The 144,179-nt window shown below is 40.2% G+C and overlaps 1 protein-coding gene across 1 annotated transcript; it reads left to right on the top strand.

The window, feature by feature from the left end:
- Positions 1–6,888: 6,888 nt before the first annotated feature.
- Positions 6,889–108,452, top strand: epha8 (eph receptor A8). The gene is made up of 20 exons (XM_061069411.1): positions 6,889–6,976; positions 31,931–31,995; positions 52,595–52,648; positions 53,445–53,588; positions 54,308–54,457; positions 59,795–60,110; positions 87,365–87,520; positions 87,740–88,165; positions 90,636–90,760; positions 92,812–92,974; positions 95,243–95,375; positions 97,922–97,989; positions 98,271–98,396; positions 98,972–99,157; positions 101,135–101,196; positions 101,893–102,102; positions 105,748–105,897; positions 105,992–106,182; positions 107,036–107,194; positions 108,338–108,452. The coding sequence occupies exons 1-20, from the start codon at positions 6,889–6,891 to the stop codon at positions 108,450–108,452; spliced, it is 3,087 nt and encodes a 1,028-aa protein (XP_060925394.1).
- Positions 108,453–144,179: the final 35,727 nt, after the last annotated feature.

Genomic DNA, 144,179 nt, shown 5'->3' on the forward strand with positions numbered 1-144,179 from the left:
AACACATATCTCAAAAAACCTTTTATCTATCGGTTTCAATATTAGTAAGTGTATAAATTGCACAGGGAAATGCAGTGCAATTTGGACACATGACAGACTCTATAGCAGTCAATGGGGAGGGGCAGTCTGTGAACATGTCCAGTTGAACATGTCCTCTTCTACGTCCTCTGATAAACTACAGCAGTGGACTATGACTGTCGGCCTGTGGCCAATAATATCTACCCACCAAATAATTTTGATCTTTTTATTCCATCTTATCAGAATGTGACAGACATTCATTGGTATGTCCAGCACTGACTCTTAAGCAAGTAGTCTTTTACGTAAAAACACAAATGTTGTTTTGCTGCTTTAATTTTGAAAAGTTGTGACCTTGGGTTTGAAGATAGTGTTGGTTGCTTAACAGATCTCTGAAATAGCCGACATGCAATGTATGACAAAATAACTCGTCTTAATAAAACTTTATGCAATCAAAGACATTGACTATAAAATTTTCATTGCAGATCAGGATGAATGCAAAGTTTTTAACTGTATACATATAGCTCTGCACACAAGGTCTAGCACAGAAACTACAAAAAGTTTTGGTATATTGTAGAAATGTTTGAGGAGGACTCACTAATGACAACTAATTCTGAAGTAGCTCCGGAGCATTAACTCAGGACAAGAGAACAAATTATTCCAAACAGGCAGGTTTGCAACAGGCATTGCACAAGTTTTATCAAAGAGGCCAAGTTTGTCAGAAGAACCTTTTTTTTAGAAAGGCATTTTCCTTTGTCAAGCCCTCGGACGAGGAAGCTTCGACAATGGTCCTCTACTAGTCTTCCGTCATTGGCTTCCAATTAATTTAAGAATTGTTTTTAAAAATTTACAGTTGGTTTCCAAAGCCCTGACCAAATCCCCCCACACAAACTGTTTCATATACCTCTAAAAACTGTACAAAACCTCCACATCCATCAGATCACCTGACATTGTCCTTTGTCATAAGATATGGTAAAGCTTGACTCACCCATTCTTAAGGAGAAAACAGGTATGTCTTTCAGTCCTGCATAAAACAAGTTCTGTTCCGACAGCTGGTACTCACATTATGGCATAGGATTTGGCAAGCATGAACATATAAAGCATGTTGCCATTTAATAATTTATTGCAATTAATTTGGATTTGACATTCTTTCAATAATTGTTTTATATACCATCAATGTAACGCTACACTAAATTTGAAAGCCTATCTCAAAAGGATACATTTTGGCTTTCTATTTGTAGTGACACTTTTGTTGTGACACAAACATTCAGTTTAATCAAATTTTCAACAACTGGAGAAGGAAACTCCAAAGAAGTAAGAGAGTAACACCATATCAGCTGGGTTGCCATCACACCCTTTTGGAGAATCGGGGTATACCTCCTTTGAAGCAGTATCTGCCACACGCTGTTTGATGTAAAGTCTCAAATATGAGTTGCCGTGGGATTTACAGTATAGCGTCCAGCACTACTAATCACACAAAATATCTTTGCCTTTTGATTTGATAAATTCAGTAATGTTTTAATTTACTCACCAACCTGCTGCTCTGAGTTTGTCTTTATAGTATAAACACTGATCTCACTTTGTCATTGATTCTAATCAATTCGACATGAATCTCAAAGAGCACACACAATATACTTTATTCTGTAGCTTTACAAGATCTGGGGGGAAAACAGCAAAGTAGAGTAATTATGAATTATTAATAATAAAGTAAAGAAAAGCTGTATTGTTTTTAAAAGAGGGAAACGTTGAGTGTGGTAAGACCTGACGATCATGTATACCAGTACTGTAGAAATAAACATAAAAACAGGAGCACGGTGGAAAATATGATAAAATATACTTATAATACAGGGATAATTAGAAATATAGGCTTAAATCCCTTGTCTCTGTTTGAGCATGTACAATACTAGTAAATCCTACAAAATATGTCAAGGAAAAAAAATTTGGGAACAATACTTCTCTGTCATTCATTACGATAATTGCTGTCGATAAGCGTTGTCGGGTAAAATTATGGCTTTGACCATCAAAGCTGGTTTATAGTTGAAATTAATTTACCTGAAATTAATTGACTTGCTTTGAAGTGACTCGCTTATATCAAGGTGAAATGAACTGAGCCGAACTGATCAAAGAATTAAAGTGAGACCAGTGACAGAGTCTGTGACTGGGCTCTGAGCCGCTCTGTCACTACTGTGCTATATTTAGCCAACGCACAGCAACAACAGCCCCACAACAGTAGGCACGAACTGACCCCCACCATCTGCTCGCTCACACACACACACACAAAATCATATGCACATATTCAGTATATACAGACACACACCATGAGGTTTTGATGCCAACTGCCCCCCCAAAACACACACACACGCACAGAGGTGAACCCAGATGGACTCATGAAGAGTCACGAAGTGGTCTCACTCTAACACACAAATACAGGGGACTCCCTATATTGTTGCCGCAGTGATATAATCATCAGTGAATTTTTCAGGTATGTTCCTGTACACTTTACCATAACAACACATACAGATGCAGATAACGTACACACAGCCACTTACACACAATGTATGTGTATACAATAACACGGCTTCTGGAAGACTCACTGTGAGAGCACAGAGCTATGGGGAGCCATTTTAATGAGCTTGCTAGTGTGTGTGTGTAATATCACATCTATTACGCATTTCTCTCCATCACACAACTTCAATTTTGGCAAAAGGACAAAGTGACCCCACTTTATTGGTATTACTTCTCTTTGTGTTCAATCTCATAGCCCATTTCTATTCTGAGCGACACACATTATTCTTTAAATGCCTCAGCCTCGGAGTTCAATTGTTCACACTCACCGACTTTTTTTTATTTTGAATGTGAACATTTTTTACCTACCCTAGTAGCCAGAAAAAAAACCCCGCCCGAGTGGACTGCTGCCCATAGTGAGACGTTACACTGATGTGTATCTGCTTGGAAACATCAATTACCAAAGACGCGAGCGGTGGCTGAGCAGCAGCCAGAGTAAGTTTTCAGGGTGTACACATCTATTTTCTGGTTCAACTCAAAACAATGAAAGAGATCATGTTCGGCTGTATAAATGAAGAACAAACATTTTTTTGTCTGGCGAGTAGCTGCAGGCTCTACATTTTAATGGAAAATCCTTCCTCGACAGACGTTTGTTTCCCTAATATTCTTCATGTTATGCTTCGAGTAGAAAAATTGTAGATTTAATTTCTCCATGTCATCTTGTCAGCCTGCTCCTTTACAAAGCTTCCTTTTCTCCTATACAAATCCCTCTGGTCATGCATAGACATCAGACGCTGACAGAAATCAGTGATTTTTTTTTCTGGGGAAGATGGTTGTGTTTAAGGGTTCAGAGAATTCTCCATCCTCTGGTCTTAAAAGATCGGAGCGTCAGGGGTGAAGATGACAGCGCTGTTGTCCTCACAGGCGCAGCCTATTAGACAGGCAGACTGACAGTGCAGCCTAGTGGTAAAGCAACGGAGTCTCACACATGAACACACACACAGACAAAACAGCTATAGAATTACCATGAATATATGATGCTTATCCCTCTGCATGTCTGTGTTTGTGCTTATAAATGTGCGTATTGCTTTGCTTCACTCTTTATCGGGACACTGCACGTAGGCACAAGGCTCCCCTATACATGCTGTGGTGGAAGCATTACAAACGCACACAGACAGCCCTGTGTCTCTAGGCCTGAGGAGGAGGAGGGAGAGGAGGAAGGAGTTTGGCAGGCGCAACGCTGCTTGAATTTGGCCTGGACCCTCATCTCCACGATTCCTCCAACTCCTTTACTTAGCCGGACAGCTGCATATATGTTCACACTTAATTTGCATGGACAAAATTTAGTGTGATGGTAAGAGCCCCTTTTGTTGTGTGTATGTGTGTGCGTGTCAGGTAAATCAAGTGGCCCCAGCAGTGAAGCTTTGGCGGCAGCAGCAGTTTCATCCTCGTCGAGTGGCCACGGCGTTGTGTTTCTGTGTACTGGGGCTTACAGGGCGTACAGTTCAGTTTGGAAACTCAGCACAGCGGCAGTGCTGGCAGACCCCGGAGCACAGCCGTGACACACTCAGCCTGTACACTTTAGCCCACTGCCACAATTAACCCACATGCCAGGGAGGTGAGGAAACACATTAGTAGCCTACCAATACAAATTTGTGTAGCCTTTAATACATTATTTAATATCTTTATCAGTTATAAATTATACTTTAAAAACAATGTAAAAATACTGTACTCATATTTAATATAGGTATTATAATATGTGAAGTGGTAGTAGAATTAGTCGTGGTGGTGATACAAACAGAAAAAAGAAATTCCACTACTACTGTCAGTAGTAGAACTTTAAATTTAGCTATTAATTATTATGATAACAAATATTAGTTGTTGTAGCTTTAGCAAGTTTAATTGTTATTTATTATTATTGCTGTTGTTGTTTTTGTTGTTCAGTAATAGTGTTTTTCATTAGTTGATATTTTGCTTGTTGTAGTAGTCAAAGAGATAATATTGGGAAACATTAAACATTTGTATTATTGTAAAATTAGTAGCTGTAAAGTTGTAGTCATATACAATTATTATTATCAGTATTATAATAAGTAGTATCCTATTCATAGTACTAATTGCTGTAGCAGTGGTTGTGGTATAAAATTACTTATCATTACAGTGCGTTTATAGATACAACTTTGTTTAAGCAGTAATAGTGCAGTAGTTGTTGTAGTGCTTCAAAAGAGGCAATATTATTGTTAGTATCAGCACTAGTAGCAGTGGTGGAAAGTTGCTACGTACATTTACTTAGGTAATGTGCTGAAGCACAGATTTGAAGTACTTCTAAGGAAGTTTTTCCATTACATGCTATACTACCAATCGAATACATTTAGATGTATGCTTAAGCTTTATAGCTTTAGGTGCAATTTACAGTTGATGAAGATTTTACACTTTTGCTTTTAAAATGTAAGTGTGTTCAACACGCAACCAAGGACTTCTGTTATTTCAAAATCAGCTGTGTGTCGTCAGGGTCACATCTCAGATGAAAAGCGCCGTTAACAGCTTCAACAAACAAAGATTAGAGGAAAAGTCCGGACACTGAAAACCCATTTGTGTACCAGAAATGTGTTTATACATCAATCTTTTCATTGTTTAGAAAACTATAATTAAACGTGCGCTACCTGCAGAAGCTACAACAGCTGCATGCTATTAACACACTGATGCTTGAGTATTAATCTAATGATGAATAACAGTACTTTCACTTTAAAACTTAATAAAATATAATTTTTCACTTTTACAAAGTATAGGATGTGAATACTGGCACAATGACGGGAAATAAAGATGAACGGCGTGTCTTCGCTTCCTCCAACGGTAGCTAAAACCGTACGCTTTTGACGCCCTCTGAAGTAAGAGTCTCTGCATTGATCACTTCATGGAGCGGCCGTATCAAGGTCAGGACAACGCTCCACCAATCACAGGTTTGTCTCAGCTGTCAATCATGATGTCTCCTCTTGTTTTTATACCGACAAATAACAAATTCATACAGACTCCATCTTTGAGCAAAAATTATTTGACGTTTACTTGTTTTTGTTTGGTCCGTGTCCCGCTGGCTTACATGGAGAATGCAGGGTTAATGAGCAAACCGCAGCAAGCCACCAGAAGGTGATGTTTTGCTTCCCTTTTAGATTTTCAGGGGGCTGTCGTATTGCCTGTATATGCATAATAAATATAATACATGTCTGATTTAAAAGGATCCGTATAACTGTCTGTCACTATTGAACTTCATGGCAGACATTGGAGGCAGCGTCTGCCGAAACTTAGTGTCTGTTCCCTGAAGTTTGTTTAATCAACTGTTTATTATTAGTTTTACATCAGCTTAACATCAGTTAACATGAAATCTCACCTCATGAATACAAATGTGGCTAAACAGTGTTCGAGGGGGTGACACATGACTAAAAATCTCATTTCCTATCAGCTTTGTGCTGTGTGTGTCTGTGTGTGCTTAATGATTTTACCTCAACACAGCGCAGGTCACTGCAGTGATGTGTGAAGGAAGTTGTGTGTGCGTTGTGTTGCAGTGTGACCAGACTGAAAAACCAACTGATTAGCAGAGACACTGTGAGTTTCCCACCATCACACGATCAATATATAATCATAGTCCTTGAATAACACACACACACACACACGTAGAGTTACACTGCATGGCACCTGGACATTCTGAAGATAATAGCTTCATAAATACAATATGATACATAGATAATCAATAATTGTACTTCAGCCTGGCAGACATGCTGCTGTCCCATCAGTCAGATATTAGCCACTGGGTAGGTGAGTTTGTGTAAGTGTGTGTGTGTATGTGTGTGAGAGAGAGAGAGGGTAGTAAGCCAATGAAAGGAGAGAGTAAATAACAGGAGGGGTGGGCCACTGTGCTTGCCCCTGACCCAGAGAGTGAGAAGTTGGCCAGGCAGGTAGAAAAAGAGGGTGTGACAACTGAGCGTGCGTTTTAGTGTGCAGCATCTCACTTTCATTGGCTGCTGAGACTCTGACAGACGTGCTTGTCCCTCCCCTTCCTCCGACTGCCTGCTGAAAGTGTATGTATGAAATGTGTGTGTGTGTGTAAGGGAGCCGGCAGACTGAAGTGAGCCACAGAGGCAGGCTCCAACAACCCAATGAGATTGCAGCCCTCACACTCACACACACTCACACACACACACACACACACTCTCCTCAGCGCCGGCTCTGGCTTCAACCCTGGGACACAGAAGAAGAAGCAGGAGAGGGGAGAGAAAGGCAGCGAGTGGCAGAGAGGGAGAGTGAGGGCGAGGGAGTAAGAGAGGAGAGAGGGAGAGAGAGGCAGAGGGAGACTGGCGGGGTGTAGGGGAGAACACCATGGCTTCAGATCCAGGGCTGGCTGCGATGCTGCTATGGACTATATCACTACAGGCTCTGGGCACAGGGGGAACGAACAGCAACGAAGGTAAGTGTGTGAGTGTGTGCTCAATTGAATAGACTGAGTTAAATAATGCATCTTCTCTGCAGGAATTAACTTCATTCATGGAGAGCTCTTGGAAAACACCCACACACGCACGAATAAAAAATGACAACACACTCACAGAGAGCAGTGTGTTTGTGTGTCTTAACCCTGACCATGACATCAAAGTTTTGTTGGATTGTGGATGTGTGTGTGTGGGAGAGAGTGTGTGCGTGTGAACTTGTCTTGACATTGCTCACATTTGCCCCTTTTGCATGTCGGCTGCAGTAACAGCGCATGTGTCTGCTGTGGGGTCAGGCAGTGACGTGAAAGTGTGTGTGTGTGATCCGAGGTGAACATCTAAAAGGATTCCACTTGTGTATACGTTTGTTGAGCTTCGTGGAAGATGTGTGTATGTGTTTGCATGTGTGTGTCTCTTTGTTTGCGTGTGTGTCTATACACGTACACACACTGAACACTTTGCTCCCATCAGCCCACGGTCTGAGTTTGTTTACTTCCATCCTCATGTCCTTCATCTTTCCACCACCAGACGGAAAAATAGTTGTTGTCACTTGTTCAGCTAATGCCACACACACGCTACAAAGTCCCCTGGCACCTTTCTACATGTGTGTGTCTGACTTCTGTGGGAATATGTGTTTGTGTGCGTGTTTTTGTGCGTATGACAGGGTCCTTGACAAAGGTCTTGTCTCAGGAGGCCGAGTGACAGCAAAAATTTGACTGTAAGGGCCTTCTTCACCCCTGACCGCAACATTCAGCTTACTACTGCAGGGAAAAGAGCAGCAGGAGAAGGAGAAGACGAAGGAGGAAAAAGAGAGGGAAAGAAAGTGAGGGAAAAAAGAGAGAGATCAGTACTTTGGTTCAGTTGGGATCACCTCAGCAGTGGAGAGATGAGGGCAAACATTTATCCTGTATTAAGCTCTGTCAAGTCGGGATAGGGGAGTCGGGCAGCCTCAGGTCAGACAGAGCAGGAAGCCCGGAACGCCATACAGACAGAGAGACACACAGAGACACACAGGCCGTTCTCATGTTTGTTGTGTCGGCAACCTCAAAATCTACAACCATTAAAGGCCTGTGTTATTTAGACGTGCAACTTTATTTTGTCGCTCTTTCCCACTGACCTCATCATTCCCTCGTCTTTGTCTCCTCCATTCAAATTCATTCACCCTCTCCTGTGATGATTGTTGCCCTTTGCTGATGAACACTTCAGTGTGATGAGTCTGTGTTGTTGTTGTCTCAATTTGAAGAAATTAGTTCAGGTCTCTAATCCCAGTCGCCATTGGAAAAAGCACAAGCTGAATCAGGTGTGAAGGCATTTCCGAGAAGACAGGATTCCCTTTTGAAAAATAGTAGTTTTTTTACAAGTCTGTTTTTCTGTCCATTATTTGTCTGAATGTGTTTTCACAAAGTGGAAGTGGAGAAAAAAATCTGGCACTTGAAACATATTACACACGTACTACTACTAAAAGTAGGTCACAACAAAAAAGTACTATCAAAGACAAAGCTACTATTATGCTATTTAAATCAATGTAATTTGTTTTAAATACATCTGATCATACTGCCAAAAGATGACATGGCAAAAGTGCACCTAGAGGCACGGACTCAGCTTTTTATTTGTTTTAAAATTTAACAGTTTGAGTGTGTAAAGCCCATTGTAGGTAAAAACATTGAGTTTCTGAGATTTAATTTGTACATTTTTGAGAAAACACTCAGGCATTTTCTGAGATTCAAATTGTACATTTACATAAAAGTAAACTCAAACTGAGAAAAAATAGTGTGTCTCTTTTCACTTGACATGGAGCCATATCGCTTCACTTTGCAAGGCAGGATCGACTTCATCCAACTTCAGGCGCCACTGCTCGTGTAAGTCTGCAGTTGATGGATCGCCGAGACAAATGATAATTTCGCAAACATTTTAAACAATTCGGAAGCACTTGCAATTTGAGCCCTAATTCACTATATGATATATATATATTAGAAGGAATTATATTGTTGTATACTCTCAAACTAATTCCTAACTCATAAAACATTCTCATAAATGTACTACTTCAATCTTGTAAATTTTCCGAGAAAAAAACTTTTCTCTTTTATTCTCTAACTTAAATCTTAGTTATTCTCAGACTATTACCTACGTATTAGAGAACAGTTGCGCACTATACATATTATTTCTCTACCTACAAAGGCCCTACTGCGCCGTCATATGACAGAATAGAGATAAAGAGTAAAATGTGCGGAAAGAGAGAACAATAAAGGTCCCTGGCTGGAGCCAAACCAGGACGTTGTGATCATATCTTAAGCTCCTTAACCACCAGGTAGCAAGGACCCCCCCCTTCATAATTGTAAACGTTTTCATTTTATGGCCGAAGATGTTGTTTTAAAAAAAAGAAATTGAATTGGAAATCCCCTTTAAAGACATGTAACACTTAATCAAATATATTTTATTTTAACATTAATAACAAAATAATAAATGCGTAAAAGAAGAGCGTTTTCACAAAATGTTTTTGTGGATGTTAAACAGCGTTGGGAAGTTGTGAGTAGAAATGTGAAATGGCTTTCTAGGTTTCCTCTAACTTCTTATTTGTTCTGTCATGAAATGAAACAGTAAAAAACTTATACTACAGCTAGTTCTATTTCAACATCATTCTGCTTGTATACAGTTCAGCCCATGAAGACATTCTCGCTCCATAAAAAATGTCTGACAGAGAGTTGTGAATGTTTTGTTCTCCAAAATTAGGTTATGATGTAATCCCACACACACGCATGTCAAAACAACAAAAAACAAATCTATACTGCAAGATCCTGCAAAAAAAAAAATTGTTTTCAGTCCAGTTTGATGATTACGGGCAAAAGTGTGATTTAAGTGATAGAGAAAATAATTGATGTCAAAAAGATAACCGATTAACTACCAAAATGATAGTAGTGAAAATGTCTTTTCTTTGCCTTGGTTTGGCAGCAGTCCGACTACAGGGCAATTACAAATATTACATGCTCACGGATGAGATAACCTTCAGTATGAATGAAGAGCTGGAGTATAAATTGTTGGAGGAACAGGTTACTGTTCACGTAAACATGCAGAGCTCCACTCACACAGGACATACACACTGCTGCTGGGCTCTAAATGTATATTCGATATACGAGCAGGAGCCAGGGCCAGCCATTTTGTTTTTGTTCATTGTTCGTGTCTGCTGTCATATTCATTCTGTGCAGAGAAACACACAGCAAGAAATATTTATAAATGGACGGATATACACCCCACTACCACCACTCACTGGCAACACTCAGGTTTCGCATTCCTACATATGTGAATCTTTAATCCTATTTCGCATCATAACGCTAACGTCCCTCAGACGCTGCCAAATGTGAGTGTGTGTGTGTGTGTGTGTGTGTGCAGATATATGCGTAAGTGTATAATAAGGAGGGTCAGAGGTGGAGGAACAAAGAGGAAGCTAGTCTTAATATGTCGACATCTCATAACATGTTTTTGTATTTTTTTTAATATGAGATGTGAGATATTGATTCTCACAGTGAATCCTGTGAGACGCTGTAATTACTACAGAATCAGATAGCTGCTCTTTTTCTATCCAGGAAGAGGGAGCAGGAGCTGGGATCAGTAAGAGACCAGAGGAAGGTAACAGCCTCCTCAGCTCAGTTTACACACATTTTAGTTGCAGGGGTGTATTTTAGCGCCGTATCAGCTGATGTAAAGCTTTTCTTTCTTTATGTAAATGTATGTTAAGAATCACAGGGAGCACTGCAGTACCAGGTGTAAACTTATTTAGATGAATTTAAATTAACCTTGTTATGATATAAAAGATAGTGAAAGCACTTTAAGAAGCATGGCGTTTCTGACCTGTGAAAGTCATGTATCTCCGCAACCTATCATGAATTAAAACAAGCTCTTGGCTTTGTAACATTGTATTTTTTATTCCAAAATGTTTTTTTTAATTAGTTTATTTCTTAAAATGGGAATTTTCCTAAACTAGAAAAGAGTTTTCAGATGAATGATTTTTGATGAAACGAACTTGTTTTCTTACTCTTCACAGTAAACTTTTGAAAAATTGTTTTAGCAAAACAGATTTCATGATTTCAAATTATACAATTCTTCCAAAAGCTAATGTGGAAACTTTTGACACTATGTTACACTATTAATTTACCAGTTACCACCGAACTATATATCTATTCATATATACCATGAAATTGTGAAATACTTCCATAAACGTGTCTCGGCTCACGATGAAATGATATTGGAAGTAGCTTTTGTTTCATGTTTTCATTTGCTATCTTAATTTCCCAACAACATTTTATGCATTTCTACAAGTTTTCGAAGGTCAGTAAAAAGGAAAAGTTTGGAGCCAGTTACGTGATTGGCTTTTAGCTCATTGAGTAAAAAAGATGTTTTCAAGTAGAGTCTATCTTGAGTTAAAATCCCGCTAACCCAACGCTCGTCAACATGGTGACTGACACACGTATACTGAATATTACTGAATTATGACATGAGTAGTTAGTGGAATTTGATATATTATGACTTTAGTGTTCCGTGTTTATGGGTCGGACCACACCCATGCTTGAACTCAGCCTTTAATTTGATCTTAACCTGTTTTCTTTCTGTATCACAATATCACATTGTCCTCTGACAAACAGACAGACACACATCTCTTTGTGTGAGTTAGTATATGTTCAGGCTGAAGTCTACAATAAGAATACACACCCTTTCACACATGAAAACACACAAATTAAAATCAATGAAAGCAACACTACTGTGTGGAAGCTAAACACTGCTGCAATACAGTAAAATTACCTGCAAATTTTTTTTTTATTGTAAGGTGACCGGAGTGCGTAATGGTTAGGGCTCACACCACATCGCCGTATTGATTGGCGACTCCCAACCGGCCGTAACGTTTAATGCTCGTTACTCCCCTAACACTTTCACCCTGTTTCCTGTCTATCCTATTATCAAATACAGCCTAAAAGGTTTTTGGGGTTGTTTTGCTTATGTCTCCAAATTACTAATGTAATTGTTATTATCATATTTCTATGAATTAATTGTTTTTGACCACATTAGATCACCACAGAGCAGTATGCTATTTATAAAAAAAAGAGGCAAAATTGAGAAACACACTGTTCTCCGCACTGACTTTAAAGAACCAAGGAACTTGACACTCACCTTGGAACAGGAACCTTCTTTTCGCTAAGTGTAGGGATGCTATAAACTCACAGCGGTAAAAGTCCTTCAAACAGCACCTATTTTCTACAGAAATTATGTTTTCAAGGAAACAATTCTGGGATAAAACACTGAGACTCTGATACTTCGTAGAGTGAAAGTGGAAAATCAAGGTTATTAGCATGAAATAGCGATCGTCAGAAAAATCATAAATGAGGACCTTTGTCGCTGTATTTCCATCAGTGTGTGTGTGTGTGTTTGTGCATGCGCGTGTGTGTGCGTGCGCATGTGTGTGAACAAAATCATTTGTGTGTATGGAGGTGGTGGCTTTCCTGAGCAGCTCCTCCTGTCTGTGGGCACCGTCCCTGCAGCAGGGAGAGAGAGCGCTCCTTCAGGTTGTTGTTAGTACTGAGGAACATGAAAAGACCCATGCAGAGAGCAGGACCCGCTGCTAATGAGCCAACTGTAGGTGGAAGATATTAACACATATCTCTGCTGCACGAGGACCGAGAGGGACAGAGAGAGACAGAGCCAGGGAACAATGAATTACAAAACACGTTTTTTTATTGCATGATTATTCTAAGATTTGAACATGCTGTAGAAACACAGAAAAAACAGGAAACAAGAGCCAGGCTCCTGGTAGTTGCCATTTCTCTCCTTGTGAAATAAAAAGGCAAACACACATTTCTCTGTCTGAAAAATTGAAAGAAAAAAAACTACAAGAGAAAGCAAGGCTTTTGATTTTGATCAGTGCCACAGTGGACTCAGACGCTGCTGTTTGTATTGATCTCTCCACAGTCCACAGAGTATCTGCTGCACGTTTAGTAACATCACATGAGGAAAATGCATTAGAGTTTGTCATCATTAATAACTCGGAGGGGAAAGATTTGTACAACAAATAAAAAGAACAAGAAAACATTGAAGTTACAGTATTTTACTAGACAGTTGCTCAAGGACTCTTTGGCAGGTCAGCTGACAAGGAAAGATTTTTTCCTCCGTCTGGTCTTATATTTCCACTTTTATTGACTCTGGAAGCTGCTGGTTTCCTTCCTCTCCACCGCACAGAGCGGCCAAACTATATCCCAAAGTCTCACGCATCAAAAATAGATCACCAGCCTCATCAATCAGTCTGTCGGTGTGTTTCCTTCACACGCAGCCTCGCTTCTTCTGTTTGCTTTGCTCAATCACTTAGAGCTGTCAGATCGCAGTCAATAATAGACAGAAGCGTGTTTGGAGATATGAGAAACGTCTGTAAGGGTTTGAGCTCGGCACTAGCAAAACTCTGTTATAATTACTCAAGGTTTCACATTGAATCTGTGAGACGATCTTTTTAGATATTGAGTTGTATTAATTATATAAAACAGAATGACTGAGATCTACATCTCTGTATCACTTTAGCACTCCTCAGCAGTCATGTCCGCAATTGTTAAAATTGTATCGTCCCCTGCCTCGTGACCCGCTCTCTCTTTCTGCTCAGCAGTAAGTTCCTTTTGAAGGTGAAAAGTCTGTATGTGCAGCCTAGTGGGAGCACATTAAAAACCTAGATAGGGCGCGAACCTTTCCTCTTCCTCTGTCTACTGGTTTGCCTTAACACAGGTTGCTGTTGGCTGGCCGGCTGCTCCCCCTTCATCCCTAAGGCACCGGTCTTTATTGAGACATCAGCCTTGTTAGCCAGCTGTCGACGGGAATATAGGAGCTACCTGATCAATACAGCTGCGTCTGCCAGTCCTCCTGAGCGGCGGCCAGAGGCGCACAAGGCCTCACAAAGCACGGGCCTCTCCTGAGTCCTTTCCACCCATTAGCAGGACCTGATGCTGGGCTGGCCAGAGATCAGCGGCCCCTGGGCCAGCTCGGCTACGCCTTGTGATTGCAGCCACATCGGTTGGTAATTTATGTGTCTATACTCTGCTAGCGTGTAGGGTAGGAGGTCCCTCACCGAGAGGGCCGAAGAGAACGGAAAGAGCGGGACATGGGGAGAGAAGGTTGTAGGCTGCTTGACAGCTCTGGAATAGGCTGGTGTTGTGGTTGTGTTTTCACATCCCTCCTGGAGAGAGATCGCTATGATGTTCCCTTCGTTGGGACTGATGAATGGCGGAGATCTGGCTCTGCCGCAGTAGCCTCCTCTCCTCTGTTATAGACAGACAGAGGAACACAGCGTGTGTTAGAAACAAAAGAGAGGCTGTGTGTTAGAGGGATAGTCGGGCAAAGAGAGAGAAAAAGGAGTGAAACGAGGAGAGTGTGAGACGGCCACGGCGAGAGAACAAAAGCGAGATGAAGAGAGGGAAAGAGGGGGAGGCTGCTGTCTCTTATGCGTCTCCTCAAGTTCCGTCGGTGGGGTTGTCTTTATCAACTCCGGTGCAGAGCATCTAGCTGATAATTTGCCGCTCTCAATTCCCTTCAATCCATTAAAGGATTTAAATGTTCATTAAGTTTAATAGAAGCCCAGCGTAGGTCTAATATGCTCTGATAAACGCTGGCAAACCTGCCAACCTGTTCCAATTGCTGCAGCAACAAAGCTCCGTCCAACTAATAAGGTCAAACTCAAAGTTTGTGCTCATTTCACGTTGTGAGATGTGTTTTCTCAGAGTCACACAGCAGCTCCAGCAGCAACAAGCTGAGAGCGACGTGTGTAAATTCATTAACAACTCCTCCGAAATAAATGACAGGTTGTCTGTCATTAGCTGCCACAATGACTCATACGAAATCCCTCTGCTGCTACTCTTGTTAGGAGGAGCCCATTGTTTGTGTGCTCTCTTGTTGTTGTAGGTTTGGCTAATATTTGGTTGATTAAAGTACTTGGTTGAGATTCAGGAAAATAGTCGTCATGGTTAAATGGAACAAACATGGAACAAACATGTAAATTGTTAGAAGGTGGTATTTAAAAAGTTATCTTTTGGTTTCCATGCAGCGGCGTAGATCAGGACTAGTTTCGGTCGCAGACTAAAACCTTGAATTCAGTGTTTCTTATAAGAAACCTGCGCAGTTGAGGAGGTTGAACTTTTTCGCTTTTCTACAGTGCCAATATTGTACATTTTATAAAATATAGAAACAGCTGAATTTCTGCTTGGTGTTATTGGACATCATTAAATTCATGAATACCGAAGTTCATCACTATTATTTAGGTATGTTCCCATATAACTTTGAAGCCACATTTGTTGTTGTTTTAACTTGTGGTCAAACTGAATATCTGTATACACATTTCAATAGTATGTACATTAAATAGAAGTAAAGAAGTTCGCCATGAAACATGTTTGATACAGTATATCCTGCCGGCCTAAAGATATCTATAAAAAATATTAGTGACATTAAATTGATATTAAAAACAATTAGTATGGATATGATTCCGATGGTTCACTATTATTTCTAGGCGCAAGGTGTAACAATGCGGCTTGTGCAAAAAAACTGTGAGCCTGACCAGAATGGCCGCATAATGCATAATGGCCAGAAAGCACTGGTCAGTCTAGACAACCTCTATGAAAACAGAGTTTGTTCCGCCATGGCTACCTCGCTCATTTGTGTTGTTGCCAAACAAACTTCAACAACAAAGAGAGAGAAGAGTTTTTTGTTCTGCCCTTTGAAGAGTCAGAAGAGGTCCTAAATCGAAACAGTGGCTGTTTTTGACACTTCAGAAACCAATGCCCTCATTTTTCCGGTGCCGACTGTCCACACTTCATGCAGTTTGCAGTTCAGATTCCCGCTCGGTATTCTGGATTGCTCAGTTTGATGTAGTGAGCCCCAAAGCGAGCGTGATGCGGGCTGATGGATCAGTCCCACAGCCAGTTTCCATAAGGAAATAATGCGTTTTACACAAGGTAATCTGTCCATATATCACCGTCCTGATGTAATTAATATGTGGCAAAGGAGGGGTCCGGAGCAGGGGGTGCAAATAACTCATCTCTCATTTGATGAAAAAACATATGCATACCAAATCCATACAGATGCACGTGTGCAAACATGCATGTATACATGTGCTCGCTCACAAACGCACGTCACGCACACACTCTAATATGGTGATGATATTAATGTGTATGGGAAGTATGAGTCAAAAGGAAACTGAAGTGTTTATAACCTTTAAAAAGAAGAGGAGAAAATGAATAAATCTGTTGAGAGTTTTGGAAAAAGGTTTGTAAAAGTCGGTTTCAGTGTCTTGCATCAGCACACAGCCTGTGAGTTACCCCCTGCTGAAGTAACCGCAGCATTTACCGTAAAGAAAAAGCAGAACAAAAAAGCCACATTAGTGTGGGAGATGCCCTCTCCTTGTTTGGAGGACAGCACTGGTTGTGTGCTAAATGAAGCCTGAAAAGAACCTTTGCTCGTCCTCACCTCCTGACTTTTACAGCATACTATCACCATTTTACTGCAAATTCATCATCACCTAAAGACACATTCAGAGCACAGGCCAAAACATATTTCTAGATGCGTTTACAGTCTAAACACCTTAGAAAGGTTCAAGTAAAAGTTGGCACTAATTTTGCATTTACAGCCCCAGCTCCCAGACTGCAGACTGGGCCAGCTGCAAGTATTTTATTCTATTTATGGCTAATGGTAAAAATGTGTTTAATTGTTCCTTTATCTATTCTCTTTAAATGCCACTTGCTGTATGTTTTTTTTAACGTGTGAATGAATAATCAGTGTCTTAGGTTGTGTTAAAAATACAAAGAGCAAATTTAAAAATGGTTAATTAAAACAAAATATTTACAGATGAAAAAAAACTAATATGGGATGAGATGAATATCGTCCAAACTGTGAGAGTTAAGCTCAGAAAGAGGAAGAGGACTAGACGATGAAGATCTTACAGGCATCTGTTCCAGTGATGTTTAATGGAACGACTCAGTGGCGGCGGCTTACTCGCTAACAGAGCCAAAGCAGGGAGTCCAAAAGCTCTTTCACTCTTCACTGTGTTCTCTCTCATCGTCTGTCTTCTGTTCATACCCGGCCCTTTTAAATGCATGAAGCTTAATTCATTCATCTACTCGCACTTGAACTAGATTTAACAACAAAGCTTGTGTCTCCCCGAGAGGCTTCTCCTCTTGCTGGTGACGATGGGAGAGAAAAAGCTCGAGTTAGCTCAACAGCGTAAACTCTCCACACTGCGACGCACAAATTTGTGGGGGTGAAAAAATAAACATGGCAGTGTGTTCGTCATGTTAAGTGTTAGAATTGATTGTTAGAAACGCGTTGTCTTGTCGATGTGTCTGTCTTCGACCTATTTTAAATGTTGCAAATAACATTTATAATCAGAGTGTGATATCATGGTGTCACTGCGCAGACAGCTGCCTGCTACGTAACGGCGCTCAGGATTTTACCCTCCACACACACACACACACACATGCATATGAACATGTAGGCAAAACAATCCTCTGTGTTAACACTGAAAAAGGAATGCATGAAAAACTGCTGTTAATTAGAGAATGTAGTCATCGATCGCAATTATCATCTGTTATCCCACAAGGAGATCCGGCTCTGTGCTACATGCAAACGTGTTTTTACAGAGAGTTATAATATAAATAAATTGCGGTAATGGATTACCTGAGGTAAGGATCAATCTAAAGTAGAACAGAATTAGCATCCTGTTTAATGTTATGTGGGATTGACAGAAAAGACAACTCATTTAAAAGTGAGAAGCTGCACAAATATATGATATAATATAATATATGCTCTTTTAATTGTTTTAAATGTATCATGGCTAAAAAGTCACTGCCTTAAGTTTGTGACCAGTGTAGCAAAAGTAAGAATTCATGTGCAACTCGAGGTCTTTCCATAGAATGGAGTCATGACCACGTACAGAGCAGTACCCTCCATTATCATTATATATTATAGATATTATAGGATAAAGGATTTGCTCCAGGGCGGAGATAGTGATGTGACCATGGCACGTTAGACTCACTGACTGACAGTAATTATCACCATTCATCATTAACCATAAGCCTGGGATGATAAGAGCTCTTTATGTAAAATGTCAGCTCACTGAAACGATGAAAATGATTAAAGGGCATCAGTGTGAAATAGAGACATAGATGCCGTACAAGGGCTGAAAGGAGCTGACAGTGCGGGCGGGGGCCCCCTGCGGGTGGAGTTGGGAAATAAAGAATAAAAGTCATTTTATTTATTAAGAGGAAGGTGAAGTAAGAACTTGGCTGGTGCGGAAACATCTCCCCAAAAAATGTCTGGGCTGCAAGTCGAGTCCGTATTGATAAAATATCCCTGTCATCTCGACTCAACTATTCTCTCTGCTCGAGCTCGGTTCAGCTCAGCTAACCTCTGTGTGAACCCTCAAACATAAATCAATAGGTCGAGGCATATTCTGTTGGCTTTCGCACCAGCAGGCCACGGCAAAGTCGGGCACCGCTCTGTTCAGCAGGTGCTGCGGACAACGGCAACCCACATCTCTGTAGACGCTATCGTGTGCAGGTATCACACTGTCATCCGCCTTAACACTCCTCTGTCTCTCCTCATCTTGTTTTCAACGCCCCCCTCTCTTTCTTTCCTCACGTCTCTTTAACTGCTCTATAAATAGCTTTGCATACTTATCCTCCACTGTCTATACCCCTCTGAATGTTGTCCCTGGGGAAGCCTGGGCAGCAGTATAGCCTGCGATTCACTCCTTCTCCCCTTGGGAAATGATGAGCCTCGCTGGCCCTGAGCTTCTTCCCCCCTCCATCATGCAGCAACAACACGCTGCGTTGCAGGGACGTGTGGAGGGTCCCGTGCCCCAGCTCGGGAGCACCTGCTAAAATAAGATACAGGGGGGCTGCGCTCCGGCTGCAGTGGCCACTATTAACCGAATCACCTTGTCGCCCGGGAGCAATCACTCCACTGCCCTCACTCTCTGACCTAATCTTGGGATTTTGGAAAGGTGTAAACTGGGGAGCGTTTTTGTCTATTTTTTATTTATCTGTAATATTTTTGGAGGAAAAGTGCTGTCTCCAGTGCATTTTGTGCTGATATTATAGAAAAAGTTGCGCAGTGCACAGTTCCGTGCTTCATTACCATAAGGATTTTTGGGATGCTCTGCCGCTGATGATGATGTGTGCTGCTGTGTCTCCGGTGTAAAAATACTTGTAGGTTACAGACGCAGCAGATAGATGTTTGAATGCAATGGATTGCCCCATATTTTGGATTTGCTATTTACACCTTTCGTGAAATACCCTTTTAAATATAAATCCGTCATTGAAAAGGTTTTCATGTCAATGTAGCTGATCAGGCGATAAATTATATGCGTGTGTGTGTATATATATTTGTGTACCCCAAAATACTTTCAATTTGCCAAAATCTTCCTAATTAAATAATTGATTTACTTTGTACAAGGAAAAAATTATGATTTAAAATATGATGATATATCTCTTGAGGCTGCTGCACATTAGAGGATAAAGGATTTTAAACCCGTTTTTCCACTTCAGACAACCGCGGAGGCGTTCCCGACTGTAGGTCACTAACAATATTAATGCTACCAATTGAGTCTGAGCCTCCCTGATCTCCGACAGAAACCTGCAACAGCAAGGAAGAGCGAGAGAGTGAGTGAGCTGACTGGGAAGCTTCAACTACCGGATTCTGAGTAGGGTACTCGTACAGCTGCTTCTAAAAAGAACAAAACATTTGGTACTCAACTAAAGCACGCGCTAAAAAATTGTATACGCATTCTCAGCCATGACTTCATGAATAGTTTTTTATTTAAAAAAATGTCACTGTAAAACAGAACACAGGGGAGTCTATGTTTGCTTTTCTTCGGAAGTCCAGGTTAATCCTTCAAGTGCTCCACTGTCCAGTTAAGAAGGTGGCGGTAATGCACCTTAAGGTCATTTGCCAACCACCATAAAAAACATAAAAAAAACTGAGGAAGAAGATATCGTGTGTTTCTGCGAGATTCTCTGCGAGAAGTCTCTGGAATTGCGACCGTGAAATTGTTTCCTACAAACGACAAGAGTGCTGTCTGACATTCTGGCCAAATCGTAACGTTAAATCTGTCATTTTATCTGTGGTCTCCCAAATTTAAAAAAAAGCAACCCACACACTCATTTGAAATCTGTGATGTGCTTGTTGTTTCCTGTAACACTGATCAGGCCAAAACCAACAAATTGAAAATGCATGAGACAGGTGATGATTTCTTCAAAAAAGCATCAAGCATGTGACAGACTCCTATCACTCTGGGATGATGATAGAAACAGTTTATGGACCCTCACATAAAAAGTCTTGAATTCCAATTCTCAGTCCGCTGCTGACCCTCAGGCCCTCCGCTGTGCAGCATGGTCCCATGTTGTTGCCTGTGGTGTTTGTCTGTGGTCTTTTATTTTCTCGATAAATGTCAAAGATTTGATTTGTTAGATATGTTGAACTTTGTTTTTGTTTTTTCCAAAGCAACTGGACAATGTAACATGTGTCATTCTATGACAAAGCAGCCGCTCAAGGATTTTCATTAGTTTATTTTGAGACGTTGCCAAGGTTAATCACAGTCTTTCATTACTGAATGTGTTTTTTGCTGATTGTGTGTACGGATTTGTGCGTTCATATTTTCACATTTGCCTGGTAATGAAACAGCCGAGGTACAAATTCGTCCAGTCGTGTGCTCAATATTTGTCCCATGTTTGATGTGATCGGTTTTAAACAGGTGGTTCCTAACGCGGCTCTTTAGTCAGGTCAAAGCTGGAGTGACTGAAGGTGATTAATGGTAGAGAACGGAAGCAGAGAAAAAGTTTGTTTTCATATTTTCAGCTTTTTTCCAGGATAATTCTTTACCTTTTCAGGCTTTAAAAACTACTTCAAACCATTTGAGCAGTTTAGAAGGAAAATATTTCTTAATTTATCTTTTGAAACATGATACGAGACTCTTCCTCTACACAGATTTTTTTCTCCAATTTGTTTCTATGTAGAAAGTGAATAAAGCTGTTACAGGGATTGTGCATTAATGTGTTAATTAAAATAGCTCTTAAGATGTCCGTCAGGGAATTTTGTTACTTTAACTCAAACCAGGCTGGCTCTTTACCCTGTTTCTCTTTCTTATGCTCACATCTTATTTAATGGACAGATATGAAGGTGCTTTCAACCTTCTCATCTAACTCTGCCAGAAAGAAATATATAGATTTATGTAACTATTACTTTAACAATGCTTGTGTATTTCAAACCTGCCAAAATTATTTTTTCTATCCTGCAACTCCCAGATACGTACCTGCAGCATATGTTTACTACCTCCGCAAAGGAGATTATCTTTTGTCTGCATTTGTTTGTCTGTGTGTTAGTGAGCAGGATTACACAAAACTACTGGCTGGGTTACAATGAAACTTGGTGGAATGATGCTGTAAAGGTCAGGGAAGAACCCAATAAATGTTGAAGCGGCTTCAGATCACGGGTTGGAACCATTTTTTTAATTTACTTAAGCATTGTGAGATCGGTTGTCTTTCAAAGTTTTTATTGATTTTTCCGAGAATTATTCATGGTACTTGATTAAAAAAATGTAGGCCTGTTTGGGGGACGGATATTTATGAGTGTGCGCCATTAGGTACAAAACTAAATTAAAATCTAGATCAAATGAATTCAAATGTGGTTTCATAAGGGGAACAGTGAGCCTTGGCCGAGGTATGCTCTGTGCTGAGTTTTACAACTACTTAAGATGTTGTTACATATTGGTCCTGGCACAAACATGTTGATACTAAATGTATAATTAAAACGTGAATGGAATTTGTAGGAGACAAGATTGTGTATTTTTAAACTACTATTGTTATTTAGCAGGCTTATGCAAACTACTGGGTGGATTACGATGAAACCTGGATGGATATGGGTCAGCAAAGAAGCCATTACATTTTGCGGGATTAATTCAACCTATGACGTTAGCATGAGCATGGGGCAAATAGCGCTGCAAATAACGCTGCACCCGATTTAGCAACGAAGGGTGCTCTCGGAACACATACCTTTTATATCTATGAAGAAATAACTGTACAATAACTGTGAGATAAATGTATATTGTTTCCAATCTGAAATTTAGTGAATTAGAAGATTACAAAAAATAATAGTATGCCATTGGTTATGTTCTGCTCTTTATTTTGTTTTGGTCAAGTATAATTTTCAGCTCTTTCTTGAATCGACTGTTACCCTTTGACTGTGAATCATATCATCACTGTGATGTTTTACCGGATACGCTAAGATGTTTGTATGTTCATGTGTCTCTGTGTGTGTATGTGCTTCTGGCTGGTTACTGCTGTTTTCAGTTGTTGGCTCTGTTTACCACTTGAAACCTCACAAATCTCATTCCCTGCACTCACCATACAAACAAAGCCCAGTTCAGAAGGAGAAGATGAAAAGTGGAAAACAAGTGCTTTTTCGGGGAAAGTGTCTGCGTCACTGTGTCATAATAAGTCTCAGCAGTCTTCTCCCTCCATCCGTCTGCGCTGCTTTTCTCTGCACCAAGGACAAAATGCTTACACCACAATGGAGGTGCGAAGAGAGAAGAAGGGCCTCTGGGGAGAAAAACTTTAGGGAGAGTTTGGAGAAAGATGAGAGGAGGAGGAGAAGGGAAGAAGGTGAGTGTAGGTGTAGTGGTAATGAGATGAAGCTGTAATGATCCCTACGGGGAAAATAGGCCACTGCTGCAACAGTACTTAGAGGATACCGCGAGACAAAAAGAAAGGAAGAAAGATGTTACCATACGTCTGCATCATCATTGACATGCAACCACAATTTTAGCTCGACATTTTAAAGTGTAACGTCAATCCTAAGTGATGGCTGACAAAAAAAAAGAAAAAAAAAGCCCCTTCCCAACTCAGACACATACAACATACCAATTTACTTGCTAAAGCTAATTTATCTTGGTGGTCTAGCGATGAGTGACAACTCCTTCCTGGCGGCCAATACCATGGTCGTCCCGAGACATTTCAACTGCTGGCACAGCCACGGGTAAACCGTATCTGAGGAGCGGTGTGTGTCTGTGTGTGAGACAGCAGAGGTAGACAATGTGGTGGTTCAGGGTTTAAGTTTCCGAATAGATTTAAAAATGAGCACGACTTTCGAGATTCCCACTGACAATCGCTGGTGGCGTATATATACACTGTATATTAGCCAAGATGACAAAAGTCCCCTAATCCTATATCAAGGGCACAGACAAACTATATAATTAAAATTGACTTTTTTATAAAGCACTTATAAGTCAAGTTCACAACCATTCACACACACATTCAGACAGTCCATTTATACACAGCGCTTTTGCTATCACACATACACTATTCGTATACCGTTGCTACAACCATAAGGCAAGTTTGGGGATCACTATCTTGCCCAAGGACATGCAGTTTTGAGGTGATGGGGATCGAGCCCTGTCCCAACCTTCTGGTTAGTGGAATCCCCTCTCTAGCTCCTGAGCCATGGCTGCCACCAAACTATTGTATTTTGTCATTTTAACTTGAAGAGGATGTGGCATGTTGCATGTGATGGTGCAAAGATGTGCTGAAATGGAGGCTTTTAATTGGCTGTAGGTGTGAGTGTGAATGTGTTTAGCTGCTTATACGTGACACTGGTCTATCTTGCTGGACCATGAACAGCAGACTGATAAAGTTGATTCAAAAATGTGACAGATGTATTATTTACATGAGTTGTTTGTGGATCATTAATAACAGTCAGAATTGTCAGAATCATTACAAACACGACAATTTGCTTGTGTGCATCCATCCACCACTTTGTACAATGATCAACTTTTTTTTTAACATTATTTTCGGCATCCAGGAGACATAGACTCTTGACACGGCTGCATGTCTGTGTCTGGAATGGTGCTCAGATGACTGCATACCTCTACTGAGCCCCAACAGTCCCTGTATGAGACCACAGAGCCGGATCTATATTTGCATCAGAAATTCTAAGTACTCATGTCAATCCCCTAAATACGCCTGTTTTTGTTCATCACAAACTTAAAGATAGTGACAAAAGAATTCTGGATCAGACCCCGAATCAGGATACACACCAATTTTAATGGGTTCTTTCCAGACCCATCAGGTTTGGGGGTAATCTGTCCAGTATTCTGTTTGACATCTTGTTAACTAACAGACAGACAAAACTAACCCTCTTGGCAGAGGTAAGAAAATACAGATAGTTGATGGTGTTTTGTTGTACTGAGATAAGTGATGAGTAGAGTTGAGTAGTTTGTGAATAATTGTATCAGAGATCTCTCTCTCTTTCACCGACACGCACAGACACACACACACACACACATACACGTACACACACACACACTTAATGTGACTCAGCAGCGGTGATCCTAACTTTACGTGTAAGAAATGTTGAACTGGGGTTAAATGAAGCATAAAGAGTTTTTTTTTATTAATTTACCTTGTTTACAGTAAAAGTATTTGCTATGAAGTGTAAGTAGCTGGCATAGTGACATATGCTAATACTATGTTACGTATTGGGTTTGATCCCAGCTCCTAGTGTTGCTCTCATGTGTTGTGGTTTATTTACAACCCGTCCAGAAACACACATAACTGTTCACCAGCCTGTGAAATGAAAGGGATTACTGGCTGAGTAAACTTTGCAAAAATCCGTTCAGAGTCTGTTTTCACTCACGCACTGTTTACATCTTTATAAAGACAAACCAGGCTTTTAACTGTGTGTAGCTGCAATGGCAATCAAATTTCTTTTTACAAAGATATGCTGCTGGCGTTGGCTGATCTTCACCAGGTTGGTGAATAAAAAAACAGCTAAATTACATTTAATAATTACATACACATTCACATTGATTTTTAAGTTCCATAATGATACACATGTATTCAAAGTTGCAGAGTGTTTTATTTTTAAATAAAACTATTTATAGTACCTAGCAAACATATTAATCACAAAACATTTGCCATATGTTTTCATTTTGGATCCGACTTACATTTATCTTTGCTTTCTGGCAGACTTCCTCTTCTGTCTTACTTGATGGTTCGATCTGAAAGTGCTCGGAGAGACTTGCTTTAAGCCCCCGCCGTGCTTGTGCACTTGAGTGTCCTTGTGTTGCGGCAACAACACATCCACTAACTCTGGGCCAAATTAACAATTTGAGAATCAAAGGAGTAGTTGAACGTCTTTAATTCTACTCTACACCACCTTTCATTTCACATGCTCTAATGATTTCTCCTCCATTAAACCTGACACTGGTCACCATCAGAGTCACTGTTTAAAAGGAGAACGAGGAGTTGTGGGGGGTGCGGTACTGCTGGTGATGAAAATAATTATTTCTTGTCATTTTGTCTTAGTCATTAGTCTGTTTCTACCTTAAATGATCAAAGGCTGAGAACATTTTAGAACTGTATAGCAAATGCAAAACAAAACCAGAAAGGATGGAAGATAGCTGTGTGTGTGTGTGTGTGTGTGTGTGTGTGTGTGTGTGTGTGTGTGTGTGTGTGTGTGTGAGAGAGAGAGTGAGAGGCTGTGGTGTTTCTGCGGAGCTCCTCTCATCTGCGTGAAGGCTTTTATCGTCTCCTCTGGTCGCAGCGCTGATGAGGAGCTCTACAGGCGGCGAGCAGAGAGACGAGAAGAAGAAGCTTGTTAGAGACGGGAGGTGTTGATGAGATAATTACACCACTGTCAGAGTCCCTGTCTCGCCCAAGAACTGTGCCATTAGTGTGTCTGTGTGTTTGTATGCGAGTGTACAGATATGCATGCGAGGGTGTGCATTCGTGTCCATGTAACTTGCCTTTTCAGAAAACGCTACAATGCACATTGTGATTGCCATGACATGCGTGTATGTAGGCATATATACTATGTATGCGTGTGTTCCTGGGTGTGTGTTTAGACCCTTGGTGTAGAATAATTGCTGCACTTTGTTCGTTTCAAATGTATGGCCGTGTCTCTTCGTGTGGAAATGAGGTTTAGAGCATCTGCTAGGCTCTGCCATTTCCATATACTTCTCTCCGTCTGTGGGTGTGTTTTACTTTTTAAAAGCGATGTTGTTGTCGGCTGTATGGAGTCACTGCAGCTGCTGCAGACAAACTCCACTTCCTCCAAGACAGCCCATAATTCTTCAATGTTGACTTCAGACACATACGCTCACCCACTCCCTCCGTCAGCCAGCCCAGACCACCGCTGGAGAAAGAGAGTGTGTATGTGCGCGCGTCACTGCTTTCAAAAGAATTGGCTGATTTGATACGTTGATGCCAGGCCGCAGGCGTTCACACACCTGCTCACCTACTGGCCAGATTGAGTCGCAGGGCGAGGGGGGGGTGTTAGAAGTAATGGTAGTTGACCACCGCCCTGGGAAATATGTAGCGGGTCTCTGAGCGAGCGAAAACAAGCCCTCAAGTTGGCGGACAGCTTTTTCATTTGGCACTCTCCACGATGAGGAGGAGTGTGGGGCAGAGAGGGTGAGAGAGAAATTGGTGGAGGTGCTGGGGACACGGGGAGGGCTGGTGTTGGTGGTTTGTGCTCCTGTTATGAACAGAATGCTGTGAATCGGGAACAAACTCAATTTCAAGCCCAGTGTCCTGGAGGAGAAGCACATGGTCCCTCCACCTCCACTGCCAAATGAAGACCCTTAACCTCTTCACTGCTGCACGCTATTTTCGTTGCATCCCTGTTGCCGCCCTCTGTCACTCCAGAGCCTTGTGTTTTCAAGGTGTCCTGAAGGTCAGTAAGAACAGAGAAGAACCTGGCCTTGTTCCAGTCCATCTATCTTGTGAGGTCATTGCGAAACACTTTTTAAGCCCTCTGTCATGACGAAACCTGAAAATGAGGCTTGAGGTCAGGTGCTAACACAAAGGCCTTGTCACGCAGGTGAACAGAGAGAGGGAGAATTGCTCCTCCTTTTGTGTTCGTGCATGTAAGAAGAGAAGAAGTGGAAAGTGGGAAAAGGTGGTGGCTAAAGAGCTAATTACTCCCTGTCCTATATTTTATTCACAGGTCCTGTGACAATAAAGCAAATCCCCAGGCATTCCACTATCGCTTGTACACAAGTCATAATTTAGACTACTAGAGCAAATTAGATAATTTCCGCCACCTTCAGAGACAGGGGTTTCTCATTTGAGTGGAGATTAAATTAATACCGCTGGGAATGGCTGGTGCATTGTCACATGTTTTAGGTTGGCAAGAACACACCTTCTCACATGTCTTCAGATCCAGGGAGGAGATTTATTTGTCCTTTTTTCCATCCTTTAATAATAACAGTATAGCAGAGCAAAATTCCCTGGGTGTGTTGAAGAATTATTAAATCCACTTGCGCCAGTACACAGCTTTCATTATGTAACTTTGGTGGGCTGATGAAGAGCACTCAGAAGAGTGTAATTGGCGGCATCCATTTGTGACCTTGGCTATAGCGTGAGGGGCCACTGCATCATCAATACGAGACGGCGGGATGTCAGCGCCCTGAGGGAGGGAGAGGCAGAGAGAAGGCTGGTAGATAGGGGGAGGGATGAGAGGATGGTGGCACTGCCATCTGTCTGTGTGTTCTGACCCACTGGCCTCCTCAGCGGCCCAATGCCCAAATTAGGGGAAGTGACACACCAGCTAATTGCAACACATGAGCGTTTGTGCGTGTGTGTTTGTGTGCGATGCAACAGTCTTTGCACCGAGAAATTAGAAGATCACACGGCTCCACTTGGCAAGATTTTTATGGAAAAACACCCCTGTCTTATTAGCCTAAATCATGAAGTGGAGCGGCAGCAGAAAGGAGTACTCCATCCCCATTACAACGTTATACTAGGGCTGCTCCCTGAAAGTGGATGATTCAGATCATCAGTTGGGGCATCACTTCTGGGGACATTACAGTCCCCAGAAGTGGCTGCAGAGGGAGTACTTCCATGCTGCTCTCTGGGGTAAAATCCTTCCACTACGTCAAGTCGTCTTCTCTGTTTGTGAAAATGTCTGCGACAGGAACATGTTGCTGCAGACCTGGAGCCAGTTTGAGTCTGAGGAGGGTGGAGGCCCATTCGGACTGCAATATACTAGCATGATCTGCTGAGAAGGAGGGAATGTAGAGTTCAAAGCAACCACATAGTAGGTATAGTAAGCATGCAGTTGCTAAGAGGGATACTTTGGCTTGTTTAATATATTATGTGAACCTTCCTTTACCTGCTGAACACCATTCAAATACCTAGTTAATTTATAAAGCATTGCTTGATAGTCTATAAATATAAAAATCTTCAGGTATTCACATTGAATGGCCGAGTCTGATGTGACTCACAACAGCCGTAAAAAACACACACATCCTATTTGCATCAATGGGTTGTGTGTGTAGATACTTCTTGACCTATAGGAAGTAAAACATTAAGACCTAAGAGAAAAAGACAGAACAAACCAAAACAGCAGCAACCAAGCACTGTTTATTGTTGAACTAACCCAGATTAATCTTCTGTATGTTTCTGTGTATATTGGTAAATACGTGCATGCTGTGTGCAGGTCATTCCACGTTACAAGAGCTTTTGCAGTTGGAGTTCATTATTTTCAGAATGTCTGACATCTGCCTCCGAAGAGATAAACTGTCTGGAATAGTTACAATGAAGTGATGTTCAAAATTAGTGAGTCAGCCAGCACAGGCATTTTTAATTACTGTGGCTAATTAGAGCTACATGCAGGAAGACGTTGGGCAGAGCTGAGCTTGTTAAAGTCGGCATTTTGAGCAGTTAAATCTATATCAATTTGAATATATTTCTATATATTAACATTGTATCAACATAGCAATGTTTTTGAGGCGATTGGTCCAGAACATTGCAGAACTGGCTTAATATTTAATGATTCCCTGCCTTTTTATATATATCTTTATCAGGTTAAAATTTCAATATGCAGCTACAGTAAGTAGTTCATGCAAAAATCTAATGGCATTCCTACAAGGCCTAGGTGTGCTTTGTAGTTTGGGCTATTAAGCAATGCTACACTAATATAATTAACATGGCATCCATTAAACATTTGCTTAGTTTATAACCGACAAGTCAATCCTAAGCAAAACTGAAATAAATATGGTTATTACATGCAGCTCTAATTAGAGCATGCCTAAGTAAGATGTACAGGTAAGCAACTACTTCCTAATCCATCAGGGCAAACAATTTTTGGTAATGATTTATAATAATCATTTATCGTTTGGTCTAGTTTTTCTACTCTCTGGTTGCAAAGAGGTATTATTTCAGCATTTAAGAAAAACAAAGGTGTTTGCTGCCTATAGGGCATAATAACACTTAACTGAAAGGTCCGGCAGGAGTGAAAACAATTGTGCAAGAGTCATCTGGTTTTGCTGAAACAGTTTTCATCTTCCAGATCCCAGAATTCACTTGTCAAACCGTGTGGGTGGTTTTTTGTTTATGTTTGTTGTTTTTTTTGTTTTTTTTAGCCCGGATAGTTATCAACTATTAAAATGAGAAACTGTCATAATTTCCTTTATGCCTGTTGACCAAGAAACATCTACCCAACAGTTCAGAACATGTAATGTCAACATTTCTTGAACTTCCAGTTTGCAACTTTAGCTAAGTTGCCACAGAGTGAGGTCAAATCATGTCTGGGTGTTGATATGACATCTCATCAGTATTTGTAAAATGTATATGGGCATGAAGTTGGCCAGCTGAGAGGGAGGTGCCAGGCCGTGCCGTTCACTTCCTGCTTCAAGGCAAAAACACTGCAAACTGTTGCCTCAACATGCACAAGAGACAGGGAGAGAGCAAGTGTCAGATAGAAAGATGAAGGATGAGGAGCGAAGACGTGTGAAGTGTTTTGTTAAACTCATTCTAATGTGATGAACATCACTTGGATGCTTGACAAGCAGCCCTGGGGCAGAGATCATATTAAGTGTTGAAGGGAAGAGACATATTGTACACACACACACACACACATACCTGTTTGAGTCCAGGATAGGGCCACTGCCAGTGTGCAGAATTACAGGTTCTCTAAGTTTTTTGACCTTTTTTTCCTGATCTGTCTGTACTTTCTTGTAATATCCTGTCACTCATTCCGACAGGATGTGAACTGAATGTTAGATGCCCTCATAGTTTATGGAAGGATGCGAGTTGGTGCATACAGATGCAAAATAGCTCAAGGCGCTGTAGACACATCTAGTTGAATGAAAGTTGTTCCAACCTACAATGTGCTCTTATCACAGATTATTACGGATCTAAATACAAAGAAGTGATAACAAATGGGGGAATAGAGGAAAATAATAAAATAACTTTAGTTTAAAGCTAAGTAGGGTTGTCTATATATAGGTTGCTAGCTAACATCTTTGCTGTCCATATTGGAGGTTTGGGTCAAATAATAACAGGACTGATTTTATCTCACTCATTAACACAAAGTCTGTGTTTACCCAAAAAACGTTGGTTTAAATTGAATTCACTATCATAAAGCTAATATTAAGCTAAGCTAATGGAGCTCACTGACTGCCATTTTTAACCTATTTTGCATTCTATAAGGAAAATTACTTATCATTAAAAAGTGTTATTTGCTTATACATTTGTGTTGTTTGAAACTCTACAATATGTTCCCTGACATGTAACACAAACATATCTATTGACCCCATAGAAAGAAGGATATAGGGACAAAGGAAAAGGTTGTTATAAGGGAGGGGACAAACCACATAAGAAAAAGGAAATCTTGAATTTAGGAAAATCTGTCACACCAAAGATGGTGGTTGATTGACACATGATGACTTCAAATTAAAGGCACTGGTGGTCTTGACTTCGATCCGTCATATTCACATCAACAGTTAATAGGATGTTTCACAGTGACTTGCTGCTGAGAATGTAATAACTTCACGCATCGACCTGGTATTGCAGTACCTCCACGGACGGTGCTCCATCACAGTAAATGGCGGTAATGCACCTTGACATTTGTATCCACTCGCCAATAAACCAAAGAAAGAAGAAGAAGAGTTTGACACTGCACATTTAACTGTAAATGTTTTGTTTCTTGTTCTATTCTGAGCCTGAGCCTGGACCACTTAGCTCTCAGCTCCGAGGGTCAAGGTGACCTCACACGCTGTGACACCTAGCTCTGCGTTGCTGTGTCCCGCCTCAACAGTCACACGTGTGTGTGTGTGTGTGTGTGTGTGTGTGTGTGTGTGTGTGTGTGTGTGTGTGTGTGTGTGTGTGTGTGTGTGTGTGTGTGTGTGTGTGTGTGTGTGTGTGTGTGTGTGTGTGCACATAGAGCAGGGGTTTTCAACCGGGGGTCCGCGGTCCCCTGGTGGTCCGCAACAACATTGCAGGGGGTCCGCAAAATTCGCTTTGATATTTCAACGCATTTCCAGATTACTCTTGAATAAGGTGCTGGTGATCATGAGGTTAAACTAAAGTAGGCCTCAATTGTTTGTGTGATATTGTATGATTATCATTTGTGACAGTCTGCATTACTTTGTCATCTTCCCTCTTAAATTGTAGCCCCAGTTTATGTTGATTGTCATTTATCATCATTACTTTAACGTGCAACAAGTCATGCACGTTTAATATCGATGTACATATGGTTTAGAGATGCAGTACAACTACAAACTGCATTTTAATTTTGTTTTCAATTCTTTAGCACTGAAAATCAACTGTTTTTGTTGTTTTTTACACAGATTTTTCTAGATTTGTTTGAGGTTTTTAAGTAGATATATCTAGATTTGTTAGAGGTTTTTAAATAAAACCAACTTGGAAAACCAAATGTTAAAACTTCCTTCTATCCACAGGCACGCACACACACGCGCGTAGGCACATCATTGGGCCGAGGATTACTTTCTAGTCAGAATGGTGGTCCCTGGGACAAAACCAGTTGAAAACCCCTGACATAGAGGATGGTGATGAGCAACTGGACGGATGGGGATGAATGTAAAAACAATCATCACTTACCTATGTTGTTGTTTTCTTCTTTCTCTACAGCGAATCTACTGGACACCACGACCATCACAGGAGACTGGGGCTGGCTAGCGTATCCCTCACACGGGGTAAGGTTTCACAGTACGGCACAAACAGACAAGCAGACAGACTGACCCATGACAGGTGCTGATCTCTGTGATGGCAACAACAGAATCTCTTCCTGTTTAGCAAGTTGGTTTGAAAGTAAAAGCAGAACGTTTGTTTTGTTGCTGTAATGCTTTATATTGGGATGACTTACAGAGCTTTTATTTTGAAAAGTTGTGAACTCAGGTCTGAAGATTAAGTCGGTTGCTAAGACATATGAAATAGCCGACATGCAATGTAGGTAAAAGTAACAGCAGTTAAGTCAATAATCAACGTATATATAAACTGCACCCTTGAACGGTAATAAAGCAATTTCACAAAGTTTTATAAATTCACTCTTCACCATAGAAAGCTCTGCACACAAACAATAAAAATTGACCGTATATTGTAGAACTGCTTTAGGAGTATGACAAAAAATAATTCTAAAGTAACTCCAGCACTAGCACAGGACAAGAGAAAAAGCTATTTTGCACTAGTTGAACAAATTTAGATGTCAAATCACCACTGAATCAACGTCTAGTCAGCATCAGAGTGTTTGCCGGGGGATCCTCATTGTACCTCTGTGAAATCCCAACAGCACGAATTTCCACCACAAAGCCAAACCTGCCGCAAAGCTTTTCCTATTTTTATCTCATCTGAAGGAATGTGAGGCAGTGATTTTCCAGTTGAGGGGGAGCCTGTGCTTATTAAACGAGACCTGGCTCAAACACCGTCGACACAGGCTAATTACATGTTTGTCAGTTGCAGCCAAACAGCGACATGCAATGCTCGCCTAATTCCAACACGATCTCCGACCACCACATATTGGCAGCAAGGTGCGTATCACAGGAGGGGGGACTTACAGCCCTCCCAGGGGGTGGGAGATGAGATGGGGGAGGGGGAGGGGAGGTGGCGAAAGATGAAAGCGGAGAACGAGGTGACGGCGGGGGCACGGCGTCGCCACATTAGCATATTGTAATGCCACATGATGATGCCTCGGGTGATGAATTAGGACTCCAGCCGTGATCTTTATAGCAGCAAGATGCCACAGCTATCCCAGACTCCCCCAGCTGTCAGTGCAGTGGTAGAAACATTTAACTCACCTCCAGCCTGCACAACAGAAGGAGGCGTGATTGAACGGCGGCCAGGAGGAGCAGATGGATTGTCTTTCAAGTCCCGAGAAAAGGGGTGAAAGAATTGGATTAGAGTTTTGAGCGAAATGACTCCTTCTGGGCAAAATCAGCGTGGGAAGTGAATCTGCTCCATCAGGACTGTACCGTGTTCTAACATCTAGATGACATACACTATAATATATACAATATGGCAAAAATATTCACTACCACCTTGACGAGAGATAAAACAAATTATCTCTGAGCTCCAGCCGATGAAATGTTTGATTGGAGCTCAGTTTTGTTGCATTGTGGTTGTGAGTCTTTCGCTGAATGGCAAGGATCTGAAGAAGGTAAAACAAGCCCTGTATGATATTTGTACTCAGTGTAAACGTCTATAAGGAACAAATGTGAGCTACTTAGCTACTGAAGCTGTGTCTGAAATCACCTTTTTTCATTGCCTCCACCCCCCCACCCTCAGTGCAGCCTGATTTTAGTTGTTTTAATTACCTCAGCGGACTTTTCACACTCTGTTAAGATCTGTGGTGCATCAGCATTTCTTTGAACTCCATTTAAAATGACAAATCCCTCTATCACCTACTGTGAAAGCTGCTATTTCTGTGTGCAACAGGAAAACTCAAACCAGTACAATTACAAAAAGCTGTGATATCGTCACAATCGTATTATAGTTATTGTCTTTTTGCAAATAGGGGGTTGGCTGCGGCTCATGTGTTAGAGCGAGTTGTGGGGATTCGATCCCCGTCTCTGGCAGTCCCCCTGGACCCCAGAAACTGGTTTAGTTTGTGTGTGAATGTTTGCAGCATTCTTATCTAACTTTATTTTTATAGTTTTTTTATCCGGTGGCTGGAAAGTAAACAAGTATATTTTCTCTATTACCATAGATTTCCATATTGAGTACTTACATTTTGCTCATTTACTTCACTACATTTCAGAGAAAAATTACGTAGCCTACCATTTACTCCTATTCGACAGCTATAGTTATTTGGCGCTTTTTAGATTCTACATGGAAAACATATTGAGGAGTATATAGTGATATACGGTGCAGTGTTTGACTATTAAACTAACCAGTAATGTACTGTGTACATAATAGAAATACTCACTGCACCTTGACAAAGACACAAATTAAAAACATGGATAATATCTAATAATGTTATTTATTATGATGTTAATGCTTTTGATAATTCAAGTACATAAATTTTAAAAAATTCAGTTGCTTTTTATTCAAACAACAATTGCTACAGGTATTTTACTAATTGTACTTTTAAATTAGATATAATTTACTTATCTAGATATTTACATTTTAATTACAACAATTCTAATAAATTGGAACTTAAGTTAATATAAGGAAGACAAAAACATGTACAATTCTTTGGGTTTCCCTTTAATAATATAATATCACTTAACCTATTGTAAGAAGTTATTATGAAATAAATGGCAAAATATCCAGGAGATTTGAATGCTTTTTCTATGGCTTATGCATATTCCAACTTTCTGAGACTGGGGTTCTTAAAGTGGGAGGCGGCCTCAGTGAATGGAAGTAAAAAAAAGTTTTACCACAAAATTTTAAAAGGAGATGTGTTGACATGTTGAAGAGCTGGGATATGATGGCTCAAAGCTGAATTTTATGAGGGTCTATGGGATCAGAGAACTTAATCATATAGGCATCTAGAAATTCAACGAAACTAAGGAAGCAAACACAGTTAAGTTCACAGAGTCTATTTACGTACATCAAATGAATTACATCTTACACTACAGTGTCCCATGCTGCCTCTTAAAGAGAATTAACTCTAAAATAGTATTAATATTAAAATCTAAAATTCTTAAATGATGAACTTAGAAAGTGATGCAACGTGTTTGAATGTAAAGTTTTGATGTTTGAACTGTTATTGAATTCAGGGATGTTTGAGGGGGAAATGGTTTATTGAGATAAGAAGTTGAAAAGCCCCAAATAGTTTTACGTAAGGTTTTTGTACATTTGGGCTTGAAAGGAAATACGAAATAGTGAAAGTGTGTCTTTAAGTTGCCTGAGATCAGCAGCCTCCTCTGCCATGTCGAGATCAAAAAGTCAGTGTATATTGTAGTACTGTACGGCTTACTCACCAGTGCAGGGTACTGCTCACACACAGAATTAGGATTTCTTGCATTGTGGCCACTGACAGTCACAGAGTGTGTTTTGACATTCATTTGTGTGTGGTTGTCTATAGTGTGTTTGACAGAGGGAGCTTGGCTCACTTGTTGTGAGTATGTCACAACACTGCTCTCCTCCCAGGTTTGATTTACTCACAGAACTAAGTGCCACTGTAGACTGGAAATGTTCTGCACTTGATAATGAGGCATTCAAAATTATTCTTCAGCAAAGCTATCAGAGCAGCTGCAGCAGTACTTTACTGCTTCAGGTCTGCTGCTGCTGCTGCTGCTCTCACTTCCTTTAAGCCACACTGACTAGAAACCAGAGAAGTACCTTTGTCTGATGGACTGGACCCACTACAGAACTGCTGAACTAAAATGTGTCTGTTAAAAACTATACAGTAAGCACATGACATAGGTGTTTACAACTAACTTTTCATCGGGATATGATGGGGAAATAACTTGGAAAACCAACTCAGCCAAACCTAATAGAAGGTTCAGTAAACTGAGTGAAACAAATCCAATCGTCTTTTTAGTGCAAAGTCACTTGACAGGATTCAGTTTCTTTACTTTTTCCAGTTTTAGAAAAAACATCACTTAATCATTTAAATAGTTTTTTTTGGTCCTGATTGATACAATAGTAAATAATTGTATCATGGGATATGTTGGGCTGGGAAGGATCCACCCAGTGGTCACATTTTTTGGCTGCATTTGGAGGAGCCTCTGAATTGGGACAGTCTAGTCACACCGCTGTGATGTAATTGGTCTACTGAATGCAGCTTCTGACAGATGCGGCCCCAAAATTTTGATACAGCTACTGAGAGTGGTTTTCCTTAGACTTTTTTCTCATGACATTACTATTTAAAATAATTTCTAACAACTACCACTTTGTTCTCTAGTGTAAAAAAAAATATATTTATGAGTGCACGTGAAATTAAGGCTGACCCCTTCATTGCAGTTTAAGGGGTAACGGTGAACAATCAATTTTATCATTAATGGCTTGTGAGCATTAGATTGAGACAGACTTGTTTAATGGGAGTGACATGCAAGATGCCTTGGACACTACATTGTGTGTTTGTTAAGTGTTTGTGAGACACGGACAGAAACAAACATTGTTGGGACCTAGTTGGCTCTTTGATTAACAGATATTTTGACAGTTTCTAACTCTTTCACACTCTCACTTTCCACAAACCCATTCACACACACAACACACATGCATATAAGGTCATATTTTCTTGTGGTCCTGACAGTTTACAGTGTTATGAATGTGCCATGCTAGCAGCATCAGTTTTCTAGCCGCCCTCTGCTCTGGGCAGGAGCAGCTCTTTGATGGTCTTAGAATCAAGAAAAAGCAACTTCTGTGGAAGGGAAAGATATCTGCCACTGCGTGATTATCTCACAAAAAGCCGCTATTGATGTTGAGATTGACTTTTGTGTGTGGCGTCACGTTGTGTTTGGTTCACAAAGCAGCTGAGAAGTTTGGATTCCGCAATATCATGCGAAATGTAGTGTTCCATAAATACTTATGTATCATGGCTCTGCTGTTGTCCTGCACGTCAGGTAATGTTATTTCCACACTGAGGTATTGTTGAGGAGGAGCCACACATGTCACTGTGAGCGAGCGAGTGAGGCAAAGGTGAGAGGGAGAGGGAAAGAAACAGATAGAGAGGTTGCCTACAGGGAATACAAGAGGAATAAGTGTCAAGTCGACACTGGAGGAAGATGGATTAAAATAGTGAGAGTGTAGTTTCCTGAATGAGAAGTCATCTCCACACAGAAGGAACGCGGGGTCGGGAACAGATATTTCCACTGGGGATGTGTGTCTCCATCACTGAGGCAGATACAATGCACATCACTATTCAGTGCCGACAATCTGACTTTACAGATATGATACAATGAATGTGTGATTAAACGTGATACAATATGATCCTGAAGAATTCAGACGGTTTGATTTGATTTCTTTGGTTCTTCTTAAGCAGACAGCATCATCACAAGTTACCGATAACAAGTGACATTTTCACTTCGCACATCTGTTTCTGTACTACTGCATCTTAGTAAACACTTCGCCCTTTCACAAACAGATCTCTTTACAAGTTCTCTGTAGTGCAAATTAAATAGTTTCTGATCAATCATAAAATGCATTCAAGCCCTGCCTGAACCCAGTCCTTCCCCCCTCCTCTGTTTCCAGTAACACATTTACAATCTTACACATTTATCAGTTTAACAATTTAAGTACGCTAAATGTAACTACTGTCAATAGACGGATGTGCCCTGTCGGTGATTCAACTACTTACAGTGTGTTTCTCTGTCCCTGTCTCATCTTAATACCCTGCATGTTGTACGATAAAACACTTACAGTACTTACAGTTATTGTTATAGTTTGTATCGCATTCAGTGTGGATGGCCTTTAAATCATTGAACAACGCTGAAATGAGAGAAAGAGAGAGAGGTAGCACCGAGGTGTGTGCTTGTGCTCCTAGAAGGATATTGAGTGAAGGGGAAAGGATGGAAAGATAAAGAGAGGGAAGTATATTCTTTAGCACTGTTACAGCCAGATTAAAAGGTTTCGAGGAGAATAGTTTATGATTTTCAGCATGCATTTACTGTTGAATCAATTGAGTGTTTATGTGTTCGTGTGTGTGTGTGTCTGTGTGTGTGTGTGTGTGTGTGCATGTTGGTAAGGTCTTCATTAGTACCATGACCTCTCCCACTATGCAAGCCTCGTTTAGATGACATCATGACGGATCACGTCTTCGACTCAAGGGGCTTCTTTCCATCCAATTTATTCAGGCAATGGTTAGGCCGTGGGCTGTCCCAGGAGCATCTTTCTCTGTTTTTCTCTCACTTACTCTGTCTAACACACACACACACTCTGTCTAACACACACACACATACTCACACACACACACACACACACAAACACACACACATATCTTCTCTCCTAGCTTGTCAGATGGGGCAGGAAGACTTCATTATCCTCCAGTCCGATCTGTGTTGGCCATGACAGGTTCATCCACCGGCCACCCCAAAATCGATATACAGCTGACAGTAAAGTGTGTGTGTGTGTGAGTGTGTGTGTGTGTGTGTGTGTGTGATGATTAACGTTGCCCGTGGAAGCCATGATGTGGATGAGCAAGCGATGAGCTGAAGTGTCAAAAGCCCACAGTCTGTTGCCATTACTAACTATTTCTGCAACTCCTTGTTACCTTTCTCACACACAAACACACACATACACACACATACATACACACATTGTTTGGGCATACTGCTCTGTGACAGTAGCTTTCACTGCAGGTTCATAAAGATGAGTTTTATCTGACGGCTCAACAGGCCACAATCTATGAGGCGGTAGCTCCAGTGTGGTAGAGCTGGATAAAAAAAACAGTAATATTTATATTTACTACACAGTACTGTTTGGTAATATTCAAATGTTTTGGCAGCTGCATCCCAGTGTATATGAACAGAAAGGCTGACCTACAGTAGCCTGAAACTAATTGAACCAAAGATCTGGTTTGAACCTTTGGTCCATTTCTGGTTTAACTTCATTATCACGGCCACAGCTCACCATATGAGACATCGTTGTCAAAATAACTGTTTTATAGACAATAATTGTGAATTCCATCACATAATCATAGCTATAATAAACATAAATAAGTCTTCGTCCTCACCAATTAATTCCCCATTCACATAAACATTATTGCCTGACAACATCGCTATACCCACAGATGTAAGAAATAAAAGGATCTGCTACAGTGTTAATCTATGGGTGCTATCATGCTGACTTGTCACACTCATGGCTAATAATGTTATTAAATCAAACTGATTACTTATCTGAATTGGTTGACAGTACTGTGGGTTTCTCAAAAATATGTTTAGAAAATGCAAATTGAAGCAGGAAATCCAAAATAGCAGACTTCCTTTCCGGTGAAAAAAAATAAAAAGTTATATTCCAAAGAGAGGATCCCACTCAATCTCATGAATATGGATGTAAAACTTAAACTTAAAGTAGAATAACGACTTAACTCTGTCAAACGGACTAAGACACATTGCTGCAGCCAAGTGGCATAACAAAGGTGAATAAAATGACACAAATCAGTTTTGAAGTCAGATTTTCACATGAACATATATATTTAGTTAAAGAAAAACACACAGTACTAACAGGGCCATCAAATTAGAAAATGAATCATGGGTGTTTTAGTAAAGAGATTACAAAGCCTATCGATGTGCCTGTACTTAATTCAATCTTGTCAAAACGTTATCTGGCGCATCTCTGTCACATCTTACTATCATCCATCGTTTTGTAATTATTTCTTATGATAACTGTCTCGTCAGGTTACATGAGAAATAATCTGATCCAGACATTATCTCAGGGGGTATTTACTCTCCTTTAGCACTGACTGTCAAAACTCTTTTCTTATCATTCCTAAAAAAAAACTCCCTGGTTCATCCATAATGAGGAGGAGAAGATATATTTTATTGGGGCGCAAGAGAAATCTTATATAATAAATTATAACACTGATTTCAAGCAGCTTATAACCTGCAGTTTTAATTTTGAACTTTTTAACCTAAAGAGCTATTTTTAGGCTCTTAGAGCTTTGAATTCTCAAGATTGCATTATATATCCAAATGTCATTTTTTGAATGAGCCCAACAGCATTTGGTGACATGTTCTTCATCACTCTGTTGGTCTTTCTGCCGTTATCAGCAGCACCGACCCCCACGTCTGATTAGACACTTTCGTAACACGCCTTCAGCTCCTCTTTGAACTTCCTCAGTTGCCTTCTCCATGACTGTCCGGTGCAGTGTAATGGGCCGTACATGCTCCCACGAGACAGCGGCACGGCCGACGCAGCACAGCTGCCACTGGCTGATGGTGGCGCTAATACATCTCAGCAGCTGCTCTTTGGAGGCAGCTCACTTCATAAACACGCCAGGTGAAGGGGAAGATGCGCTGCAGGTGCTGGATCACCAGAGGGTCTCAGTGTTGCATCTGTGTGTGTGTGTGTGTGTGTAGAGATGGACCATCTTGATTTTGAAAGATCCGGTGCCAAATCTTCCCCGGAGGACACTGAAGCCTGCATGATCCAGGTTTCTTGATCATTGCTCGGTGAGGAAACTGCCCGGGTGTTGAGAGATTTGAGGCTGACAGACCACCTCAGCCTCGTCTGCGTTTGACAGACAGCTCCATTCTGCTGTCAGCTGTAACAGGCGCGGCAGGGGTGATCTGTTTGGAATGAAATGAATGGAAATAGGCATCAAGTGAGCAGCCGTCTCCCTTCTTTGTTGCTCCTCCGAGTCTTTTAGAGACCTGTGGACTCCAGGTACAGCTTGTGTATGTTGCCCTGTAATCAGATTTTGTTCTTATTTTTCCATCCTTTTTGAACGCTTTCCTCTTACAATTCAGTTTGTGGTACGAGTTTCGAGGCACCATGAACAAACTTTATACAGTGAATGCTCTCACACATGTCACAGTGAAGAGCTAATCTGGTTGCTCTGTTCTGTTCAGTGCATAGATTTTCTTTCCGTTTCTTAGTAGAACTTAAACGACAGGAGGTCTGCTGCTCCTGATGTGACAGAACAAGTTACCAATCTGTCAGTCATGAAAACAAGATGGAACCTTTGCTGAACATTTCTTTGAGACTGCATTTGCCTTTATTGTCATTGAAACAAAGTTATCTATGCAAATTGAGACTGTAAATCACTAGCTTGACAACCAGCAATATGACAGAGTTAAGTACTGATAGTATATTTTTGCTAGATTAGTGTATAATGATAAGTGACCTGAAGGGGGTTTCAAGTATTTATCAACCTGGGCCCTAAGTTGATAAATGTGGGTGTGTAAATGAAAGGTACTTCATAGGTTTAAATGAATGATGTCACATGCAATGTTGCCAGACTGAGTCAAGACCCCGAATAACAACTTGAGTCTTTCTTTGTTGTGAAAAAACACTGTGGGTAGACATTTCATGGACTGTCGGGTTGCCCCATAAGATTGTTTTGAAGCCACTGCCTCCATGTCACAGCTGCCAGTGAAGGCAATATATTTGACTGATTCCAAAAGGTTTTGTAAAGACCATTCAAAGACACACCCACCTCTATTCAGGTAAAAAAATACTGGACTCTTAAAATGATAAGGCAAATATATATGAATTTAACAGTTATCCCTAATGCCATCAGTGACAAGGCACATAGCCTGTTTCATGTATTATCATCCCATATACATACATACAAATTCACAAGTGTACAGTACTTTATGGACAGTCCCTATCTTAAACAGAGGAGGAGAGTAGAGAGAGAAGGACGAAGCCCTCTCCTTCACTCGTCTGTACTGAGTGAGAGGGAAACCCCCCCCCCCCCCCATCCCCTACAGCGCCACAGGCACTACCAACAGATTGACGAACGATTAACCTGCACAGAGAAAAACCTGCTTATGTGCAGTCCTCTTTTTTCTCTATTTCTGGCTGTTTGATCCTAACAGGGAGTATTACTAACACACATCAACAACCAACAAGGAAGTGACCTGCCCTGAAAGCAGAATACCAGAGTGACCGTATTAAATAGATAATAAGTCAAGAATAAACTTAGCTTTTGAAGTGAGTTATTTGCATCTACATTTTTACTGAATTATTCTACTCTGTTTTCTCGACTTTATATAAAGTAGTGTTTTTAGTAAGACATTAACAATAAACACAGAAGAGTGAAAATAAACCTTTTATGTCACAACTGGAATTATCGTTTGATTGTGAACATAAACTGTCACTGAGCCGCTAATTAAAGAGGCAAGTTCAGTGTGAAATGAACTGGTTACATTAAAGCTAATGTCAACTTTACATCCCAACATCCTATCAAGCTCTTAAATGCTCACATGCTCAGCTGGTGCAACAGTCTGCTGATGTTGGAGAGGTTATTCCAAACTCTGTTCATTTAATTGATCCAGATACATTTACAGAATATCATCGCCTACTGAACCAGGTGGATAATGTGAAAAAACAAAACTTTGAAAGCAAAGTCAAACAGGACGTTCCCCAAATGTTTTTAGGTTCATGGTGCTGGAGGCCAGGAGAGGTGGACAGAGGCCATTAACACTCACTGGCTCTCTGTTGTTAACACAGTTAACGTAGTGGACTTTTGGCATAACACACACATAAAGTCCACTTTTTTACATTAACTGAAATGCCAGAATTTCATTATACTCCTCCTCATTAGGATGTTTTCATCTCTCTCAACACAATGACGCCGCCGCGCACACACAAACACACACACTGTCCAGTAAAAATTGCATCTCAGAATAGATAGCAATTACATCGACTCTCTCACTGATCCCAGACCAGTGCAATTAACACTTCCATTCCAGAAAGGTTATCGCTGTCAAAGAGCCAACACATGAACACACACACACACACTCACCGACTCACACACACACACAGCAGCCAAGTTATTAAGTCTGCTCTGGTGGTGTGGCTGATAGTACGAGAGGCAGAAAGGTGTTGTGGGCAGAGCCTGATATTTTCACTGAGTTAATGTGCAGACCTGTTACATCACATCGAACCCAGAATTAAGCCTGGAAATTCCACCAGTGAACACACACACCCACATACACACTCTTTCTCTGCTGTCGTCATCCTCTTCCTAACCCTCTGTCTGAGTTCTGAAGAAGCCTCCATCAAACGCTCTGATCTTTCAAAGAGGACACCATTGTCTTGTGTTGACATCTCTCCTGCGATCATGTGCTGTCTGCAGCTTTTACACACTTTCAGAGGAGGAGTTAAAATCTGATCATTATCTGCTCACGTTTGCCAGGTAGGGGAATTATTGAACTGATCACTTATCAGATTACACAGAAATGTATGAGGAGGAAAACACAAGAATATATCAAATGTCTGTAAACATTTGTATTAGGTTCATAGCAAATCATCACAATTATCCAGGAAGTCTAACTCAATGTGAATTTGCTAGGCTTTGCGGGAAGTTTCAAGAAATGGAGGTGGCTCAGTTGTCATAGCGATGGACCAGGTGACATGCAAGCTGCATAGCACCTTTCAACTCAATTCAACTTTCACCAGATTTTGATTTAAAGTTAAGGCCCAACTGATTCCCAGAATATATAGTTTACATGATCTGTAGCCAACAGAGCTCTGCCCACATCGAACCAGAAGCTCAATGACAACAAACAAACAAACATACAAATACCCAAATCTCTCATATAAAAGAGTCAACGCTTTGTTTCAAAGCAACACGCTGCTCATTATTGGGTTGACAAAATAGGGTCTTTTACAATCAAAGCCAAAATGAAATTCAGCAGCTCAGAGGCAGTGAGTCAGAAGTTGTGTTAGATGATCAGACGTGTTTTTCCAGTGTTGACAATGCTGGAAGTGTTTTTTTTGTTTTTAAGTTTAATCAGAGGACAAATCCAGGACAGTAAACGCTGTGTGGCTTTTGGGTCATTTGTGCCCCATGGTTCTTTTTAACTTTTCACTCACTCTGTTTTCTTAATGTCACATGTTTATATGTATATACTACCCACATGCAAGTGTGGCAAAAGTTTGCGGATTTTAATGTTTTTTGAAAAACAAAGAATAGACAATGTTCAGAAATTCTTCAAGGCAAACAAGTATTAGTTATAAGCCAAATTATTTAGTAGGTTCTCCGAAAATGAGGAAACCATTAGCTGTTCTCCAACATGAACCCTGCAGACTTTCCACACTATGGGGTCTGGCCTTTAAGTTTTGGACATTAGAGCTTTTACCAAGGGTTTACCAGGGGCAGATTCTCTTTCTCTTTCGCTCTTTCTCTCTTTCTCTCTCAGAGCGATACGATCACAATGGTGTCTGACCTCCAGTAAATCGAAGCTCTATAACAGTTAAAAACGAAGGAGGTGTCATGTTGACACATTTACAATTAATCAGACTACATTAAGTCTGCTGTATTTCATGGTTGAATCTATTACATAAATCACTTAAAGCTTATGTAAGGCAGAAAGTCTATCATATCAAGTCTATATCATGTTTATTTATGAAACAGAATGTTTGATTACCAGTTTCATACACAAATACTTGATCTTATATATATGATAATATAGTAAGACTTCATAATATTTAAGATAATTTCTAAGTACATGCATTTTTTACTAATCGTAAAATGGCTGCCATGGTAATTATGAAGAAGACATAATTCATAAAAACATAGCATAATTACAAACTGTATTTTCAGTGTCTGGTAATTATCATAAAGTTCTAGACTTTAACACATTGACAGAAAAGTATAAGAGATCTGCTTCTTTGATGAAACTCATAAATGTACATATATAGGCTTTTTTTCTGCATCTTTCAAGTATTGCATTTGACACATTTCTCCATTTGTTGTCCCTTCCTACAAATAGATGAAATGTCCGTCACTAGGGTTGGCAGGAGAAACCCATTAAAGATTCACCACCTTATTGTTAAAATACATAAATGTTAATGATTTTGACGAAAAAACAAACATCATTACCCGCTGCCACATTAGAGTGTGTGTGTGCACAGGCAGTTTGAAAGGTCGTATTAGTTATTCCAGTGTTCCCAGCTGTGGATCTGTTTTTTGTGCCAGAGAATATTCAATAGAATGATACAAAAATAGAACAAATATGAACATCCATTCATAATTCAGACATAATAATGAGGAACCTTAGAGTATTCGGGGTAATTGTTGTCCCACTGTTTATTTTTTATTTTCCCATCAATAAGTTGGTAAATCCACCTTTTTCTATGGTTAAATCTTATGAGAAATGCAAAGTTGAGCAGGAAATCATTAGCACACCACTGTCCCTGCATGAATGTGTGTGTTTATAGCTGCAGCTGCCTTCAGCTTCCTCTGAAACAACAATGATGAATGGAGCCTTAAACAGGCAACTCCCTTTATATTGTCCCTCTCGCCAGCGGCACATAATTATCTCTTTTCAGGCAGTTTTCTCTCTGTATTTGTTAATCAATCTTTTATTCCCTCTTTCATCTTTTTTTGGCATCCACTTTCTTCCATATCACACATTATGAAAAGACCGATATTGATTTCATGCTACAGGGCGTCAGACTCGTTATATGAGAATGGGCCCCAAGATTTAGACGCCAGCTTCAGAGGAGACTGCTCTTTTATTCATCTTAACATCGGCTTGTCTGATCTTTAGGCAACTCAGACGGCAACTTCTTTGTCTGTGCGGTAAAGTTAAGTGGGCTGAAGAAAACATGGGACGCTGAAGAGAGAGAGGGAGCACGGAGAATTAGAGAAATTGAGGAATGTGGATTGGACAAGTAATATTTGCCTCTGGGAGTCGGAGGAGGAGGCTGAGCTGTTTGGATGTGTGAGCCCAGAAGGTCCAGAGAGGAAACACAATTATCAGTAACTGAGAGAAGAAATGCGATTTCAAAGCTTCTGTTTGTGTTGTCTGTATTGAAGAGTGATGATATCAGTCATGACCTCAGTTCACTTAGCGTGGCCTAAGGGATCGGTGGACAGAGGCACAGGCATTTCAGGTTCAGCACACCGAGCTTGTCATCCACTGGCTCATCACATGTCTGTCCTGTCTGTGTCCTCTGTTCACTGTACTGCGTTTGAATAAAGTGCCAAGAAGTGACTTACAGGTATCTGATTGAGGCATTGTAAGTAAAAGACAATAGTAATAGAAATAAATAGGTCAAAATCGAATATAGAAGTGCAACATTTAAACACATTCGAGAAGGCAACAGAGGATCTTGCAGCTAGAAGTAAAGAGCCCTAACATAACTGGTACAGTGACTCTGCTGTCCTGAGCCTTAACCTTAATACGTGTACCTCAGGTCTTCATTGACTATGTGACTCCCCACAGTCAATATGAGCAATATTCCTTAACCAATGCAGTCAGCATTATTGTCATTATTTTTTTGTTTAATCATAACGACAGTGGTCATTATTATGATACGTGTAAGTTTGCTTACATTCACAATATTGTCAAACACTTTAATTTTGGAAAAAATGTAATAGTTGTTTTAACTTATATTCAAAATATTATGTGAATATATATGTATTGTTATGATGTTGATATCAGTCATGTTACTCTGCCTTACTGTGAAACACAGTAGCATGGATTCAGATCTAAAAACCTCTATGAAACATTTTCAGAATCATATTTGAATGATTGAAGGTTTTTTGTTTTAAAGAAACTTTACATCGTCAAGGGAAAACGATTCTTCTATTGCGACATTTCAATTTTTCTGTACATCACAGACATTAAAAGCCTTTTAAGTTTTGCCAAAGTTAAGATTCAAATATTATGTGCTCTCTTTGAATTACATACATTTAACGAATAGGAAACATATCAGAGGTTAAATCAGGAGAAGCTGAATGACCAACCCCTGAAACAAATTCATACAAAACTCTGATTTGCTATCATGTTTGTCTTGATGTTTAAAGGTTCCACTTTGTTTGACAAAAAATATATTTTACATTCATCTGCATCGTGTATATTTGCATTGTGTGCACGTTATTGTGCATGTTAACAGTTGTGCTCTCCATCTGCCACATTTGATTTCTTCTGATGAGAGATCTCATGAGTTGACAGGCAGGAAACAGATGTGCAATTTACAGCCAATTAATTTCTAACTCACTCTCATTCTCTCCCTCTCCATGTGACACACACACACACACACACACACACACACACACACACACACACACACACACACACACACACACACACACACACACACACACACACACACACACACACACACACACACACACACACACACACACACACACACACACACACACACACACACGTTAGTCACCGCTCTGTGAAGCACCACATTTCTGTTGTCGTCATGATAGAAAACTCACTTATCGTGCTCTCGGAAGATAAACGTGCCCTGCTGCATCTTTCTGACTATTCTTCTCTTTCCCCCACCTGTCTGCTGTGAATGAGCAGAAATATTTATCTTAGTCTCACATCCACACAACAACCAATCTCATCCAATCTCATCCCCTCCCTGTGTGCTGTACAGCTACAAACCTCTGCTAAAATCTAAGATTTCCCAAGAAATGCAAAAAAAAGAAAAAGAAATCGAGGTTGGGAGTGCAGTGATGACAAGATGGGAATAACGAGAGAGAGAGAGAGAGAGGTTATACACCCCACTAATTAGCCGAGGTCTTCACAAGTTCAAGGACAGTTTCAATTTAGCTGGTGAAGATGAGAGGATGAGGAAGGGAGGGAAGGGTGAGACTTCCTACATCTCAATTATCCCAGTGGTTTTTGGCTGCTGGTGTCTTGAGTGGATTTTGTGTGTGTCGGGGGGGAGAGAGTGGGGGAAGTTGGGGTTGAGGAGACGAGTTGGAGGGCTTCCACAGAAAGCCCAGTCGTCTTATCCAGGGCTGAGTTCAGCTGGGCCCGGCACAAAGCTTCCCGGGGTCGACACTTTCCCTTTCAATTACTCCGCCACTTGCGCAAGGATCCTCAGCCCAGGAGGATCATGGGTAACACCAGGGTTAAACACGCAGGCATACAAATTGACTCTGACCGTTCTGGTAATACTTGCAAAATAATCATTTCTGTATATTGTTGAAGGTTGAAATGTATTGTGACCATGATTCAAGAGAGCACACGATGAATACCAATTTTCAATACCCACCAGTAATCCTCGCTCCAGCTCATCTGAAGAAAGAAGAGAGGGAGAATTGCTTTTCTCTCGGTAAAGGGGGAAGAAGTCGTACTCGCTGGTACCGAGTGAGTCACACGCTCTGTTTGCATCCACTGAGATGTGTCTTGGTCATTATTGCTTTTATTTTTAAATATAGGAAATGAACACAATACACTTTTCTTGTGACAGAATGCTTTTCTTTTGCTCAAAGGGCACAGACCCAAACACTTTAAGGGGACCCTCATTTGGTTTCTTGAAGGGTTACTCTCTGAAACCACGCTTATTACACTAACTACAAAAAAAAACAATGGTAGTGAGTTGTGAGAACCATAGGCTCACAGCCTGTATTATCAGACAGTGAGTTCATCTAGATTAGAAGTAAAACTGTGATTTATTTTATTCAGGCTGAATGATCAATTATCACGGCTGTTTTTATTTTCAAACATGACAAATAAGTGTTATGCCAAGAACACAGGTAAGTACCAAATTGCAGATGACACACAGCAAGGTACAATTAGTGGAGCTGTCATAAAAAAAGGCACTCAAAAAAATCTAGGGAAGAAAATCACGAGGGATGTTAACAAAACTGAAGCACAAGGAAAATCCTCATGTGTATACTGAGGAACTGACACTGAACAAAGGGCAACACAGAGACAGAATACAAACAAAACAAACTGAAAAACACAAATTAAGACGGGGTGAGTAATTAACAAACAAGGGAAAACAGTCAAAGACAGGAAGTACAGCAAGAGACAAACAAGGTTAACACAAGTTCCCCAAAAAACAGATTACAAATTTCAAACACAAGGAGATGCATGTATGGTCAGACATGACAGGTCTGATGAAGACTCCACTGTTTTTTAAACAACATTCTGCCTAATCATATTTGAAAAGTAAAATGATTTTTACCAGATTCCTTCTGAAATTATTTTGTCTGTTTCCCATTTGAAGAGAAGCCAGACTAGTCAGGTTATATGTGTTAAGCAAATCATAAATTCTACTATTCATTTTTTGTGTGTCAACTTTACATAATTAAAATTGAGTTTGGGAGGGATACAGGAGGGTATAATGGGTGATTCGGACCTCGTGAAATTTTTACTTTGAAGTAAATTATAGATAAGCCTGTTCAGGATTGTTTTCTGAGATATAAGAGAAGCTCCTCCAGAGCCACAGAGGTCAGGACGCTTATTAACAACCTGCATGATGTCATCAGGTAATGTGTAAAAGTGTCCCTTATAATGATGTCATTTCTTTTGAAATTATGTGGGGTGGCTCTTGCAGTGAGGGATGAGGCCAACCTGCATACTAATAGAATATTAGTTATGAGGAGGAAAGCTGTATGATTTGATTAGAAGGGGAGAAGGGTGGGATTAATAAAACGAACTATGGCAGCTTTACTGGTTTGAATTTTATGTTTGGGTCTTCGATTGCAGGATGAGGTCACAATTAAAGACCTAGTCAAACAAAAAATAAAGGTTCCATGTTTTAATCCTGTGTCTCCGTGTTGCCAAAGATAGTTGGAGCTCCAAAACATAGTTTGAGTATTACAGTATCAGAATCCATCTCTTTCTGCATGCAACACATTTTGATTTCTCATATTGCACATTAAGGCATCTACATAAAATCATCAAATCAAAAAATGTGATTATGGTTGACCCTGGTGTCTTGCACCAATGGGCCCATCCAAAAAGTATTTCCTCCAAAGCATCATAGTAATTCAGTCAGACAACTCACGTCGAAATGTTTATTGCAACAGTAGAACAGGTTAGTGTTTGGAGTCTAGGCTCCGACTTAATCACTCCCCCAGATATGATTACATTGATATGATGGGAGTGATGATCAAATACTTACAACCCCCCGTCGGAGCCTAAAGGTGTGTTACCTTACCAGTATCTGGACTCTGAACCGTAGTTGGGAACTCAGTGGTAGTTTGGCTGGCTGTCTGGCCGGTACCCAGCCGTCCTCACCATCCCGCCGTAGAAGGATGAGGAGACGTTCTGTATCGTTCGGAACACAGACGCTTTATTGGCCCTCAACAAAAGCAGCAGCAACATACAGGACTGTGTACACTGTTGGGCTGGAACCCTGAGATTATCTTTCTTTAGTAGCGGTACTGCACTTCATAAGTGGCAGTTACTTACTTCACACATCCGTGTCACACCGTGGTCATCAACATGACAACATTGTCACACTCTTTCCCACAACACCGAGGTGTACTACGTCACATACATTGGCTCACATGATTAAAGAGACAGGCCAGGTGTTTATTATAGATGATTGTGGAGAGTGAGGTATGTGACCTGATGTATGTCACATGATTGGAGCAGCTCAGCTCGAGTTGGCTGCCTGAACTACCTCGCAAGCGTCGCTCCATTTATCTCTGTTTTGAATTCTCTAAAATAAATCTTGGGTTTATTTTGTGTATTATTCATGGTTTGTCTTTTGAAAGACGTCTGTGAGCTTTTGGTCACATGCAAAATTACCATTTCAACAGAAGAAAAGGAGGGAAGATGGGTGCTTTCAAAATCTCCTTCCCCTGCACTTTAGGTTAAGCTGTTTGCATGCACTTTTGCTGCCCTGTAATTGAGTCTACATGTCACCATGAATAAACCAGTTGACAGAACATCCATTTCCTCTATGGTTGTGCTGTGGTAGGCTATTTCTAATACAGGAGCATGAAACAGGATCCTGACTTCAAAATCTACCCCATAAGTGTGGATTTGCTCCTACAAAGAAAACCATGAGTAGGAAGTCAGAGTACAGCATTAAGTGTGCAATGCAAAGTTTACAGATAGGGTTTGTATTTCTCCATTAGAGGTCATGATGACACTACGAACCAACTCTGTTTTAGAGATTCACGAAACATGGAGCCTGTTTGAACAATGCTGATTGGGTCATGGAAACAATTATCCAGCCGTACTTGTAGAACTGTGTGGCCTTGCTTTGAGCTGAATGCTAACATCTGCACGCTAACATAATCACAATGACAATGGTATATTGATGTTCAAGGTATAATGTTTAACCTGTTGTCTTAGCTTAGCATCTTTGCATTCATCTTGATTATTAGCATTATATGTATTACAGCATATGCACTTAGTTGAAATAAATTGTAATTTATTAGGAAAGAAGGAGGGAAGTAGGAGAATCACCAAAGTGTTTATTTACCCTCTTGGGACCATGAATGTCTAAACAATCACTCTTGCATTGGTTGTTGAAGGTGAGAATAATCTTGATGACAGTAGCAGTCTTGCACTCGATTGATCATATGAACAGTGACAGTGGTAGCTGTGTCAAAAAGGGAAAAGAAAGAAATTTACACCAGAGCCATTTCTTACTTGAACAATAAGTGAATGTGTGAGGTGGGAAAAAAATGTTGGAGTGTTGGTTGTGAAAAGCCTGGTCACAGACCCCCTCATTCTGAAGTCAAGAAGGTGTGTGTGGTTCAGACGTTTTTCCTTGAGATTTTCCACTTCATGCATTTACCCTAAACTAAGCTTCAGAGCTCAGTTTAGCATGGAAGCACTTTGCATATATCCAGTTTGTGTTGATTTTATTTCGACAGATGTCTGAACTTTTGATTGACAAATTTGACTTTTTTATTTACTGACAGTCAAGTGACAGCTAAGTACACAGTTGTGTATCTTTCCAAAATGAAATGCTAATGCCTTAATGCTAATTCCTAGTTTGCATTTGCTGGTGAACACTGGAGCAAAAATAGACTGACTCTTGTGTGTGAGGTTGGGATCTGTCCATGGAAAAGAGATTATTTCCAATCATCTTACACTGAAAAAGTGCTCCTGTGTACATACCCAGTGATGCATTCATATAAAACAGAATTTTAAGTTTAATCCTCTGGACATTTTCAAGGCATCTGTAGATAGAGGTTTGCAGCAGTGCAGCTTATATATCTCCTCACAATACAGAGTGGAACAGACAGTTTCCTGGGATTTATCCTGGTGTACTAAGGTGTAACACACATTAACACATTTAGAAATACCCCCACGTTTCACCCACTGTTCCTCTTCATAATTCTATTATTGGCCGCCAGTGGCATTCAGGAAACAATGTAAATCTAATCAGGCATCACATTAAAGGGAAATAAGTCCCGTTGGAATTACATTAAGTGAATTCCAACATGCTGAAATGTAGAACACATGATTGCATGTGTTAACTGCTGCTCACCATAATGCCGGAGTGGAATACATCAGCATATTTAACGCCAGCAATAATCCCAGTTCAACAGTCTTTATGGAGACTTTAAAAATTCATATATCTTTTAGATAAGATAAAAAACACCAGAAAGCGAATGAGGAGGTGAATTTTTAACCTCGTGCAAAAACAGAACAAACGATCTCTACTTTTTGTCCTACAAAGTCATGTAGATAATGAGGTTCTAAATCAGCACCAATTATCAGGAAACCACAGTGTTTGCCTTCTGAGCGATTGAAATATAGCATAGCATACACCTGTCACACTAACGTGACTGCCGCCTGTGTGACAGGAGTCGTCTCAAGTTTCATTTGAAATCAAAGCTAATAAACTTCCAGTGTGGTTAGGGAGACGCACAGGCGCAGCCCATCATGTGGGAAATATAGACAGCAGCTGAACGATTTGCTGCATATAAATCTGTAAAATGTGTCGACGTGCGAATATGTGACTTAACCCAGAACGTTTCCCTCTCTCTCTCCTTTTTTCTCTGCACAGTGGGATTCCATTAATGAGATGGACGAGTACTTCAGTCCCATCCACACGTACCAGGTGTGTAAGGCTTTCAGTGTGCAGTGGGGTTGAATGTTTTATTAAAATTGATTATTGTATCAACTTAAGTGAAATATAATGTAGGACTTTGGTCCCAGGGAAACTATGGTAACAGCATGATTAATCAGTTCACTGTTTAATTATAGCACTTATAATAGAGCTTCACTGAAAAGTTGATTCAGTCATCTGTTGACTTAACAAATTCACTCCTACAGTCCTATTTGTAAGCAGAAATGTGCATCAAGTTTTCATATTTGCTGGATTTCATAGTTCTGTAGAATTTTACTTGACTCTTTGACTGGTAAAAAGTTATCAACCTAATGTTGAAAATAATCTGAGTGATTTATAATGGAAAAACAATGACTGTGGTTGTATCTAAATTAATTCCAAAGCTTTCTCCAATAACGGTGATGGGGAAAACACACAATTGATTATAATGACTTACATAAAATTATGGTTTAATTTTGATGACTTGACTCACAATCATACATAAATAAATAGAATTTGACTGTGAAAACCTGACAAAAGACAGAAGAAATTACCATATTTGAACTCAACTAAGACCCAGACACTTGCCTAAGTGAACACGAGGCCATTCAAATAAATTAACTGCTCATTAGAATGAGGCATACAGTAAGTCACCGTTTTGAAATAGAAACCGGAGTAGTTGTTTTTTCACTTTTAGGAAAAAGGTATCCACTTTTCCACATGTAGCATATTTAATGCCTCTGTTTTGTGCTTGTTTTTATTGATGTTGTTGCTGCAGCTGCTGATTATAACAGTTTCTCCGAATCAGGTCTGTAATGTGATGAGTCCGAGCCAGAACAACTGGCTGAGGACGATCTGGATCCCCCGGGAGGGAGCCAGGAGGATCTACATTGAGCTCAAGTTCACTCTGAGAGACTGCAACAGCATGCCTGGAGTCCTGGGCACCTGCAAGGTGACGCTCACACACTCAGGGAAGGGAGGGGTTCAAAATGACCTTTGACCATAATTAAGCAAGTGCAAATTTTGCTTTATAGACATTTGTGACATTTAGGGAGTTTTATATACTGTGCTCATTTTATCTCAAAAGTCACAAACTGAGAAATGTTGAGCCCGTAGCTAAAAGGGTGTTTGACTAAATATAGACCTGATGGGCACAGAGGAAATGTTTTCTGAATCAGAAAATATTAGCAGCATTGTGAGTGGATTTATGGTTCACTTCACTTGGAAGTTACATATTTCTCTGTGTTGTGGTTAATGGGCATCTTTAAATTTGGCTTAGATTGCAAGGCACAACTTCCTGTCACAGGACAAATCTGCAGATTGCATGCTTGGATAGTTAAAGCTATATGCGTAATTTCAACATTACAGAGTGTCTCTCTCCATAATGTGATCCATTATGAGCATCTTTCCAGATTAGTAAAACTTTTGTGACTTTCTCTGACAAGAAACTAAACTTCACACTGAGCTAAAAAAAAAACTCGGAGGCCAAGATAAATTAAAAAAAGAATTTTAACATCCTTATCCATTTCAAATTAAGTCCCTCTGGATGGGATTTAAATTACTGGAGGAACAAAATCACCTCATCTCCCCCTGAGAAATAAATCCAGTCCAAATGAGGCCTCTTGTAATGAACACATTTGCGTTCTCAAACGAGCCCTCCTTGTTCCACAGGAAACCTTCAACATGTACTACTACGAGTCTGACAGAGCGGTGGGCTCGGCCATACGGGAGAACCAGTTCGTTAAGATCGACACCATCGCTGCTGATGAGAGCTTCACAGGCGTGGACCTGGGAGTCCGCAGGCTAAAACTCAACACTGAGGTATGTACTACAACGGAAAAAAACAAAAAAACATGGCAAGAAACGCTGACTGATACAACAAGAAAGTATCAGTCCTGGCTCTTTGAAGCAATATCTGACTTAGGATACAAGATTTATTCCAATTCGTAGCACGTCCATATCCACAGCCCTGGAGATCCTCTACCAGTGTTGTCACTAAAACAGTTTTGTGCTCAGTTCTGCAGATTTGTAAAAGAATACAAACAGCAGGGCTCACGTCAGCATCATGGGAGATGATCTGATTTTGAGAACAGCTTTGCATTTAATAAATATGAATTATGGCATTTATCTACATATTTACAGAATTACCAACAAATCTCTTTTAAATAACGCAAAACAATGATAAATAGACTACACAAAGTGTTGTGTCTGTGTCCAAAGCCTGATCTTATTCCTCTGCAGCACAGAGTTCCATCATCGTCCTACAAGTTATTAAAAGTCATGAATGAGCATCACTGTTGCTCCACCTGACATGAAAATACTGTGGTTTATTTTCACTGAGTCTGACACACACAACCCTGCTGCCAGTGTGCAGGTGTCAAACATTGAAACATCCTCAACAGAAAAAGTCTCCAGCAGCACCATAGCATCTTGTTTTAGCAACAAAGACTAAGAGCTACATTTTCCAGCTGTTTTAGGAATTGATGAAGCCTTTGTTGATAGAAAATAATGATTGATTGGCATGAGGTCAAGATTTAACACAAAAGAAAGTTTAGTGCAGATGTTCAAATGCAGCATTCCAAGTGTATCTAGTAACTTTAATGACTAATCCTGATCTTCCGTTGTTGTTCTGAACCTGGAGTGACCGGCTCCTCCACACGGTTCAGTCGCAGATTCTCTGGCCCAAACATATTTGGTTAAATAATGGTCATCTCTCTGTGACTTGCAGCTCAACTTTGAAAACACAGTTTGAGTTGCATGTTCCTTGTATTGTTTAATAGTTTTTTTTTGCATTAGTAGTGCAGAAAAGACTAGTGGATAAAGAAAATCTCAGCCTAACTTGAAACCAAACAGAACTTTGCCTTTTCAACCGTCCACAGTATAATTTTTAAATTCATTCAAGACATTAACTGTATATATACATACAAATGTATATTCAGTGTATGTGCATTTATGCATAAATCAATACATGACTATCTCTGTATCTGTCTTGTCTTTTCTCCATGATTAACACATCCCCATAACATAACAGTTTGAACAGATTTAGGTCCCCACAACATGAGTAATACCCAGAGCCCCCCTCCACTACACACACACGTACAGTGTATGTACAGCTTTATATCTTATCTATATTCCTTTAAATACTATAGATAATGATGCACAGTTAAAATGTGAAAGACTGTCTGTCAGATTAAATATTCACCTGTTCTCCTGTACCCAGTTACAGACAAAAATTCTTGTTCTGTTATATTTTCAGTTGTCCACCACTGTGTTCTTTAAGATCAATGAATTTCAACAAGTGTGTGTGATAAGTGTCGCACTTGGCTTCTTGTGGAGAAGTTACACAAAATGAGCTGAAAACATTGTGTTTCTACTAAGCCGGTAAATGTTAGCACAGACACTTTAAATGGCAACTGTTGACTCTGATTACACAGCATATGTTTAATTCCTGCCAATTACCTGAAATAGCAACAAAACACATCACTATAATAGTCTGTAGCTGTTTAATTAGCACATAGTTGAAAATCTATTCAATCCATCATCCCACATTGTAAACAAAGCTGCTAATTAGGATGTAGTAATGATGTCTCAGCACTGCTACTTTAAATAAAATAGATCTTTCTGTACATCAGTAAACAGAAGAGATAAAAATTCCATCGTGTGAAGATGAAACAGTGTCGTGTCCAGGAAATCCTCAGCTGAGCTCAGTCTGTCCCTTCCTTCTGCCACTGATGTCACCTCACACAGTGTTAACACAAACTGAATCAATCCATCGCAAATTAATCACTACAATATAACTACAGAGGGAGAAGGTCATGTGCTTGGAACCACTTAAGGCTCACTTAAACCAGTATTTAAAGAAACACTGGATCTTTTTTTTCTATCTTTAAATAGCAGCTTCAAAATGGATTTGCTGGTTCGCTGATTTGGAATAAGGAGAATGTTTCCTCTTTCATTTCCATTAATTACCCTGAATGTCTGTTATGTCTGAAGGTACATCCATACTACAACCCTAACCCTATTTAAAAATGGTGTTTTCAGACTAAAACAATCTCCATCCACACAAACGTTTCAGAACTGTTTCACTTTCAATTCCATTCCATACTAAGAAGCCTGTAAACGCTCATCACACAAGCACTCACCTGCAGTACGAATAAGTGTACACAGAAATTGCTCAAATAATATCTCATCTCCTACACATGTAAGCAGTTGTACCATTGTAAAATACAGAATCTTTCTACAGAACCTTAAAGTTTCACTGAGTCAAAAACATATCTACTTTGATCCAGTAGATCATCAGATCATGCATGGCCTCTTAATAAGTCCAATCTGCTCTGATTCGTCAGCTGACCAACTCTTTTGTGATTGGTCAGTTGGTATATCCTCGCCAGTGGCCAGAGGCATAAGGTTTTCAGGTTGTCCGTCCATCCATCTGTCTATCCGTCCATCCCATTCCCAGGAAATCGATATCTCAATAATGCCAAAATTCATGCAATTTCTTAAAATTTGGTACAAATATTTACTTGGACTTAAGGATGTACTGATTTGATTTTGATGGTCGAATATCAAAGGTCACTCAAACCTCTGAAAAACATGTTTTGCCTTGTGAATGTAATATCTCAGGTACACCATAGGGAATTCTTTCAACTCTGGGGCACATGTTCACTTGGACTCACTGATTAACTGATATGATTTTGGAGGTCGAAAGTCAGGGTGGCCTCAAAAATCATGTTTTTAGCATCTTGAATGTGATATTTTAACACCAACTTGAGGGAAAAGGTCTTCAACTTTTGATCGGTTGCAACTTGAACTAAAAAAGATATATTGAATTTTAGTAGTCAAAGGTAAAGGTCCCAGTGACCTTATAATAATCTGGAAAAAAAATGATGAGAAATATGTACACGGAAACTGCAGTGGTTGGCCGAGGCATACAAGGCGTTAGTTCTAGTGTGGAGCATGTTTAGGAAATGTCATGCTCTGTCACCATGGTAAACAAATTCTAGCTAATATTGCCAGTAGGTTGCAGTGTTACATATTAAATTTGTCGCAGGTTTCTTGGTGGAACAGTGGAGCAGTGTTTTATACCAGGGCCTTTCTGCAGTTACAATTAGAGTTTCAGATTAGATTAGATGAACAATACTGTGTACATTTATGAACAGACTTCATCAGCCTGACAATAATCAATCAAGACATACCTTCCTGTCTTAATTGCAGGTTGCCTCAGAGTCAATTAGAAACGACTACACCACTTCCTACTCCCAGCTGTCACCCAATCGGATGTTTTTTAGTCTTGATGCCAAAAATAGATTTCCTTACATTTGCAGATGCTTCCACAACAAAATAACAAAATGATTACTTGAATCAGTTCCTGGGTGTGAACAAGACAGTCAAGTGTGATATAATATTTTACCAAATAAAAACAAGCACACAAAAAATGTAATAACATCCATGTTCCCAGGTTGTTGTTTGCAGTGGAGCAGTTGATTAATGACTGCTGCCAAGGAACAACACCAACACCAGTCCAGAGATTAAATTAAGGCTGTGTTCACACTGTTCTACCTGTTTGTTTTAGCACCTGTGTTTGAGCTTTTAGGAAGAAGAAGTGATAGAGCTCTCTGAACTCCTGTAAGTTGTCTTGTAAAACCTAAAGGGAGGCTTCTTAAATCAATGTGTCCTGTGTATTATTTACTGTGTACAGAAGTGACAGTATGTACCGAGTGAACACTTGTTAATTCACCGCAGGTGCTGAACATAAAAAAGACAGAACAGAACAATAACTTTTCTTCTTAAACTTAAATTAGATATAAAATAGTGTAAAGTACAGCCTTGTGTCCCCTTTAGAGTATTGTCATGAGTTGTGAGCTGTTCCACATGCCAGTTGTGTAACAATTAAATGTATCAAAGTATTTTAAAAGAAAAATCAATGGTTTAATTAGGGGTGGGTAATCATGAGAAGTCTGCAGCCGTTTTCTGACATGAACTCCAGAGGATGTCCGCACAATTAGGTGCAACATTTCTCCGGAGTTTCGCCTTTACACATGAACAACACAGCACGAGATTCCCTGCTCAAACAAAACAACACTAAATCTACTGAGGAGAAGGGTGGAGCAGCAGGCAGGGGCTGTCCTGAGATTCTCTGTAGTACATTTCATGTCTGAAAGCAGCTTAAAGGGATAGTGCACCCAAAATTTCAATTCACTTACTATCCACAATGCCAACGGAGGGGTGGGTGAAGGTTTGAAGTCCACAAAACACTTTTGGAGACTCAGGGGTAAACAGTGTTGCAGCCAAATCCAATACAACTGAAGTCAATGGGGACCAATTCTACACACGTAATAAAAACAACATTGTTGTCATCCAAGTTTCTGGAAGCCCATAGATTAAAATTTTACTAAAATCGGTGTCATGTACACCGTGTTTTGAGAAAGAACTAACAATAGCTCCAGTTACTGAATCAGTAACTAGGAGGAGGATCACAGGATATTAAGGTTTCAAAAGGAAACATCTTGAAGTGGACTTTCAAAACGTCTGTAGCCTGCTCCTCATCTTTGTTTGAATGTAGCAAACTTTATTAGCCACTGTTAGAACACCCCTACACATCCTTATCTCTTGTGGACTATCAGCATTATAGGTAATATGAGCACCAGGTTTTCAATAGGAGCAGTGAATGAATAGAGAAAAGACAATGGTCTCTAGTTTCATTAGGGTCATCACTGGTCCAGCAGTGTTGAAGCAGTGTACTAAGAATCACTGCATAATGACTCTGTTTTCCTTCGACTGGGCTCAAGTGTAATTTCATGCCAAAGCAAGTCCCAAAATCACTGGGCATCATTTGAGCTATTGCACTGAACCCGCCTCACTGCAGACAGGGTCTAGTGGAGCCACAAAAACCAGAGTCTATCACACAATGAAATTTGACTTTGTACTACTGTTGGCTTTGTGGCAGCACATGAATGGAGACTTTAATGCTTTCCTACATTCCTATTATAGCCATGACATTGCTCCTTGATCACTCGCTCACAGCTTCACTCTGTTAAATAGTGTACACCCTCAGAACAAGCAGAGACGTGAACACACGCACAATACTGTATCTAATATTGTGTGTTATTGTCTAAAGGAACGTGAGATGAAGTGACCTCTGCTCCTCTCTCCTCACAGGTGCGGGGGGTGGGCCCTCTGAGCAGACGAGGCTTCTACCTTGCCTTCCAGGACATCGGCGCCTGCATCGCCCTCACCTCGGTGCGGGTGTACTACAAGCGCTGCGTGGGTGTGAGCCGCAACCTGGCAGTGTTCACCGACGTGGTGACGGGTGCCGACTCGTCCTCCCTGGTGGAGGTCAGGGGTCAGTGTGTGGACCATGCAGAGGAGAGGGATACCCCAAAGATGTACTGCAGCGCTGAAGGGGAATGGCTGGTGCCCATCGGGAGGTGTGTGTGCTCCGCTGGATTCGAGGAGCACAGAGACTCGTGTGTGGGTGAGTTAACGTCCCCCGGTGCCTTTGTGCTGTTTCAGCTGGTTTTCTTTGTGGTTGTGCAAAAGCTGTAATATGAACTTTGGTACAGTTTGTGGTGTAAAGGCAAAGAGGGTTGACCTCAGGACTTCAAATTCACTCAATCCACATGCTGATTTCGGGAACCATCAAGGAAATGATAAAATGGGTGATAAATATAGATGATCCTTACAGTTATGCCAGATGATTTAGAAACCATGATTTGTGTAAGTAAAAAAGAAGGTAGAGGTGTTTTCTGCTCGTGTCCTGCTTCACGTATTTGGCAGTTTCTCACAGACAGTGATGACAGTCGAGGTCCAGTGTTGCAGATTTGACTACTGGCTGGGGACAGACCTCAGAGCTCGTTGAACACAAATTATCTCATGTTCCTTTATCGGAAAAAAATGGACATCAATTAAGCCTGGGTAATTTCTCCTGTGAAAAGGAGAGTGAGTGGATGTAACAGTAGATGGAGAGCAGCACAAAGTGTAAAATCTCTACAGAGGGCAAAGAGGTGAACTTGAGCTGAGCTGTTGCTCTGCTCTGAAACCTGAATAATAACAGAGTTACAGTCAGACTGGATGGTTGCTGTAGCCTACAGTATGTAATAGAATTGTACATCCAGCCCCTTTGTAAAATCCTGTCTGTCTTTGCAAGTCTATTAATCACCAAATGTTTCAGCTCTCAAAAGTCATCCTTTCAGTTTGAATAGAAGACAGGGTTGACCTTACTGGAGTCTCTCTGTACTTCCAACTGTTTCTTCTCAGTGGTTGACCTTGGTCAGATTATACTCCTTCCCACAATACGGCACACACCAGTACACCTAGTTTAAACAGTGTTATCAGCATAGACAATCTTTAAGTTATTTCTCATTCTATAAAACATTTTACATAAGATAGACATATGAAATTAATTAGCCCGTAATTAGCCTGTATAAGGTTTCATTTTCATAATAATAATAATAAGAAGAAACTGTCCTTATACAAAATAGGTAGTTTACAATTAAGCCACAACACAGTCATGACTACAGAAACTATAGAGAAGGCAGAATATTTTATTTAATGAATAAAAAGGCTGCAATAAAATAATATACGCAGCATAGGCTACAGAACTTTTTCTTTCCGAACAGCTGTTACAGCCACGCAGAGCCAGTCAAGAGCTGTCTAAGGCAGCAGCAAGTGGACACGGATAAATCAGGTTCTACCTGTTTGAACACAGACAGTGACTGACAGACAGGCTACATGACAGACGAGGGAGACACTCCAGTAGTGTTGGCGTCACATGACAGAGAGAGAGAAATCCCAGAGCTTTAGCGTCAGGTGAGGAAGAGCTGTGGCCCTAAGAGCTCAATTCAATGAACTCCATAATCTGTGCCCAGTGTTGTAAAGTGGTCCGGTAAATGTCATTAGAGTTTCCCTGCTCTGTGCTGCAGCGGCTCATTTCCAATAAGTCTAAATATATTACAAAAATAGAAGTGGGTGTATTATTCAATTTGGGCCAGTCATTTAGGGGCCCTTTGGAAGATGGGGCCCGTTTCATTGAAACTAGTGAAACTTTAACTGTACGTCTGAGTGTGAGGAGAGGGTCTACACACCACCTCATAACAGCACTGACATGTTGTTAGAGGATGTAAACAGACGGGGGTATTGGTTGCTGCACAGTAATCGTTCCTTCTGTCCACAATGCCACAAACAAATCCCTCCTGAAAGCAATTTTGAAAGCGATGAGGGACAAAATTCGCGGCCCTCAGTCTGGGAGCAAAAAAAAGCACAGAAGTTCAGCCGAAGATAATGCAAGGATTCAACAGCCTGAGTTAGACAAATCATATAGATATGTTCCGCTTGCACTTCTTATCTCTGGTCTCATCTCTCTGCAACGGCTGAGCCAGGCAGAGGAAAGTACGACAACAACCGCTCAGCAAATGGAAGGAAGCTTTTTCAGAGATTTGTTTTGTAGTGTTGAGGCTCCTGAGTGGCTCAACATCCACACACTGCACCAGACATGATTTTCAGTTTTTCGAAAAAAAAAGTAAATTATTAGAACAAAGATAGAAAAAATATTGAAAAATTGTTTGCTGAAGCTGTTTATAAGATCTCCTCAAACGTATATTTGTTTCAGTCAAAATAATGTTCTATCTCATGTTGCAAGTGGTTACTTTCAATTTTAATATGTGCTACTGTGTTCAATGGAGTACTAGGGCCATGTTAATTTTTTTAGAATAAAGTCCTAATATTACTATAATAAAATTACAATATCAGGCTGTGTGTAATTTTAAAGGAGAATATACTTCAGTTTTACAAATAACATAATACTTAATCTTTTGACTCATCAGCACGACATTATCGTAATTATCAGGACTCTGTAAAGACTGTGAAAAAAGCTATGTCCATTCAGATGAAGAACCACACAGACTATTTTTTAATATAATGTAGTTTCATAATGAGAGATTGGACGGAGTGAAACTTAGACGAGCATGGATTCCCCCCACTGCTTATTTCCTTTGATATTCCCTCTCAATTATGATTTTAGTCTCTTAATATTACAAATTCATTCTCGAAATATTTTTCCTCGATATGGCCCTAAAAAGTTGTTGTAATGCATTTCATGCCTAAACAAGAATAAAAGAAACAACAACTTTATAAACACAAATAAACCAAGTTAAAATAACTTTCAGAGGCAATATAGTTTTTGAATGGTGAAGAGCTTCATTTATTAACAGCAGGAGGTGGTTGGTGTGGAGAGTGTTTCACATCCTCTGTCCGGTTTGTGGTTTAGACCACAGAGACAGTTCAGTCAAGGTCAGTAAAAGATGGAGGTTTTGTTAAATGTTGATAACAGGTTGTGTCTGAAGTCGCTGTGAACTGTTTCTGTTTTTAAACAGACAGGACCTATCACTGACCAAGCGACTGAATACAACCATAAAACAAGTTAATAATGCTGCAGTCTGTGAATATTTTACTACAAATTCACACAACAAGTTTTCAGTCAACATTATATTTATGTTAATATGGATTAATTTGCGTCTGTCTAAACACTTAAACTAACATATTTTCATTACAGATATTCTTCCAGCAAAACATAATAAATACCAAACTGTAGAGACGTTGCTTGTGCTGGTTGGTGCATGGCCAGAAAAACAGTCCAGAGTTTAAAAGAAATCCATGTCCGATGTTTGTCTGGTTTGATAAAAGCAGCATAATCTGGCTCCACTCGGCTCGGGATGTTGGGAACTTCTGGGTACACTGTGGCTGATGTTTTACCCAATCTGTCATCCTTTTTTCCTCAACAGCAAAAATGATCTTGTACGCATCAGAGTTTCTCATTTATTTAACTATGTGGAAGTTTTCGTCTGAGCTCCAGCATCAGCAGAAATGACAGGAGCCTTCGAAACAACACTTGAATTTGTAAATTTCTAACCTTTCTACTCAATCAAAAAGTCTGTTTGAAGCTCTGCGGCTCTGGCTCATGTTAGAAAAAGATATTAAATGAAGTGAAGAAGTTCAAGGTCCGGTCAAAAGCTCTAATATTTTTCTTGAGTCGGTAAATACTGAGAAAATAGCCGTGTGTCTAACTGAGCTCTTCTCTCGTTCCGCTACAATGAATAATGAGTGAGACGTTTGAAATGCAAAGATTCTTGATCCTCTCTTTCTCTCTCTCTCTTTTAAACACTTTGTTTGTTTTTGCCTCTTTTGATTTTTTCACAGGGTTTTGAAGGGCTGACCTCATTCAGAGACCCGTGCATATTCCAGGTTGCCATGGGTTACTGTAATTAAAACCTATTAATCACGGAGCGATGGATAATTAAACGCTAAAAGCAGTTTGTCAGCTAAACGAGCCGAACGAGACACGCAACACCGGTTTGCCTGCACCCCCCCACCCTTTCCTCCTCCTCCCAACACCTACACTCACACAAATACACACACACGTACACACTCACAAATCGCTTCTTGTGTCTTATGAGTCTGAGGCCAGTGGCGAACACCCTCTAGCTTCAACTGTGAGAGTTCCTCGTCAAAATGTGTGTAAAAGTGTATGAAGTGGAGGGGTGTGTGTGTGTGTGTGTGTGTGTGTGTGTGTGTGTGTGTGTGTGTGTGTGTGTGTGTGTGTGTGTGTGTGTGTGTGTGTGTGTGTGTGTGTGTGTGTGTGTGTGTGTGTGTGTGTGTGTGTGTGTGTGTGTGTGTGTGTGTCCGGTTCAAAGGGGCCACTCACTGCCTGTCTATAATTAGCAGCAGGCAATTAGTATCAGCAGAGAAATGCAAAACAGAGCCTGTAAAGAAGGCGGAGAAAAGAAAAATCACCTTGAGTCATATTTTGTTTATGGAGCTGCTTTCATCCACACTTTAAGCCAGATTTAAGTGTAACACTCTAATATAAGTTATATGAGGTTATCGAGATAGGGTCTTTTATGGGGGGAGAAACATAAAAGCATCCGAAAACAGAATTAATTTGCTTTATGATGATTCTCACCAGGAGGTGATGTTTTTGCCATGTATTTTATTTACTATTACATCACCACAGCCTGAGCAGAAAGGGAATCTGCAGTGGAAGGAAAATAAAACTCTTCAATATATCTTACGCCGACGTCTCGTCTCTTCCGGCACCAAACTGGGTCGCCGTGCTAATTCACCCTTGCCAAAGCCAGCCACAGTCACGCACACACGAGACCAGACGAGACGCAGAGAGGTGGGGCGGGCACGAGATGGTGAAAGGAAGACGGCTTAAGTGGTGAAGACTTGTGTGTGCAGAGGAGAAAAAAAAAAAAAGAAAGTCAGACATGAATGTGAATATGTGTGTGTATATGAGCGTGCTTAAGTGGTTCTCCCCTGACAAAGGTGCAGATCTTTGGCTCGGAGCACGACATGGCGCATGAGTGTGTGTGTGCGCATACGCATGTGTGTGAGCACAGGGTTGCGTGACATGCCGTTAAAAGTGTCACACTGAGGGAAGCGATGAAAGATGGGGGGAGATAGAGGGGGGAAAGTCTGGTGGAGTGGCTGACTGGACCCCTCGTCCACTTGAGTTTTCATCAAAACACTGAATCTGTGTGTGTGTGAGTGTGTGTCTGCAGCTGCGCATACATGTGTGCAGCTGTGTATTGTGTGTGTGTGTGTGTGTCTGTGTCGGTGCCCCCCGGTGCCACCGAAGAATGGGCTCAAGTGCCCCATACAGTGAGCGCGATCGAGGACACACTGATATGAGACACACACACTTAGGCTGGTCACATCTACTCAGCTCATCCAGCCCATCCAAGCCTGACACACTCACACGTGCATGTGGGTTAGTCCTTTGCTCAGTCAATGGACCACAACCGGGCCTCCTCCTCCTCCTCCTCCTCCTCCTGCTCCTCTGTGAACTTCACTGTATGAAAGAGAAAAGAAAATCCGGTTACTAGAACTAAACTTCAAACACTCATTGAAATTAACTACACAAAAAACCTTTAAGATAAAGTTTTTTACCCTGGATTTAAGTTGCTTTAACTCATCATCCCAACCATATATATATTCTGTTTCAGCTCTTGTATTAAAATTTAAAAACCCTGATAAATTCTAAGTTTTTTTCTCTGCAGCATAAAGTAACAAACTACCCAACAACCAACTTTAAATGTCATATAGGATATAACTATCCTTTAATAAATCCATGCAATCTGTTTCATCAGCGCTGTGGTTTGATCAGATTTGACTGACAAAGGCCGAACAACAGAAGTATTCAACCCCCACAACCATCATCCTATTTTAATGAATTAATACATGACAATGCAGTTCTGCAGTGGAGACACGCCCACAAATAGAAACAGTGAGAAAAGACCAAAGAAGACTGAGAAAGTGGTTTTATGAGCTTTTACAAAGATTAAAAAATTAAAGTGTGTCAGCACACCAAAAAGTTTGTCTTGCCGACCTGAGGAGTAAAACTGTTTGTTCAAAAAAGGGATATCTGCAAAATACACATTTTCATGTTTTTTTTAACGTAAATATGTGTCCAACACGTCTCTACAGACTCCCCAAAAATGACGAAAACACATTCTCTCTCTTTTGCTTGCCTCACGTTTCTGAAAAAGTGAGTTCAAACAATCCAGTCAGATTTGGAGCCCCGTGTGCGACCTTTTTGTTCCACCCACTGTTTCCGAGAAAATATACGTATAGCAAAGTTTCCTTTCCTCACTGACGCTGCTGCAGTTAGAAATCAAACATATATTCTCAAATTAAAGTTGTTTGAATGTTGAAAATAATTTTACCAATGAATACAGACAGACGAGAAAATAAGAAACAGTGTTTGATTTGTTATTTTAATTTAAAAACTAATACATGGACCTGGATGTATTAAGCTTTTAACTATGGTGCTTCTAGAGCACAATATTTTTAGATTTTAAATTTTTACAGACGGTTAGAAAAGTATAAACATATCAGGTAAACCTAAGGTAAGCATTGATCATGGATTAAAAATATGGAGGTCTTTTTTTTTATAAATCTCTGAACTAGTTTATTTCAACCGGCCAGTACAACCTTTGTTTTTCTCTGTCTTAATCTGCTTATTAAAGCCTATTCGGCTGCACCTTATGTTTATCATCATGGTTTGTTGTAGCCTTCAGATTTGTTTGATCCCTTTGAAAAGATAAAATCATGACCGGACCAAATAATGGGAATCAGGAAATTGCTGTGTCAGTCAGTCAACTGTACAAAGGAAGATTATGTGCAGTGTCTGATATCATTTGTATCTGCAGTCTAGACTATTATTTATAAAAAAAAAAAAAAAAAATATTCCCCGGCTGTGGTATTTTGTTGGATGTCATTGTTTTGGGTCAGTAGAAGCTTGTAACTAAGTACAGTTATACAGTTGAGGTAATTATACTTTTACTTTTCACTTTATAATTTTACTGCACAAGAGTTTACAGATTTATAATTTTTTCCCCTTTTTTCATCAGCTGGAGGTAATTTACAGTAACATTTAACATACAAAGTAGGAATAATTCAAAATTATGCATTGTTGTAACTTTCCAACAGTTTATGGAATTAGAGATTAGAGGATTACACGAGTGTTCCTTAATTAAAACTATTTGAGTGAATATTCACTGAGTCGTCTTTATCCTAAATGAATTTAAACAGAATAACTTTGATGACTGACCAAAGGAAATGTAATTTTGATGCTAAAAGTGTTGCAGACACATATATGCATAATTATGTAACTTTCAAACACGGATTCCTTTAACTTTTGATACTTGAAGTACTTTTTCCTAATGATGCTCACACATTTTTATTTGTAATTTATTATTATATTTGTATGTATTTTTAATATTTTACAGTATGGTATGATGGAACATTAGTGCAATTTTAAATAATTATAATTTGAGATTAAAGTCATAATTTAATTTCAATAAAGTTGCAAGTACATTATCATTCTCATTAAATTACAACTTTATTCTTGTAATATTATGACCTTTTTCCAAACAAATTCTAAACAACAATTTTTCTTTTTTCTCATTAAGTAAATTACATCTTTATTCTTGTAATTTACTTCAATATAATACTCTTGTAGTTTGGTACTTTTATTTTTTCCTAAGAAAAGTTCTTCTTTGCAAATGGACCGTGCTATAAAGCTGTTGGAATATACTGGATATACAATGTATCAAAAGGTAACAAGGAAAGGCATAAACATAAATGAATGAGCTAATTCTCAATTATTACAACAGGATAACTATACAGCTTATTCTGTAACGATGTATTTTGCAATTTTATTAGTAATTTCCTTGGCCCTTTTATTATGAGAATGATCTCATTCTTAAATCCTAGTGTAAAACTGTGTGTGTGTAGGTCTTGTAATTTGCCACCTCGCCTTACACAAGTAACAGTTTTCGGCTTCTTCAGTCACAGGGGAATTGTGGGAGTGTTCGGCGTGCCAGTCAGAGGGGATGAGTGAGGCTTAAGCAGTGCAGGAATAGAGTGGGAGAGCGAGTGAGAGAGAGAAAGAAAACAGTATGAAACGAAGGAAGGGGAAGAGAAATAACAAGCAAAATAAAAGAGACAATAAGCACAGTGACAATGGTTATGAAAATGAGAGAAGGTGGGACACTCAGTGTCATAATGTGATCTTTATCTGTCAATTTGGCACCGTAGAGAAATATCAGAGGAAGACAGCAGCAGGAGACAAGGAGGGTTTAATATTCCACTATTATATATTTATTTTATCGCACGCACACACACACACACACACACACACACACACACACACACACACACACACACACACACACACACACACACACACACACACACACACACACACACACACACACACACACACACACACACACACACACACACACACACACACACACACACACACACACACACACACACACACACACACACACACACATTCAAACAGAGAGAAAAGGAGAGAGAGAGAGAGAGAGAGGCCTGTCAGCACCTCCCTCCTCTCTGCTGTCACTCCTCTTCACTTTTGGTATTTTGCACTTTGAACATATGATGCACATATGCAGAGGTGGACACACAAACACACACACACACACAAACACACACACACACACACACACAGGTCATTAAAACTCCAGAGATGGAGCTGTGCATGGCGGTGTCTGACAGGGTGCAGCAGCCTTATGGGCCTGGGGTCCCTGAGGTCCAGACAGGTGAAAATAGCTGACACTGTAGCTGTAGAAACAATGTGTGATGACCTCCTTATATGCTGTATGACTTATGAATATCTGACCACTGTTATTACTTTTAAATATTGGATACATGTAGTGGCGTCTACCCTCGAAAGTAGGCTTCATTCTAAAAACATCTAAAATATGATGGAAATGTCCTGCATATTTTTTTCAATCTCTTATTTATTGTGTTAGGTTGTTTGTAAATTAGAATATAAATAATATTCGTCGTTGAAAATAGCTACAGCTCAACTACTGCTGAAATCTTTGACAGTTGATAGACAAGTTAATCACAATTCATTTCTGTGAATGTTTTATTGAATATTACCTCTGTATTTGCTGCTTTTCTCAGTTTTATATGACAGGAAATATTAAAAAGAGACAGTTGTTGCTGAAGTTTATACAAATCAGCTGAGTATTTTTCAAAATTCTTAGTAATCTAAAGCTTAAAAACTGTAAACACAAAAACGATGTAAATTGCAGCCCAGATTGTATGTGTGTCTCTATGTGTGATCATGATTTTCCCCTGAACATAATTATCTAAACATCACCATACAAACATGTAATAATTATAATTACCCGCTTGGTTGTTGGTTGTTAATTAATCTTGCCATAGATTCACTCCTCATTGTTTGATAGACGTGTGCTGAGAGCTCTGGAGTTGTCTGTCTTTAAAGAGTAAAAGTAGTTGCTGTTGAAGAGGTGTTAGCAGGTCAACAGTTGGCTGAAATTTGGGTCACTGTCTGAGCCACTATAGCAGACACTGGACTGACATTTATTATGTCAGTTAATGAATGAGCATGAAATATGTTTCAAACTGTCAGTTAAAATGTAAGAATGTCATTTAAAGAGGAAGAGATTTCATGAAATGGATATTAAAAATAATCATTGTGAGCTGAGAGGAAAATTCGCTGTTTTTGAGGTGACAGCTCTGACAAGACAAATGCTGTGACTTGTGTTGGCACTAAAATAAACAAATCATGCAATTAGTTTAGGTAGAAATTGCTTACTATCAATTATTTAGATTTTCTCGTTTTTCCTTCTATAGCATCCACTTAAAAGCTGTAGTAGAGTGTAAAGAAAATTCAAAAGTTTGGTTTCGATCTCTACAGACAGCTGTATATATAATTCATGTGATTTAGTATTTGTTATAGAGTTCAAGGTGGAATTTAGATTGTACATTTCATTCTTTGGCTTGGGCCGACCACCATGTAGCTGCTATTTCTTACAGGCGAGACCCAGTATGATTTTATGATTTTACTAATGAAGATGCAGCTAAGTGATTCGGCGAACAGATGATTTGGTGAGAACTTCATTATTCCCCGGCTCACGACCACTTGAGTGGAACACAATGTTCATAATTGCTGTCAGAATCAACTTGTGGCGGTTTGCTATCGAGATCGTACAAGGAGCTCAAATTGAAACAGTCTCCAGAGAGGGAGAGACGGGGGGGAATGGAGAGTGATCAAATTAGTTCCATCCTCCTGGCGGTTTGTAAACAACTGCTGATCAACAACATTGTTTCTGTTTGAAGGCTAATGACACCGGGGCTGCAAAAACACACCCACACTCACAGCCTCGGGGAGAGAAAGCTGCCCGCTGCTAGCGCGCACACATTCACACAAGTGTTTGACTCCGCAAAGTGTGATGCATACACACACACACTCACAGTTGAATCCTCTAACACCATGTCAACAGGGATATATCTCAACTTTGTTTGAACTATGAAGGAGGTAATCTCTTTTGTTCTCTCTTAATGTGAGTGTACTACAAGGTGGATAAAGGTGGACAAGGACTGAGAACATTCCTGGTCAAGATCATTAAGTTTTGGCTCCAGGGTCTCTCCCTGGAAATACTAAACATGCCTTGAGAGCGCAGTGCTAGGTTGTGAGTTTAGTTTTAGCATAGATTTGAATATCAGCTTTCCAGATGCCCACCCTGACCCGACGCTGGTGGCGAGGGGCCAGCCCACCTTGATATACTGTACATTTATATTTATATATATATTTAAATGTCAAGACGTAGAGGCATCCCAAACAGTTGACTCTACGTAAGCATTAGCCCTGAAAAGCAAAGACAGTTTAAAATTGTGTTTATGAGCTACATTAAACCCATTAATGTATATTTGTTTTATAAATGTGCTAACAATGTGCTAAAAACAGAATTGTTTATTTAATCAAAGAACAGTCATATAATTTAGCTTACAGCTCAAAAAACACACTGAAGATTGTAGTATCACTTTCAAATGTTGAAATATTACAAATCATGTCCCTTTAATAAAATTGTATCTGTTTGTTTAGAAATAAACAAATACATTTGAAAATGTTGAAATAATAATGGAAGGTTCTTATCTAAGATTGCATCCTTTAAGTGTTTTTTATTTTTTCTATGCCCATGTTCATTAAAGTTGATCCTCTTGGGTGTAGATGACACCAGGCTTGAAGATGGTAAATAGTCTGTTTCTAGTCTTGATGACCACTCAAAGTACTTCATAGTACAGTTTTGCATTCACCCTTTAACAGACACATTCATACAGTGCCACGGCTGTGGGGTTCAGTATCTTGCCCAAGGACACTTCGGCATATGGAATGGGCCGACCACTAAGGCTCGTTGCTCCTCAGATCTGTGGGGAAATGTTCCGCCTTATTCACATTTTTTTCAGATTTCTTTTTTCAAATGCTCTATTTCAGAAGGAATTAGTTGCTCCACCCTCTGATTTAAAATGCCCTTGAGTCTGGTCATAATTGACTCCTCACATTGATCTTAACAAACTTTTGTGAGTTTTTCAGTTTTTTTTAGATCATTGCCATTTTGGAAAATTCCTTTCAGGCCAAGAGACTGGCAGTCATCTTTTCATTCTGAGTTTGGGTAAACAAACTTGCATTCTCAGTGCCGTCTGTAAATGTCATCTCCTCTATATCTCCACACCTGCAGCTCCGTATCAGCACATTCCCACCTCCATGTTTCACAGTCGGCAGAGTGCAGGCACCACAGTGGTCCGGCCCAGGTCTGCACAGTAAACGTGCTGGATCCCATCTGATCCAGACATATTTGTTGTGTTTCATCTGAAGAACGTGTTGCCAGTATTCATTAGGCCTCTTTTCATGTGTTTGGCAAAGAGTAATTCAGCAGTATTGTGTCATTTTAGTGAGCTATGGTTTTCTGACTTCATGTAATGTCCTTCTCACTGTCTGATCAGTCCCTGAAAAGCTAATTTACCACGACAATGTTTGTTCTATTTCAGATGAAGTTACTCGACTCTTTTATTGTAAAAGGTTGCATATATAGTAAATAGTAAGTGGCTCTTCCTGTAACAAAACAACCAGAATGCGTATTGGTGTGGTTTCCAGGTGAATACCATGGTTGAGATGTGAATCACTACACTTTTAAAGTGACACAATTTAAGATTTGCGTTCGGCACTTTGGAATCCTTTACAAGTGGGATACGTACAACAATTTTGGTAAATACTTGTTGCGGTCTGAGCCTGACAACCCAAACTACCTGACTACCCTGATGTGTGAGAATGGTGAGCTAGTTGTCTCTTATAGCTAGCAGGTAGCTGCAGCTCTGGTGGTTGGTGTGTGCTGTGTGTCTTAAAGCAGGTCGTAATGTTCCAGCAACGCACAACAGATTTACATTCCACAGTTCCAGGTGTGCAGAGGGCACTGTGGCGATGAAGGCCATCCAATTCTCCCTATTATATGTTTGTGTAAAACCATAATGATGATGGTTATTGTTATGGATAAAAACGACCTAGTGTTACTTTAAATGATTCAACAAGGGTGTGCTCTCTTTCTAATGTATTCTGTAGGTCATTTATTCCATCTTCAGATGCCACCCATAGGAGCTTACCAGTGGCATGTCTGTCACAGCTTCTGTCTTCATTCATCCTTCCATCATTTATTGAAATCACTTGTTCTTTGAGGGTTGCAGGGGAGCTGGAGCCAATCCCAGAAGACATTGGGCTTCCCTAACCCTCGGAGCACAGCCCAGACAGTTCCCTCACGCATCGCAGGACCAACATCCAGATACACCCTTTGAGACCACATTCACAATTAAGTTTCCTCCTAACCTAAGCTGTAAGTCTTCGGACTGTTGTAGGAAGCTGGGGAACCTGAAGAAAACCACACAGACAGAAAACAAAACAAAGTTACTTGAGAGTCTGCACATAGTTGAGCCTCTCACCCATTGTTGTCACCGTGTCCAGAGGTGTCAGCAGTCATTTTGGTAAAAACATCGTTATTATAATGGTTAAGAATGAAAATAGAAAACTGTAACCCAGGTTGTAATAACCTTCAATTATCAGACCGACAAATAAAGCACAGAGAATAGCAGGATATTGCAAGTGGATAATTAAAATGTGTCAATATGCTACATTGAGATATTCGACTTCATGTCCAAACTGAGCACACACCAACACAAACCATACCACAGAGCAACGTGGACCATACTGATGTGGCCAAACGAGAACTTTACAAAAGCACAAAACAACAGCTATCACAGCTGCTGTGGCCGACATGCTGTGCATTAGGAAACGAGGCGGTGTGAACATGTGTGTGTCAGTGTGCAGATGTGTGTGTGTGTGGGTGAGTGAGAGAGTGTGTGTGTGTTTGTGTGTCTGTCCAAGTGTGTGGGTCTTAAGAAATGTGGAGGCAGTGTACATCTGTTTGTTAGAGGGTTCGGTGCTAAGGGATTTGTTGTTACTGTGCCAGGACTAATTAGGTTTTGTGTGTATGTGTCTGGTTGGTCCTCGTTGGTGGATGGCCGAGGATTTGATTGGTCAGTCAGGAGTGGACGACATAAGCGAGATGAGAGGAGAAGTAGAGGTGAAAAGGAAAGACAAGGAAAAGAAGCAAAGACAGAAAATTAGGGGAGGAAAGGAGGGGAGAGGAGGGAAGAGGACAAGAGAACGTATGAAAGGAAAAGAGGAGTGAAGGGTAGAGTAAAGAGAGGATGAGAGGAAATGGGAGCAGTGTAGGGAAAAAGGAGACAGTGGATGAGGAGAGATGGTATTATTAAATATTTTGATGCTGTTAAGCCATCAAGACGCTGAGCTTGTGTGCGGGCGCTTGCATGCACGTGTGTGTGTGTGTGTGTGTGAGAGAGAGAGAGAAAGTGAGAGAGAGCGATAAGAGAATGAATCATATCTCAGCCAGACACAGCTCTGTTATGTCACTCAAACTTCCCTCCAATCTTTGTTGCGTTTGGCCAAAGCCCTATCTCCACAGCAGGTGCAGAGGGCCACACATCAGTACACAAAGCAACTTTGCTGACACAGACACACACACACACACGCACACACACACAGACACACACACACACTTGCATACCCATCTTACCAGTTACACAAAGATGCACTCTCTCAAAATCTCTCACAAATTCTCTTATGTGCAGCCCATATGAATGCTTAATTCAGGACAGAAAACACACACACACAAAGGGCTGCGAGCTGCTGGGTAAATTATTGATTGAGTGTGTGCCACCCTTGGCCTGTGGTAGCCACCCATGTCCCAGTCCAGTGTCTAAGACCTATTAGTGCTGACAGTAAAGAGACAGGCAACATGATAGCAGATCACTGAGAAGCTGGCAGCCTCCGTCTGAAGGGACTGCGGGACTTCTTCAAATGATTTTCTGCCCTGACTTCTTCTTGAGTTAAACTGATGTGCACACAGGGCGCTGTCATTTACGTCTCCCTCCTTCCAGGCCTCGGCCAAAGGAAGCAGCTTGTATGGATGTAGATGGTAGAATGGACTGTGTATGTATGTGTGTGTGTGTGTGTGTGTGTGGGTGCGAGTGTGTGTGCGAGTGCGAGTGTGTGTGTCATGGATTGTAATAATGTTGGCATCTCAAACAGGAGTAATCCATGAGTGACACTGTTGTTAGAGACTTCAGTCAAAGTCAGTTGACTGCTTGCATAAATAAAACTGAGACTAAAAGTTGACATTTTGTCATGTTTTTTGCCATTTGCTTTGGTACATTCTGGCAAAGTTCTTTTGAATATTAAATTTCTAAGCAGAGCAGTCAAATTAATTATGTTAGAAATAAAACTTTGGCGGTTTTTGCTCTTATACATTTGCCAAAGTCTAGATATTGAATTTTGTCGATGTCAACACAAACAGACCAAGAAAAGACCAAGAAAACACCAATAAGTCAATATTTCAATGTTCAGACTCCTCCCTGCCCTGTTTGTGGTCCTCGGCTCAGAGCACAATCATTTCTACTGAAGATGTAAATCAATAAAAACAGGCCATCATCATCATGTTATTCTTTTAAAGGCCCAGTTACTTCCTAAAACATATCGGCAGTGAGCATTTGTTAGGGGACGTTTTGCTTTAGTGAGTGTTTCCAACTCCAGAGTGTTTGTGTGTGTGCGTGTGTGTGTGGCACGTTGGTGGATTGTTAGTAGTTCTTGGACAACAATGGAGCTGTGTGGCTCTCAGAGGAATAGCATGCATCAGGTTTTGTATACACAGACACTTGTTTGTTAAATCATCACATTGCTGTTTCAGTTTTTATTGCAGTTTGTTGACATTAATGAGGATACAGAACTTATCCTTTAAGTAGCAGGTGAATAGCACACAGTGGAGTACAGCATTAGAAATTAGGAATGCCGGTTCACCCTCTACGCTTAACATCATCTGAAACAACAAAGGGTGCACACATTGTCAATATGTGGTACACCACTGTAAAGCCTTTAAACTGATAAAGGCTTTACAGTGGTGTATTGTTCCATTCATACAATACCCAACAAATCTGCTGTTTATCAAATTACCATAAATTTAATAGATGCCAAAATGTCTGGGACGCCTGGGACATGTTAGAAAAACATGGATGTATGAATTCAGAAATGTGTTGTGAGCTCATATTCAAGGCTTTCTGAAAATCCCTGTGAAGTTCGTAGTGTTTTAAGTGTTTTTGAATTTTGAAATCCTCATCGAAAGGTTAGAATGTTGTAAAAATATAAGAATATCCAGCAAATGTTGAACATAATATATAACCAATATATACCACTGCATTATGTACAATGATACCGTTGTATTCCAAGGACTTCTGAACATCCACAGCAGTACTTATGTTAGGACATGGTGTTAGGTTTACATTTTTAACCAGCATCATTAAATCAAGTCATAGGTTGTAGCCTTCTGATTGAACCCTGTCCCATTCAAGGCAGGTGAGATGAGATATTTATCTTTCTAATGCCGACCGAATAGTGCTGTATAAAAGCAAGAACCCACGATTCATTTGCCCTATTGCCCTCAACAAACAAAAGACACGCAGAATGGGAAAACTCATGAACTCTGTCAGAATTGCAGGTATCAGAGGTTAATCAGAGGATTCAAGGTATTGTTGGCACAGTTTTGCTTCTATTTCCAAAGCCCTGTTCAGATCAGGTTATGTTGTCTTTGTGATGTGCATCATTCATCCCTGTGAGGAACATTTACTGTCCCACAAGCAATTATTATTTGTCCGAACCTCTGCTCAAAGATCCTAAATTGATGTGCCTGTGTTTCCTAATCCAAATGTGCAATCTGGGCTCTGTTCGCTATGAGCTGCTTGATGAATCAGAGGAGACTGGCACCTTGTTGTGAATGTTAAGTGCTTGAACCTTTCCTTTTCTTTCCGTTTTTTTCTTTTAATCCCTCTTAGATGGATATGTTTTGACTGGCGCTTCCTGGTGCACCAACTGTGACCTTATTAACACTAGGTGCCTCCTGCCTCTGTTCAGCGCTCTTCTCAGGAAAATTTGTCCTTTCAAATATATTAATAATCAAAAACACTTGATTAATTTCCCCTCTGATGCAACGCAGCGATTGCTAATGTCAGGAGAAAAAAAAAGAGAAAAGTGTAGCCGGCCTCCCTTCCTCCCCCGCCTTGTTCCTTCCCTCCTTCCCACCCTCACTTCTCCCCACGCCTTTCCTCTCTCGCTTGTTTTTCCGACACACGTGCTTCACACTCTCCGATCCTCTCAATCTGCCGCTAATATGCCTTTCAGAAATTCCATCTTTTTTTTGGAGTTACCCTTCCCGACCCTCTCCCCTGCTCTCCCACCCTCCGACGCTCCTCCGCCTACTCTTTCCATCAGGCACAGTTTAATGGTGACAGTCATTCAATCGGATAATTAACATCCGTTTAACGCTCATTAACCAGGATGTATTTGTCTCGTTTGATTTGTAATTACCAGGCCCTTTTTTCGCAGGAAAACACTGCGATAATGTTTCCTTTGTGATGGCTTCATTGATGGAATTGATTTGAACCCAGCAGGGAGGCCAGCAGAGACGAGAGGAGAGGCAGGGATGTATGTGGACTGACAGGTTCTTCAGGCAGACACAAATTCTGTCTACCAGCCCAATCAAATGTGCCATGAAATTCAGCACATCTCTCCCCATGGTTGTCAGGATCTATAAAATACAAACAAACACATACACATTTATAGCAGAAAGTGTTCTCGTTCATATGAATTTGCATGCTATCTGAGCACCGAAATAAGGAAGCGTTAGGTTTAACTTATTCTCTGTGTTTTTTGGATTGTTTTTATAATGCTGCATTTATCTGGTAGTAGGAGAGAACGCTTCTCTGAGAGGAAAACAAATCTGCCGGAGAAAGCGTCAAAGTGCATGAGCAGATCATCTCTGTGTGCAACACTGTAACAGCCAATTTGGGTTATTTGGGTCTCCTGCAATACTGCATCCTTCATTTTTGTTGTATTGAACCAGAGTGAGCTTTGCAGTCATATGCTGACGGACTCATGGAGATCCTGTCTTGTAAGGCGCTGGTGTTTCATATGTACTGCTTGTCAAGTTTGACAAACAAACCTATTTTAGATCCGTGGAAACCAGGCACTGCATGGTCGATGTTGAGTAGAATAAACTACCAGTGTGGAAGAACCCTACAATTCCTGTGTCTGTCCACTCTCTGAGCTAGCCAGCTATTCAGAGTTCAAGCTAAGTAAAGTGGCCACAAGTTGCTCGCTCTCTGCTCGCACCAACGACACGTAACCACACGAAGGGTGTTATGATGTATTTACAACCAAATGCAAAGCAAATCTTTATCGGGAAGAGATTACATTCAAAGATGTGAATAGAATGAAACTCACTGTAGACAGGAGCTGGCACCAACCTGAACTAGGAGCTTATCAAACTGGCCACTGTTCAGCTTCAGGTAGCACTGGATAAGACAGTGATGTTCCCGATCTGTGTAAACCTCCGGATCATCTTGTGGAACCACACACAATGGTGCCGGCTTCTTGGGTGTTTCCACAACAGCTACACCACAACAACTGCAGTCACTTCAACAAGTTGTCCTCCTCTGCTCTTTTCCCGAGGAGAACATGCAACTATTTACTGGTTTGTGTTAGTTCATGTTACTCGCTCCAGGAACTTCGTTTTTCATGTGAACGCATCATTAGAGACTGTGGAGAGAGTGGCCACTGATTAACAGCCAGAAAGTGTCTGCACAGTGTGACAAGAGACACAAACTTCAAACTGTCATTCTTATCACAAAGAATGGACACATCTATGTTGCATTGTTTTCTGTGAAGAGGAAACCACACAAACATCCACTAAGATAAAAGAGTGCAGCGATAATTAGCTGCTGGGACACTTAAAATCGTATCTACAAATATCATCATGGACATTTTTAATACTTAATTAACATTCTTAAATTACATTTTTGAAAAATAATTACTTTAAGTGCAGAAATGCTGAAATGTTTATACATTGTAACGTTTTTTTCTTTCTGTTCACACAGATCCTCTCAATAAGGTCAGCTAATTATGTGATAGATGGCTTTAAAAAAGTGCTGCGGTCATATTGCCAGAGGAATTCCAGCAACACCAAAGAAATACTTTTTCACTTGGACAGTTTAAAATTTGCCATTTGCCTCCAGGTGATGTTTTTATTTCCCAGTGGGGACTGTTAGGTAAACAGCTGTGGTTTTTATCACTTTGTTTTATCACATGTCTAATGTTTAACAACAAGGAAATAATCTTATATCTATCCTTAATGTTTTTTCCCTAATTTTATATTCGGCCTTAAATCATTTCTACAGCCATTAGCACACATTTTAACTCGCCCCAATAATTTTCCTACAACGAAGGTATCTTGTTTTATTCAAGTGCCTGAACTGTACAGTACAGACAACAGTTTTATGGAAACTACAAAGAATATTATTTTTAAATGTGTTTAACACAGAAAGGATAATATAGTTCGAAATGCCATAGCAGGATGTTATTATGTAACTGACCACAGCCTAAGATAAGTCCTACATTTACAATTAACTCTTTTATAAGGAACATATGGAAATACTTTTTTCTCCTGCCCTGTGAGCCCAACACAAACATGTTAACCCATACAGCTGTCCTTCTGTAAGGAGCCGTAACCAGCCTCATCCATTACAGCCCCAAGGTCAACTATCTCCAACACCGAGCAAATCAGGCTCACCCTAAATTGTAAGGAGACCTTCATTTAGCGGGGTGTAGCAGAGCGACAATCCGGCTGTTATTATCCAGACTAGCGATGTAGGAGGAGGGACAGTGGATGGTGAGTGTCCCATTTCCACAGCTGATCTCACCGACACGTTCATCCATCACTCAGACAGCTTCAGCGGCTCGTTAGTGGCTTCATGTGCTCCCTGGGGAACCAGCTCAGGAGCCGTTGGCAAACTTTGTCACTAGATGCTGGCGTGCGCTCACTTCCCTTACAAGGTCGACGCTACTCCAGGTCGAGGACATCAGAAGTGGATATGTTGGAGGAGCGCATGTAGAACTTTTAAATCTGCTTATGTCATCAGATTAAGTCAATTTTAAAGTAGAGTTTTATAAATAAATATGGGCTTTTCTATTCTATAATTACTGATTAATGGAGCATAATTTTGCTGTGACTTGTATCCATTTAATGAAATGTTATACATTTGCTAAAAACCCTGGGTTTAGTGCGTGTTTCAAAAATACTGTGCCACACAGGGAATGCTTCCACTAACACTTTTCAAGGTGGCTTTGCCATAACTGACAATGCAAAAGTACCCTGTGACTGATACTACTAATGATATATAGAGTGTATATTAAAAAATAATTAAATAATCATCATAATGTTTTACAAGGCATTCACACAATGTAGCAAATGTATGTAAGCAGCTATCAATCACACAGATCATTATAAATAATCAAAGGCACTCTCAACAGCAAAAATGCAATCAATGTAAAATCATTCAAATCCAATAATTTTATTTTACAAATCAACAGGGAACAAGACCAAAAGTCAATAGTAAGATTTGAAAAGAATTCCAAAAGGATGAAAGCAACTCTTAACTTCTTAACTCTTCTTAACTCTTAACTCAAAGTCTTCCAGCTAAGTTCTATACAGTGTGTCTCTCATTTATGGATTTACATTAGAAGAGGCTGTTGCAATATTCAAGGCGTGAGGAGATAAAGCTTGAAAAATCTAAAAGATAATATTTTAGAATGTTTTCTTGAATATTCAAAAAGACTTCTCAGGTTTTGTCATGTGTTCATCTCAAATTCCAGTTGCTGTCAAATCACATGGAGGGTTCTAAACAATTGGCTTGATGTGTTACAACAGGGAACCAGCAGATGAAGGGTTTGTTTGGTTGTGTGTGATGGGGACGTATTGCACCAACCTCTGATCAGCTCATGGAGATTGTGTGGCTCTAACATGTCCTCAGCATAGCCATGAAAGGAAAGCGCATGAAAACCCAAAATAAAACTGGTCCCAGACCTAAAACCTCTGGAGGTAAAAGATGACATGTGACCATCAATGGAGACGCAGAATCTCCTGTTGGAAGATATGAGGCATTTTAAAAAGATTTTTAGATCAATTTGGATCATTGGATCAAAGAACAGCAGATTTGACGACTTTAAGAAAATAAAACTATACCTCAACTGGCCTGAATGATACTTTGATCTAAGATACTATTTCCAAAAGCTCAAACATGGACCTTGGAGAGAAGTGAAATGAGGTGTTCTGAGGTGAGTCACACGAAACACAGTGTGTGCTATGTGTGGTAATAGATGATCTGATGAACTCAACCCTGACTCTGTAGTGGCCTAAGAACTTTTCACAGGTATGATCACATTCAGTACTGTATTTTTAATTATTTTGCTTCTCATTACAGACCTGCAAAAATTCTTACATTGTATTTATATAAAGTCTAATCATACAAATACATAGTCAAATACAGTGCATGTACATATATTTAACAAAAAAATGTTTCATTGTGAGATGAACTTTAATTTTACTTACGTATTCTGTATTTTAGTTACTTTACCCAAACCCATACTTAATGATATGTCTTTCCACACTGTTGCTCCTTTTTACTGATATGGCAGAATGATGCAACAACTGAAAAGCTTCTACAGGAACTTATCATGACACAGTAATGTCACAATACTGACAGGGCTGCCAGTACAGACACTGCTTGTTTTCTAGGATGTGTTGTAAAGACATTTGCAATAACAAATCTTGCAAATTATAAAAGTTTGAGGCAAATTGATGTAACTATACCGATCACTTACTAATCTAAATCTTTAACTGTAAACAACAGTTATGCAACAGTTTTCCTATAATTTACAATAATAACACACTTTTAATCTAGACTGAGAGAAAACTTGACTTGCTCAAGTTTTTTAATTTTTTTATCTCTTATAAGCAGAAACAATCAATGAAATCAGAAGCTTCAAGCTGAATTCCCATTAATGGATGGTGGATATACAATCATCAGGAGAAGCTAATGCATTTCAGCTACTTTTGTTTTGTCAGTTGTGATGGTTCTGTTTTTCTCAGTAACATTAATCTACTTCAGTTCCTTCTACAGTTTTAGCTGAATTTTAACAGCTGGAATGTTTCTTTACACAGTTTGATATTCCTCACGGAAAAGAAGCAGATAATGTATTTACTATTTTTGTTTTATTGTGGTATTCTAGAATCACCAAAATTTACTCTTGTAGCAGAGTGGGCTCACTGCCAGCATTGTACGCTGAATGTAAGCTTTCACAGGCAAACCTGGGGTGCACTTAAGACCTCGACGCCGCTCCTCTCCCTTTTCCTCCCTCACTCTCCTCACGCGTGGGACGATGATGTGCTCTCTCCGGCTCCCCCGTCTTTCCCAATGTATTTATTTACCCACTTATACAGGGAATAAATCAAGGTCAGCACACACTGCCGCACGCAGCTATTAAGATTCATTGTAATGCAAATTCTCTTGTAACATGTGCACTGCATTGACAGGTACTGACATGCCAGGCAACACACAGGCAACCGCACGTGAGCACACACACACACACACTAAAGTACACATTCTGTAAACACCTAAAGTATGTGTCTCTTCAAACTGAACCTCTCCTTTTATTTCCATCACTTTACTGTTCATACTCCACATTTCAAACCTGCAGTCCACAACATAATTATCTGGACAGTTACACGTGTAATGTTCTTCAGGCTCTGTGCTTCAGCACAACCAACTTTGAAGCATTCTTGACTTGCTGTGCAGATACAGAGGTTTTTTTTTCTTTACCATGCAAATGGATTTTTTGTCACCCACAAAATGCACTCGGCATTTTTCACCATTTCCTGGTTTTTCCTAGGACATGCTTTCTTTTTTTATTATTTGATTTTACTCTATTGTTTATTTTGACAAACTAACTTTAAAATGGCTCTCCTGGATTTCTGAGCCTCATTATTACCTTCCTCACTTGCATGGTCAACGCTTTATTGACATAGCTCTGTCGACATGGCAACTCTCAACTCTCAGGTCAATCTGAGCCTGGTGTGAGCTTTGCTGCACATGAACACACAGGTGCCTTTGTTGCTAAGTTTCCTTTTATTTTGAAACATTTAGGCTAAAACCAAAAGTTTTAGTATGATTATGAGTATTATGATTATGATTAGTATTAGTATTACTGTTATTAATATATATATATATACATATAAATTAATAATAACAGTAGTAGTAGTAATTATAATCATCATCATAATCATAATTTAACAGTTTTGGAGCAGACTCAGGACAATAATAATCACCAGTATGTCCACTTTTACTTCTGTTATGCATTGCTGAATTAATCCTTGTGCTGTTCATCCTATACTCAATAACCCAGCAGTTCTCCTGACCTATAACGTTACCGGGTGCTGTGCTTTCATTAATATGTAATTCAGCAGTATCTGATGATACTGACTTATAACTAATAATTCATTCTAATTTAATTTATCATTTACCTATTGTATATTCCATATGTACAGCTACACGTTGTAATTATGGTGAATTAATATAATATATATTGGGTGCACCAGAAGCTTTCTTAGAGGGATATATAAGCAATTCAGGGATTTTCTTGTTCAAAAGAGATTTAAGATTATTGATTAAATTTAGAATGATATATGTGATATATGTTTCATAATATTATGTTATGAGAATGTAATGAGTTGATCTATTACTGTACTATTTTGTACATTGTACCACAGTATTTTGTGCTCTCTTTGGGGAGAGATGGGAAACAAGAAGTTTCCATCAGCTTCTCTTCATCCACAGAATGAACAGTAGTTTGGTTTCAATGTAATTTTCAAGCAGCAGAAGCCTCTTTAAACGTGGTACACCTGCAACATGTCACCCCCGCTGATGCTACGTCACTGCTCACATTACTCACTTTTTTTTCCATTTACTCACTGTAAGTGAAGATAGTACACTACAGATTGCCTCGCTAGAGTTCACCCCCCTCTAAAGAAATGTGAAATCCCAAACTGTGACCAGAAAGCGTAACAGCTTTTGGTTTGTTGCAGAGGAGCTGCCATCGCCTCCTGCTCTGAGCTGCAAAGACGGCTTGATCGTAAAGAAATTGAAGATGTCCAGGAGGGTCTGCTAAGGTTGCTGATCTTTTCATCAATGAATCAATCTTCTATCACACGTTGCTATGATTTACTAACGCTAAAATACTACAAATATAAATATATAGCAAGTTTTTTTTTCAATGTCCCTACAGTTTTGAAGTAACTCAAAGTTCAATATGTGTAATTTTTTTTTTCTTTGATCGCATTCCCCCTCATCCACATTTTCCAAAACTTTTCATTTTTTACCAGACCATCAACTGAGCATCATGTCAGGAGTGAAGTGAGAGGTTATCACAGCTGGTCCTGACATTGCCCCTCCTCTTGTTCTCTTTGCAAATTCACCTGTGTGGTGATGAATTCATTGTGTGTGTGGTTACTGTGGCTGCATCCGACACCCCAATGTGTGTCCAACATTACCATAGCCTTTGTGTGTGTTTCTGTGTGTGTGTGTGTGTGTGTGTGTGTGTGTGTGTGTGTGTGCGTGCGTGTTCAGGACTCTTGGTGAATCTGTCAGATACTTCAAAGCGCTCGCTGCCTCTCTCCTTGATGAAGGAGCTGTTGCGATGTTTATCGTGACCCGCTTCTCAACTCAAGGGCTTCACAAAAAAAACATCAAGGGATGGACGGATTATCAGTATATAAAAAAAGGAGGAAGAGAAAATGGTCTGGGATAAATATTGCAAATAGGAATAGCTTCTAGCTCCAGGGCTGACAGTGAAAGAGAGGAGCACCTTCGTCGCAAGTCTGTTTATCTATAGTGTCTGTGTGTGTGTGTGTGTGTGTATGTCTGCGTGTGTGCATGTGTGTGCGTGTGTGTGTGGACATAAGCTCACCATTTAAACCATTGAGCATTAACCCCTGGAGATGTAAAGTAAATCAATTTAAATTTCTAAAATTTAATGACACACACAGATTAAGACATTTCCAGTGATTAGCACTAAATTGGTAATAGCAGATACCAGAGGATGGGCATGTTGTACTCTAGATTAAATCTGAATAGGAATAAAATCTAACAGTATTTAAAGAACCACTAAAGGATAGTTAAATAGATGAATCGAAACATTTCGGTCATGCAAAAAAACAATCTGCACTCAAGTCAAAACTGTAACTTCCAGCAGACACTGTAACTATAGACAGATACCCTTGTGGGGTGGTGTAACTTTATATTGAGTACTGTTATGTGGTATTTGCTGCGTAGTTGAACACCTTGCATGACTAAATATGGGATAGAATTGGCCTTTCAGCTATGCTTTGCCAGGTTTAAAATCGGAAATGTAATAATGTCATAGACCATCTCAGCCCATTGATGTGTAATTTTTTAACAACATCCTAAAAAGCAGTGAGGGGGCTGTTTGACCACAGGAAGTCAAGATAAGTGTAAAACAACAAGGTTTCAAAATATTTGAGGTGTTTTATAAAGTCTTAAATAATGCAGCTGATGCTCAGATATTCAGGTGGCCTAGACTCCTTCTCTTAGATGCACTTGTCCATGTCAAACTGTGAAGAGGAGTCAAATGCTGACCTGCCTTCATGCATAAGAAAGGCTAAATCAGTCATTATGTATTAACTCTATTTATTTTAATATTTCATGTCACATTTCTTCATCAATTCCCTTTTACCAGATTTTATTTTTAGTTTCTATTTTATATCTGGTTTGTTCTGTTAACTTATTTTTTAACAATTTATTTGTTTGTTTTTGTTTTCTTTTTCCTAGAGTATGTAATAAAATAGAGGCCTGCTAAACCTTGGAAATATTTTCTCTTGTATTTATTTCTGTATTTTTTAAGGAAACAAAAATATCCTTTCTTCTCTTTTTTCATTACCATTTCAATTTTTTATGCCTATTCAAACTTATTTATGCATTTTGTGGAATGACTTCTCATTGTCATAGAAACCAGGCCGTGCATGGCCGACTCATGGCAGACAGCTGCCAGTGTTTCAGGTGGGAAACCAGAGAGGGATCATGTAGCAATGCCACCATTCAATGGCAAACTTTAAGTTTCAAATACTCATATTTTAATGTTATTGCTCTTGGTTCCCGTCTTGCCCACAGATAAATTAAACTTCTTGGGAAGGTCCCTGCAAAATCTAATTTGCCATGCATGGATCAGCCCAAAAATGTCACTCTACCTTGCTGCCCCTTTTGTTTTAGTTTGACCCACCAACTGCTTCCCTATGATCAAGAACACTCGTATAACTTCACTTTCATTTTCAACTGGATTCAGTCTGTGTTGACTCACATATGGGAAAAGTTTGCAGGATGCAATTTGCCCAAATGCATGATACCATACTGTAGGTCTCAACTGTCCATAACAGTGAATGTTGGGTTTTTCTTTCTTTCTTTCTTTCTTTCTTTCTTTCTTTCTTTCTTTCTTTCTTTCTTTCTTTCTTTCTTTCTTTCTTTCTTTCTTTCTTTCTTTCTTTCTTTCTTTCTTTCTTTCTTTCTTTCTTTCTTTCTTTCTTATTATTAGTTGGTATTTCTATTGCTTGTCATTTGTCTTTGAGAATTAAGTAGGAGGGGGTCAGGAATTAAGAAAATGGCAATTTTATTTTTACTATGTATACTATTTGTATAATATTTTCATTATACCCTGTGTTCTTTTATTTTCTCCTTTTATCTTCTTGCCCAGTTTAAATATATATGCACTGTATATATAAAATATAAAAAGTAAAACAAAACTCATGTTTTAAGAGAGAAAACAAGCGGCTTCATGAGGATATTTACAGTCACTGCAGTTTCTAATGAACACAAGCTAAAATTTTAATGAAATGAATATCTGTAAAATAAAACATTATTATGTAGGATGTCATAATATATAGTCTGTTTTAACATCCTTTACATGTGTGTCTCTGTATTTGTTTGTGCAGCCATGATGAACATGGCATGTGTTCTTATTAGGGTACAAAGATGGGAACATGTTACACCTTTTCTAATGCATCTAAACATGTCTCGGCAGTAATCCGCAATACTTTTTAACCATTTGCTTTGTTAACATTGCAGTTGTGTAGGTTATCCAATTTCATGGCTCTTTTCAACACCTTTGAAGTGTAAGCACCAAAAAACGGTCCCCTGTAAACCTAACAAGCAAAGGTTAGGAAAACACTGCATCTGTAAACTAACACACTGAATTCTGGGTAGAAGCGCACATAAATTACTCGGTGAGAAAGAGCAAACATAAGCGTGTCTGTGTCTGCTGTTGCTGCTTTCTGAGTCTATGCAAGGTTTACCCCTGCCCCATTTACCATAGCAGAAGCCTATTAACCGCCTGGAAAGAGAATATATTTATCAGAGCTCCCTCCATTATTAATCAGTGCGGAGTTAAAAGTGAATATGTATCAGAGGAGCTGAATAAGGTTGAAACACGGTCTGGATTCTGATGGTCTCACTGGGAGTATCAACAGTGCAAAGCCTTTTCAGCCCAAATCTGAGCAGAAAGAAGTGACTTTCATCTCCCCTGCTCCGCGGTCTCTACGGTTATAGGGCCTGTAATTATACATAGATTTGGAAGAGGGGGAGAGGAGGGGGCCCGTCCCAAAATGAATGCATTGGAGGAGATGACACAGTTTTGAAAAAGTTGAAGCAACATTGATATGCACATCTTGCTATAGGGGTGTGATTCATGCCTTTCACGCCGCAGCCTCTCTCTCTTTTATCATGGTCTGAGTGAAAATGGGAGTGCAGAGCCCTTCCCTGCACGCTCCCTATTTACTCTATTTATTCTCCCTTTCTCCCTCTCTGCAGCCTGTGAGGTGGGTTTCTATAAGCCGGTGGCAGGCGATGGCCTGTGTGGTAAATGTCCCCAGCACAGCCACTCAGAGACCAGAGCCGCGCTGTCCTGCCCCTGCGACTCCAATTACTATCGAGCCGCAGATGACCCACCTGCAGCTCCATGCTCCCGTAAGCACAAACACACTGTACACAAGATCACCTAATCCCACTGGTGAGACCACCTCAAAGCAGTCCAAAGAAATATGTAAACAAACACGTTCGCTCAAGCCACGTCAGCTGTGGAACGATGTGTCAAAAACGTATCTATGCCTGGAAAATGCAATTAACTTTTTTGGACAGTAATCAAACCTGTGAATGAACTCAAACTTCTGTCTTTCTTGTCTCCAGGCCCTCCATCTGCTCCAGTAAGCGTAATTTCCTCGGTCAACGGGACATCTGTGAACTTAGAATGGGATCGCCCCCTTGATACTGGAGGTCGCAGTGACCTGCAGTATAGCGTGTTGTGTAAGAAATGCTCTGGGGAAGGAGGGCCCTGCGAGGACTGCACATCCTCTCCAGGAGGCACTGGTGGAGGGAAAGCAGGCGGAGGAGCGAGTATTGGGGCAGGGGGAGGAGCTATGGTGGAGCGTTCGGGTAGTGCAGTGGTTCGATTCGTCCCCCGGCAGAGTGGGTTGACGGAGCCTTGGGTGACAGTGCTCAACATGGTGGCCCACACCAACTACTCCTTCCGCATCCTGGCCATGAATGCAGTGACGCACCTGAGCAACGAGCCATCACTGTATGCCCTGGTCAACATCACAACAAACCAGGCAGGTAGGGTTCAAAACAATCATGCTCAGTTTGTCATCATGCAGGCTTTGTCACCTGTCACATGTAGGCCTTCTTCACAACAACATCCCATAAATGAATGTGGATCCACGTTAGGTTACAAATTGTGTGTTTGTTTCCACTGTTCCTGGAAATAAATCAAAATCAAAAATGTGTTTGCTGAGGCAACGTGGCATGAATATATGAAGCATCCATGTGTGAAGTTAAACACTGCAACAAAGTGGGCTTTAAAAATCATAGCCTTCCATTACTTTGACCATACTAATATGTAAAAACAATTCAAATTAATTTTAAATAATAGTCAGTTATTAAGACCATGTATTCTATTGTCTACCCTCTGTCCATCTTACTATCCAAAAGTGTAGTGAATAGCCGGGGTCGGGTCATGGTGGCATTAAGCTAAGAGAGGCTAACCCTAACCCTATTCCAGATATTCCTCTCCCCTGCAACAGACACCAGGATGATCCACAACTTCAGGGAGAACAATGGCCTCAGATTTGGACGTTCTGACTCTAGTCCTGGTTACTAGGCTGCAAACTGCCCCTGTACGTTTTGAACATCACAGTTCAATGAAGCCAACAGAACCACATCACTACAAAGAGCAGAGCCGCAGTCATTTGGTTCCTTCAGACAAAAACAGTCCAAGAACAGAAACAAACTTTCCCAAGTAAGAACCTAGCCACAAAGGCTCATGGGCTCTGTTAAGCTCCAGGTTATGGCTCACTGATTCCTATAGTGGAAAAATGCTCAAAGACTTAAGGGGACAAGGCAGGACAAAGGATGAATAGTTCAGGATGTGTTAAAGCTGCTGAGAATCCATGGCTCTGATGATGAACAATGTGTAGTCACTGTTATGCCCTGAGTTCAAAGCAGACCATGAATCACTTGCTGTAAATTATCCAAATGAAGTTAAATGTCACAAAAATAATCCTTGAAAAGCAAAACATGCGGCACATCACGCCCTTGGCCATGTTGACGTCTCACTTGCAGCCACATCATTTTATATGTGAATCTAGCCTTGGCCCATGATCACACATTTCTCTCCTCTGCTCGCTGTTTCTCTCTGCTGTCAGATTTACAAAAAAAAAAAAATCTTTAAAGGAAATGTGCTGTCTCAACGACATTTTGTGCTGATAATGAAAAACTGGTTGTGGCACATACAGGACTTGATGGGGTAGCAGCCACTGTCAGCAAATAATACTTGTTCAACTCTGACAGTTATATGCTCCATAGTTTCTATATACCACCAAACTTATCTACATTCTGAATAGTGTCGCAGTAATCCCTTGTATGAAACCTGACATTTATTAGTTGACACACAACCTGCACTCAGGTTGAACTTTTATCAACTTTATAGACTTGAGAAATAGTTGTTTTTCCAGTGCAGTTTATTTCTGCCCCATTTTGACAAAGACAAGATGCCAGCAGTATTAACACACTGACCCTGTGTGAACACAACCAATTAATCAATAGTTTGTGGGGTTGACTCAGCAGTTATGGGGTTGGAAAACTAACTTATGTTGATTTTATTGGGCACACACACCTAATGTAGCATGCACCAAAGGATGGACCACCCGTTGTGATTGACTCTCACTGAGTTTCAAAGGGATGTTAGGGTTGAGTAGAAAAGATGAGAGATCATTAAGAAAGGAAAGAGATCTATATTATCATCATGAACTACAGCAGATCACTGCACCAAGTCTGAAACTGTATTGAACTTAATACATTTATACATGATTCTGTCATGTTCTCTCAGCAAACTATATGGAAAAAGTCAGGATTTTTGACCTGTTCTTCTACTTTATTTATTATCTTGAAGTCCTCTGTCTGCTTGTCTGCCTGGATTATAAAACTGCCCCACTTTTCTTTGCTTGCCTTCCTAAAACGTATGTATATTGATATGCAGGTGTATATATATGTAAAACTGACCTGACAAGAAAGATCTTGTGACTCAGAAGTAGAGTGATGATGTCTAATGAAAACTTATCTTAGGAGGTGGGGTCAGATTGTAGCAAAGTTCAGTCGCGCGTCCAAGCTGTTAAATTCACTTCAGTGAAAACTAGCCTCTACAAACACTATATCTACGGTTAAAATGTCTTCCGCCTTTTGTTTCTAACAAAATGATCACCATATGATTGTTTCTGTAGTACCTAGGAGCTTAAAGGGATTATTCACCAAAAGATGAAAATTCACTCATCGTTTACTCACCATTATGCCGATGGAGGGTTGGGTGAAGGGGTGAGAGGATAAGAGTTGGGTCAGGAATCAAGGGGTTGAAGCAGAATTTTGTGCCTGATTTCATTGATCTCTTTATAATTTAAAGCTATTCTAACCAATATCTTTTTGTGAATGGGTTCTTCACTGCAGGATAATCTCATTACTGCAAAGACTTGATATCATAGAGGAACCATATCTTGAACTGACGAAGCAGTTATCTCTCCTGTTTCCTTTGCAGCCCCCTCTGAAGTATTAGCCATCCGCCAGGAGAACACCAGTCAGAGCAGTGTGATTCTGCGGTGGCACGAGCCCGACCAGCCCAACGGAGTAATTCTGGAGTATGACATCAAATATTACGAGAAGGTACACTCAACTAACTGCTGCATCTGTGCCACACAAAAAGTGCTCTTGAAGAAAACCAAAACTGAACACTGTAGTCATCAGTTTTATGGTTTCGTCACTATCTTCTGTTTTCAAAAAACAGTTGACATGAAACTATTGAGGCAGTCCCCAAGATACCTAGACAACATGAGCTCATTGTCATCAAAGGGCTCTGACTAAGCTGAGCAAAGATACTTTGAATGCAGAGAAGTGGCGGCTGGATAGACTCTGGATAACTTAATCCAAGAAAAAGATCCCTCTGGCAGCTCAGCTAATTGAAAGGAAATAGGGGTCGAGAGAGGGAGAGAAAGACAGAGGATGAGACAGTGTAGATTCCAACTTAGTGAAAGTGACAGTGACAGCAAGCGGCTGGCGAGTGCAGAGGCCTTGTGACAAGCTAATTGCGGTAAAAGTGTGTGTGTGCGAGTGTGTGAGATGATAGAAATCAGCTAATTGCAAAGGGAGCAGCCAGGGAGCGAGCAGTCTCATAGCCGTACAAGCAGGATGGTGGGGAGAGCTGAAGGATTAGCTCGTCTCTTGCACTGGTATCTTAATCTGGCCTCGCTCAGGGGGCGAGACGCCTGTGGGGGATTTCAAGTGGACAAGTCAGCAATCTGCTTTCTTACAGTTTCTATAGTTCTGTGCTAAACAAGAATGAGTCACAGCAAGGGAGGCGGCCGCTGCACCAGCACTCGAGCTGAGGACGATAATATAGACCCAAAAACATTGCTTTTATTTCTTCACCTAGCACTTCTTCATAATTAGGCTCTTATCCTTTCCAAGGATACATGAATGATTCACTCATTGTGTTGTTTGGTTGCACTATGCCCCCCCCCTATTATTGTTGAACTTATTTTACTTCCAAACCTGTAAAGTATCTTTGAATTTAAAAGATGCTGTAGCGGGGAGATGAAAACAAGGTGAGGGGAGCAGTGATGATAATGAACTTTACTGATAATCAAGACTTCCAAAAAAAGAACACAATCCTTTCAAAACAATACACCCCCCCCCCCCCCCCAACTCCCTTTTCTTAATGAATATATGCTAAAAAAACAGAACTTTGAATAGTGAGTAGGGATAACAAGCTTGATCATTTGCATTTGGAAAAACGATGAATCATAAATGACGGAATGATTTGAAAGGAAACATGAAAATAAGACAAACACTTTTCAAAGCACCTGTCACTTTCCCGGCTGATAGAGGCAGATCAAAAGATGTGTGAGGTAATTGGCTGCCAATTACATTTGACTGGCAGATAAGGTTGTTTTCATTTATGACAACAATCCATAACGCAGGGTTCAACAAATCTACCAGATGCAAATACAGACACTAAGAAAAGATTATTTGTATTTAATTTAGCGTGATTTGCCTTTCTCTGCCTCACCGCATATGACCGGTGTTTATCTGACTGTCAACAAATCCTGTGAAAACATTAAGAACAATTTATGTGGGAAGACTCAGAATAAAATGTCCATGTTGAATGAAGTGATGAAAAATGTGCGGCCAGATCGAGTCCCTCCTTCCTTCTTGACCCCTGAGCCATGTAAATGGACCATGAATGGACCTCTGCACCAAATTAAAAAGGCCCTTCAAAGAGCAGTGAAAAAAAAAAGAAAAATGTCCTTCCTGTTGCCATATGTTTCGGTATATGTACATTTAACGTGTCTTGTTCATCTTTACACAAACAGCTTTCTTACAGAGATAAATAAAGTAATTTATCTGCTGCTAAAATAACCAGACTGGAAGGCCATTTTTTTATTTGTCCTCAGAAATTTTAAACTTGGGGAAACATTATAATACTTTCCAATCATACACTTGTACAGTAAAGTGCATTAATGCATAGTTTCTAAACTTATTTGCCATCAACAATGAAGCCCACATAGTTCATGTTTGTAGTTGTGAAATCTGTTCTCTGTTCTTAACCACACATTTTTACGCATTCAGATTGGACTGTATAGCTCGTATGTACTGGAGTTGACCAGCAGACCAATTTCCCTAAAGCTAATGTTTAATGTGTCTTGTGTCCTTTACAGGATAATGAAGAGCAGAGTTACTCCACACTGAAGTCTAGAAATACCAGCTCCCGAGTGTCAGGGCTGAAGCCGGGCACCAAATACATCTTCCAGGTCCGAGCTAGAACGTCAGCAGGCTGCGGACGTTTCAGCCAGAATGTGGAGATTCAGACCGGGAAAGCAGGTGCGTGTGTGTGTGTGAATGTGTGTGTCACATGATGGTCAAGAGCTATAACGTACTGTATCACTGAATTGTTGCTCAAAACCTCCTGCCTGCCCTCAGCAGCCGTGTGCCGTTTAACACAGTGGTGGGGAAAAAGAATAAGGAAACAGTTCTGTTAAAAGACTCAGCACTGAAATCTTTTGAAAGGCTGCACAGCATGATTCATGGTTAAAGGGGCTTGGGTGTCACTGCGCCTGATAACCACCTCGCTCCATCCCTCTGTTGCACTGATCTGTACTTTGTAAGAGGGTCACCCTTGTCAGCAGAACTGCAGCATATCCCTGCTTCAAAAGGCTGTACACAGTGCAGGGCAGGGGGAGAAGTCTTCAGGAGTCTTTCCACCTGAGGCAAAAGCAACACAGAAAGTTAGGCGTTAATAAAAAGGAAAAAAGGGAAAAGTTGTATTTGAATATTTGTCTTTTCTAATAGGGGGTTTGGCAGATAACGTGCGGAGCAAATTCAAGGTCTGCAAAGTACAACCTCCAGCCCGGTTGGAGTCCCAGTGCTGTTTCATTGACTAATGGTCTCCCTTCATTCTGCTGCTGCACTCGACCCCGACTCTCCTGCTCCTGATACTGATTCATGTTCAGACTGTAAAAACAAGAGGACTACACACACCCCAGCCGCCGACATGCTGGGTCGTGTCCGTTATCCCTCTGCAAACAGCACTGCAGCCACTCTGTGCCTAGCTGTGCCCACAGATAGAGTTAACCTAATGTTGATATGAGACTAATGCCATTTAATTTTCAATAATCGGTCACAGAAGAACATGTTGTGTTGAGGTGCTTGGGAGGGTGAGTGGTTTCTCTGTTTATCCTGGTGTATCTGTGCTGTCAGCATCCTTTTTTCTGCTGTGTCAGTTGTGGTTTCTGGCTCTGTCATAGTAAAAAGGTACTTGTGGTATTTGGCTCCAATTCTATAAAGATAATTGGCCATCTACATAAAACTGCAGGCACAAACATATATGAAGAGTTAGCCCTCTAGTAATAACTAACAAATAAATATCGTACTAATACTATAATATATTTATTTTATTGTTTTTGCTTATTACACACCTCTTCGGTCTGTTACCACTGTGGCAACTTGAGATAAACCTCTGATAAACTTTGAATTTGCTGTTAGCTCAGACATAGTTAAAAATATACTAATAATTTCATCACAAATAGTCAGGTTCAGCTCATACATCAAACATTGTGTTTTCAATGTTTACATGCTGTTTTAATATATAGTTTATGCTCCAGTACATATTCTGGTGCTATGTTTAAAACAGACTGTTTTTGATTTCCTTGGGCTAAGAAAACTTATAAACTTTTTCCTGAATTATACATGAGTTGCAAGTAATAAGGACATAAATGTTGTAATTACTGAATACATTAATAACTTAGTAAGGAAATATGTGAATATGTATTTTGTAATAAGGGGAATGCAATGGGAAATATATGTTTTTACATTGTCAACATGTCCATATGACACAAGAGCAAAACAAGCAGTCCTGTCTCTTTTCTCTTGCAATGAACCAATGACAGCGTCAAATAATAAAATAGATCCCGACAGTAAGGCTTTCACTTATGGTGCAGAGAGCAATAAATAAAATACTATTTTTAGGCACTCTCACTTGTAGTCGCCCCTGTTTCTGGTTCCAACATGTCTGCCTGACTTACTCCTACAATAGTGCTGAACATTGTGTTTTCAAATATGCCACAAATTTTCACTTACCCTCACCGATTATTTAATTTGATTTGGGTGGTCGAAAGTCAAGGTCACAAGTTTTTTGCCTCTTGAACATAATATCTCAAGTCTGCCTTTAGGGAATTCCTCTAAAGCTTGACCAGTTGTCCCTTGGACTCAAAGATCAACTGATCAGATTTCAGTGGTCAAAGGTCAAAAGTCACAGTGACCTTGTGTGGGTCTGGAAAAAAACACTAGTTCCCGTTTGTGTGCAGTCTGCAAAGAAATGGTGTTCTTAAAGGTGGACACATAATCACTTCAACCTCTGAATACTAATGACAATATGGGGTTGAATATTTCCTACCCATAATGCCGCAGACACACTTTTCAAAATACAAACAGGAGGTAATTAGAAAGTGCGCAGCTCCTATAATAGAGGTCCAAATTCTTGTTTATCTTGTTTGACCAGGACCACTGTACCTGCCGCCTGCATTTGCCAGTGTGTGTCTACAGGGTAAACTGGAAACACTCAGCTGACAGTGTGTTTGTGTGTGTTTGCAGCTCCTCTGCGCTACAACACCATGACCATCGTATGGATCTGCATGGCCCTGGTGTCCAGCCTGGTCACATTTCTGGCCATCATCATCTGCAGGAAACGGCAAGGCTACACTTTACCACACTACCCATCGCTGCTGTGTGTGGAACAATTTCTTACACTACTCTACTGTGCCTCTCTTTGTGTAATGTTGCTGTGTTTTCCCTGCTTGTGCCACATGTTGTATTTGCTGCAAGTAAAAAGAAAGTAAGGCTAGAATATAAATGTCCTCCAAACATGGGAACAGATAATATTTAAGGCCGTGTTTGAGAAGCTAAACTACCTTTAGTCCCACTTATCATGTTCAAATGTTCAAATGTTCAAAGTGTTGAAGTGCACTAATAATGTGCATGCTGTTCTATCAGTAACAAGGTCGAGGACTGGAGATGAGCTCTGAAAACTAATGCTTCAGCTCCTCTAAACCCACCAAGCCTCCCTGTCTTCTCACTGACTTACACAGCTAATTTTTCCAAGTCATAATTTCCACCTCATCTTGGATTTAATTATGTTGATTCATGTCCAGTAGCTTTCAAGCCAAACGTTCCCATTTATCCCATCAGCCCCCCCTTCCCTCCCTTTTGATGTCTTCATCTTACATCTCTGTAGTGTAGGACAGCAGAGAATAATTCATTTCAATGCCCTTAATTAATTCATATTTCAATCCATATTAAGTTTTCTTCATTTCCATTCTCTTGGAGGAGAAAAACACAATAAGTTGGAGGATTTAATGATGTGATCCAGGCAAAGCCATGTTACCTTGACAGCGAAGTCCAGTATATTTAATGACAATAAGATGAACGATGGAAAAAGAACATCCTCACTGGTGGAATGTAGAAGTAAAATTTTCTATATAATAAAAGAATATGAGTACACTAAAACTTAGTGAGTTGGGCCACTTGCCAGCCTAATATAAAAGTGGTAAGAAAATACCAAAAAGGCCCTGGGACCGAAAGGAAGTAAACTTGAATGATGAGCGGAAAAGAATAGTTCACCCCAGATGAATCAGCGGCTACTGACTAAATGAGATTTTAATCTATATGAATATAAAAATCAGATAGTAAAACACAGCACCCTGGCTAATGCTGGTGCTCTGTGATCATCTAAGATACATGCAGTGTGTGCCAGCAGCCTGGAGACCTATGGATGATTAAGGGAGTTCATCCCATCAGTTAATGGAATAACTTTGTCAAATTATTTCCGGTAAATTTACTTTTAGCAGCTCTTCTGTCACCTGCAGCATTTAGTCTGTGCTGAATTGCGTCCATGATGCAAACAGTAATGAGGAGACTAGGAGAGTTATTTGAGTAGACGACTGTCAGTGTGGATGTCTCAGCAGCCCTGTCAGATTTTAAAGTATCTATACTGACAGACAAAGCTTTCACATTTGCATTCGAGCTGGACAAATAAGTGTTATACTTAAAGGAGGTTAAATGCATTAGCAGAAGTGAACACCACAGAAAGTTAAATCTCTCCTAACAGAGGGCATTTATAGTAGACTGCTGCTGGGGGCCTTCTCTCTGCAGCACAGTGGGAAGCGATGCCAGGTCCCTTTCACAATGAATAGCAGCCTATCTCTTTCTCAGGTTTTTGGGACTGTGAGCTCCGTTTTTGTTCCAGTGCCCATGTAAAGACCACCTGCAAGTTTCATCTGAAAAGACTGCAGGCCCCTGGGTAGATAGATAGATGGATGTACTTTATTGATCCCAAATTTCGAAAATGATTGAAGGGACAAAGAAAATATTTATGGTGAAAGAAACGTACTTTAACAAAATCTCGCCAAGTTTTTATTCAGTACTTCCATGTATTTTTCTCTGTCTTTTCCCAGGCTCCGTAGAAAAAACATCAGCTTTCATACTGAAGTTCAAAACTAGCAGGAAACAAACTGCCATATAAAGAATCAGTGTAGTGACAGCATCAGAAAATACAATATTTACATTATTTGAGTTGAGTAAATTAGTCGCTTAATTTTCAACGTGCCTGAAAGTTGCCATCCCACAAGGGTCTGTGAATGCAAGTTGAATCTTCCTGCCCTTTACCTCCTTTCTCTCCCGGGATGTGTTTATTGTGGCTTTTTAACATGTATACTCATGCGATGTCATGTCAATTTATTATCATGAATAATTAGAATCTCATGATCAAATGATTTGATTGGTAATGTCACAAGGCATTATATGTTTTCTCTGTTACTTTTAGTGGTATGAAAATGTATTTTATAATCATCTCCCCTCTAGTGGAGATGTAAACTATCTATGTGCGTTCAAAATCCTGCACAAAATAAAAGCCTGATGTACTGTTTGAATTAATACCACTCAGAGTACATGAGATAATATGTCTTCTTGGATGATGTGATGTTTTATTTAACTTCGGGGGGTAAGGGTAACCTCTGACCTTCTCCCTCTGCCTGCCAGTGCAAAAAGAAAGAGTAAAAGGTCAACCAGTAAATAAATATGCAGCAATCAGATATAAAAATGTAAAAAAATTCATTACGAACAATGATTCATCAATTAATTATGAGCTTTGGTAGGAGTTTGATGATCACTATTGTCCTGTACTCACCCCGCTGTATGTTTATGTGTGTGCATGTGTCTGTATTTGGATGACTGGCTGCGTGTGTGTGTGTGTGTGTGTGTTTGTGATTTGTATAGACACTGTGGCTACAGCAAAGCCTTCCAGGACTCTGATGAGGAGAAGATGCATTACCAGAACGGCCACGGTATGTTTGACCCATTCCCCGATTATTACCAATAATAGATTAGATCTCATTACAGTTCCTCCTCGGAGCAAACAATCTTCATCACGCTCTGAGTGATTACCGGAGCACACAGGCCTTGTTCCCTGTATGCTGCTCATTCTCTCTCTCCCTCTGTGCTCCTTTCTCCAAGCCATTCCTTCCCTTTCATCAGCTTTCCCTCCACACGCCGGTGGCAGGGGCTCAGATGTGATGTTGCTCTCATTCTCCGATATGTGACCAAATGGTAATGTTGTTTATCTTAGTGTCATTCCCAGACGCGAGGTTCTATATCGACCCACACACATACGAGGACCCCTGCCAGGCGGTCCACGAGTTTGCCCGAGAAATTGAAGCTTCCAGGATCAAAATAGAGAAAATCATTGGATCAGGTAAAACCATGAACTTCTGTACACCCACACGTGCACGCAAACACACACCACACACACACACACACACACACACACACACACACATGCATGCGCAGAGTGGGAATCATTGGCTGAGCTAAGTTAAAATCATTGGCTGGTGTAAAGGCTGTGGTGTGCAGCAGAGAGGAGGACGGCAGAGCGGAATCAGAGCGTTGCGTGGGCCTGTCAATCAAAGCTCCTCAGACAGGCAGGGAAGGGAATACTAACACTGTTCCAGGCCCACAATGCACTGCTCCATCTGACTGCTGCAGACTTTCACAGAAGTATAGGAAGCACAATTACAGTTCTTCTGAACGAGAGATAAGCAGTTATGAGAAATGATGGATTGATGATTAGCTTTGTTCAGGGTGTGCACATGTATGTGGCCAGACTGCCAATAAGTGGATCTGTTTCTTTTATCTAACCCAGCAAATAAACTAATTTGCAGCCAGGTCTTAAGAGGGAGTGTGAGTGCAGCGAAGTACAGTGCATGTCCAGTACAGTTAACAAAAATATTAAGGCTGAATGTAAATTAATTGTCTTGTTTTTGTGTTTAGGGGAATTTGGAGAGGTGTGTTACGGTCGTATGAGGCTCCCGGGGAAAAGAGACATCCCAGTGGCCCTGAAGACCCTGAAGGCAGGATACACAGACAAGCAGAAGAGAGACTTCCTGGCCGAGGCGTCTATCATGGCCCAGTTCGACCACCCCAACGTGATCCGCCTGGAGGGAGTAGTGACTCAGAGTACGCCACCACTCATACATGTATTAATGTATATATGTTTAAAATGAATTTTTACAGGACATATTGAGCGTGAACATAATAATTACCAGTGAAAATACATTTTTACATTCCTATAATTCCTTTATTGCTCCATTACTAAACACTAACACTTGAATCCTCTTTGACTTATAACTCTACATTTTATTTAAGCCCATAAATAAGTGAGTCCTGCACAGATCCATTTTTTCAAACCCACACCTGCAAATCTCCACAGCAGACCCATTACCAGCAATTATCTCCTTGTCAAATCCGGACCTGCCGGAACCGTTAACCTGCAACGTGTACCGTTGCCCATGATTAAACACACATGCTACATTCACAGATACCTACATCAAATGGGTTATGGTGCCTGAGTTGTGTTCTTTGAAAAGTATCTGTGAAGTAGTGGTGTCATAAGCTTCCACAATAAAATGTTCCCGACCCGCTGCAGGATGCTCTTGGGCTGAGGATTTAAAAATGGAAAGTATCAATTATAGTGACTTCATGCTTATGAAATGCAATGAAAGTGATATATTTTAGTAATATTTGCCAGTGAGCTTAAATCACAGGGGGAATGTGTGAGATGTGTAGTTATCTTTAGTGGGAAGGTAAAAGAATCATCAAAAGTTTCTAAACAATGAGATGTTTATATTTGACCTGCGTCAAATGCTCTTCTTAAAACACTGCTCCATAGGATTTCGCTTAATTGTATCACATCCATATAAAATCACACAAAGTCTTTTCGTCACGTTTCCAATTTCTTGTCTTTCTGCTTTTTAACCAGATGACACGTGACAAAATTCAGATTATGACTTTAACATGGATATCGGTTAGAGAGAATAAAGATTAATGAATTCTGTTATCTATGACAGTTCGACAGACTGTGCAGATAGGCGGAGTCTTTACTCTGGTGTCTCCTCACAGCTGTCTGAAGGAAGCAGGTATCTGATTCATCTGGCATCTTTAACAGGAGCCAAGGAAATTCACTGGTGACATTTTGTGCAACAAGCAACTGACTGTTGCTAAAGAACGACAGAAATACCAATGCTTATTAACATCATTCATTATTCTACAGGTTATACTGCGAATCAACAGGGTACACCTCCATGCTCTCTTTATCAAGTCTGACCAATGTAACACCTGAAGCTCAGCATTTTTAAATCACAGTGGGGGTAGATATGTCTCTGTGATAGCCAACATGATATGATAGAATACTGTCTAAAATACTGACCTCATGTATTTAAAGTACATATTAAATTCCAATGTAACTTTAGTTTAATTTCATGCATGAAAAAAAGTTCAATATACATAATACTTTAATACCTTTTATGAAATCATTCTCAAGATATTTGATTTATTCCCACTAACTTAACATGGTAGGAAACAGTTAATTAAATCTGACCCTTTATATTAAACTTAAAGTAACTAAATAAGTAAAGTAAATTTAATATGTAGTTTTTGAAGTTTGGAGTGTATTCTTTCTGATCTCTCTCTGTCTCCAAGTGTACAGTGATCCTGGACTTTTTCAAATGGGTTATGGTGCCTGAGTTGTGTTAAAAGTTAATGTTTAGTTCACAAACTAAACATTAACTTTTTCTGGGGATTGATATAGAAGATCTCAAGCAAAACTACAAATGTCAAGCTTGAGATGTTGTTAAATAGATAACCAAGATCAAGAGCATCTCAAACCAACCAATAATTGTTAAGAAATTTCATTTAGAGTAAAGTGGTGGACAGACAGACCTTAACGTCTGTACATCGAGGCCAACAGCATGGCTGAAAACTCAACAGCAACAACTCCCTGGTTACTCAGGGTTATTAACAGAAAAGAACCACAGTATGTTCAACACAGCGTCAATTAGAGTTCAACGTGGATATAGGCTGAATAAATTGTTTACATACTGTTGATATCTAGTGCAGCACCGGAATGATCCATCATGTTTTTGTCTGTTTCTCCAGGCAAACCGGTGATGATCATCACAGAGTACATGGAGAACGGCTCTCTGGACTCCTTCCTCAGGGTTGGTATTCATACTTTTTGTTGAGGAGCATTAAGAGAGTCTGGTTTTGTTTTTTTTGTTCTGTGTCAGTCTATGGTGTAATTTGACTATTTACTCTATATTCTCAAAGTACAGTTTGTCCATTTAACTGTCAGGACAGTGTGTGTCTGTTTTCCTTGGGGGAGGACATCACTGCCCATTCGAAACAACATATCACCAAGATGTAGGCGTCTCAGAACATATAAAGGAAGCTTTGATTTAAACTGACAACCCCCGTCCTAAAAATGCAGAGGATTTTCTCAAAACATGAAGCAGAAAGGGATTATTCTATTCATGTGATATTAAAATCTAGAAATTAGACGATCCATATTTCCAGTGTTCACATCGTATCAGACGACTGTTGTCAGGCACCATCATCACATGCAAACGTTTTTTTCAGTGAGATAGTCTATAGGTTGATTTAACATTGTATTACATCAAAATCAAACAGATCCAGTATTTGCTTATATGAAAATACTGCAGATTATAACATAAAAGCAAATCCCTGTCATGTTTTACTCTCTTATCTTTACTCTTTTCTCTATCTTGATTAAAATCTTGTCTATTATCACTCCTCACATTTGCTTTTCCTTTTTTTGATTTGTTGTTAAAGCTTCTCTGTCGCCGCCTCCTCCTCCTCCTCCCTGATCTTGTCTGTTCTCTCCTGCGTTCCTGCAGAGACACGACGGCCAGTTCACCATCATCCAGCTGGTGGGGTTGCTGCGCGGCATCGCGGCCGGTATGACCTACCTGTCTGACCTGGGCTACATCCACAGAGACCTGGCTGCCCGAAACATCCTGGTCAACAGCAACCTGGTGTGTAAGGTGTCTGACTTCGGCCTATCCCGAGTACTGGAGGACGACCCTGACGCTGCATACACCACCAGTGTGAGTTTTCACATTGAGGCAAGCATTAATGCAGCGACACACACACATTCAGATGCATGCAATGTGCCTCAAAAGACATTGTCTTTATCATACGAACGTGTAATATAGGTGTAATATATGCACAAACCTTAAACAATGTAGGTATATATACACCTCCAATAATTAGACATATATATAATTATGACATTACATTTCAAAGTTACAGTCTCATGTTGACTTGCATGATAATAATGAGTTGCACAGGGTGAGAAGACACTATTCAGATTTTAAAGGGCTACTTAGGGATTTACTAGATTGCTTCCATAAAGTTTGGGGACTCCTCAAGAAATCTGAAGCCACAGAGACAAAGATTTACATACTTTTAGCCTTGAGTAATGTCTGAAACCCTGGAGCCAACATCTGTGAAGCCATATTCCTCTTATGTGATAGCCAATACTGAGTAACTGTCTATTGTGCTTTCTTTCCCCTATTTAGGGAGAAACTCACATTTCATAGATGATAATGAGTTTTTTTAAAAAAAAATGATGATCTCTGTTTGGGCCTGAGACTTGGAACAAATTGAAGTTAAGCGTTGAAATACATTCACTGTATAACAAATGAAACATCATGTAAAAATGCTTTATGGAAAATACAGTACATTTGGAGCCTGACCCTATATACTATATTGATTAAGCGTCAGTAAATCTTTGTCTTTGAAGTTTCCTGTGAGTTCTCTAACTTTATGGAAATGCAATAACAAATCAATGGAGTACTCCTTTAATTACATTGTTCGAAACATTTAATTTGATTTCTTTGTTACAAGGCATCAACCTTACTTAGATTTGTGCATATCCTTCCTCTGTGCTTTGACAAAACCAAACAGATAACAATAAATAGATACTGCTCACTTAAATATGTTCTTTGAGATGAAATTTGAATGACATGAAACACGAGTCTAGTTTAGAACCTGTGATCAAATGTGGGCAGGTTAATGATCAAACTGGGTAAATGATGTTTAAAGACCAACTGTGGACTCCAATAGCGTAGTTTTCTAGACACCCCCCCATCCTCTCTTGTACTTGCTTTGCCTCGGAGCCAAGAGCTTCAGCTTCAGGCGTTACTGGGGCTGGAGCCAACAACCTCAGACCACCAAGGGCCCTCCACTCTAATGCCCACTTCAGGGGATTCTGGAGGGGAAAAGTCCTCTGTGGTACTGGTGCCGTGTGAATCTGTGTCGCTCTCCATTTTTTTATGGCCTGAGGACGTCACTGACACCTACTTATCCAGTTAGCTCCACCTAGAACCTAGAACTAGTTCACAACAGACAATTTTGAGCCAGATTTGCCACAGACAAGTTCTGCAAGTGAACGACAAAAGACACAAAAAGGTGCTGGAAAGCTTGCAGACTGCAATTACTATTTGTGAAAGACCTGATTATAAAGGCTCGCTGACAGATTTCCAACGTGTCCGAGGCACATGTCATATTTCCAGCCTGTTCTTACCTCTTGGAAATATATTCGGAAGTTGGCAACAATTAGTGCAAACTCTGGCTAATCAGAGCACAGGACAAGGTGAAGATGGTAATGGTGCATGTAGTGGTGAGGTGTCCCCTGATAATTTTTCTACTTTGGACATGTCTGAAATGGGAAAATCCAGCAGTATCTATCTGTGTGAGGGACAGAATAACACAAACTCAGTAGAGCTGACATAAATCACACCAGTTTCGGATAATTTTTTGGACAAAAAAGTGAGGCCCGAGCTGCTCTCCATTCTTTATAACTGTGACGTCCACTGAAGTGTTTCACCTCCTTTAGTTCGTTGTGTCATTCTGTGAGCAGGATGTGATCAAACGTGAGGCCAATCGTTTAGTGTGAACTATCCAGCGATCAGACTGAGAGTCATGTAGTTTGAACCTCGACTTTAGGCAGCACTAGGCAGTAAGTAGTGTCCTTGAGATGTAAGTATTTTGAATTTTGAAAAAATAGACCCTAAGATCATTCCAACATAATAATTCACTTTTCTCGTGACTTAATGTGATCACAGTCAAATCATTTTGTTTGGTGGAAAAAATGATAAAAATCTTAATATTCTGTGAACTGAACTGACAAGCTGAAATGCATTTTGTATTCATATACAGGCTTGAAGTTGGCAGCTCCACCGAGAGCTATAGCAAAGAGAATAACAAAAAGGCAAACATAAAAGTCAGTGACAGATAAAACTGCACCACAGAGATGTAGAAAAAAGAATACAACATTAATCCCGTAAATGTGGGAGCAAAGTAAAAACCTGTGTAAGTGCTGCTGTTGAGAACAGCCTGATATTAAACCTACAGCCTGATGGGAGCAGATATACTAAGTCTTAACTAAAAAAGGCAGAAGCAGCTCCATCCACAGTGTGATGCTATCAGCCTGCAGCACACGGAAATCAGCATTTGACACATTTGTCTGTTACAGTCTGTTAATGTTAAAGCACAGAAATCAGATTAGAGACAGCAAGGTGATTACACGCAGCATCACTCAGACACTCTGGAGGGGATGAAGACTGTAGATTGTGATATTACAGACACCACAGTGGCATTACAGCGCATCTTGAATTAATGGTGGATAATGGCTGGAGATTAATACAGTTCACATAAATGCCTAGAAATTGTAAGTAAAGCGAATAAAGCTGCTTATTGCATGGAATCAAAGTGGCAGCAAAGTCACTTTGAAGAACCTGTCGAGTAATACGACAGTGAATTAAGGTTAGTGAATTCCTCTGGCTTGAGTTGCTGGATTTACTGTTTAGCAGGACAGCAGGTATGTGCAGCGGCCTGCGTTCTGAGAGTAACCTTCAGATGTTTAAAACAACCCGCGGGGAGCGCCGTGTTTGTTAAACAAGTGATGTATCCATTTGTCAACCTAATTAAGTGTCAGCTCCACGTCAAAATAATGTAAGTGGCTCACATACCTGCTCACATTTGCAAGGCTATTCTTGTCCTGACCATGTCCACACCGGCTCCCTCTTGTCTTTAATGTGTCATTTAACGTTGTGCTTTTGTGGACATTCCCTCCGAAGACCATAGTAACTAAGTACATTTATTAAGGATTTTAGGAAGTACTTAAATTTTATCGATATCCATGACTTTTACTATTATCTCTATCTTTATTATAATTATTTTTACTCTGATCGTGAAACTCTTATTGTTTGTTGTAAAGCACTTTGTCAAGTGCTTTGTCAAGTGCTTTACAAATTTACATTTACAATACATTACATTTCCATTTTATGATTCTTTTGATTCTCTTAATCATATTCAAAGGGAATTTTTATATTTCAAACTTCTTGATTCTAACACAAGTAAAACTCTTCGTAGAAAACAATGATGGGCTTACATTACACTACTCAACATTTAGTTAGCTGTTTTCAATTTAAAAGAAAACAAATATCTCCAGTAGAAAAAGCAAAGTCACACACAAGTGAGTCTGTGGCGATAAGAGCTGACGTCGGTGTCTCTGCTGTCAAGAAAAGTAGAATTAATACATCACATCCTGCCTCTTGCCTGCTGCACCTGGCTGCACCACACCTGAACGCGTCTGTGTAGAGAATCTCCCGCTGCATTGTTCATGTGTAAATGGTAAACTCCAGGTAAAGTCCGGACCCAGTTGAACTCCTTTTTGTGTCTGGCAGGGCGGAAAGATCCCGATCCGCTGGACAGCTCCGGAGGCCATCACCTACAGGAAGTTCTCCTCCTCCAGTGACGTCTGGAGCTACGGCGTGGTCATGTGGGAGGTGACGTCTTATGGGGAGCGACCTTACTGGAACCTCACCAACAGAGACGTGAGCCCTGGTTTTTGATCATAGCTTATACTCACTCAGTGTATTTTCCTGCTTGACACTGTGCTCTCATCCATATTTTCTTGACATTGTGCAGGTGATCAAATCTGTGGAGGAGGGCTACAGGCTGCCTGCTCCCATGGGCTGCCCTGCTGCTCTGCACACACTCATGCTGGACTGCTGGCAGAAGGAACGCAACGAGAGGCCGCGCTTTTGCCAGATAGTCACCGTTCTCGACAAGCTAATCCGCAACCCGGAGAACCTGAAGTCCATGGACATGCTCTGCAGGTGGGCGAGCCGCTGAATAGCACCACATTTGCAGCGAAGCTACATGGGCGCATTGTCTCACATGCTAAAGAGTCTTTTGATTTAATTTGGCCAGACAGTTCACCAAAATGTAGTCAAATATTGGTTCTTGTGATGAGGGGATAAAGCTGCAAATCAAAACAAGACCCCGCCTGTGAGGGGCTGAGAAGATGATATCATGGACAATATATGGAGACAGACTGTTAGGCCTACGAACTAACTGTCCCAGTATGGGAGATGGAGTAAATCCAATCTCGTCCCGCTGCTATCAAACACAAGCGTGGTGGGATAAAGTTGCAGTGTGAAGTTTCCGTCAAAGTTCTCCATCAGATGAAGCGAGAGGTCATGTTCATTTTCCAATAAGCCCATCTGATAGACGCGCTGTGCGTTAAGTAAAAGCCTCGCTGTGATATTGACATTGATCTGTGCTGAACGTGGGAGCAGGTCTGAGATGACACCAGGGCCGAGGCTGGACTTGTGTAAATTGCTCAGTTCAGACCCCAGGTCGTACAGAGTCAGTGTTGCGTGGCATAGTGCTTCCCTGTACGTCTGTGTGTGTGGGTGAGGGGAAAATGTAGTTAGAGGAAGAGGCGGAGGAGAAGCAGGAGTGTTAAGGATTTCTTCTTTTATTAATCTACCCAAAGCAGCCATCCTGCAAACTCAGCCGCCACCTTTTCTCTATCCTTTTAACAGCTATTGATTGTCTGCCTTGGGTACTAGTGCATTTCAAGCCGCCTCTCACCCAGTTGACTCTTTTCTTGTGTTCTGACTCCCTCTAACTTGTCTTTTTGTCTTCCTCTCTCTGTCTATTCACGGCCATCTGTCTCTGCCGCAGTTTAAGCAGTCCTCCTCTGATGGAGAGAGCTATTCCTGACTTCAGTAGCTGTAACTCAGTAGACGAGTGGCTGGACACCATAAAGATGGGCCGCTACAAGGAGCGCTTTGCAACAGAGGGGTACCACACTCTGGGACACGTCATAAGCATGAACCAAGGGTGAGCACTGACTGCGATGAGGGTGATAACATCTCAGAGGTGACGGAGAGCTGTTAAGCAGCAGAATGTAACGCTGGGCTCCACCAGCTGATGTCTTCAAGGCCCCTGCAGGGCGAGAGATCATTAGGGCTTTAACAGTTTGACTGACACGTTGAAGTGGGTTCTGGCTTCTCCACACTTGTAAGACTGCTCCCAGTGAATCTCAAGTGATTTAATCTGTGTCAAGCTACTGTCAGTGAAGTTCCGTCAGGCATGTTTATATGTAGACCGATTAGGAAAGGGGGGGAATTATTCCCTCTGGTTGACGATTATGGATCTCATGACCCAAAATACAGACACAGGACAAGGGCCGTAGGTGCAGGCCAATCAAATCAAGCTTATTTCTGTATTGCGCTACAGTCAAATAACAATAGAATAAGACAAGATAAAAACTAAATTAATTCATATTTAAAGCCAACAATTAATTGTTTATGTGTTCGTCAAATTTTAAAGCTGTGGAGCAGGACATGCCAAATCATTAGACAAAAACCTGGATTTAACTGACACATAAGGTGTCTATGAGAAAAAAGGAGGAAATAATGAATACAACAGAGTCCATTCTAGGGGAAGCTCTTCTGGCCGCTCCAAGGCTTTTAATTTGAAATATATCTGGGGGGGGAGGGGGCAGATTCAGACTAAGGGCACCCATGCTACATCCACATGACTACGTTCTTAGTGTTTTAGAGCTGATGAAACGAAGAACTTTGGAAAAGCTACCGATTCCAATTTAATTTAGTTCAGATACTCACAGCTGCCTGCTCATTGGGTCTTTTCGGTCACAAAGTATTAACGAAAGTAAAAATAAAATCCTGGGGCAGCTCAAAAATGTAATGGGTCCTTACATGACCCATCACATCCGTCCACCAAGTTTCATTGACATTCGTATAGTAGTTTTTGTATATTTCTGCGACAGTTAACCTTTATTGCTGCTGTGAAAATGACACAACATTTAAATTTGTCAAGTAAAGCTGACAAATTACAATCTGTTGTGGTGAACTCAATATTTTTAACATTTGGATGCTAATTAGAATCTGTCTAAGATCTGAGTGTGTTGCTGGGGCGTTGACAGAGATTTGTGTGTGTTTTTATCTGCGTGCTGTCCAGAGACATCCAGAGGCTCGGGGTGACGCTGATGGGCCACCAGAAGAAGATCATGACCAGTGTCCAGCTGATGAGGGTGCAGGTCCTCAACAAGAGTGTGCCTTCGGTGCACGTATAACTGCCACCTCTGCGGTTTTCTTCCTGCTGAAGTCTACAAACCCTATAAGGTCTAGAGGGACTCCATGGGGAACCAGATGAAAGATGGATAAAAGGGAGAGGAAGATGTTTGGGAACTTTACAGACTTTTTTTTCCTCGAGAGACTGAAGAACGAAACTTGAAAAGGATTTTAACCATGGAGCAAGTAAACATGACTTCTTAAGGACATGTCCGACCTTTTCATTTTTTTTTTTCTTATCCGATCACATTTTTCTGAGTTTATTGTCTTATTTGTAAATGGAAAGACTGCCTTACATTTTTTCATTTTGTTGCCTACAAAGAGAAGATAATTTATCAATCATGAATTTACGAGAGTCAAATGATTTACTGAACCGGGCAATAGCAAGAGTACATGGCGTGACGTGTCGGTTGGCGATGGGGAAGGGGGTGGGGGTAGGGTGGGTTTGCTCAAATGTTCTGATCGCACTTGCCACCTCTCCTGCAGTAAACAGCTTGCGAATGGAGAACAGTGACATAGGGCTCAGCCGAGTTGCCAGATCGTCTCCGCAGTGGAGAAGACCTATATCACCCCAGGCTATTAATACCATCAACAGGCACAATTCTCCACGGTCCAGCCTTGATGAATGACCCCAAGAGAGCCCTGGAGCCCTCTGCCCAGTTTGACGCTGCATAGCGCACAACTACAGTACTAGGAACGATGTGTGTGATTCAGTTACAGTGCACTTTATTCTACAATCTCTGTGTTGGAGAGGCTTTGCAGTCGTGTCACAAGGGTCCCTGCAGCCACAACTGGAGCCACGATGTTGGTCTGTTAAAGAATTAGCTGTTTTAAAATGTTACATAAATAACTATATAACATAAAACCCCAAAAGAAAATATATATCTTAAATATATAGTGTTATTAGCTCACTCTTCTCGTTTGTGTCCAAATTTCTTTCACTGTAAAAGTGAACTAAAGGGAACATTTATTTCAATAAAAAATATGATACATAGTACAATATTATAATATTTAAATAATAATTTTAAATTTAAAATAATTTTGGCCTTATCAAACAATGTTATAAATAATGCATATGATGCATTTTCAGTAGGCTTATGTTTGACGATTTCTCCTTTTATTTCTTATGCTGTCTTTTCTCAAACTTATTGCAAATGCACTGCTATTTAAAATGTGTCTTGAATCAGGTTTTAAAGTAAACACTGTATATTTTATGCATTTCAAATATTGCAAACGTGTTTCAGCGATGACTGTTGAATATGTATTCTTGACCTTGAAAAGAGCAGCTCTACACTACAGGATCACTTCTTAGCACTACTGTTTACTAGTGAAAAACATGAGATGGGGCTGAAAGTCCTGGAAAATAGTAAAACTATTTTATCTATTTTAGTTTTATTGTTTTTCCAGATAAAATATATTTGAAACTGCTAAAATAAATATAAAAATAAATGTATAATAATATATTGTTCTCACATAATTTAGGCTACATGCTTTTCCTTGATTGCTTTCAGGAACAGAGAGACATTTTAATGCATTCTTGAAATGCATCAAATATACTGGAAATCTATGATGGCCAAAATTTTCATAGATTAATTTCAACATTAATCTCTGTTTTCGTTTTGTCTGCTAACTACATAGCTAGCAGCAGGATAATTACAGAAGAGCAACTGGGGTTAATATTACAACTAGATGCTAACTCAAGTTTCTCTCACACTGTTATAATAGGAGGATGTTAATTAGAAAGGCATACATTGATTTGTTAGTAGGTCTTTGCTAAATATATCGAAGTAAATAGGAAATCAGTCACGTGTTTGTGAAATGTATTCAGGAAAAGCAGCACAAAAATAATGTATCTGCTGAATGACACAAGACCTGTTTACAGTGATCGTAGAGGCCTCCAACATGGCTGCCATTGTCCCACGTGGTGTTGGCGAGCCTCTGTTGTCATCATTAGAATAAAACATATACAAATTTGAAAATTGCTTATTAAACACCTTTATATCACAATGTTTCCTAAAGCATCCCATGGCTGCCATACCTGGAGAAGTTTGATAATTTTGATATTTTATAACCCTTGAAATTCCTTGATTAGTAATCCAATATAAATATATGCTGTACGTCTTTTTAGCTTTCCCCAAATTAGACATATACAGTTGTGGAGCGTTGAATATGCCCAAGATGGTGTTTCAGCATCTGTATAATATTTTGCTGGGAGGGTTGTGTTACACCTGAGCATCCTCTTATCCTCTGGGCATTCATGAACACAATGCTACAGACGCTTGTTTATTATTTGGAGCTTACTTGTGGGATCAGCGTCGGCACTGATGCCATTCGGTGCAATAATCCTCCGCCCCAGAGAACATATCGGAACACATTTTTATTGTGAATGCTGGGAATGGAGTACACATAAGCTACGCAGACTGTAAAATAAAGTGTAACTTCTGATTAAATGTGATGACACTGTTTGCCTCAGTGTTGATGAAAGCGGCGACCATAAAAGTAGAATGTTTATATCTAAAGGCTCTGAACAGAACATCATCAGCCCTGGTTTCTACCCTGCTCGGTGCCGTCAAGAGAATGTATTTTCTTGTGCACCTCGGTAGGTTTTCCTCTAGATGGTTGATGTCAGTTTTTATTAGAGAAGAACCTCATGACATTTCTTGACTATGTATTATAATGACATTTCACGATTGCTTTCAGAAGATTTCTGTTTTTCCTTAGGGTGGTTTTGAAGACAATGGACCTGAACTGAAACCCCCATGTTTTATAAAGTTAGGATATGTTTTTGCTAGTTGAATTGATTTATAATGTATACAGCAAGTTCAGTCACTGGAAGGAAGAAGAAAAAAAAACTACAACAACCGGAATTTAGTCACTCTGCATTATTTATTTATTCATGTTCGTTTGTTTTTTCAAATAATACAACTCTGAGAGGTTTTATTACAGTTGATGCATCATCCTTGTTGCTAATGATAAATCATAAATGTGCAAACTGTCCATAAATACACAATAAAGGAACGTTTGTCTGTGTGTGACTGCAACAGTGATTTTCTGCCTTTTCATTGTACAACAGTCGACATCCTTCCTCACTTCTGAAAACCAGTTGTCAATGGTTGTTAATCCTCCAAACCACATGGGAAACACATTTAGTCACTTAGTGCAATTATGGCAATCATCATTTTATGATGGTTTAAAGCTGCAGGAAGGCATGTTTGTTATATTTAAAATGAAATATATGACTGTGGGATGCTGACGGATGTCACTTGTTGACTACGAGGCAAAGCTCCTACACTCATTTGGCACAGAGGCGTTAGCCCCTTTGGCTGCTGAGCTACATATAGCTGCAACACAAATTGAATCTGAAGTTGGTAGAGACCAAAACAGAAAGAAAAGGATCCTAAATATTGAATTGTCCAAAGACAGAACTCTAATGCTATTAAATTCTAATATTGCTTGACGTTTGCTGCAAAAGGAAGTGGGGATCTGTCTGCTGGATAATTTGCAAAAACAACTTTGTTGCGGTAGAAATAAAATGGCCACTAAGCAAAGAGAAAGACCTTATGCATTTAACCTACCAGCATAGGATTTTCCATGTGTCCATTCAAACATGAAATACAGGGGCATGCGTCTGTGTGTCAAAAGGCCTCGGAGAGAGATTTATAGAAGGAACATTGCATCATGTAAGCAAGTGCCTCAGGTAAGATTTGTCCAGGACTGACAAAGCAAACCATCATTACTCACTCTGGCTGGTCACATACAAGAAGCATATTTATATTCACACAGAGGTGTTTGATCAGGAGTTCATCTGAACTTTGCAGCGCCATTATGCTCACTCTGCAACACTCAGGTTGAAAACAATTGACTTTGACTTCCTTAATGCTCATTGCCGAGTTTTTGAGCAAATTGCTTTAAGCGTGTGTATATGTGTGTGTTCGTGTGTGTGCGTGTGGAGGGGAATGAGGCCTGACCCAGGTCTGAAACATCATTTCAGGCTCAGGCTGAATAGGGAATGAGCCTGATGAATCTGTGTCTGAGTAATTGTCCTTTCCGTCACCTTAGGAAGGCTGTTAGGAGATAATCCTCTCCTTGGTGAAACAAGACCTAACACAACATCATTAATCTCATTACCAAGGCCGTGTTGCTTTGTTGCCATCAAGTCCCACGCCCAATTATCAGCCGCAGCCTTGTCCCCATGACGACACTGAGCCCCCCCATCGCTAATGACCATCTACACTGTCCCCTGACTGACTTCTGTGAGAGCGGTGGCGATAGCTCTTTGTATCTCTGATCGGGAACCCTCAGAGCCTTGGCTGTGTCCGCGTACTCGTGTCCCCCGAAAAGTCCCGAGGTTGACCGAGAACCGAGCACAAAGCCAGTCATGGCAGTGCGAGGTTTTGCCGTCTCTTATCGCCTCAAAGCAGGTCCCATCGTGAGGGAGTGCTAGACAATACCGATGGATTTAAACACTCTACATTGTCTGGATTTAAACACTCGAGCATTTATTGTCACGTTGGCTTCTGTCAAGCAATAATACAAATTCATTAACAAGACTTCAAATCTGTGTAAATCTCCGCGCAGTCACAATAAAGTCTTTGTGAACAACCTTGGAACAATGCATGTGTGCAACTCGCGGTGTTGTAATTCCGCCAGTATATTTCATCGAGTAAACAATCGGTGAGAGCAGAGCGAGATGAAGTCACTGGGGATTGTGCTGTCAGATCACTCTTCCAGACACTGCATAGGTAGATGTACTTCTGTTCTTTATTATATTAACATTGCTGTGTGTGGACTGTTCCTTAAAACACGAAATATCTGTGGGGAAAAAAACGTTTGCAAATTGATCACCAGCTGTATTTTATTGGATCGATCAGCCGCTGTTCAAACCAAATGTGATTAATATGCCAGGAGATACAAATTATTGAACAAGCCTAAACTTCTCCGTTCAGAGTGAGGCCACCTTGCCTTTACTAAACAAGGGACAGTAATATGAAGGCAAGGAAATGAATGACCTCTGGGAATGTGCCAGAGAGACAGAGGACTTGCGTTCAAAACAGCACCAATCAGTGTGTTTAGACGCTGTTAGATTACCGTCGGCTGAGTTCTTCCGTGTCGTGTTGACGAGGAAAGTGAAGATCCTGATTTCTACAGCTGCATTTCTTGATCATGTGCGTGCAGCGTTTCATTAAAGTTTTTCTGTAAGGAGAAAGACTGTGTATGATTTCCACAGCATTTGACGCTTTACTAAACTTAAGACATGCTCGTGCTGTGAAGAAAAGCCGTGCTCACCTTGTCAGCTTTGCAGCTCTGATAAATACACACACACTCTGAAAAACCGGAAACAAGCTTTTGTGTCAATTAAATGCACGTAAAGTAAGTAATTACTTGAAGTTACATAATACACAACTATGTGTACACAAGGATTTGACATTAATCAGGTTAATACGGTGTTTATTTGACACATTCTACGTGAGAGTCTGATTAACTGAATTAAGCTGGTATTGTATTTATTATTTCTGTGGGTGGATTGAGCCTGTTTGTGTCTTTCAGCAGCAGCAGTACACACCGCTCAGTAACACAGCAGCACAACACAGAGGATGCAGCCGCACGCTCACACCACGCTGGGCTTCTCAGTTACATATGAGCCACGACACGGATGAGAGAAGTCTGAACTTTGTTCATTCTAAAGAAAAACATTAGAGTCTATGCTTACAATACATTATAAAATAAGACAGTAGCTTTGTTTTAAGATTCCGGAGAGTATGGGTTTTTTTGTGAAATTATTTTTTACAGGTTTTTTTCTTGTGTAATACATAGAGAAATTGCAGCGACCCCAAAATATGGTGTACTCTATCAGAGAATTTATAATCTTAAAAAAGAGTATAAATTAAATACAAAACTACAGTATAAAATATATACGCATAAGTATACAATGTTGAAACTAAAATATTATAGTATATAATAGTATATATACACAATAGAAAAATATATGGTATAACAATCAGCAATGCTAATAAATAATTATAAATAAAATAATAACAGAAGCAGTGAATGTCACAGCAGACAGTATCAAACAGAATGGGTTTTCTATGCACCATATTGTGCAAACTCTATCATATTATGCATATATTCATGACTTAATGGTGCAGCTCTGTAAACAGACCATATATAATTCATGAGGTACACACTGACAAAAGAAATATAAATATATGAATTTAAAAGAAATACAGATGCGTAAGCTCAATTTAGTGCTGAGGATTCTGTTACTGTGTCACACGGCTGCAGACATGGTGGGGTCATGCTGTTGTTTCAACATGGGAAAAGATGAACTGAGAGAAAAGAGTCTGTTGAATTTGTCGTTCACAGCTACAACAGCGTTTCGTCCCACTAAAGACCAGCTTTGTACAAGCCCTCCAAGTGTGCACATAAGTGTTTACCAAATAACGTATGTATGCAGATGAGCGAATAATAATCATTGTGTAAATGTTTGCCACATGGTAACGGATTTAAAGACTTGCCAAGTCCAATTATGTATATGTTTGCTCAGAATTAATCGCATTAAGTCATTATATTGACATAAAGATCTTAATCAGACTCCGCTGTTGGACAGTATTTCTCTCAGCCAATAAACATCTCGTTTGCCAGGCAGCTTCAGGCTAAAATGCAAGTTCAATTAACGGACACCTTTGAAAAGTGAATCATTAAGTCGTTTGATTGATGTCAAGATCGTCATTAAAGGTGTCAGACGAGTTTGTGGATAAATATCACGTTTTGATTTAAAAATACCTTTATTAATGCAATTTTCTCTAGAAGTACCTGACTGTCCAGGAAAGTTTAATCACTCAATGACATTTGGCTATTTATATATTCATATCATACTCTTCTAACATGAAAAATATCGTCAAGATTTATAAATTCAAGTCAGATGTTTCTATCTATCTATCTATATTTATATTTGCATCAATGGTGTCGGCCTGACATTGAGCTTTGATATACACCCTTCAATGTAGATAATCAATAAAACAGAAGAAACAGAATATATAACGCAGAGTATAAACTCTTGACAGTCCCAGAGATACTAGCCTAATTTCTAAATTAGTTGGGGAAAAAATGGCCTGCTGAGTTGTTTGGTTTGCGTTCATGTCATGAAGTAGTTAGAAGAAGAAGAAGATCTGAGCTCATCAAAAGATCTTTAGTGAACTTCAGATGGGCAGTTTGAGCGCTGTGATATTCATAAAACAGAAGCTATGCTGATGGAATAATTAAAAGCTACATTAACTTATTTTTTATATTAACAATGGATCAAAAGACTGTGTAATGTGAAAGGACAAGTCACTCAGTGATTTAACCAGTTAGGCTGTTTCTCTCTAAGGAGCTGAATAGTGTCTTTCAGCTCGTTGTTTTGGTTTGGAAGTTGGAGGATCCAAACAGCAGACCAGGTTAACCTTGTAAACCTAATGCAGATTTACCTGGTGAAAACAGAGGAGCATTTACAGCGTAACAAAACTGATGTATGTTGGACTTTCAATAGTAAGGTGGACATAAACACTATTCCATGGAAATGTGCATGTCCCTCTGTGTCTGTTGAATTTCCTGGTAGCTGTTTAGCTACTAAAAAAAATAGAGTTTGCAGTCTGGTAAGAAACAAAAAGTAACTGCTTTGTTTTCATCCACTTGTCCGCTCATCAGTTTTTGCTCCCTTGTTTAGTTCACGGTGGCAGCCGACTAATCAGCGTAGCACAGACACCTCCCCAGTCAAGGCCTCCAGCTCTTCCTGGGGAACCCTGAGGCGTTTTCGGGTCAGCTGGAATTTTTAGTCTGATCCCTCCAGCTTGTTCTCCTCCAAGTCAGTCAGGAATACCTCCACATGGAGACATCTGGGTGACGTCTTATTTAGATGCCAAACCACCTCACCTGGAGCTCAACTCATCCATCTTGTAAAAGTCTATTCCACTGCTGTATCTGCTGTGGGTCTTTCATTTACCAGCTAAAGCTCACGGTTGCATAGCAGCAATGTCAGGCAATGTTAAATGTTTGGGATATTTATTTATAGGTAATAAATACAATTATTGAATGTATAAATGAAGGTACAACCAAGATAGCTTTACAGAAAAAAGTAGGAGAGGTACTGCTGCCATGAGTTGTTTGAACAGGCTGTAGTACTGTATGAATATGAAATGAAAATAAATATAAAGCATAAATATCACCCAACAGTATTCACTGTATTGTTTTTAATTTGTTCACAATGTTCTATTTATTTAAAGCAGCCAGCTCTAAGCCTATTGAATAACAGGTATTTTACAAAGTCTACAGTAACAGAACAGATAGGAAATTGATTTGAATACACTGAAAATATATGGAAGAGGGGGAAAAAATGATATATAGTATAAATAATCCAACACTGATAGGAAACAAAGGTGGGAAATAGTTAAATAAAATGACATACATACATGAGCTTTAGCTGGATTTTTAAGTTTAAGTGGAATCCTCCAGCACTTTCACCATCACACTTGTCGGAAGTCTGTTAGCTCGCAAATCAGTAATCTCAGTTCAATCACGTTACCATTATTCGGCACAGAGATGTACTTTCCTGCAGCGCCACTCTGTGGTTTTGCAGCTTCATTCCCTGAATAAGAATTATTTAGGTCAGGGACGAAATCTCAGAGAGCTAAAATATCATAAGAAAGTTTGGATTTGGATCGAATTAGTCACTGACTATAAAAGAGGTACAGCTAATTTATTCATAAAATCACACATAGGCTACATACTTTGTCAACGTATGTGGAATCGGTGGTATCCCCTGTTGTATTTCTACAACACCCTCACTGTTACAAGAACAACATTTTTTTTCATGTTTTCTGTATTTTTAACATAACTTTGGTTATATTAATTGAATAAAGTTGTATGGAAGTAAGAAATTTGAAATTTATAGATGGCAATGTAAGACAATTATGGCTGATTAACACCTACTTCCGGTTTAGGAAACTCTCACTCCAACCCTTACTTTGCATTGCACCAAATTTACACAGCAAATAATTACTGTTGATCTGTACATACGGTTTAAATGCTTTACCCATCCATCACCCTGGCCTCCAAACCCTTACATTTGGAAACTCTTCTAAAAGTGTCTGCAAACTACAGAATGTTACCCGAAGAAAGCAGAACTGTGGCAGAGTCCAACAGCCACTGAGCTTTAGTTAATGCGGAGGATTCAGACACAGCTGTCTCTTCAGTTCTGCAAAGACCAAACAGCTCACAGAGACTGTACCTGTACAGCGTATTTGTGAAGGACTCCTCCGAGGAAGCCCCGGGATGTTGGTTATGAGCTTTACCCAAGACCACAAAACACAGGTAGACTGGGTCAGAAAGTCCCATGACACTTCCTGAGTTGGGCCACAGCTCCTGGACCAGGACACATTTTCTAAATTCAAGGTGAACTGTTGCATTTATTCACCAGTCTGTAAGATGTGTGGATATGAATTCAATCATGTCTCTTTGTGTGCAGGTGGTATTTGGAGCTATTCTAGATCCCACCAATATTAACACGGAGGTCTAGTACAAATTAATTTTAAATGTATGAAGCTTCCGAGCATCATGTTTAAGATGCCATGTTCACTGGTTCAAATTAATTCTGTTGAAATAATGAGTCACGAGGAGAAAAAAAACACACGTTTAAAAGATATTAACCTTTATCTGTTCAATTCATTTGTTCCGTGACATCTAGGAGATGTAGGCAGATTTTCACAGTGAAATATTCAGATGATAATGAGCAGCGCTCTGTGGCCACTCACTGGGCAAATCAAATTACACAACGAATGGTAAAGAAAAAAATATGATTACAGTTCTTTGGTCGCCCTGACGTGTTTTGTTTGTCACGCTGGTGTGCAGATAAAGGAGCAGCGATGGCTCCAGTCACAGACGATAGTACAACCCGTTAGCCGCTCAAAAGCTACGCTCGTTCCATATAAACCCCATTCATCTCGCTTTGGTGTATGATTGTTTGAGCATCAATTTTCATGACCCAGTTCCCATGCAGCGTTTTCAGAAGCAGAATCAAATGAAGCTGTTCACAGGGTAATCGTTTGGTGTTAGCAGAAACATCAATGATTCACCTCAATGTGCTCCACATCAAACACATCATTCATATCAGCACTAACACGGACAATGGCAGGAAATCAATTGTGTATGTGTTATTTTGTTGTGCGTGTGTACAGTTTGTGAGTTTTGGAGCAAAATCAATGCCTGGGAAAAAAAATAAAAAATTCACAGACTGTACTGTTTTCTAACCCTGTCTGTCCTCTTCCCTGCAGCCAGGACAGCTCATCACTTCATTACACCACCGGCTGTTTCTGCACAATAACAAGAACGCTATTAACATATATGGAAATACTGTGTGAAAACAAGAAGCTACCCCATCCCACATGCCCGCTGTATGCACCCGAGTCTGTGTGTGTATGTGCATGCCTGAGTGTGTGTTTTTTGCATGCATGCCCGCTGCGTGCACTCAGATTTTGTGTTCAGAGGGAATTGCTCGCTTTGATGTTCTCCGATGCAGGCAACTGCTGATACCCCTATTAGCTTGCATAGAGCTGATGCAAGCTACGCTAGCTGGTCCCCAAAAAAACTGTTCATTTCGATGCTAAGTGGAGCAAGATAGAAATAAGCTACAATTCCATTGCAGCCTGGGGATGTCAGCACAAAGAGACAAAACCACACACTTTATTTAGGAAGATAAGGCTCTGGAATTAACATGGTGATAATGATGATGATAAACTCGTCTTCCTGCGACACAGCCAAAGGGCCAGCGCTGAATCATAGAGAGGGAAGGACACAAACATGGTTAGAAGTGAGGAGATAGGAACCAAAACTCACAGAAAAGAACAAAGCAAAGGATGGGGAAAGTTCAGGGGCGATAAAAGGAAGCGGAGGGAAAACAGAGGGGAAGATGGGAGCTGGGGACGGAGTGATGGTGACAAGCTGAAGATAGAGGGAGTTTTGGAGGATGGTTGGTAACAAGCTCACTGTAGGGTAAAATAACAAACCAAAGCTGAATCATAGTTTTGAGCACTGTGTCTGCACTGGTGTTGCACGTATTTGCTTTGAGAAATCCCATGACCTTGTCGAACACTGATTAAAGCTCCAACCTTTACTTCGATACTGTTATCGTCCCCTGCCCCCTCATGGTCTACAAGGTGCATGACAAGCAGACACTGTAAGTATTACAACCCCATTTGGACTGGATGTGTTTGCGATAGGTTAGATGAGATGACTCCCACATTACATGCACCAGTCAGTGATTCTAATCTTGTTCTCTCACCGCAGTAAAATTACAGCCACAGTTACCCACCGTTTGCTTGTGAACTTGCTGATCCTCCTCTAATTTAAAACTCTTCTGAAGCTACGTCCTTGTATTTTCAAGTGAGTCTCCGTGTTTTGTTTTCCTTGGGAAATGCTGCCTGTCCTACTTCTTTCATTTTTATTTTCTTTTGTGGTTATTTTCCAGCTCAGTGTGTAAGGGCTTTTTCTAATATGCTCTCTGTTGTTGTGCAAGCGACAGAAGAGTATGTGTGATCGGTTTTTAGCCTTACTTCAGCCTGTATTTATTTTACATTGTGTCAAATTGGTGCCATTAAAAGTGTGCTGCACTCTTTGTTCAGCCCCTACTTGCACTTTACCAATGGATGGAGTGACAGCTGACTGGACGTCTTCAATAGTCAAGTAAAAATGTGACATTTCTCATCAAGTTCTGAACTGCCTTTTTTCTGGTTTATGGACATTTAGTACCAATTGGCAGTTGAGATAGTGATATAGGTGTGGTAGTGGGGCGTGGTCAGTGTCGGCTGCAGGAGGGAGGGAGTGGGAATGGGGTTCAGGGTTCTGTGCCAGGGAGAGAGTCTGATTATACACAGGTAATCCAGTTCAACTTATGACTCTCTTCCCTTTTTCAGCAGTAGCGCACTCGGGCACAGGCTCGCCGGGAACCAGGAGATCACTCCCGGACTCAGAAACACAGAAACTAAGCCGCAAAGCTAGTCGCTTGATGTGTGATTTAAGTTTATGTTTGTTCACATGTGTGTGGAGACAATAAAGAGAGACATTGACAACACCTACCTGATTCCTCTTGTGTTCATGATGAGGAACTCACGGTTACGCAGAGGCATTGTTACAATAGGATTGCATTTTATTTGCAGGTAACTGTGGTTTTGACTGAGACTCATCTGAGCCACAGGGAAAGGCAGTGTTGTTGGACCGTATTTCTATAAAACTGTTCCAGTCTAATGGGCCACTCAAAGTGCTCTACAGTACAAGTCACATTCACACAGAACTTGTATGGGCAGTGCTTTTTCCATCACATTCCATTCATACACTGTTGTTAAAGCAGTCAGGTGCAATTTGGAGTTCAGTGACTTGCCAAGGACACTTCAGAATACAAACTGTAAGAAGGCGGGGATTGAACTACTTTGCTCCTGACTGAAATATCTAAACAACATTTATACCACATTTATTGTGCCCAGAGGATGAGTCCAATTGCTTTTGTGGATTTGACATATTGTAACGGACTGGGATTATGTTTAGGTTTGGTTTTGACGTATGTTCAGTAAAACACTGTGTTGAAGGAGCGTTATTGATATCCTGAGGGTTAGTGAAGGGGTTGGGGTGGGACATGTGACTGTTAGGACCAATGGGATGTGGTTGTTTGGGGATGTCAGGCCCTCATTGGCTGGTTTTAGATCGGGGGTCAATGAGGAAGTGAAGGGTTGTTTATGTGTGCGAGTGACGGAGTAAGAGCGAGAAGTGTACATGTTCGTGTAGAGCAGGGGTCTTCAACGTTTTTCAGGCCAAGGACCCCCAAACTGGTGGAGAGATGGAACAGGGACCCCATACTATATATAGTGTATCAAATTCTGTTTTATATTGAATTGGGCCTAGTGCCATGTATAAACATAGCTACCGTGTTATTGTGCATTCAATACTAAACTATTCAAATATTATACAGTTTCATATAATCATTTTTTTAATTTAAACATGTGGAAGGTACAGGGTGGCCATGCCACTGCCTTTTATAAACCTACGTCTTGCATACAACACTGAGCTGTTACAATAATTCACAGATTCAGGTTTTTATTTTAAACATGTAGAAGAGACAGTGAATCCTCAAGCCATCTGTGGATGGCACACATACTCCCACATTAGTGAGATGTCGGACCGTGATGGGTAGCACACAACTTATCTAACCTTGGATGGATGGAGGTTGTCAGGGAGAGGGTCAAATCAGCCTCACAATATGTTGGATGCATGTTAATGTGTATTTTAAGACATTTAAATTTGTGGGAAAAAAATTGGTTGGAAAAAAAATAAAAAATAAAAAAAACATTGCCTCAACCAAAAATTTTGCGACCCCCCTGCAGTACCTCCACGGACCCCCTAGGGGTCGCGGACCCCTGTTGAAGACCTCTGGTGTAGAGGATAATAAAAGTTATTAAACCACGAAGAAGTTCCGTGTCCTCTGTAAGCGGGGACGCTACAATATTAAGCTTTTCTTAAGAAAGTTAGAAGTGCCCTATTAAAAAATAGTTAGACCAGCCGAGGCAAAAAGCTAAGTAAAAATAACAAAAAAAGGATAATTAAACCCATGAGCAAATATATAAAAAAGTAGGCAGAAAGATTTAAAGTGCGGTGGCTCAATAGCAAACGTCTTGTCATAAGTTTTGACCTGGAAGTAACCAGCAGCTCCATCTGTGGAGGAATCAATAAATGCGAGAGCTATTTAGGAGTGAAGCCATAAAAGGCCTTAAAAGTAAGTGAGCAATAACATTTAAAAATCAATATGAAATTGGTTTAAAATAAGGAAGCAAGCACACGGGTGATCTGCTAATGCCCTTTTGTCTCTATAATATGACAAGTAGCAGCGTTCTGAACCAACTGGAGACGCTGGAGGGAAACCTGGCTAATACCTGAGTGAAGTGTTGTTTAACCACTGCAGCTCTAAATCTGTGATCACATGACCAGGACAAATCACTGTTAAAGATCACTGCACACTGACATTACATTAGTGATCTTAACTTATTTTTCTTTGCCTAATTATTTATAACTTAAAATGTCAATATATCAAAATAAAAATTTGTCCTGTGAATAAAAATGTTTACATAGTTGTGCTTACTTAATTTATCTAAAGCAATCCCTTTGCTAAACTCTACTGAGTAAACACAACTCAATTAATTCAGATAAGTCAGACTAACTTTTTTAACTTAAAGTAGTAATACTTTATCTCACTTGCAATTTTAAAACTGGTTCGGTTAAGTAAAATAAACAACTAGATGTTAAGTAAATGTAACTTAAAAAAAAACAGTTACATTTACTCAGCTTTTTTAAGGCAATTTGTTTCCTACATTTTTGTTATCATCAACTTGCCATACTTTATACTTGTTCATGAATAACTTTTAGTCTTTCATTCACACTGCAATGTGAGCACCAGCTGGAGGATTTGCATTATTTTATTATTGAGAACCACATTCACTTGCTTTATTTAAGTTATTTCTTCACCATGTTAGAGAGCTGCAGGTCACAGTGAGTAGAAGCAGTAAGGATGATGAAATGTAGACGTCGACTTGAGTCGTTCATGCAGTATTCACTTCACAATCTATACCAGCTTCAGAAACTGTAGGGAAAAGGCAAGCGGTCAACTTCAGTTCCTGCGGCCCTGACTTGTTGTCTCTGTAGCCGCCATAGCCTATACATAAAGATACATTTGAAACAAGGAGCAGATCAGCCTTCACATGGTCTACAGTGTAGCTTCAGGGGCTACATATGATGCCGCCGTGGGTATAACCACTTGGCGCATATAAAGCCTGATGAATTCAGAAGCTTTAGTCTGCTCTGTGCCGAGCCCAAACATATTGACCATGTAGTAAGGGTAAATCCTGTTCTCTGATTTTACACAACATATAACAGGAATAAATGGTTGTGTCTCTGTCTTGCGTAAAATTCCAAAATTGAGAAAGTTCCTAGACCTACTAGCACCAATCATTTTGCTTAACAACTGGTCCCTAGAGGTGTTGTGGCTTCTACTTCCTGCTTCCTCTCGCTCCTCCCCACTATGAAGTCCCCCTATTAAGGCAGAGGCGGGAGCCGTCCTCCCAGTCACCCCACTCTGTCCCTGTTGCCTTTCTATGGATGCTGCCACATGTGTTTCGTTAAGCTGCAGCAGAAAAACTTTGGACTCAGGAGAAATAATCAGGGGGCGAAACGGCTTGCGGAAAATACATAGATAAACTTTGAACTTGCAACTCAGCAAGGTTTATTTGTCAGAGGTAAGCCCAGAGTACCTTTCCTGTGATACAAAATACCCACAAGTTAAACCTAATGGGCTAATTCAACCTGACGGGGCGCTTAGTGTGATGAGAAGTTAGGATGCTAAAAGCCAGCGGAAGGAAAACAAGAGAGGAAAATAAAAAGAGGTGACTTTGAAAGTTGTCCTCGCTATATGAGCAGAAAAAATGTGTTGCAAATTGTGGCACTGAAGTGCGGGGGGAGTGTATTAACGCACAGAGAGCTGCACTGATGTAACCTTTCTTTTGTGTTTTGGGTAAAGGTTACCGGGGATTGCTTTTGGGATTTTAGAAGGCACATAAGGAGTGGGGAGCACCTTCAAAAACGTGAGGAGTTGGCACAACCTGGTAGAAAGATTAAGCTGCAGCGAAAATCGATGCAATAAACCAGGAACATCATATTGCGATGAAAAGCTGGGAGATGGACTGAGAAGACAGCTTGCTCCTGTCTGTCACAGCACAATGTGACATCGACGACTGCCAGAGCTCGCAGACATTCTAACTGGGCAGAGATTTAAACGGCTGGACGTGCAGGAGCTGATAACAGTGTTTATAGGTTCAAACCGCTCAAGGGTGAAAAGTTAAATGTGAACATCAACATCTCATTGGTGAGAAGAGCTACTTAGTCTGAATGTAGCTAAATTATGTTGATCCAGCATCATTACATCGACAGTTAATGTGAGATCAATATAGGATGTGTTCACTGTATCCAGTTATGCTAGAGATCCACTTTACCCTCCTGATAAATCACTTCTTGACAGTCACAGACATATGATAAAATGACATGTTTCGTTTCATGTAATAAAATTCAATTCTAGTAAAAATGTAGTTCATGCTTGGTAAGAGTCAGACAAATCTGTTGAACTGAAGCTCAAAGTCTACTGGCGTTAAACTGGTTCTCTCTGCCAAGAACCCTCGAAATACAAAGTCCACCACTCACACACACACACACACTGCCCCCAGATTCAACTTTCCAGGGCTTAATGGGAAACCTGATTGTTAAGCAGCGCCAAAGGCATGTTGCCCTGACTAAACTAACTCTTTCCAGTGAGGATGGGGAGGGGGTGCAGACTGGAACGGTGAGGGGAGGATAGAGAGAGAGTTTGGTGGAAGAAAAACAAGTACAAAACGCAAAATACGAGGAATCAGCAAGAACACGCAATGCTAATTATTATGACAATATTAAGTCTATGGGGATTTCTGGGTCAGAATTCAAATGACTTCATATTTAGTACAAGAGCAGATTTGTAGTGTTGTGTACCGGTGTCACACAGAAATCATTTGCTGGGTTCCTGCTTGTGCCTCAAGACTAAGTGTGAAATGCAGAGGAGCTTAAATTAAAACAGAAAGTTGTGTTTTTCAGAATATTTCGGAAATTGTTACCTGAGATAAAAAAACAAAAAAAGTTGTAATATTATGAGACTTGAGTCGTTGGAGAATACAGTTGTAATTTTAGGCCATGTGTCATTTTCACATGTTAAACTTCAGTATAGGTTTCACAAATAAGTAAATATACTTTTGGCTCATCAGCACAACACTTTTATAAATATCAGGACTTGTAGAACTTGTCTAAGTGACTTAGTCTATTCTGAAGAAAAAATCACAGACTTGGAGGAAGTTGTCTCTTTATGAAGGAGGAAATGTTTGATGGTGGGGGACCAGCGTGATATTCATTGGGTTTTATCATTTTGGAATTAGATTGGTTCAAGTCTTTGAATCCAGAGGGACTGAAACTCCAGCGAGCATTGGGTTCTCCTTGCTGCCTGTTTCCAAATTCTTCTTTTATTATATTATAACTTTTAGAACTAAACTTATAACATTTTACTCATACTATAGAAACTTAAGTCCTGTAAGATAATACATTTTTTCTTGTGATGTTTAAATTTTATTCTTGTGATATTACAACTTAGATTTTTTTTTTCTTCAAAATGGTCTTATAGTTCTCTTCAGAAACAAAACATGATTCACCACCCACTTGCTTTGTTGTAGTCTACACAGACAGGATGTCAGTACAAGGGGAAAATAACTCCGCTGCAGATGCTCATTAATTGTTCGGAACTCCTCTGGTGGCAGCGCTAGTGTCCTTATTTGTTTGCTTGAACCACAGGTTGTTTTGATTCAAGCCAAATGTCCTTGGATTAGAGTTTTTTTTTAATTAAGAGTACACATGTCATGTTAGGTTTCCCTGGGTCATGTTTTGGTGAACACCTCTACATGGAAGCAGAGAAATGCCACAAGGACTCAAACCTTACACGCCTCTGAAGTCTTAATTGTGACATTTAATCTCCCCTGAATACTGAGCTTATTTTTGAGTCACTCAATTAAGAGCTTTGAAATATGAATTTTATTTAAAGTTGTAAATTTACAAAAAAACTTGAGTTTCAGTCCTTTTTTTCCCATAGAGACTGAAAGTTGTGAAATTATTTGCGATTTTAGATAACAAAATATTAAACAATAATTTGGGATTAGTGAAATTCTTTGTCGCTACAAAAAACTTGAAACATGAAAGTTAATTATAGTGAGAATTAGAATCAAAAATATTATCTGGTTAACTTCAAGTGGGAATTTCAGAATAAATACACAAATCTGTGTAAAGTAAAATCTATAATTTCAATATATTTACATTTGTATATCATGTATTCAGTAGTGATTAAATCTAACAATGAGGTACTCAGTTGCTTTAAAGGATATTCATTTAAGTATAGGTGTTTTTAGTATTAATGTCACACACATTTAAGATAAATATGTATATATATATTCAATTGTATTTTGAAAAGATCCATTATTAAATATGAAGTGAATTTGTGTTGTTAGTAGAAGTGATGTATGTTTGTGTCAGACACCAGGAGCTGACAGGAGAAGCTATTGTTTCATTGTCTGGCTTTTATTGACCGTACTCACCTTCTCTGTTGGTTCGGTTCCTGCCCTCGTGCGTTCCCTGACCCTTTGATCACCCTCACCTGGTCCCCACCCACTTACCTGCCCCTGCCAGTCCAACCTGTTTATACACTGCCCCACTTCCCCTTTGTTCTCTGCCAGATCGTCTTTGTGTCTCATCACTTTCCAGCTTTTCCCTCGTGTTTGCCCTCGTGGTTTGTTAGACCTGCTTTTCCTCTAGCTGTTTGGATTTTTGCCTGCACTCGACAATTCATACAAGACCTTGAACTTTTTGAGTAAGGACACTGCTCCACATATATCCCAAAGATTCTCCAGTAAATGCAGGATAACGAAAACTAGTAACTTTTTCCTGTTACTGGCCATGAGAGAAGATGGTTTAAAATAGAAGAACTTTGACATAACAAATACTAGTCAGTGGATTAACGAGATTTCTTGCAGTCTGACATGATAAAAACTGACTTGATAAACTGCTTTCAGACATACTGTGAAGAATCCCGATAATTCTGTAGAGGAGCTAAAAGTGTGGACACAAATGTCAGAGAGAGGCTCTGAACTCCCTCTGGAGTTTCTCGAACCAGACCCCTAGTAAGAACTCTGGAGAATGTCCGGAAGAGGCGATGTGAGAAAACAGCAGTAGATCCTTTTTGAAGATTGACCACAAGCGAGTGGGTGTTTTGATAACATTTCTAACATTTAGATTTTAATAATGTGCTACACTCAGCCTGCTGCACAGCCCCTCATCTGAAAGCTCACAGCCAGGGTAAAAATTTTTTAGAATAGGAAGTCAATCAATCAAATATTAATTGTATAGCTCATATTCACAAATCACAATTCGTCTCATAGGGCTTTGAAGTGTGATGAGTGAATTGTATACATCGGATACTCAATAAATGTGTTATATTTTTTATTTATCAGGTATGTATGTACCATCTCTGAGTCTGTATGTACGATGTACGTGTATATATGTATACATGTTTTGTTTTTTTCTTGTAACAGGACAGGATTTTAATAAATGTTTGTTCTGTTTATTAAAAAATGATTGAAAGTCAATGAAAGCCTCTAGTGGTGATATTGCATATTGCAACCAACTGAACACAACACCCTCGGCTTCAGTCTGTGTCGAAGATTCTAGAAAAAAACGCTTATAAAACGTGTTTTGGATTGTCTGTTCTGAGCTACTGTTAAAACACGATGGACTCCATGGAAGAGCACCTGCAGCCGATGTAGTTATAATAAGTAAAATCCAAGGTAAACACGCACAATGATTTATAGAGGAAAATAAAAAGCATCTGTATTTCACAACCTTTATTGAAACATGTAGATCGTTGAACTAGTAAAAAGAAGTTTGTCTGTGTCAGCATTTTACGTGTCGTGTGCAAGCTTACTTGCAAGGTTGCAGGTGTATGTTTGAATGTATTAGCATGTCTCTAGCCTGTGTGAGTTTGTTCCGTGTTTGTTGAGTGTGGTAGTGTGTAGAATGTCCCACTTTAACCACAGATCTTTGCAGCGGTTCATGTTCACAGCCTGTGACGGCCCCCCCGCTACCGTCAGAAAAGTGGGTAAGGAGAAGGAACAGGCCAAGTGGAGCAGTATCGCACACTCACAGCGTGGGCTTGCACAAGTTTCTACAAAATTTCCAATTTACAGGAAATAGCAGAAAATGGCCTAGTGTGTGTCAATAGTTGTTACAGTATGAAGTGTTGTATTTGAAGCATTTATCCAGCAGTGGCTTTGGCTGGTTTTTGATCCGTTTAACTGAGGTAATTTCCTCACAGTCTCATTGATGGATTCATGTATTCAAATAAGGACCGACAATTGAGAGATCTCAGGGTTCACATATATGTTCATACGGGGAAAGTACATCAATAACAGTGAAACAACCTCTAATTGTTTTTCAGCAGAGTTCGCAATGGGATTTCACCCCCAATTTTCAAGCTCTTTTATCTCTTTATGGTAGAAAATGAAAGATGATGAAAGAAGATGCAATCTACTGAACCATAAAAGAAATGGTTCTAATAGAATCTCAAATTTTGAGTACGTTTTAACAGTTCATAATGACGAGGTATGGACCCTAAACTATGACATAACATGAGTTCATCCTTCCTTATTGTCTGTCGGTAAATTGCTGGGACACAGAGGTTTGTGATTCGTCAGTGATATGGTTCAGCCCTATGAGACAAATATGGGCTACACAAATACAATTTGATTGATTGATTGATCTTCTGTGTTGGGTTATATGTCATTGATGCTCTGCCTTTCACTTCTGTAACATTCATGTGATTGTTTATGCATTGAGATTCAAGCCAGCTCACACCACAATGGTCAGCTTGCAGAGACTGTAAATACTCTTTAAAGCTGTCGTTACTGCTTTCTTATACATTGTACCCTGATGCTACTTCCACACTCGTATATGTTTTCATTTTCAAAAAGTTTTTAAATTGAAACAATCTCACTTAAATATGCATATCACATGACAATCTTTGTATATTGAGGAACATGTATGGCCACAGGAATTGTTGCAAAATGCTCAAACAAACAGCTCGTCCCCTGCTCATGGAGGGAGGTGTAGCTTTATAAAATTCTGTATTTAACTCCACATCAACTGCAAAAACCTGAAAGATCCGTACCCATGATCATAGTCAATGCTGCATTCACCAATGATAGTCAAGTGTCAATGTTGAACTTTAACACAAAAGTTAAGAGCAAAACTCCGAACAAATTGACATTACAAAATAGCATGGTGAATAAAACCTAACTCAACCCTAATTGTAATTTTACAGTTTATTTTTGTTGGCTGATCTATATTATATTCGCCAGTCATTATCACTGGTGGTATAATATTAAGAAAAGGGGTAAGGCTACAATCAAATACTGTACTGGATTTCTATACAGGCGGGATTGTAGTAATTGTTAGAAGAAGAAGTAATCATTTTAAGACAAATCAAAAATTGTCATCTAAAAATAAACATTCATAGGTTTTAACTTCAACTAAACGGTATATAAAGTGGCCTAAAAGTATTTCAATAGCCAGAACAAGGAACCCATATTAGGCGCCAGTTTATCTTATGTATCAGGCATTGAACTGTATGAGACTATCGAGTCATCTGCTGATCACATGATCCGTTTGATCGAGTGTGTTTTTTTAACCTCGTCTTCCCAACGAACCCCAGGAGATCAATCAGAAACACTTTAAAGCTTTCCCTTTCTTAAAGCACAGACCCTGTTGACCTGCTCCTTTCATATCCTCCAGTTAATTTGGAATTCAAATCAACTGTAAAAAAAAAAAGGTCTCCATGCATATAATTCATACATTAAACACAAGCACCACACTATTCTTGAGGTGTCGTGTTTTTTTCCAAACAGCCTGAAGCTAGAAAAGAAAAATTATTCCTCTCCAGCTGTACTGCATATGGATGAATGAACAAGTGCCAGGGAGATCAGGCGCTACCAATATGCAAATGGGGGACTAATCGCTCCCAAAATAAAAATGACCAACATCAGCAGGATTCCTGCCTTCCTCGAACAACACAGCTGAACACTAGAGTTCAGCCAACATGAGCATTCGAAGGCCGCAGTTATTTAGCAATGAAACTGCTGGTAAAGCAGAAGTGTGTTTGTATTCTTGACATCTGCTTTACTTAGTTAGAATGCTCACACATCTTGTTTTTAGGCGGAGGAAGAACTGCACAACTGATTAAAGTCAATTCAATTAAAGCTGCACTTCTAAATATTTGTGAACGATGGGTCATGTACACCATGTGTCAAGTGAAAGTTTATTATGTTTGATGAACATACACCGAATCCTCTAAATTTACTGTTGTTTTTTAGAGATTTTTGCTCCTTTCAGCTCATTGTTTTGGTTTACAGCCCACAACTTGAAATGTTTGCTTCACTTTCACTGCTCCACCAGCAAGAGGTAGCTGAAATGCTAACTAGCTAAGCCCCTTCCTGTTGACCTTTAGGCTTCAAACACGATGTAAATGACCTTGTTTCACATCGAATATGAATGTCGGGGCTTGCAGACACTTGGATTACACCAACCAAGTAGTATGGAGGCATGTTATATTGTTTCTATTGTTTTATTACGTCTGAAGATAGGTCACTAATGTCTTCAACTGTTTACACCTGAAACTCCAAAAGTGTTTTGTGGACTCTAACACTTAACACACACCCCCCCGGGATCTAAGTCGTTGCACCAAATTCCCTCACTGATGTTCAGTTTAGTAAGACCTGGTGATTGTGAATGACAGAGGATGTAAAATCAACAGTATTACCATTCACTGCTCATTTATTTAGGTTTGTTATTTGTGTCACCAGTGGCTACTTTGTACATTCTTCACAATGTGCATTAGTGTTTTAGATTCTGATGTATGTGTTTGTCTGTGTGTGTCTGGTGTGTTTAGTGTTCCTGCCCTCAGACACGACATGGAAGCCAGTCTAATCTAGGTTGATGTCGGGTTAAAGAGTGCTGCACGCAAGCGCTGGCCCAGATGTGTGTTTGTGTGCGTGCTTGTGTTTGTGTGTCTCTGCCTCTCTGCCCCTTAAACACGACATCATGACATGGAAGCTATCCTCAGGGGTGACGCAGGGTTAATGAGCGATTTAAGCACACACACACACACACACACAAACACACACCAATACGCACACGTACACACCCACAGACACATGTGCCACCACACACCCATCCTGACACATGGAGGATCACATCTTACTACACACCCCTCCCTCTACTACAACTTCCTCTTCTACTTGCCTTTCATCTGTTCATCAATTAAAAATGCATGGATTCAAATTCTAGTGTGTGTGTGGGTGACTCATTCCGTGACTGTCATGCTTTCGATCATGAGAGAGAAGAGGAGGAACGTTCATGAATGAAATATATTCCTCTACCGTAAACAGAGGGGCGAATGAAGGATCTTCAGTGACAAACTCTTCACACACACACACGCACAAACATACTCACTTAAGTCATCTTTAGGGGAGCATGTTTCAACACCCCCCTTTGAGGACGCCACTTCCTGAATGGTTGGGACAGACACTGGAGAGGTGGAATTATTAATGGGAAGGATTTATGAAAATCACTATCAAATTATTCTATAGTCATTTTTGACAGCTGTACACAAATACACAAACCTATAAAAGTATCCTTTGGGTGCCGTACTGTCTTTTGGGGGACAAGATATTATATGAATGTATTTTAAGCTACGTTTAGAAAGGTGAATATGAAATTTCTTTGATTAACAATGTTCTTGAGCAACTCCTGAGATATCGAGAGACAATGCATTAACCTAATCAATGTGAAACCACAATTACCTTTACTGAAAGAAAAATATTCAGTAACCTTAATTAAGCTTGCTTTGTTTTCTTTATTATGGCGGTCATTTCAAATAAATCAACTTTAAACTGACTGTTAGATTATTAGAAGCCTCCATAACCAGAGTTTGACAGAATAAACTCCAGTCGTCAGAGGTTCAGACCGTAAAACTTGTGAAAACAAACTTTTTATTTAAATACTATACAAAAACATTCATAAGAGTTATTCAAGCTAGTGTGATATCATTCCATTGATAATTGAATAAACTTTGATTAAATGGAGCACATTATTTTTACTTCAATTTTTATATCGATGACAGCTCTTGATGAAAGTTTAGAACTTCAGACTGCAAATATAATCATATAAAATATAATGTTAAGATGTACCTTGTAGAGTCTCACATTTCAAACTTTTCAGATATGATACAATTGTTTTAGGGAGTGAACGGGTTGAAGTAGATGTAGCTACCAGGAGAGCAAATTAAATAGGGGGCAACACATTCGTACTGGAGGCTAGGAGAGTCAGGGGGGATTAGAATAAAAATGGAATACAAAACAAAGCATAAAACCACCATAGGTTTACAGTGCAACAGCACAGAAATAAATGTCTCACTCCGAAGCAGTTCATTCACGTATTTGTTGAAGTATCATATGATCAAATATATGTGGTGTAGTGGACCATGAATTGGTTTTCCAATATACACTATATGGTTAATCTTAGGCTCCTACTAAAGAAGTATAGGAATCTGCCACATGTTAATTACCAGTAATGAGTGTGTGAAAATGATGAGCTTGACCTTGTTTTGACTTTGCAAGCTCAGCACCCCTGACACGTCCTTACTCCTCTGGGCAATCATGTCAACTCATTTCTGAAATTTTCCTCACAGTCTGATCACTGCAGTGTAGGCTGTGTGGGATGGATGGATGAACGAACAAATGCGGATGCAGTCATTAATCCAAATTCCCTTTACCCCTTGCGATTAAAACAAATTAGCATGCCACTTTATTTCTTCAAACGAGAGTTTCAGCCATTCCATTAGTTTTGGCAGCAGTATAGTTTAATGCCTGGTCGCACCTATTAAGCGATGACCCGAGGTCTTAATGCCTTAAGTGTTGGAGCAGAGGTGTGGCTCAGGCTCATAGTGTTACATGGCAGGTCGTAACAGGTACTGGTTTGCTGCTAATTGGGGCGGGATTGCAGTGGGCAAATAAGGCAGCACTTATTGGTGGTCAGGGACACAGTTCAAGGACAGCTCAAACAGAGGCATCTGCCACACTCCTGAGCAGCTGCAAACAAGCACATACACACATGTAGTGTACATGCACAGTCCTTGGACAAACAGTGGCATCTGTGCTTCTCAGTGGCATTCTGAGGCTGAGCAGAAGGCCCGGTTGTTTTCTGCAGTGAGCTATACCATGTTTCTGGGGAGAATCAACATTCACTACAACTTTCTCTGTTGAAATGGTGACTTCATATTGGTGTCTGCGTCCATGCATGAGCGTTTGCATCACTCAGTCCTCCAGATGAGTCACTGTCAGTGAAAAGGGAAAGTTCCAGACATGCGAAGGGCGAACTCATCAAGCCTGGAACCCGGCAGGATAGAAAAACACAAAAGCCTCCATCTCCTCCAGACTGCTAAGAGCAGGATTAGTCCTTCTTACCACAGAACAATGGGCAGACTGTTGTGCTGATAACATAATGTTAATCAGTAATGCTTTTTCTTCTCTTCGTCTCTTGGCATGGGCTTTGTGCTTGCTGTTTGAGAAACACAGGCGATGTCCATGCCGTCATCTCATCATGTGATATACTAACAGATGGTAAGGCTCGGAGGCTCCACAGGGCGATCGATTCCTTTATTTCTTCAATGAGAAGCACAGGCATTGAAGGAATTGAAGTGGATTTGTGTTGGCCTTGATGGCTATGATGCAGTTTTAATCATTACCTCCGTCTCAGAGGAGAGTTTTGAATCTCTTGGTTTAATGTTGTTGAAGTGGCTTTTCCACTCAACTGCGAAATAACCGCAGTTATACTTCTGTGTCGTGTTGAGTGGTGTTTTTACTTTGGGAAGTGATTCAGCATCAGTTTTCTCCTCTCAGCACCATTGCACTGCTGCTTGATTTTCGCTATTAAGCCAAAACATGTTTTATAGATATCTGCAATTACATTCACACAGTTTTCTTTGTGAACAACCATAGGAACGTTTGCCGTCATGTGGCTAACAACAGAAGATGACAGTAATCATAAGAGTAATCATATTTACATTCTTTCATTCACTCTCTGGCTGTGATCAATATGCTGCTGAGCTTCCACTTTCAGAATGTTGTCTTTGATTGCAATAATTTACACTAGTATCCAAAAATAAAGCACAAGCAGCTCAAGCTGAAAACTTATGAAGCAACCGCAGCACAGCTGATTTGCTGGTGATAAGCTGGTAAGGGATCATCCTTCTGAATAGCAGACAGACAGGTGAAAAGGAAGTAAGGCACATTCAGAAAGAGTCTACAACGAAAGAGGAGCGCACATTAGGGAGTGTAGTCATAATGACTTGAACATTGAAGCCGAGAACAGTAAACAAAAGCGGCCACAAGCTCATGTAACATTCAGGAAGACAGAACCAACACTGTGGTAAGAGTTGACCGCTGTAAAAATGTGAATTCCAAGAAATGGCAGTGTCAGTATCTGCATTAAAACTTGAGTTGAACTCTTGCTGAATTCTCCGAGGGGCACTGGGGAATGAAATGTAGTGGAACTAATCTTCATCCAATTTATATGTATATAGGATATATGTATGTATATATATATATATATATATATACACATATAATATATGTATGTGGTGAACATCAGAGCACATCAGTGGCTCACACACATCAGTGTTGTAACCAGTTGAACTTTTACTCTGCGTCGTAGCTGCAGGTCAGAAAAGTCTTGCAGGACTGCGTGTCTGAATGGGACCATTGCATGACTGATTTTCCAGTCTAAAAAAGTGTGTGTGCGCTCACCAACTGGTCAACTTACTCCAGTCTCCTCTCTGACTGAACGCCTCACTGGGCTAACACTGTCTGGAGCTCCTCCTGTGTGTGTGAATGTGAGAGAGAGAGCCAGCATGTGTGTGTGTGTGTGTTATAGAGAGACAGAGAGAAAGACAGACAGCCCCTGGGAAGTAGGATGGTGTGATAACACTCAGAAATGATAGTTTAGCCCTGGAGAGCACTTGACACGCAATATCTCCTTCCTCAGATTGACACACACAAGCAACCACAAACACACACACAAACACACAGCTGTCACTGTGAAGGGTAAACAAGCAGTGCCAAGGGCTTTCAGAGCAGGCAAGAAAAAGAGACTCTGCCTCATCTGTATGTGAGAGTGCCAGCGTCGGCGTGTGGGAGTGGCGTCTGTGTGTATGTCTGTGTGAAACATAAGTAAAGTGGACCAAATTGAGCATATTGCCACTCAAACAATAGACAGTGTCAGACCAGAGAGAAAAAAGTACACAGCCGACGTGGACACACAGCTTCTAGATCTCATCTCAACTCCTGTCTTAGTTTTCCCAATTCCCCTCCCACCTTTCACCAGCAGACAGCGTGATGGAATACAAAGATGTCAGGCCTATAGGCACTTCAGGTGGGATGTGTGCAACACTCTCAGAACTTGAAACTTTTAAGCTATACTTTTCTTAATTGGTGTCATTAAGCCTGATTCCCTCAAATATTGTTAAAGTAGCAGGAGGGTCATAAAATGCAGATAAGGAGCTCTGTGCACGGAAATAAATTTCCCCACCATGAAAGCATTACTTAAAGGAGACATTTCATTTAGAATCAAACTACCCTACTGGCATGTCACAAAATTGAAGGAAAACTTATGTCCAAAAATAGAGGTCTCTAGAGGCAGACAAAAACTTCAATATGGGAGGACCTTGTGCCCTGAGAGGCCAGGTAAAATACAGCACGTTTTCAACCTCCACACCTGTAGTGACTGCATATAATACATTTTGTCTCTGTGTCAGCACACCCTGATGAAGGCATAAGCGGATACACGTTGGTGTATTTCAACGCTTCAAGCACAGTGCCTGGACCTGGATTCTTTGTATTTTTGGACGTAAGTTTTCCTAAAAATCTTTGAAATGCAGTCCCTTCCATAAGCACCATAGCTGAAGGGACACCAGTAGCACTCCTGACACCTCTTTCTAACCCACTGGCATATTTTTATCTTCTTTCATAAAAAGATCCTGATCACTTTACTCTCAATATTATTTAGATACAAAACTTAATATTTAGACCATAACAATACGTGTGTATAGATCCTGTTTGGTCAATTGCAAATAAAACCTCAGTTAAACAAATATATTGTAGAATCAATGTATGTAATCTACTGTTACTGTTTATAGTAGTACTTAAACAATGGTATTGTGTTTGTATCATTTATAAAGGTCTACTCCAACATTACAGGTAATTGATCAGCAATAGAAAGTTATCAGGTAACAGACACAAACAGTGCAGTGACTATGGAGGACCATACATGACTTTAGTATAAAAAGATAAATGTATAAATAAATACAGAAATAAATAAAAAAGTAAATACATAAATTAAGTGTGATGATCCAGTCCTACTACTTCTGCCTTTCAATGCTGACTGGTGTCCAGTAGTTGTTTGCAGTGTTGAGCCGGTTAACTACTTCAAGTTAAGAGGGTTAGTTCAGGTTATTTTTTATTGGGATGATTAAGGTGTCAGTAATCCTGACTGTGAGCGTCACGTCTCGTGTTCTACTGAGCACATTGAGAGAGCAGAGAGGAGGAGGAAGCAGAAACTCCAGCTCGTTACAAACCAGCTGCTTCTCTGCGCATGAAGCAGCTGATCTCTGAGCAGATGTGACCAGAGAAACTCTGTGTTTTCACTGTTTCCACTGTTCTACAAAGTCACTCAGCGGCTGCTTTGCGGTGACGAGCTCAAGTATCAGTCACTGCTTCTGTCTCTGAGCGAGTGTGTGAGGGCAGAGCCCCGGGGCCTGTGTTTATAGCTCAGTTGACCAATCCTGCTCGAGACTGAGTTTGGGTACGCCTACCTCAATTACATATGGACAATCAAATGTTGAATATATAATTGTTGAAATAAATAAAAGTTGGAATAAATGTGGGAATAAGTTTAACACATTGATTCATTTACTTCTGTATATATGTCCACATGTATTCATTTATTTCTTTATCTATTTCCACATTTATTTATTTCAACATTAATATATTTCAACATTTAATTGTCCATATGTAAATGAGGTAGGCTGTCCCAAACTCAGTCTCAGCCAGGAATGGTCAACTGAGTGATCCAGACAGAAGTAAACTATACCAATAATGTCACGAGAACCGATATTTACGATACCTTTCGACACTAAGATAACAAAACACCGACGATGCCCATTTTTTGAAGCACCGTAGCTTCGATGCCAGCTGTTAGCACTTAGCATTAGCATTGGTGCTGCGCCAGTCGACTTTTACATTCAGAAAACCAAGACGGCAACTTCGGCTGCAGCGTTCGCCCCGCCTCGACTTGTTGATGAAAAAGGCACGAAGAGTCGTGTATGGAAGTACTTTGCTACCATATAACCCACAGTATATGCGCAAGCACATTGAACTACCATATATGACATTAACAACATCCAAAGAGTGCACTTTTTTTTACCGTGGTATCGAAATTGGCATCGAGAATCATGTTTTTTTACTGGTATTGGCACCGACTACTGAATTTTTGGTATCGTGACACCCCTAATCTATACCTAAGCGAATCTTCCTTGTAGTGCTGTTAGCAAACTAGCGTAACATGTGATGCAGGGGTCACTAACAGGCGGACCGCAGTCCGGGTCCGGACCCAGAAGCCGTCCCATACGGATCCGGACCTACAGCCAAAACAGAAGGTTGTGATTTAAAACCTTACGGGGCAATTCTATATTTAACCGGCGCAGCTTTGTAGTCATTACGGTAGCGGTTTAGCGGATGAGGAAACGCATTGACCAATTGCATGCGAGTTAAGCCATCCCGCGTGATACTACTCAGCCAATCAAGTCAGTGCATCTCAGGCGGTAACCATTGAGACTATACAGTGCAGACAGACAGTTAGAGGTAAGTTGCACACGAAATGGCGGTAGAAAGAAAAAGAAAGCTAGCGAGACAGGTAGAGAAAACACAGGGAGAGAAACGAAGGAGTGAGACGGAGAAAGGGAGAGAAACAGGAGTGAGACGGAGAAACGAAGGAGTTAGACTGAGAAAGGGAGAGAAACGTAATGAACAAATAGCGCTCTCCAAAAAAAAGTGGACAGCGAAAAAAGAGCCTTTAATCGGGAATGGAGACTCATTTCTGTTCATACTTCCCACTGGGAGCACTAAACCTGTGTCTCATATTATGAGACAAAACATAAAGGTTTTGAACAAACATACCCACTTAAATCTGGAGTGAGATCACAGAAAATAAGTGGTCTCAGAGCCCATTATGACCAGTCCCCCAGGATCCTGAGCCACTCATTCACTGCCCATCAACGTGCTCATGAGTGTTCCTTCATAGTTGCGTGGATTTTGGGTCGACACAAAAAGCCATTTACTGATGGAGGGGTTGTCAAAGAATGCACATTACATATAATTTTTGTCTTATTTTGAAATGCGGTCCTACTTTTATTTTGTTAATGAGAGAACATTATACATGACTGTAATCATACATATACACTGCTCAAAAAAATTAAAGGAACACTTTGAAAACACATCAGATCTCATTGTGAAAAAAAATTATGTTGGATATTTATACTGATATGGACAGTTTAATGTCTTAGGAACAAAAGGATGCCACATCTTTGATGGAAATAAAAGTTTTCAGCCTACAGAGGGTTCAATTTTATAGACACCCCGAAAATCATAGTGAAAAAGTGATGTGGCAGGCTTGTCCATTTTGCCAAAATTCAATTTCTGCAACTCAAAATGCTTCTCAATATCTTGTGTGGCCCCCACGTGCTTGTATGCATGCTTGACAATGTCGCGGCATGCTCCTAATGAGACAACGGATGGTGTCTTGTGGGATGTCCTCCCAGATCTGTCTAAGGGCATCAGTGAGCTCCTGTAAAGTCTGAGGAGCAACATGGCGGCGTCTGATGGACCGAAACATAATGTCCCAGATGTGTTCTATCGGGTTTAGGTCAGGTGATCGTGAGGACCATTCAATTGCATCAATTTCTTCATCCTCCAGGTACTGCCTGCATACCCTTGCCACATGAGGCCGGGCATTATCGTGCATCAGGAGAAACCCAGGACCTACTGCACCAGCGTAGGGTCTGACCATAGGTTCAAGGATTTCATCCCGATACCTAATGGCAGTAAGACTGCCGTTCTCTAGCCTGTAGAGGTCTGTGCGTCCCTCCATGGATATGCCTCCCCAGACCATCACTGACCCACCACCAAACCGGTCATGCTGAACGATGTTGCAGGCAGCATAGCGTTCTCCTTGGCTTCTCCAGACCCTTTCACGTCTATCACAGGTGCTCAGGGTGAACCTGCTCTCATCTGTGAAAAGCACAGGGCACCAGTGGCGGACATGCCAATTCTGGTGTTCTATAGCAATGCCAATCGAGCTCCACGGTGCTGGGCAGTGAGCACAGGGCACACTACAGGACGTCGCGCCCTGAGGCCACCCTCATGAAGTCTGTTTCTGACTGTTTGGGCAGAGACATTCACACCACTGGCCTGATGGAGGTCATTCTGTAGGGCTCAGGCAGTGCTCAACCTGTTCCTCCTTGCACAAAGCAGCAGATATCGGTCCTGCTAACCCTAACCCTAAAGCCAACACTAATGGAAAACCAGTCGAAGTGATGAAGAGGGAGAAACTTGAAATGGCCTCCACATGCAAAACACTCCTATTTTGGGGGTCGTCTCATTGTTGCCCCTCTAGTGCACCTGTTGTTAATTCCATCAACACCAATGCAGCTGAAACTGATTAACAACCCCAAAGTGTTCCTTTAATTTTTTTGAGCAGTGTATGTTCCGTTCTATGTTATGTGACAATAAATATTGTCAAAAAGTTTTTGAATCGTACTGAATTCATTTGATTTGACAGTCAGGTATTGAGTACATGCAGTTGCTGATACAACTGCTAGGCTACTTAAATATATATCACACTAAATAGTTAGAAATTATGATCTTCCCGACCTTTGCTTCAAGAAATTTTCTCAATCTGGACCTCGTTAAAGTTTAGTTGAATACCCCTGAAGTAATGGCTTCAAACGGGAGACCACTGGCAGACCTGCTGCGGGATGTGGCAAACCAGCTTGAGAACTGTGAGTTTCTTTTGTTTATTTCTGTAAACAGTTTAACTAACAGTTATATCCAACTTTTGCCAATGTATTGTATGACACTGAATTAGCCACCCATGTGTTGATCGTCGCTTTGGTATTTTTTGTGCAGCGCATGCATATATCAAATATATGTATACCATGACACATTTTAGCCTGAAAACATATCACTGACTTTGAATTGCTCGCATGTACATGCATAAAGAAAGTCATCATTCCGAAGCAAAAAGCATCACAGAGCATGTTCGTACATCGTCCCACCAGAGAGGGTTTGATAATAAAATGGTTTTGAAAGCTTGTTTATGATGATGTATTTATCTTTTTATTCGCCGACCAGGAATGTGACACAAAGACACCCAGTGGACGGTAAGTTTCTGCAGCGAACAAATTGTGAGCTAAATCCATCCCACACTTTTAGTTAGCTTACATTTGTAAGACTTGTCACTTTTCCTGATCCTAGCCGAGGTGTCAAGACTCTTTGCTCCATACACACATGGAGGGAGAAGCTCCACAAGGCAGCAACCCCTTGGTGTGCCCACACTCTCCTCTTTCACCCGTACCTTTTGCTGTGTCGAGGATAAGAGTGCTAACATTGTCCCCAGCCGATTGGCAAAAGAAAAACTTGCTTCTACAGGGTAACAGGAAAAAATTTTGCGGTTTCAAGGTATGTTAAGCATCACGATGAGGATTGACACACGCTTTTTTAGCTGTCAGTATATTTTTACGCTGTATGTGAATTTGTTATCCAATAAATAAAATACAGTAAACTTAAAAACATGGAGGATATTTTATTCTACACCAGTGATTTGCATTATGTTTCCATTTCAGGTAGTCAAACAAATCCCAATGATTTTAGAGAGTATATTTTAACGGCCTTTCCAAAACTCCGACAAGGGGGTGGATTTGAGTTGCTCAGGATTGCAGGAACAACAAGGAGTCGCAATCTGATCCTCATCCCTTGTCCCAATGAGGGCTACTATGTTAGATATTTAAAAGATCCACAAATCCAGATGGGTCATGCAGTTCTTTTCATTCAACCACTCCAAAGGAACCTGGATCTCGAGCCTGTAAGTTCCTCCCTTTAATACTGCTGTTCTTCCCTAAAATGCAGACTGTAAAATATTTCTTGTATTGAGTCTTACAATTATCTGTTTTTTACAGGCATGTCAACCAGAATGCAGCAATAGCATGGTTGGACCACCTGCGAAATGCCTTTCTGGCGGAGAGGAGTTTCCTTTTTCAGAAATAAAAGATCATAGTGATGAATGCATGAGGTACTGCCCTACAGAACTAAAACATATAATTTGTCAAGCACATTGCATGTGGAGTTATATATTTGACATGACCCATTTGGCTGTGTGAGTCTTCTAACAAGTGTAAAGCATCCTGACTGTGTTGTGTGTGTATGTAGGATAAACAAATATGCTATAAATGTATAAGAACACAATAGAGGAGCTCTTTCTATACCAACCATCCTGTTTGTGCCTATCCATAGTGTGACGACCCTGGAGTTCTCTCCTGTGCTTGGGTGTGTTTTCAGGCTCCTGTGGGCGGAGTCGGACGATGATCAGTGGGAATGCGGCACACCTGGGGAACCACTACTTGGGAGCCTTGCAGACTGGGCTCTGTCTCTCTCATTCACCGGTTCTACCTCCACAGGGGCATGTGGAGGGTTCTTTGTATTTATTATTGATAGAATAAAGACTATGACTACAGAACTTTGTGGCCTTCTGTGGTTCTTGTTGCACCACCTGAGCCAAGGTGTAACAATAGTATACTGTCTTCAATAAGACAAACAAATGTGGTGGAAACTGATCTTAAGGAAAAGTTTGATTTTAATATTTTTCATCGGTTTGCAGTGTTTTTGTAATCATGTTACACGATAAAAAACATACTAACCCTAACAACAAAAATTACCTATTTTTACCCAAGACCACCACAGAGCAGTGGTGAGGGAGAGACTGAGGTAGGCACAGAAAGGGCCAGCTCCTCCCGAAGTCAAGATATGTTTGTGCGTACATTGAGGAGACGAGGAGGGTGAGCCGGCGAGGGCCAGCAGCTCAACCTATACCATGCCACCTCGAGGAGATGTGCCTGCTCCAGAGCTAATTGATCTGGATCCCTTTGGGGAGAGAAGCATCTTTGGTTGGTTACATATTTTTAACATTACATAAAATATTTCAATGAATAGTTGCACTCACATATCAATTGATCCGATATTAATTAGAAAATCTGTAAATCTATTTTTAGATTGGAAAATTGCCACCAATTCAAAAGAAGCAGCAAGGACATTTAAAGAAGAAATTTTGAGCCAGCATGCAACCAGAAAAGCACTGAATCTCACTATGGATCTTGGAGACAGTACTATTGACAATACAACACTGTTCACACACATACACACACTTTAACGTGTAGTCAGATACACATAGCGTAAACACACAAACATAACACATAGTTCTTCTCCTGCTTCTCAACCTCAGAATGTTTCATACTCCTTAAAAAGGGAGTCTGGCATAGCGGACAGATAACAGGTTTTCAAACCTCTGGCTTCATGAATCACTTCATTATATTAGTTCTGAGACTCCCTCACACACACACAGCGGACAGATTAGACTAGAGGTTTTCATGCCTTTCTCACAGTTTTCTATGACCTCACTTCACACACACATAAAATAAGCGCACACGCGAGGCAATATGCTCATGAACTTTAGTAACCGCAACACGGCTTGCACGTCATCACGCAACGCCAGGAGGAGGACCAAACGACGCCAGGAGGACCAAATGACGCCAGGAGGACGACCCGACGAGATCCGACCAATCCCAATCGAAGAAGAACCTCTATCATGCCCAGTATCAATATATAAGCTTTCTGCGTACTCTGCCTCACTGCCATTTTTCCTGTACAGGATCAGTGGACCATGCATGCTCATTTGCTAGACACCGCAGTTTCCTGACCTGTGACCTCTGAATAAACTTGCTTAATTTTAACTTGAGAACGACGCCTCCTGCCTTTGATTTCCATCCGCAACAGTACAGAGGACAGGGAAAGGGCAATCCTTTCTTTTTATAAGATGGCTAATGTTGAGTGGGCCTGCCCCTTGACATGCACCCTCAAGGGTATTGGTAACACACTTTTAAATCACTAAACACACTTACTTACTAACTAACTAACTTACTTACAAATAACCAAATCCTATTTTCTGTTAACTGAAATCTGTGCTGTGTTTTGCTTTTTCAGGAGATCCAGCATTTGGCGATGGTGTGACTCGCCATTTCTTTGCAACCATCATGTATAAACTGCAGCATGGTTTTGAGATTAATTTCTGTAAGTAAAAATGATAATTTTCACTATCTCATATATTTCACTTGTGTTTTATGACACACTCCAGATTCGACCACTGTAGATGTGTTAGCAGCTTCTTCTTTTGTTGCTTTAAGGTACCATTCTGTTGTATGCCAGTAATGTTCTGTTTGGGTTGTACTGGTTCTAGCCTGACATTGTCATACTCATAATTCTAGTCAGAATATGAGTCTGAGACCGCTCCATTGGGCTGTGATTATGGGGCGTGTTTCAACCGAACCAGGAAAAAAAATGCCTCTTCGCTCAATTGGATAGACCCGGTGTAACAGGCAATAGTATACCCCCCGGCTGGACTATACCCGGGGTTAAAGTGGCCTAGGCTAGATTATACCCCGGGTATATTATGGCCTAGGCCAATTTATACCCCGGGTATATTATGGCCTAGACCAATTTATACCCCTCAGGCCAGATTATACCCCCATGATATCAGTAGTGTTGAATGATATACACAAGAATTACTTAATTTTTCAAAATTTTATTGGGGGTTCAGCTTTGACAGGTAAA

Source organism: Limanda limanda, chromosome 4, assembly GCF_963576545.1.
Source record: "Limanda limanda chromosome 4, fLimLim1.1, whole genome shotgun sequence".
Lineage (NCBI taxonomy): Eukaryota > Metazoa > Chordata > Actinopteri > Pleuronectiformes > Pleuronectidae > Limanda > Limanda limanda.

Coding starts and splice junctions, on each gene's coding strand:
- epha8 (XM_061069411.1), top strand. CDS start 6,889: ATGGCTTCAGATCCAGGGCTGGCTGCGATGCTGCTATGGACTATATCA. Junction 60,111..87,364: donor GCACAGAGACTCGTGTGTGG/GTGAGTTAACGT, acceptor CCCTCTCTGCAG/CCTGTGAGGTGGGTTTCTAT. Junction 98,397..98,971: donor AGAGAAAATCATTGGATCAG/GTAAAACCATGA, acceptor TTTTGTGTTTAG/GGGAATTTGGAGAGGTGTGT.